This window comes from Hirundo rustica, chromosome 19, assembly GCF_015227805.2.
Source record: "Hirundo rustica isolate bHirRus1 chromosome 19, bHirRus1.pri.v3, whole genome shotgun sequence".
In the NCBI taxonomy this organism is placed as follows: Eukaryota; Metazoa; Chordata; class Aves; order Passeriformes; family Hirundinidae; genus Hirundo; species Hirundo rustica.
The window spans coordinates 10,706,740-10,847,160 of NC_053468.1; the positions used below are offsets into that span (position 1 = coordinate 10,706,740).

General features: G+C 50.2%; 4 protein-coding genes across 10 annotated transcripts; 3 read left to right on the forward strand and 1 right to left on the reverse strand.

Moving 5' to 3' along the window:
- The first annotated feature begins 14,591 nt into the window (after window positions 1–14,591).
- Window positions 14,592–81,361, forward strand: TSPOAP1 (TSPO associated protein 1). Of its 7 annotated transcripts, XM_040082155.2 has the most exons (31): window positions 14,592–14,758; window positions 26,395–26,502; window positions 28,090–28,218; window positions 30,253–30,429; window positions 33,628–33,882; window positions 38,324–38,431; window positions 39,248–39,331; window positions 40,011–40,100; window positions 40,834–40,956; window positions 41,329–41,433; window positions 42,166–42,216; window positions 47,793–47,976; window positions 48,277–48,497; window positions 51,101–51,210; window positions 53,006–53,115; window positions 54,493–55,308; window positions 55,776–55,927; window positions 57,347–57,919; window positions 60,038–60,334; window positions 60,612–60,791; window positions 63,974–65,101; window positions 65,710–65,836; window positions 65,977–66,128; window positions 66,524–66,686; window positions 68,886–68,957; window positions 69,317–69,352; window positions 70,239–70,342; window positions 72,044–72,115; window positions 73,596–73,724; window positions 76,720–76,779; window positions 80,066–80,207. In XM_040082155.2, exons 1-30 carry the CDS (start codon window positions 14,732–14,734, stop codon window positions 76,744–76,746), a joined length of 5,910 nt encoding a protein of 1,969 aa, XP_039938089.1. In that variant the 5' UTR covers window positions 14,592–14,731; the 3' UTR covers window positions 76,747–76,779; window positions 80,066–80,207. The 7 variants fall into 7 exon arrangements, with proteins under 7 accessions (XP_039938089.1, XP_039938087.1, XP_039938088.1 ...); XM_040082153.2 differs by lacking the exon at window positions 76,720–76,779 and having other exon boundaries at window positions 69,320–69,352; window positions 80,066–81,361; XM_040082154.2 differs by lacking the exon at window positions 76,720–76,779 and having other exon boundaries at window positions 26,428–26,502; window positions 80,066–81,361.
- Window positions 81,362–85,303: 3,942 nt separating this feature from the next.
- LOC120761526 (eosinophil peroxidase-like) lies at window positions 85,304–105,534 on the forward strand. The gene is given in 17 exon segments (XM_040082840.1): window positions 85,304–85,493; window positions 85,754–86,455; window positions 87,653–87,727; window positions 88,931–89,024; window positions 90,109–90,284; window positions 92,231–92,289; window positions 92,292–92,359; window positions 93,906–94,035; window positions 95,075–95,281; window positions 96,519–96,823; window positions 99,841–99,950; window positions 99,953–99,978; window positions 101,277–101,404; window positions 101,406–101,512; window positions 101,926–102,096; window positions 104,098–104,335; window positions 105,276–105,534. Coding segments are annotated over 17 exon segments (3,045 nt in total).
- An 8,998-nt stretch (window positions 105,535–114,532) lies between these two features.
- LOC120761423 (1-acyl-sn-glycerol-3-phosphate acyltransferase alpha-like) lies at window positions 114,533–120,136 on the forward strand. The gene is given in 7 exon segments (XM_040082648.1): window positions 114,533–114,574; window positions 114,576–114,802; window positions 116,034–116,167; window positions 116,582–116,757; window positions 116,997–117,092; window positions 117,587–117,659; window positions 119,991–120,136. Coding segments are annotated over 7 exon segments (894 nt in total).
- A 2,303-nt stretch (window positions 120,137–122,439) lies between these two features.
- Window positions 122,440–134,918, reverse strand: MPO (myeloperoxidase). Its single transcript, XM_058423060.1, has 13 exons — window positions 134,900–134,918; window positions 134,141–134,234; window positions 133,127–133,302; window positions 132,396–132,519; window positions 130,280–130,409; window positions 129,239–129,439; window positions 128,828–129,143; window positions 127,257–127,417; window positions 126,595–126,847; window positions 125,104–125,274; window positions 124,067–124,304; window positions 123,382–123,599; window positions 122,440–122,480 (listed from the first exon to the last, which is right to left on the reverse strand). Exons 1-13 carry the CDS (start codon window positions 134,916–134,918, stop codon window positions 122,440–122,442), a joined length of 2,142 nt encoding a protein of 713 aa, XP_058279043.1.
- Between the last annotated feature and the right edge of the window lie 5,503 nt (window positions 134,919–140,421).

The following is a 140,421-nucleotide window of genomic DNA, read 5'->3' on the forward strand; positions in this document are numbered from 1 at the left end:
CCTGTCACTTCCGTATCGGGGCACATGAGGCTCCTGTGTGATGTGGTGGGAGAGGAGGGGCCCAGGGCCAGATCTGAGCAGCAGCAGGATGGGGACAGTTTGGGGGGGGTGGGGCTGGTGGGAGAGGGGGAAAGCCACAAGAGCTCTCAAAGCATGGGTGGAACAGGGCCCAGCTGCCGTGTGCCCATCCCAAGGGATCCCTGGTGTACTGGAGTGGAGGCAGGTGGGCAAGGAACTGAGATGTACTCCCTGATCAGGAGATCTGTGAGGAAACAGGGAGCTCTGATGCATGATGGGTCCTCTGGGTGCTTTCCCCTCAAGAACTGCAGTGGAAGGAGGAGATTCTGATTTGTGAAGGGGAGAGACTAGTGGGTTGCTGACAGAGGCCTGCAAAGGGCACCTGGAAGTGGAACATCCACCCCTTGTGAGCTCAGGGCTGTCTGCAAAGAGCCCTAAACTGCCTCATGGTGGATACCTCCAAACCCACAGGTCTGCCCGCAGAGTTGGTGTTCTGGAGTCTAGTGGGGGGTCCCAGCCCTCCTCTAGACTGAGAGCTTTCACCTGCCTGCTCTGCTCTGTCATGGAAAGGGAGATGCCTAAGCAAGGCCAAGGAAGGAGCAGAGCAGAGTCTCAGCTTGGTAGTGGAGGCGGCTGAGTGTGCTGAGGGCACGTTTCCTGAGGGCACATGGCAAAATGAGACCACAGCTGAAGTCCAAGGTGGGATTTGAGAATCTGATGGTATCTTCCCATCCCCAGCTCTCCCAGACCTCCCGTTGCATCCCAGGTGGCACTTGTCCTTCCCTTCTCCTGGCCAGCTGCATGTGACCCAGGCTAATACTGGTGCTGGGCTGGAAGGGGCTTTTCCCTTCCAAGGGAATGGTCCTTCTGCATGGGCAGTTGCAGAAGAACCACTGAGTGCCTAAACAGAGCCCTGGGACTTGTTTTGGGGAAGGACATTGCACCTCTGGTCCCCAAAGAGCCTAGGTGTGTGGTACAGGGCAACACACTCCAGTGGCTGCAGGATCTGTCCCCTTGCCCGTGCGCCGCCCGCCCCCCCCCCCCCCCCCCTCAGCCCGGGTGGGGGCTTTGGAATGGCACATCTGGCCTGGAAAGGTGCCATCAATGCCAGCTTTGGGGAGATCGATGCTTCCTGGCAACCCTGAGTGCCTGTACCCCCTCATCCACGTCTCTGGCCCTCAGAGATGCTCAGCTATTCCTGCTCCTTGTCCTGGATGCTGAAGGTCAAGGGACAGCAGGGTTTGTCACCACATCGCTCAGGCCTGCACGTCCTGAGCCCATCCTGCCCTGGGAAATCCACAGTCCAGCCTGGTGGTTCTCATCCCTCCTTCCCGGTATCTCTGCTGGGCTGTCTCAGAGCTTCCTCCATCCCAAGAAGAGGGGGAAACGGGAGTCGCCCATCTGCAGCACCGGATGCCGTGGGGGCCCCTCCAGAACCCCCGCACCTCGGCGTCCCCTTCCCCCACCTTGGTCGCAGCAGGTGCCACGGAAAGTGACGGAGCAGCCCCAGCCTGGGCCCAACCGCCCCGCGCCCGCCATTGGCGCAGCCGGGCCGCGATTTTGTCCATATTTGGGCAGATCCAGCGCCGTGTCCCCCGCCTGCCCGCGTCACTTCGCCTTTTTGAGGTTTCCCTTCGCGCTCTCATTTGCCTGCCGCCCGCCGCCTCCCTGGCCCGGCAGTTTCTGGTTGAGTCACGTTTAACGGCCCCGCTCCTGCCCAGCCTTTGGGGCACCGGCAGGGCACAGGCTTGGGCTGTGCCTGCTTGGGAATGGGGCTCGGCCCACGCCGGTACCACAGAGCCTCTCTTTTGGGTGTGGAGGTGGCCTCTCAGCCGTGCCGCAGTTGAAGCTTTACCATGATGGTGGCAGACAATGCTCTTCCCGTCCAAAAAGCTCTCAGGGGCAGTGCTTGCTTGGCACTCCTGATGTTTTGGTGCTGCAGATGTACCTAGCACGTGCTCCTCTGGAACATCCCAGCTCAGAGCCCTCTATCCTGGGGGTCTTTTAGGAGGTCACCCTTCACACTACCTAGCAGAGAGAGCTGTGTCTCCCCCCTTTCCCCCCATCCCTCTGTCCTGTGTTCTCAGAGGGATGTGGTGCATTAGGAATGCTGTCATTAGGCTTCACTGTTAACTGAATGAGACACTGTGGCTCCTTTGGGGCTGGGCCAGGAGATGCTACAGCTTGGCTGTGGATCCAGTGGCTCACCCAGCCACTTTCCTGCTGGCCCCGGGGCAGTGGAGGTGGTGCAGGGAGGGTTTGGCTGAGATCAGTCTGTTCCTCCTTCTACTCCTCCTGTTCCTCCTTCTCCTCCTGTTCCTTCTCCTCCCCCTCCTCCTCCTTCTCCTCCTCCTCCTCCTCCTCCTCCTCCTCCTCCTCCTCCTCCTCCTCTTCCTCCACTAGGTGCCAGTTGGATGGGAGCCATGGGGCACTGGATGGATGGGAGCCATGGGGGCTGGATGGATGGGAGCCATGGGGGCTGGATGGATGGGAGCCATGGGGGCTGGATGGATGGGATCAGTGAGGGCTGGATGGATGGGATCCATGGGGGCTGGATGGATGGGAGCCATGGGGGCTGGATGGATGGGATCAGTGAGGGCTGGATGGATGGGATCAGTGAGGGCTGGATGGATGGGATCAGTGAGGGCTGGATGGATGGGAGCCATGGGGACTGGATGGATGGGAGCCATGGGGACTGGATGGAGGTGATCCATGGGGGCTGGATGGATGGGAACCATGGGGGCTGGATGGATGGGAACCATGGGGGCTGGATGGATGGGAGCCATGGGGACTGGATGGATGGGAGCCATGGGGACTGGATGGAGGTGATCCATGGGGACTGGATGGATGGAACCATGGGGGCTGGATGGATGGGAACAATGGGGACTGGATGGAGGTGATCCATGGGGGCTGGATGGATGGAACCATGGGGGCTGGATGGATGGGAGCCATGGGGGCTGGATGGAGGGGAACAATGGGGGCTGGATGGATGGGAACCATGGGGGCTGGATGGATGGGAGCCATGGGGGCTGGATGGAGGGGAATCACGTGAGCATGGCTGGGCGGCTGTCTGTCCCCAGCACCAAGCGGGGTTCACAGGCCAGGCTGAGACGCTGGCAGGAGCTCATCTCCCAGCTCTGGGGCTGAGGGTAGCACTTCCCCTGCCGGCAGCAAGCGCTGCAACCGCAGGCGAGGAGGGGAAGTTGCTGCAAGGCCGATAAGAAATATCAGTGCTTTCACAGTGCCTCGGCTGCACAGCCCGACAAGGGCCCTTCCCCCTGCCGTGCTCTGGGCCCAGTGGCGCCGCTGCCCCAGCCCCGGGCTCCTGCTCCCCTGTGCTCCCCGATATTGGGAGAGTTACTGGAAAAGGAACAGCCCTGTGGGCAGAGGGGACCTTGGTGCTGCGAGGTGGCAACGAGGCACCTGCAGTGTTCCGTGCGCAGGAAGCTCTGGGGTGCATGGCAGTGTCTGACCTGCATCTGGGTGCCCTGAGACCAGGGCAGGGGAGGGCAGAGTGGGGGAGTGGTGCCTTGTGGGGGTTCTGGTTTGACTCAGGGAGCTACACCCCAGAGTCCATCAGCAAGCCCCCAGGAGATGCCGAGCAGGTGGGCTGTGTGGAGAGGGGCCTCGGGAAAGCTGGGGGCAAGATATTCTCATGAGGTTCCCAGGGGAGGAAATGCAGCTGTTTCAGCCTCCCCCAAGCCCAAAAAACTCCTGGAGCTCCTTCAGACAGACATGAGTGGATCAGGACCAAATGATCCAGAGCCGAGGGCTGGAGTAGGAATTCCTGCAGCCTTGTTTGCCACCCAGTAAAATTAACCAATGGTTGGGGAATACGGTAAGTTCATCATCAGTTGGAGACTTTCAGAGACCTCGTCAGAGCCCAAGGAACCAGATCTGCTGATTTCCTCCTTTCTGAGACCCATGCAGGCAGAAGGAAACCAGCTCAGGACCCAAAATGTCATATCCCCCATGCGTGCTGGGCTGGGGAAAGAGGAAGCGTCACCTCCCCCCGCTTCTCTGCTGGGAAAGTGTCTGTGGCTCCCCTGCATGGCCCCTCAGCAGCACAGGCAGGTGCTGGGCAGGGCTCTGCTGGGGAGCCCATTTTGGGAGGGCACAGCTCCCTCCCTGCTGCCATCCTGCACATCCCCAGCTCTGGCCACATGCTTCAGTCTCCCCTGATATCTTGTCCTTGGATGCAATCTCCCCCAGCCGCCTCTGTTGGGAAATATCTTCATCCTGCTTTGCCCCATGGTTACCCTTAAACTCAGGTTTCCTCACTGGGCCTGACTTCTCACCCTGTACCCTCCTCCCAGCCTGCAGTACTTACCAGGGACCAGTTTGTCATCAGCCAGAAGCACAGCCTTGACCCTGGATCACAGGGGGAAAGTCCCTCAGCAGCACCTCTGGGGCCAAATCTCTGTGGTTGCCCCCCAAAAGGCTCCTTCCTCTCCTGTAAGAGTGTGGTTGCCTGCACCCTGTGCAGGTTTCACCCCTTGTATTGGCACCCACCACTGCTGGGGACTGTCCCATGGCACTGAGGTGGCTGATGGCACTGGGGATGTCTCCAGAATGGTCTCTGGGTTGGCAACAATCTGCTGTCAGGCACAGGGCAGGATTGTTTTGGTGTCCTGTGCAGGGCCAGGAGCTGGGTTTGATGATCTTTGTGGATCCCTTCCAAATGAGTATATTCTGTAATTCACACCAAAAATGATACTTACATGTTTCAGGTCCCCAGGAGGGCCAGTCTTGGAGGCACCCGAAGTCACCTGGCATCAGGAGGCCACCCCATGGACACAGCCTGCACGTGGTGGCCTCTGCCATGGATGAGTGGCTGCCTACCACAGGCCCCTGGTGAGGCGGGGCAATGCTCCTGGGCTCCCAAAAGGGCCGTGGGAGACATCACCAACAGCACTGACATTCCTTGCTGAATTTCCCTCCAGCACAGGGAACCCACCCCCATGAGCATAAGAGATGGGCACAAGGCCAGGGGAGGGTGGGAGTGAGGGCAGCCCTTGGCAGCCCAAGGCACAGGGTTCTGTTTGGTTTTTTCTACTGAACCTTACAGCAGTTCAGCCTTGGTTTGGAAAGGGCTTCTCAACCAATTCCCTCTCTTCTGCCTGTGCTGCTGCTTGGTTGTTTTTGGCTCTGCTCTCCCCCTGGCTCCTGCAAACCTCACCAGTACCATTTCTTTATACAATTATGTCCTGATTATCAATGTTGAGAGTCAATTGCATTGGCCTAAAAAGAAGCCTTTAGCAGAGGCACATGAAAACCCGTGCAGGGAACGACATGGCCCCATTTACAGTCACTTTTGGGGATTTAGTTTGTAGGTTTTGATCTAGTTTAGTGATGGGCTTACCCTGGCACTGGGATGGGGTGGCACTGGCCGTGCAAAATCCTCCCACTCCATGTCCCAGCACCATCCCAGTACCACCACCAGGGCCATTGCGACCTGGATGTGCCAACCTCCAAACCCAGCTTTCGGTTTTCTTCCCAGGGCCTCACATCCCTGTTAGTCGCTACAGCTGCCTGGGGCCAGGGGAAGTTTGGTGTTGCAGAGCCCTGAGAAGGTGAGAGGCTCCAGGAAGCCTCTTGCGCCATGTGTTTCCTAAAGCACAGGTCTAGGGCCTGTGACTTGCTGGCTCCTGTGTCCCCATTGCTTCATCCCAATGACCGGGCAGCCCCTGAGTCCTGCAGCTCCCACCACCAGCTGCTGGACCCTCTGTGTGCAGGAACTGCCCCCACGCAGGTCTCACCACTAGGATGGGGCAAGGGGCCGTAGTGCAGCCGAGCAGCCGTGGGAGGTGGATTCAGTTACTGTCACCCTGTGCAAACACCTTTTTTTTTTTTTTTTTTTCCCTTTCTTTCTTTTTCTTTTTTTTTCTTTTTTTTTTTTTTTCACAAACATATTTGTTGCTGTCAGCAGCAAAGCCCAAGAGAGCGTAACCGGCTGGCGCTTCCTGGCCCGGTGCTGGGCCAGCTGCGGTCGGGCTGTGGGGCGGCGCTGGGTGGGACCGGCACCGTTATCTGCTCCGCAGAGACAGCTCTTCCTGTGGTGGGGCCACGTGGGCAGGATGGGGTTAAAAGCAGTCCCGCGCCCTGCAGGGGCCCATTGCTCCCCGGCCAGCACCCATGCAGCACCCCGCGACACCGGCAGCAGCACCCAGCGTGGGCCACCGGCACCTGGCACTCACCTCCATCCCCGGTGTGGGCCAGCAGCACCTGGCACTCACCTCCATCCCCGGTGTGGGCCAGCAGCACCTGCGTGGGTCACCCACGCCCAGCACGGGCCATCGGCACCGGCGAAGGCCACCCGCGCCCCGACCCGATAACAGGGACCCACCGAGGCGCCCGCGCCGTGCTGGAGGAGCAGCGCGGGGTGTCCAGGGGCGCTGGCAGCTGTGGCTCTGATGCCACTGTGAGGGGGGCAGTGGGTGCCAGGGGCCAATGACAGGTAAGGGGGTCCTCCCCACACGGGGGGACAGTGGGATGCCAGGGGAGGAGGTTCCGCGCTGGCAGGCGGGCGGAGGCGGGAAGTGCCCAAAGCAGAAGTGACACCCAGGGGGTTTTTGGTGGCAGCCAGGACGGGACGGAGTGCATGTGGAGACTGGTGTGGCAGGTGAGGCTCTTGGGGCTGGGTGGTCTCAATTGTGGGAACCTGCAGGTAACCCTTAAGGGCTCTGGGGGCACCCGAAGGATCTCCATGCATCTAGCAGATGGGGCGAGGGGGTGCCCAAAGGGAGCACCAGGACGGGGAGCGCCTGTGGGTTCCAGGCAGGGGTTGGGGCAAAGGGGACTTCAGTAAAGGTGAGAGAACAAGGAGGGTCCCCATGAGGACATTTCAAGAGGGACCCATTGCCACAGAATCTCCGCCATGGGGACAAGGCAGTGCAGAGGGTTCCCATTACACAGATGGCAATTTGCTGCGGGCTCGCCAACGTGGGGACAAGGCAAAGGAGTCGTCCGTGGCCAGGGTGCCATTTAGGTGGGGTCCCCTCATGGGGACATGGCATGGTGGGCCCTCTGTGATGCAGATGGAATTTGAGGGACAGAGATGGAGTTTGAGGTGGGATCTCACCCTTGGGGTCCAGACATGGGGGTCCTCTGAGCCTGGGATGGGGTTTGAAGGGCAGCAATGGAATTAAAGGTGGAATCTCCCCTGTGGGGACAAGGGAAGGGGGTCCTTTGGGAATGGAATGGAATGGAATGGAATGGAATGGAATGGAATGGAATGGAATGGAATGGAATGGGGTACGTGGTGGAGGTGTCCCCGTGTGGTCAAAGCAAACACACCCTCTGTGCCTGGGATGAGGTTTGAGAGGGGGTGATGGGGTTCGGTGTGTGGTCCCCACCAACAGGGACCAGGCATGTGGGTTCTCTGTGACCCAGGTGGGGTGTGAGATGGAGTCCTTCCTTGAGGGACAAGTGAAAGCTTATTCCTGTGACCAGGATGGGGTCTGATGTGGTGTCCTTTCTTGGGGAATGAGTCAAAACTGTCCCCTATGCCCAGGACGAGGTATTAAGTGGCCTCCCCGCCTTGGGGAAAAAGTGAGGATGTCCCCTGTTCCCAGGACAGGGCTTGAGGTGGGACTCCGGGGTGTGAAATAGGGTCTCACCTATGGGGAAAAGGTGAGAATGTCCCCTGTGCTCAGGATGGGGGTTTTGGGGAGACACAGGAGGGCAAGGCAGGATCTTCCCGCGGGATAAGGATGTCCCCCATGCTTGGCACGACTTCCCCGTGGTTGGCATGGTGACACTGCCAGAGGCTCTCTGTCCCGGGGCCAGGCCAGACCTGCCATTCACGTCCGTGGTACACCAAGGCCAGAGGTGCCCCGTGGCAGGGCCACGTGGAGCGTGGGGGAAGGAGCTCCACGCCGGAGGAGACGGGCCAGCGACAGCGACTGAGAGACAGTGCAGTCACCCATAAAGTAGAAAGCACTACTAAACAGCACTGCAGGGTGTAGTGTTTCCTACTTTATGGATGAGTGTACTGTGGGCTACGGAGAAGAGAGCACGGAGCAGCGCCGGACCCACGAGCCCATCGGGAGCCACCACGGGCCAAGAGCGGCCGATGGGCCCTGCCTGGCTCACAGCACCCACCCAGAGCTCCTTCACTCTCCTGGGGATGCTCTGCTTGTCCCCACGTGTGCCCCTGGTGCCTGGGATGGCCACATGGGCGGGAGGGGCTGCCAGCCCCGTGTCCCATGAGTGCCACTGAAGGGATCCATCCCACTGGAGCGTGTCTCGCGCTGGGGGGCTGGGTAGGCAGCAGAGCCTCCAATGCACGCTTTTTCCCCCATCTTCATTATCCACATGGTGAAGCCCTGGGAAGAGCTGGGCAGTGGTGGCCACGTGCGGTGTGGGAGGCAAGGTGGGGTTTCTGGTGGTTGCTGGGTTCAGTGGGGTGGGGGATTGCTAAATAAAACTCTTTTGGTATTGACTTGTGGATTTTTTGATGCAATTCCTGGGAAATGCAGAACTGGGGAAAAGCTCTTTGCTGTGCCCAGGACCACATGCACTGGGGTCATTCTGGATTTGGAGCCTTGGAGCTGGGGGTGGTGGCCAGCAAATCTCAGCGCATTGACACAGGAGTGTTCCCTTCAGTCCCTTGAGAGTCACCAGTAAAGCTGCTGTGTCCCATGGTAGCCCTGGCCATGGTCACAAGACCATATGAAGCAAAAAAATCCTCCGACAATCCCAGTCTCCATCCTCACACCCCTGGTCTGTGTTTCCTGGGGATCTAAAACCAACCCAGCTTCCACAGAGGAGGTTTGATCCTTGTTCCCAAAAATCAGCTCCCAAAACCCCTTCAGGCAACTTACTTTTGTCTTTAACTCTCCATGTCCTGCCTGTGAGAGAGAGCATCTAAAAATAGTAGAAAAAAATATTAAAAATACTTTTTTAAAAAATCCAAATTTCTGTGGAAAATTTTTACACTTTTTAAAACTTCTTATGCTGGTCTTGGGATCATTTGAGGGGCATTACTGGGTTTGTGGTAGTTTTCTTTCACAGAGCTGTCCAGAAAGGACTGGGGTATTTTACTTCTTGCTGTCCCAGCTTTCCCATGTTCCCTGGCTTTGTGGCTGTTCGACGGGGATGAGGAAGGAAAAAAAAAAAATCAAATCAAAACTGTCGTCATGGTCACAAGGAGACAAGTTTTTAAACAGTAAAAATGAAAAAGGGCTAAAAAAAAACCCCAAGCAGCCATTGCAGACTGCCCTGAGCAGCTTTCGGGTTGTGAGCATTGGGAGGGAAAACCAAATTAAATTTTTAACATGCAAAAGCTTTGAAAATTTACCTCCTACAAATGTGCATTCAAGTATTAGGAAGGAAAAATATCCACTTTTCATGACCAAAGTCTATTGTGGCTACAGCTACTACTTAGTGGTCGCTGCTGGGAGAGACGGTAGGAAACGTGGTTCTTGCTGAGAGCAGCAGAACAGAAACTGCGACTTTTTTCCTGTTTTCTTTTAAATAAACCCCTCCATTTTTTCAAGCCCTCCCTTCATCCCGAAGGCATTTTGGCAGATTCCTGCAAGGAAACTTGTCCTGTTCCTCTTGGGGTGAGCTCCCAGTCTCCACAGGACCTTGATGTGCTCATCTGTTCCCTGATTGATGCCTCACAGGCTGGGTGGTCCCCAGGCCCTGCTGCTCTGCTGACCCAAAAATGCCCCGAGCAGAGCAGGGTTTGGGGCTGAGACCCCTCTGGGGGTGGTGGTGGGGGGTGTGGGTGCTGGAAGGGCTGTAGGGACAGACGGAGCCCAGGCAGGCTCTCCTGCACAGCCACAGAGCCTGAACTGGTGCTGCCACGCCACACCACACCAATGCCATGCCACACCAGTGCCATGCCACACCAATGCCATGCCACACCAATGCCATGCCACACCAATGCCACGCCACACCACACCACACCACACCAATGCCATGCCACACCAATGCCACACCACGCCATGCCACACCACACCAATGCCATGCCACACCAATGCCACACCACACCACGCCACACCACACCATGCCACACCACACCAATGCCATGCCACACCAATGCCACACCACACCACACCAATGCCACGCCACACCACGCCACACCACACCACACCACACCAATGCCATGCCACACCACGCCACACCACACCACACCAATGCCACACCACACCATGCCACACCACACCAATGCCATGCCACACCACACCACACCACACCACACCGGGGCTACCAGGGCTGGGGCTCACCATGACCCCTGCCAGGGCCAGCCCAGCACATTCCTTTTCTAGGTTATTTTTTACAGGGCTTCCATCACAGTGCTGCTTCAAAGTGTGAAACTATTCCCTGCCAGTGTCCATGCGCTGCTGGAGATGGCAGGATCAGGGGGAATGTGGCCATGTGCATCTCCTCCTTGGAGCTGCTCCAGGACACACCAGACCTCAGGCTCAGGAGGTGGGAATGGGAGCTAGAGGGCTCTGCTGGCAGAGCAGGTGCCCACTCGTGTCACTGCATGTCCCTGCAGCCTGTCCCTCCTGTTCCAGCATGGCTCAGGACAGGAGGGATCCTATGCTGGAGTTATTCCCAGGGAACCACTGGAAAGAGGGTGGGAATGGGTTGGCACCCACTAACCACCTCAGCCTGGAGGCACCTCTGAGTGCTGACACACCTAACTGTCCCCACACCCTGGGGACCTCCCTCAGGGCTGCCTTGGCCCCTCGTGCTCATTTTTGTGCTTCTTTCCCAGCTGAAACCATAGCAGAGCTCCCTCTTCCCACTCCAGTCCCTGCTGGAACCCCCAAAACCAGGAGAGGACCTCAGGAGGACTCACCAGGCATTAATTGGACTCAATCACCTGTAGGACCTTCAGGTGCTGGCCAGAAGCATCAGTGAAGCTCAGCCCTGGTTCTTCAGGCCTTGGCTGGGTTTCTGTGTAGGTAAAGCTCTGTTGGGTCGGATCTCCTCAGTGGTCCCTGGATCATCACTGTAAGAATCTTGTCTCTAGCCACGTGCTGGCTGGAGCCCAGACCAATCAGTTTGTCTCTGGCCGTGCCCCTGGCTGGACCCACCTTTGCTGGAGCCTTATCTGTAGACCCAGCTCTGTCTCCTCCTGATCCTGGCTGGGGTCTGTTCTGGTTCATCTGATCTTGTCTGGGGCTGCCCAGGGACCCCATCACCACTGTCCTGCTCAGAAGCTCTGGGATGGCTCCCTGGGGTTTGAGGATGCTCTGTGTTCTGGATCACACTTGGGTTCCCATTTGCTGCCCTGTGGAGCAGCTCTATCCTTGCTGTTCCCTGATGGAGAGCACAGGGAGCACCATGCACTGGATCCCTGTCCCTGCATGACCAGGCACAGGCCTGGCTCCCTGGAGACATCTGGAGAGCAGTGGGAGCTCCTGGAGGGCTCTCCTGGGATCCTTTGTCATCTCCCCACATTGAGCTGTTGATCTTGAGCTCTCCAATGTCACTGTTTCTCTTAATTTTCTCTGTATCCTTTCCCTGAGCCTGTGGTTTCCCCTGTCCTGGGAGAATTTCAAGGATCTTTCTAGGTCTCTTCTGCAGGGAGCACAGCCCCACAGCAGATCCCTGGGTGACTTGGAGGACCCCATCCCTGTAGCCCTCATGAGAACTTAGTGACTCACAGCTCAGGGAGCTCTTGACCCACTGAGTCTTCAATAGCCCGGATGAATTTTTCCTCTCTCCTTTTTAAGGAGACTTAGTAAGACTTTAAGGACTTATCCAGCTGTGGTCTGGCCAAGATGTGAAAGATTATCTCCAGCTTCCCAATCTCCGTGCCCCAGGAGATATCCTTTCCCAACAATGGTGTGGGAGTTGTGGACACCCCGTCCTTCACTTCACCTAACTGGGGCTTTCACTGAAGGCTGTGGGCGATCCAAACTTGACCCTCGGAGATCCCTGGCCCCGCTTTCTCCAGCGCAGCAGGTCCCAGCAGTGCCGTGGAGCCGGGTAGGTCTAGCACAGATGAGTGGGACAAGGGGAAAGATGCTTGGGGGACAGCAATGGCAGCACATCCCAGATGAGCCAGGCAGAGCCTTCTCACAGGCAGTGGAAACACAAACCAAGCCGGGCTTCTGAGAAGGCCACCAGCCACACGAGATCTTATCAGGGTACATTTCTCCTCCCACTGCTGCTGCCTCCTTCTAATGAAACCTGCTTGTTCTGTGTCACTGGGGAGCTGAGCAGTGCCTGGGCGTTCTTCCACGCTGGTTCAGCACTTGTGGAGCCTGCCTGGTACCTTGCCAGGGGGAACAGCCACAGGCAGGAACTGAGAGTATAGGAGCGGTGGGAGATGGTGAGATCCACCCTGACCTGTTCCTGCAGCAGAAGGAGCCTTGTAAGCTGGTGGTTTGAAGGTAAATGAGTACCAGAACACACAGGAAGGTTGGATTAGTTTTCTGGAATCTTCCTTTTGGTCTGTTGGTTGCATTTTCTGCTCATTGCAAGCTTGGGGCTTCCCCCCAGCCACACACAAACACCCCTTAGGAATGGGCTCAGAGATCCTGGTTTCAGGTTGGATGGCAGAGTCCTGCACGCTGTGAGAGGTGACTTGTAGCCACACCCAGATGTGAAAGAGACTCTTCCAGACCCAGTGATAACTCCCCACACACAGGACTCATCCAAGTGGGCCTTACAACCATGGCAGTCAGCAGTGAATTTACTGTCTTGATGGTGACTTGCCTGTGCTGCCTGGGCTCAGGCAGACGTGACACAGCTCATGGCATTGGGTTCATCTGCACATCTGGATGGGCTGGAGAAGCTGCTCAAAGGAGGTGACTACAAAGTGGTGTCTGACAGGAGTGCTGAAGACCCCCCAGGGTACCTCCCCTGGAGAAGGTGGCCCCAGGTAGGTTCTCCTGGCCGCTCCATGGCCACAAAGGGAGCAGCACGTGTGAGATGCCAAACGCCACGCACACACCGCAGCAGGGAGGCACCGGCTGTGGAATTGAGAGCTATTGCCGCACACAAGGACGTCGGGAGGCAGAACCTGTCCCAGCTGCTCAGGGGTTTGGGGATCATCAATCCCTCTTGGGTTTGGGATCGACAAACCTTGTTCTGCAGTGGGTCAAGCAGTGAGTGGGGCTGGGGAGCAGGGATTGACAGATGTCTCCCAGGGTGACCCAGTGGCTTTCCCTTGAGCATCACTAACACTGTACAGCTTGATGTATGGATGTGATCTTCACCAAAGACACAGCACGGCAGGGAGGAGGCAGGGAGAGACAGAACACACACCTGCCGGTTCCCTGCGCTCAGGGATGGCAGTGCCCACTCGGCTGTAGCGTAACGCTGTGAACTCCTGTCAGCAAGGATCACACCAACCACCCTCTCCCTCGCTGCCTGCACCGCGCTCTGCCTCTTGTTCCCGGCATACTGCAGCAGGGCCCAGCCCTTTTCAGAAGAGGGTTGTTTCCAGGATGGTGTGTCCGGGAGGTACCGAGATTTCACTCACACGGAAGGAAGGTGTGCGAGCGTGCCTGGGAAAGAACCAGGCATCCTGGGGCAGAGCTGAGCACGCTCATCTCTGCCCTAGGGCAAAGTCGGACATGCCTGGGGCAGAGATGAGCATCCTTGTAGCAAATCAGGCATCCTGAGGCAGAGCTGAGCATTCTCTAGGCGGAGATGGGCGTCCCTGGGGCAGAACGGGGCATTCTGGGGTAGAGCTGAGCATCCCCGGGACAGAGCATCCCTGGGGCACAGCTGGGTATCCTGGGGCCAGAGTCGGGTATCCAGGGCCAGAGATGAGCGGCCCTGGGGCAGAGCCGAGCAGGGGCTCGGGCCGGTGCTGTCCCCAAAACCCCATCCCGGCGGCGCGCGGGGCTCCGAGGCTGCCCGGCCCCGGGGCGGGGGGAATGCGGTGCAGGGGGATGCGGTGCAGGGGGATGCGGTGCAGGGGGGTGCGGTGCAGGGGGATGCGGTGCAGGGGGATGCGGGCTCCACGCTGCCGTCCTCCTCCCCCCCACCCCCGCCGCCTCCTCCTCATCAATAGGCACCAGACCCCGCTCCCGCAGCGTTGCCGTGGAAACCGGCGGAGCCGCCGCCATTGGCGGCCCGGGGCGCGGCGCGGCCCCCCGAGGTGCCCGGCCCGGCTCCGTATTGATGACTCGGCAGCGGCTGCGCCGGGAGCTGCCCGGGGCCGCGGCGAGGGGCTGGCAGCTCCCCCGGCCCCTCCGCTACGTCATGGGGCCGGGGGCGGCGGGGGGCTGAGGGCGGCGGGAGCAGCCTCCGCACGGGGAGCCGCGGATCCGGGCGGGGACGGAGCCATTCCCGGTGCGGGACGGAGCCGGCCCCGGTGCGGGGATGCTGCTGCTGCGGCCGCCCGTGGCCCCGGCCCCGCCGCGGAGGAGCGCGGCCCGGGCCGCTCCCGCCGCCGCTCTGATGCCTTCGGCTTTCCCTCGCCGGCTCCCGACGCCCCGGGCAGCCCCGTCCGGTGCGGAGTGAGCCCAGCCCTGCCCCGGCCATGCAGGAGCCGGAGCGCGGCGCGCCCGGCGCGGCCCCGGGGCAGAGCGCTGCCCCCGCCGCCTCCGCCCGCCCGGACCTGGACGCGCGTGAAGGCGCGGGGGGTGACACAGCCGGCTGCCAGCTGTCGCGGGGGTCGGAGCGGGACGGAGCGCCCCAGCCCCAGGAGGAGTCCTCGGTTATCCCCCGCGTCCCCCCGCCAGACCCCCAGCGGGTTCACTCCGCACCGGAGCTCGTCAGGCCGCTGCGAGCGATGGACCGGACAGACAGACTCCCCCAGGTAAGGCGGGGGTCGGGCTGTGTCTGCTCATTCTGGGGGAGAGGCGGGGGATGTCACCTCGGTACGAGACGGGCACGGGGAATTGGGAGCGCGGGGCTGCGGCTGAGCCACCCACAAAAACCATCCCCACGGGGCTGGAACCTGCAACAGCCGCTGCCACACACCCGCGCGAGAGAACGGAGCCTTTGCTGCCCTTCAGCAGGGATTTCCAGCTGCCTCTGCCCTGGAAGACGCTGGAGCTGGTGCGGGCTCTCGCCGGAGCCCTGACGGAGCCAGCGCTGGGCAGAGCCCACCTGGAGCAGGCACAGCCCTGCAGCAGCCGAGGCTGAGCCATCCCTGCGGCATGTCTCCGTTCCCGCAGCATCAATGGCTCTGCAGGTAGTGGCAGGGAGATGATTCACTGCCACCCTCCTCCAGAGCATCCCCTCTCCTCTCTGGGGAGCCCTGGGAGGGCTTGGGGTACCTCCAGGGCAGGAGGAACCAGCCCCTGCAGGCAGCACTCGGGCATCTCGGGGCAGTGCAATGCCCAGTCCCTGCAGCATCTCCCTAAAAACAGCCCAAAAGGCTTCCTCAGGGTCTCACTGCCTTGATCTAGGTCACAGAAGTTCATCGGCTCACTCTGTTTAGGACAGCTTGCCACCCTTTCCCGTGGGGAACTTCGGTCATCTTCCTGGGGTCTCCTGGGATCTGGGGAAGCTCTGTGGTGATTTTAAAACAGGGGAGAAAACGGCTCCTGAACCTTTACTTCTTGAGCACAGGGGAGAGGAGCTAGCCAGTGCTGGTCGGGGTTTGGCAGGGGCGTTTTGAACAAGGCTGTGCCGTGCTGTTGAGCCCAGCTGGGAGAGCAGCCTGGGGCAGCCTGCGGGAGAAGCGGCGCCCACAGAAACCCACCAAGGCAGAATGTGATTTCACTCCAGCATGGCTTGTTAAGGGTCTGTTCTGAAGGGCTGTCTGTCGTGATGCTTAGGGAAAGTCCACATTGAAAGTTGGTCTGACTCTGACCCCAGCCCTGGCTGTGCCAGAAGCACCACAGTCAAAATACAGGACAGCAGAATGGGATGGATTTCTTCTCCCATCCCTCTTTGGTATCCCAGGAGCCCAGTCGGTTGTGCCAGACTTACTGTCTTCAGAGAATTATGGAATGGTTTGGGTCGGAAGGGACCTTACAGACCATCTCATTCCAGCCCCTGCCATGGACAGGGACACCTTCCACTAGACCAGCTTGCCACAAGCCCTGCCCAGTGTGTCCTGGAATGCTTTCCTTTGGGAGAGCTGGCTGGCAAGGGAGTAGGTTCTGTGTCCTGGTGGGAGCCTGGGTGGGAAGGCTGGGGTTGGAAGGAGAAAGTGGCTGGTTCAGAGGGGTGTTTGTGGGTGCTTCAGCAGCTGAACTGCACCTGTGGGGTGGGAGCTGGGCACCAGTTCTTGCTGATCCCTGCAGTGGGTCCCCGCCACTGGTCTCTATGGAGGTGACTGCGAGCACCTGCCATCCAGTTTGCCTTGGTCCTTGGGCTGCACTGAATGTTTCCCTGTGATCCTGGAGACTCCTGGCTAGGTGAGAACCTTCCCATGGCATTCTGGCAGCACCATGGTAGTACCATCATAGCTCCATGTGCTGGGGCAGCACTGTGGTGGGACTGGTCGTGCTGGTGTGATGTGCTCTGGTGCCACAGTGATGGTGCTGTGAGAACGGTGTTACTCAGCTGCATCATGGCAAGTGCCACAGTGGCACTGTGATGTCATTGGGGTGGTGCTGGTGGTACCATGGCAGTACCATCCTTAACATTGATTATGACCTCCAGAAAGATTACCTTGTCTTTTCCTTGGGAAAAAAAAAAAAAATTCCAGCAGTTTCTCCTGGAGCCAAGTGTCTTTCGGGATGTGAAAGGCTTCCAGTTCAGCCCCAGGAGGAAGCTCAGTGCTGCTGTCCCCAGCAGAGCAAGTGCTGGTGCTGCTGGGCTGTGGACCAACACCCTCCAACCTGAGGACAAGGTGCTATGTTAGAGCTGGGGCCAAGACAGGCTTGCACAGCTCCCCTCCAAAGCTTTGCTGCTCCTGTCCAGGCTGGAACATGTCCCGTGTGTTGTGCTGCCAGGCTTCCTTTAGGACATTTGTCCTTGGGATGTCAGAGCTGCATTGTGTGAACAGGACAGCCACCTCCAGGGAGACCTCTCTGGTGTGGGGAAGAGCCTCCTGAGGGCTCATCGCTGACAGAGTTGATTAAAGATGTTGATTTTATGATGAAGCTCTTGCTGTGTGTCCCAGTCTCTGCCACCACTGCTCAGCTATTCCCTCGGGAACAGGCTGTGGAGAGGCATTAAGACTGTCTGTAGGTCAAGTTAATCTTGGTGTTCTTGTCTGGGTCTCTCCTGAGTGCAGAGTGTGGAGAGCTGTTGCCCTTCTCCCACCTGGGAGCTGGCAGAAGAACTCTGGAGTTAGGGAGGTGGGACAAGGGGACACACTTGGCACCTCCCATCCGGCCCCTGCCCCCAGAAGGTTCCAGAGATGGAAGAGGCTGATCATGTCCTGACCAGGCAAGTGTTGAGTATCTCCAGGGGCTGGGATCCCACCAGAGGAATGTTCTCCATAACCTGGTGGGAATTTTCCTTGCTGAGATTTGTACCCACATCTCTCCATCTGTTTGTCATGCCTACATCCTGCAAGGCAGTGCAGGCTTTCCCAGCTCCTCTGCAGAGCAGTGTATCCCACCATGGCCCCGCTGGATAATGCTGTCTGGGGGTTGTCACAAGTTTATCCTTCCTCCTGCGTCTTTGGAATTGCTCTGGTCCTGCTTCCCAAAATTTCTGTGTAGACATGAGACATAAGAACTTACTTTCCTGCTGAGAATCTCCAGGCACTGCAGGGGTAGGGTCCAAATCCAAGTAATGAATATCAGAGAAGGAATCCAAGTAATGAATATCAGAGAAGGAAAAAAATGTTGTCTGCATAGGAAGAATGGGGTTAAAGTGGCACAGATACAGTCTGTCTGGAAATTGGAAAGTTCCCAGAATGCTATCAGAAGGATTTTAGAGCACTTCCACAAGAGCTCAGCTGCCTGCATCTCCCAGGGGATGCTGCTCCAGGGGGATCTGCTTTGGCCCTGGAAACCTCAGGGTGGTTTTGGAGCAGGTTGCTGAAGGGAAGGCTCCCTCCTGGTGCCCTACATTGGACAAGGGAAGAGGATCAAGGTGGTTCACTTTCTGCATATTCCCTGCATCCTTCCCTTCCAGGATTACTCATCTCCCCAGATCACTCGTGGAAGAGATGAGCTCAGCAGCTGACCATTCCCTGTTCCCATCCCAGAACCACACAGGTAAGGGGCACAGTTAGGGTGCTCTAAGCTGATTCTCGTGACTTCTTCTCAATCACAAGAGGTTGCTTTGGATTTGAATTTCTTAAAATCCAAGCCTCAGATTCCCTTGAGGTCATGTGGAGCTGAGAATATTCAATAAATCCATAAACCCAACTGGAAATGCTTAAATCAAGGAGCCCTCCAGTGAGCAGGCATTTAAATAGCCACAAAAACCCGCTGGTCCCAGTGGGGCTTAATAAAACAAAGCAGAGACACAGGAAGAATTATAAAATGCTGGTAAATATCCTTCACATCAAGTGCTCAGGCCAAGCTGCATTTAATGATAAGCTCAGTGCCTTTTGCAGGAATTTGTGGTCTTTCAAGAGCTTCAAATTTTCCATTGGCAAAACTGGAAAGCTGTTCATTTAGTGTCTGAGGGTGTGTAGAGCTGCACCCTTGACTGGGATGGGTAGGTCAGCAGAATGAAAGATGGCAGTAGGACAGGGAGATCTTGGACAATGAAGCCAGTTCTTGCCATTTCCTGCAATCCCTATTAGAAGATTGTATTCCATCATGCTCAAAATCTGAGTAAATTAATTTTCCTTGGCTTGGTAGTGCTCAGCCTCCTGCAAATGCCTTAGTGCTGTTTGCTGCAGCACTGTGGATGGTCACTTCAGGCGGCTGCCTGACAGGAAGAGCCAGTGCCTCTCTATTTGTAGCAATGGATGGATAACAAGGCAAAGTAAGACTAGGAAGGGGAAGGCAATGGTCATTTTAGCTCTTTTTCTGATTAAGCTCATGCCTTCTTTGCAAAGACACGTCCAAACGGCTTGGCCGGGTCACTTGTGTGGGACGTGGAAGGTGAGGAACACCAAGCAGTGCCTCCTCCCTGTGTCCTTGGCTCCAGTGGGCTGGTGGAGATCAGATTTGGGACAGGGCTGTCACACCGTGTTGCTGTTTGGCCATTGCCAGACCATGACCAAGGTGAGCAAGAACACTGATCCCAACCTAGAATTACAAAATCCAGAGTGGTCTGGATTGAGGGGACCTTGAAGCCCATCCAGTCCCACTCCCTGCCGTGGGCAGGTACACCTTCCACTATCCCACCTGGAGGTTGCTCCAAGCCCTGTCCAGCCTGGCTCTGGGCACTTCCAGGGATCCAGGAGCAGCCTCAGCTTCTCTGTGCCAGGGCCTCCCCACCCTCACAGAGAACAATTTCCTCCTATCAAATCATGCCATAGCCTGGGCAACTAGAGCAGGTTTTTAGCCAATGTGACCCAAAAGAAAAGGTGTTCTTGGCCCCTGGGAAGCTGCCAGTGAATTGGAAAACAGGAAGAGGTGGGTGAGACACTGCAATGCAGATTTCTGGGCAAAAACTGACTTGTACATACAAAATCTGCCCCTCAGCTCCCTGATGTACTCTGCTAGGTGGAAGAGCAAATATACCTCTTCAGAGCTGAATATGGAGAGGAATCGAGTATTTCCATTTAATCAAAGCACAACTGTGGTCATGGAGGTTGCTGCTGAGGCTCTGTGGTGAGAAGGAGAGTTGGTGTTGGTTTGCAAGCCGTGATCCTCTTAGAGGGCTGTGGCTCTTGTGTACGGGCAGGGAATTTACTGAGCTGCAGCTCAGTGGCTTCCCAGAGTGAAGGTAGAAGTCTCATTGCCTTTCTTGGGAGTGTTTCTTTGGATTAGAGTTTCTGTTACAGGAAAGACGAGATATCAGAGAACAATTATCCCTACGCCAACCATCAATTACCAAACCTGGAAAGGACTAAATTTTATCATTCTTCACCAGGGGTTTGGGGGTTTTTTGCACGTTCACAAAATAGAATTATCTGACACATGGCATCAAGAAAGAGTCCAGATGCTCCACAAAGACCTCAGGGTGGTCTGGGCCTGAGCCTGCAGCACTGGGAGCTGCAGACTGACCTCTGCTTAGAGCTAAGTGACAAAAAGCTCCAAAAATATCTCATAGTAAGCCAGTACCCATATTTTAGCTCAAATGATTTGCAATGTGCATGAGTACACAGCAGCAGAGTTTGCGAAGTCTTCCTGTGTTTGCACTGAAGTTTTTCACACATTGCTTCCCACATCTTCTACATTTTGCATTTTTTTAATATAGCTGAAATACTGTGGCATGGGTAGATTCAATTATTTGTTCAGCAGCACCCAGAAAATTCTGCAGTGGGGGAAAAAGCTTAACTGTCTTGGCTTCGGAATGTTACAGCCTGACCATGTTCTGTGGCGCACAGCCTGTCTTCCACACATTCCCCACGTGGGCAGTGAAACAGCAGTGTCCCCTGAGTGCAGTGGGGATGGAGCACAGTCCTGCTTTACCAAGAGCCAAAGACTTGGCCACGTCAGTCTGGAAGCTGGTAAGAGGCAAGGGAGACACCTGCACACCAGTGTTCAAAGGGCAGTTGGTAGAACAGGCTTTGTACCTTTTTTCACCTTCGGAAATGCAGTTATCTTTCTCACAAGGTGTGTAGGGGGCAGGGACCCTGCGGGGGTCACAGCGGTGGCCAGGGTTGACACAGTGGCCCAAGAGCAGGAGGGTGATGTTCCTGTACTTGAGGGGTGTTGCACAACCTGGTGCTGCTGCGGGTTATCTGATGGATCAGCTGCAGTTTGCGGCCACACGCAACCTGGGATTGCAAAACACTTTGTGCTTAACACGGAGAGAGCTGGGTCACAGCTGGGGAAAGCCTGTCCAGAGCCACACAGACCGTGTCATGCCTCTGCTCCAGGCGGGTCATGGCTGTCTGGAGGCAGGAACACATCTCCTTCGCCTGCTGGAGAGCAGGGCCAGGAGCAAACTGGACAAACAAAAGAACTGACGATACCAGCAGTGTTCAGCCAGAGGAGAACCTGCTCCCTGAGCAGCACTTGTCCCCTGCCAGAGTCCCCCATGGCTTCTCCAAACCCTCCATTCCTCACAATTCCTTGCCCTATTTTCTGTTTTTTGGTGAAGGATGAGGAAGCACATGTGCAGCACCTCAGGAGCATTTCAGAGCCACCCTCCCAGCAGCCATGGCGTATTTCAGTGTCATTTTCTCTCATCTCCTTGCAAATCCTCCCGTCTTTTGGATTTGCTGTCAAAGGTGAGGAATTGTGCCGCATTGCACCCCGGACCCGGCTGCAGCCTTGGGTTTTGGAGAGCTGATCCTCTGCCTTGTGAGTTTATTTTCTGCTCACATTCCTCCCTGTCTCAGTTTTGCAGGAACATTAATTTTTCCCTTGGCTGGGTGGCTGGAGAAGCTGAGCTCATCAAAGGACAGTGAGCCAGGGCCATCAGAGCTACTGAGCTGATTATTCTCCTCCTGGAATAGCTGGGTTTGTGTTCCTGGGATTTATAACAGTGCTTCCACAGAGGGTTTAAAGATAGAGAGGACCTGGTTTTGTGAGACTCCAATTTTAGCTGTATCTCATTTTAAACACCCAGTCGGGAGCGTATGAAGAGCTGGCAGTGGTCAGAGGGTGTGCAGGAGAGGATGCCTGGGGAAATGTAGAGAAACAGCAAATGTATAGTGACTGCTCCCCTGAATATTCCCCCAATGTCTTCCAATTCATGGCTCCAGCACTCCTTATGCTGGAGGCAGGATTTTTGAAGTTAATAGCTTTGGATGGATTTTGTCTTCCGTGAATTTGTTACATGGGGTGATAAAAATCAGATAAATGAGGAAATCACATAAATAAGGGCAAGTAGTAGGCTGGAAGAGGGATGGGCAGCAGGAGAAAATGCTGACTGATGGAAAGGGGAGTTGGCAGCACATAGGGCTGTGGGGAAGTGCCCTAAAGGCAAAGGCACAACAGACGTGTTTGTGTCTGAAACCAGGAACAGTGCAAAATGCAGGAAGGAAGCAGGACAAGCAGAGTGGGACACACTCCCTGTCAGAGAAGTGGCAGGATAATCAAGCTTCATCCCAGGCATGTCTCTTACACCTCCCATACCTTTGGCAGCACTGCTCCTGTTCCCTGGGTGGGGGTGTGCTGCCTGCTTGCTGTGCCTGCAGCAGCAGCAGCGCTGGGGCTGGCTCTGCTCACTGACCCAACAGGAGGTGAGGCTATTTTTGTTTTGCTTTTAACATGCAGTGAGGGCGCTGCAGAATAGCAGCCTATGGAAAATAACTTTGTCCTGTGGCTGAGTCCTTTGAAACTGTCTGGAAGGGGAGAAAATGGATTGGCAATGACAGGCTTCATTTCCAAGTGAAGAGGATTGAGGAACTAATTACTAAAGTCAAGTGGAATGAACAGCTAAAGGGCTTTGACATGGTGAAGGCTTGGGGACAATGATTTCAAATGAAGGCGAGGTGGTGGATTTAATATACCCAAGACATCAGGAGAGCTGGGATAGCTTCACCTGGGAAATCATTCTGCAACGTGTCTGCAGAGGGGGGTTGTATTCAGAGGTGACTCCTGCAAAGCAAACCCAGGAACTGGACCCTGGATTGGCTGCAGTCTTGAAATTGTCAGTAGTTTATACACCTTCAAATTGTGTATAGTTTCTACACCCTCAAAATAGGTTTGTTTTCAAATCAGGTGTGGGGCACGCTGTTTCCAAAGGCTACCTGAGACCTCCTGCTCATGGGGCCACCTGGTAAATTCCTCCTCCTCATCTGGCAGGGATTTCAAAGCAAGGCTGGGTTTAGACTCTGGCTGTTCCCTGGGGCTGGCTGGGGGAGCACTGGGCTGGTGGGTGCCAGGCCGTGCCACGGGGCCGGCGCAGCCCCAGCCGCATTGCAGAGCACAGCTGCAGGCAGTGCTTGGCTGATTTACTGTCCCCCGACAGCCTCCTGCAAGTTTTCTGCAGGACTTTAAGGACTGTGATGGATGCTGGGTGCTCCAGAGGGATTTTGCCTGTGTGACCCATTTAGCAGCCTGCCTGGGTACCTCTCCCTGCAAAAGTCACTGAAGCTCTCTAGTGCATTTGAAGCTTTCAGGTGAAAAAACAGCAGTTTCTGGCAGCTGCCATGCTGAGGCTTTTCTTTACTGTTCTCAGTGTATCCTGGAGAAACTTTTGGGCTCTACCTGCCAAAACAGATGACAGATGATGCTGATGTCCCTGTAACAGAGGCTTTAAAGCCATATGCCTGCTGCTCTCCTCCCTCAGCATCTCTCCTCTTCTGCTCCGGCCTTCCTCTCATTTTAGAAACTTTCCCTGTGGCAAAATACCACGTGACTTGTGTTAATTTTTAGGTTAATTTTTTAGTGGCCAAGGATGCTCCTGATCTGGAGAATGTGGCTGCCTGGAGACCCCCTCTGCTGCCCCATGGTGTCAGCTCTGCCTCAGCTCATGGAAAACCTCCCTGACCAAGGAATGCGTATGGATTCCAGCTCCTGCTGACACTTCTGTATGTCTTCATCTGGATGAGTCACTTTGGCCGGAGCCTCTTCTCCCTAACAATTTCTTCCTACTCCCCATGAAAGGCACCGTGGGAGCCCTGAGTGCAGCCAGCAGCGAGGCTGTGTTGTGCAGCGAGGGATCTTAAGGAACTGCAGAGCGGTCGATAAATTAAAAGCCATTTCATTATAGGAAATGAATGTTTAATGAGCGTGGGATGACGTCTAGACAGCCCTTTGGTTCCAGGCTCTCTGTGGTCTTGGAGGAGGGCTCAGCTGATGCAGCCAGCAGTGGCTCAGAGCCAGTGGGAAGGTTTGGCAAAGCTTTTGTGGCAGTGACGTCCCCTCGCGGGACAGACATCCTGGCACAGCAAGGATCTCCTGCCTCCACGTCTTCGTGCTGCTACTGTCCCTTGTGCCTCTCTGGGCAAAGCCCCAAGGAGCTGTGGCCGCAGAGGGACATGCTGGCACAGTGGAGGCTTGGCCCCACGCCTGGCCCCAGCCTGGAGCACGCAGCCACACTCTCCTGCTCCATGGCACCTTGCCCAAGGAGGCTGCAACATCCACTGAATGGGAAGGGACATGCCAGCCTTTGCCATTTCATGGGCTCTGGAGTTGTGACACAAAACCTCAGGCTGAGCTGGGGGCAGCCTGACATGGTGGGGGTGAGGGGTTATACACCTTGCATCCTGTCCTGATGAAATGTTTTATGGCTGCAGAAATGGGGTTTCAAGTGCAGAAATTTGAATGTAGGGCCCCAAAATATCCCCATGCCATGCTGGAGGTGCTGATTGTCCCCTACCGAAACCCCATGCTGCTGATGCCGTAAGTCCTGGCTGGCTGGTGGGGGAGGCAGGAGCACATCTGATCCTCCTCAAAAGCTCTCCTGCTCCCATCCCAGTGCAGAGGCTGCTGGCTCACGGTGCTCTGCCTGTCTCAGGGCAACCACAGTCGAGATTTTTGAGGCCTCTTGGCAGTGGCAAGGAGATGGAAATAATGCACTTTGACTTCATCACAGGGCTTGGCTCTGGAGGTGGCAGCAGGGGACCAGCCTGAGGCACTGCCATGCACAGCACAAGAGATGCTGGTAGGACCCCTCTCCCCATGAACCTGCCCTGCTTTGTCCCCTCTTTGTCACCTGCAGTGTCCCCTATGTGGATTCCTAGGCCGAGAAAGTGCTGTGCTGTTCCTGGAGCTGGTGATGGAGGAAATGGTCTCTGAGACACCTCACTGTCCCTGTAAAGCTGCAAGGGTGGGACTGATGCTGCAGGAGCTGGTACTGGACACACAGCGCCCAGGGGAGCTTCTTGGCATCCCTAGGATGCTGGGTTCAGAGATTTCCTTTGTTCCTGGGCCTACTGTGACCATCCCTGGGAGCAGCCCTAAGTTTTTGGAGAGCAGGAGAGGGCACCCAGGTGCTGCAGTGTGATGTCCCCTGGAACAGTAGCCTGGAGTGCCTAGGAGGAAAAAAAATAGAGGAAGAAGTATTCTTGCTTTCCCATGTGTGGGTAGCAGTACAGTCTCTTTCTATGGGGCATTTCACTCCAGCTTTCACAAACCCTGGGATTTCTGTGGGGAAGGTGGGGAACCAACAAACCCCTCTGCCTGTCAGCTTCTGCCACGTCATATCCTGGTGTCTCAAGGGGTTGATGGGACTGGGGACACCACGTGAGGCTGATAGGAAGGGCTGCGTGTCATCTTCTGGGGTTTTTTTTTGTTGTTGTTTTCAACCTCCTTCAGCTGTGTTTTCCCTCCCTGCTTTGTCAAGGCATTTCCATGCAGGTGTAAGATTGGGAGAGCCACGGGCATGGCACCACGCTGGGGAATTCAGTGGGAGGGAACTCGGTGGCACTGGTCTCCTGCCCTGTCTTTACAATGGACACAATGGAGAAACAAGAATTGTTCAAAAGCGTAATGAGTTTTAGCCAGTCTCAGACCTCCTGGAGCTGAACTCCTGTCTGAGCTCTTGCTACCTGAAAGCTTGGGCAGCATTCCTTTGGGAGTAAGGGATGTTTCCCTCCCAGCTTTGGCTGAAAAACTGCAGGGCAGAGCTGTGTACACTGGGAAGGTCACAGCCTTTCAGCGGAGACCTGTTGGGCTCTGGGAGCGGGTCCTGCAAGACCTGCCTGGCTCCTGGGAAAACATGTGGCTGGATCTTCCCAAGGCGCTGCCATATGGCGGCTATGAAGCAACAGCTCGGCTCCAAGCTTTGCTAATGCCCAGAAATCCTTGCTGGGAGCCGGCTCCGGTAGCGAGCGTGCGGTGAGCTGCTCTCGGCAGGAAGCAGCAACCGCAAAACTCTACACACAGCTCCCGGCAGAGCTGCTGCTGCTGCTGCTGCTTTGGAGGTGGCAAAATGAAGGTGGCGTTTGCAAAGAATCTTGCACGTCACCTTCTTCCGGAGCCAAGGCTGACACAGAGAGGAAGATCTGGGGTCTGGCTCCTGGGCACACTCCTGGGCCAAAAATGTGTGCTAGTATGGCGAAGAGGTCGAGGAAGTCTGGTTGCCTCCAAAGCCATGTGGTGCTGGAGGCCAGTGGGTCTCTTAGCCGTGGGGAGCAGCACACATGCTTGGGGTGCCAGAACTTGTGTTCTGCCTGCCTTGGTCTTGCTGACTCTGTCTGTGTTTCACCTGAGCCAGTTTGGATGGTACCATGGCTCAGGACAACAGAAGGGTCTGGGCTTTTTCCCTGAGTGGAAGTTTAAAGAATTCTTAAAGCTATGGAGATGGCGGCTGTCACCCTCAGGGTGGCCTCAAGGACCAGTTGTCCCCCAGTGGACATGCAGCCCCTTGCCTCCTCCTGAAGTCAGCCCCCACATGCCACCCTTGGCCACCAGCACCCTGACCCTGTCAGCCACTGGCACAGCCAGGCCGGGTTCCCCACGGGGCTGGTGTGAGCCCCTCTGCCACTGCCCCGTGGTGAATCCCTGTGGTCCTGCAGGACCTGCAGTCCCTGCCTCAGGCAGGTGAAGCCCTGCCTTGCCTCTCTGTGCTGTTTTGCAGAGTGGGGCTGACTACAGCTTCCTTGTGAGCCAGAACACAAAGCTCCTGAGTGCGCTGGAGGACCTGCGGCACCGCTGCTCCAGCCTGGCCGAGGAGAACAGCTTGCTGGTGAGCAGGAGATGCTGCTGTGGGATGCTCTGTGGGGAGGGAGTCCTAGACACAGAGAGCTGCTGTCTCCTGCCAACTCTTAGAGATCACAGAATCACAGAACATGCTGAATGGGAAGGTACCCACAAGAATCGAGTCCAACTCCTGGCCCTACACAGAGCCATCCCCAGGAGTCACACCATGTGCAGGACAATTGTCCAAATGCTTCTTGAATTCATGGGATAATCTGGGCAGGGCCAGAGGACAATGGAGGTCTGGGTGCTTTGGGTCTCCTGGGTGCCTTCATGCTGCAGCCATCAGCTGGAGTTGGACCCTTCTCTGCAGTGCAGAGCAGGGCTGGGCAGGGGAAGTCGCTCTTGTTTACTCTGAAAAAGAAAAGCAGAAACACTGATTCACTCAGCCTTGGCTCTGGGTGACAGTGCAGCATTGCCCCCTGCTCCCATGAGAGCCCAGCACCGAGATCCTCCCCAGCTGCACCCCAAAACCAAGCCAGAGCCATCTGCCTTCTGCCCCCTCCCTCACCCCTGACTCCCCAGGTGGGCAGCCAGGACTCTCAGGAAAGAGGGGATATTCCCCTCCTGCATCCTCACTGGAGAGCATCACCCCTTATCAGCCCTGCAGTTTGGGGGGTGCAGCCCAGCCACACTGGGCAAATTTGATTGCTCAGCATTGCAGACTTATATCACCCCATCCAAAAACACATATTTTAGATAATTTTCTTACATTAAAAGCATAAATTCAGCATGACCTGCACCTCGAGGGGTTACCCCTTATCAGTCATCTAGATTTTTTTTGAAGCACAAGCCTGTGTGTCAAATTTGACTCTCAAAAATCAGCCTCAGCCTTGCAGCCCAGGCACCCATGGTGCACTCTCACAGGGGGAGGGAGGGAAATAATCGTGAGGATTAGTCGACATGACATTTCTGCTGATGTGAAAAGATGGCACAACACATCTGGGTTTGACCTTGGGAGAAGGAGCCATGGGCAAGTGGCAGCTTATTGGAACAGACAGATAACAAATAAAAAGGGATTAAGAATGAACAGAATCAATAGGAAGAAAAAGGAAATTTGCTTTGCAAATATCATGAAGTTCTTTGTCTCCTTCTCCTGCTCATGCTTTGGTGTCAGGACAGGAAGGACACAGATAAGCTTGCTGTGGTGGTGTATTACAAATCATCAGGGACGTGTTGAGTCCTGTAATCCTGGGGAAATAAACTGGGAAGACTCTGGAAGAGAAAGCCCAGAGGGTGGGTGGCCAGTATACCCTGATGCTGGAGACACGTTGAGTCCTAGCAGAGCCTGTGACGGGGATGTGATGGATGGAGAGGAACCACGTGGGATGGTCTGGGGTGGGGTGAGGGTCATCTCATGGAGTCCAAGAGGTCACACTAACAAAAACAGGAAAACACAGATTTCAGGGACTGGAGAGGCAACAGAGATTGGTGTTCAACAGCTGGGATAGTTCTAGGAGACCAGGCCAAGCCCTGGCTGGGAAAAGGCCTGTGTACCCTACATAGGTCAGGTAGAGGCAGGGATGTTGGCTCCTGAGCAAATGCTTCACCTCCAACTTCTCCTTGTACTCTCCAGCGCAGGAGCTGCTTCCCCCAGACAGAGGAGAAGGTGAAGCACCTGAAGAGGAAGAATGCAGAGCTGGCAGTGATTGCCAAGCGCCTGGAGGAGAGAGCCCGGAAGCTCCAGGAGGCAAACCTCAGAGTGGTGGGTGCCAGGACCTGCTGCAGCTGGGGTGCTGGGCTGGGAGAGCATCTCACCACCAGGACCTTTGGTTTTCTGCTTCCATTGAGCTAGAAAGACCTTTCTTTTTTTTTCTTAAACCTACAGCAAACATGCTTTGCACGTTGTGGGCAGAGCAAGAATCACCAACCCCAGTCATTGCCAGCTTCTCTACCCCTCTTGGGGGCTTGTTTGAGGGATCTCTTCCTGCTTGGTTTCTTACTGTAAGGTCATAGTTTGAAGTAATTAACTCAGCTTTCTTTGGGCAAGTCATGAAAATAATTCATCTGACTTCATCAAAAAGAAACAGGAAGGATTTGAATAAGAAAAGGAGTGTGGTGAAGCAAAACAGGAAGGGGTGAGAGGCAGCTCTGTCCCATCCACACCGCACTGGAAATGCTGCGCAAACCACAGGGCTTCTGCTTTTTCCAGCCCATGAGCAGCTTGTTGTGAACCCTGGAGTGTGTGACATGGTGCAAGCAGCAGTGGGAGGTGGCTGTAGGGTATGGGATCTTGGGCACACCTTTCTGAAGAAAAGCAGGGATTGTGATGGGGAATTCAAGTCATTTAGGATAGAAAGGAGGAAGCGAAAGCTGTGCTGGAGAGAAGGGATTTCCTGGCTCTGCTGCCCTCTCTGTCCCCAGGCACTGTGTCACCCATCTGTCGCGGGGTTTTGGTACTTGCAAGGCAACAGACGGACTTGTCAGATACTATGTTAAGAGAAACCATTTGACATACTATGCAGACCCTCCAGTACATATACAAATACTGTTTTATTTGTTTTCCCAGTGAAACTTTGGGGTGGAGACAGTTTAGGGCCTGTGCAAGTCCTGGACAACTGATTTGCTGGCCCAGGTGTCCTGACAGCAGCAAGTGCTGGGATGGCTGAGCCTTGTGGAGGGTGGGATGGAGGTAGGACCAGAGAAAGGGCCCTGAGAAGCCAGGGTTAATTTGGCACCAGGTCCCTCCAGTGCTTGGTACCCAGGTCCTGTGGAGCCAGGGCAACACAGCTTCTGCATGTGCATGAGATTCTTGGGAAGACCTGGGGAAGAAAACTTTGCATAGGTTCTTGATCTGGCAGCAGTGGATCCCCTTCCCAGATTATCAGGCCTTGTGCAGATGAAAACAGCTGGGCAGAGAGAGATAGAGTTAGATAAACCCAGGGGCAGGATGTAGGACTGGGATGAACAGAGGGTTTGAACTGCCCCTTCATCCAAGTCTGTGGTGCTGGTACCAGTGGGAGAGCCATCTCCAGGGATAGGGACACCCCAGGGACACTGTGCTGGGCAGCCTCAGCTCCTGCCAGGGCAGAGCCTGTCCCTGGACTCAGCCAGCTGCCTGTCCCTGCCTGCCCTGCTCCCCCTGAGCACACTGCTATCCCCACCTTATGCTTTCCTCCCTCCCAGGGAGGATGTGAACCTAAACTGATTTTCCTCCAATTCTGCTTTTCTCCCAGTCCTCCCTGGCTGTGCTGGGCCTGGCTGGGCTCTCCTTAGCCTCTGCCTTTCCCTCTATCTTCTGCCCATCCATGCTGGAGCTCTTTCCTACTAGAAAACCATGGAATCTCTGTTTCTCTTCCTGGTTTGGCCATGTCTGTCCTTGATGCCATGCTGTATTTGATCCCATGCTTATCTTTCCTGCCATTCTCCCCTCCTATCTGCTGCCTTCTCTTGTCTTTTTTACCTCATCCTGGTTTTCTCTCCTTCCCCTCCCCACTTCTGCCCTGACTGCAGCCCCTGTGCTCGCTGTACCTATTGAGTACCTTGTCCTTCCCCCCTTTTCTTTGCGTCACTTTTCTGTCCAGTCTTTCCTCTTCTACTTTTCCATAGGTCTCTCCTGCTCCTCTGTCTGTCTGTCCTTTTGGGCCAGGCTGCATTTTTTGACAGTGCACCCTATGCTGGGTGATGGGGTGGTGGCTATTGAACACCAAAGGGTGATTGGGTGGTGGTTGTTGAACACCAAGGGGGGATGGAATGGTGGTTATCACACACAAAGACACCTCACTGCTCTCTGGTGTAGGTAGCTGCTCCAGTGTCTCTGAAGGGCTCCAGCCTGGAATTGTGCAAAAAAGCATTTGCTCGCCAGCGTGCGAAGGACCTGACAGAGCAAGCCAGTGCTCTCCTAGCAAAAGACAAGCAAATTGAAGCTCTGCAGCAGGAATGCCGGGAACTGCAGGCTAAACTCTTGGCAGGGAAGGTGAGACATTTTGTGGGACATCACTCTGGGGCTGGGTACAAGGGCAATAGCTGTGATGGAAACCAGGCTCCAGGAAGTGGTGTAAGGGGAATTAGTCTCAAGTGGAGGCTGAAAATAGGGGAGGGGATTTGATGTGTGAGCTGAATGGGGACACTCTCGGGAGTGTGAGGCAGAGAGTGTCTGGATCTCTCCAGAAGAGTGTGTTGGGGACACCCTGCTCGTCCCTCCATCAGTTCATGGATCTGAGCTGCCATTTCCAGCAATGACTAAAACTCCTTCCCTGGAAAACCCCGAGAAGCCACAGACACAGGTGACTTTTCAAAGGGCTGAGCTGCAAGGAAGATGTAGAAGCAGGGCCTCCTTTTAAAGCATTTCTTTGTGAAGCCAACCAGCACATTCCCAAAAACCAGTGTTGATCCCAAGCCTCAAGCTGCAGCTTTCTGAGGAGTCACAGCCACCATGAGACTGGTGATAACTTAGTGCCTCCAGACATGTTTATGACGAAGGCTACAAATGACCAGGCAGGGCTGGGTGTTCATGAAACCATCCCCAGAGCTGGTGTCTGCTCCTGGGCTGGTGATCTGCATTTCCCTCAGTACCAGCACAGGCCATGCCAATATAAATGGTGGGATAAAGTGGTAATACAGCTCATCCCGAGATCTAGGACTGGTTAGATGTGTCGCTCCTGCAAAGCTCTTCTCTGTGATGGCTCTGAAAGGAGCCTCTGCTGACAGCTGGGGCTGGGTGAGATGGTTCCCACTCAAGGTGACTAAAGCAATCAGTGCTGGGCATCTCAGTTGTATCTTTGATTCCCAAACTGCATGCTTGCAGTTTACGTCAGTTCAAATCTCCAGAGGACCTCAGTAACACTTGGGCCCATGCTGGTTTCCCCCTGTTTTGCTAATGCAAATATGGTCAAGTGCCACCCTACTTCCCTGCCCCCAGCTGAGCTGAACACTTGCACTTCTACCTGTCCTACTCACGTGGTATTTAGGTGACAGATACTTCCTCACTGAAAACAGCTTTATTTTTGTCCCCAAGCTCCCCATATGTTCAGTTTAACTACAGGTTTGAAGGTGGATTCTCAGTCTTTCCCTAATGTAGATCTAGTCAGGATTAGTACAGTGAGGTGTATTTGGTGTTTGTACAGAGCTGCCCCATTGATCTTTCCTGGGATTAAACCACAGGACAAACTGATCCAGGTCTTTCTGTGCTCTGCAGTGTCAGCAAGAAGTTTCCTTCCCATTCCTTTTATTTCTCACCTCAACCCACCAAAGAAAGGGGAAGAGACCCTTTCCAAAGCACTCTGATTTTCCCAGCAGAGTGTGCTGGGCAACCTGAACCTGCTAGGGACAGGAGAGTGACAGATTGTAAAGGAATGTGACAGAAGTGGGTGAGCAAGGTTTGTTCCTGGCCAAGAAAAAGCACACGGGTGCAACCCCCAGGGATGACGAATTCAGTCACTGCCTTCCTAGGCTCACCTGGGTGACCACCCTGTCCCAGAAGGTGACCCTGTCTGTGGCACCAGCAACCAGGGCATTGATGCCTGAGCAGGGAATCCACAGAAAAGAGAGCAATATAGATAATTCTGTCTGATCTTGTTTTTCCCATTTCTCTTCCAAGCAAACTGCTCATTAAATTTTAATTTCCAGCTACTTAAAATTCCAAATTCCCCTAATCTGTCTGCAGCATGCAAAATGCATTATGCCAATGAAGGGTGTTTTATTCAGAGATATGATGTGCACGCTTAGAGTTTGTAATCAAATCAATTTTAATCTTGGGTATTTAAATCAGTAGAAATTTTTCAGTAGCTATGAAATGGATCCACTCAGCTCCCTCACAGTAGCAGGACTCACAACCTGCACCCTGGACTGCAAATGCATTTGCCTTGTTTTGCAAAGCCAGGACTCAGGATGGAATAAAATAATTTCCTGAGATCATACTCCAGTGATCTGCTTCCAACCAAACCCTGGCTCCAGCGAAATCCAGGCCGCAATTTCTTGCAGCATGGATTCTTGGAAGTGGAGGACTGGGGGGAGCAGCTGCAGGGGATGGGTATAATAGAAACTGAGGGGAGGACTGAGCTTTTTTCCTACTCCCTTGTTCCCCCAGCCTCCAGAGGCTGTCTGTTGGGAATAGCCGCTTTTTTGTGGTGGGGGAAGGGAGATTTTATACATAGGCCCAGCCAATCTTGTTTAAAGAACTACTACCCTGATAGCCTGAACATGGGTCTGGCACAGAGGGAGCCCAGCTGCTCACTTCTTGAATCTATAATCAGTTCCCATTAATGCTGCCTCAGTTTCCCCCTTACAGTGTGAGAGTAACCATGGTTCTCCCCACAAATTGCCTTTATACAGCACACACTATTTTTAGGGCAAATAAGAAGCAAACAGGGAAGCAGATTTGTCCTGGATACCAATTATGTTTTGAATTCTCTGTCTTTGGATCTTTCCAGGGGAATGAACAATGTCTCCTCCAGCAGCAGATTTGTAAAGACAGTTTTTCATAACCTGATTTTGTACGTATGGACATGTTTCTTCAGCTTCCTGAAATCTGGAAACCTTTAAGGAATCCAGCAAGCTGGTGATATTTTCTCCTTGGTTTTGTGAGAGTCAGATTGTGTTGCTTTCATTCAAAAGCTGCTGTGTTTGGGTCAGAGTGGATGGGAGTGACCCTTTGTGCTATAGATAAGTGTCCATCACACATACTGTCTTGAGAGGAGAGAAATTCCTAAAAGAATGTTAGGAAACCAAATATTATCCTGAGGAAGAACTGACCAAATCCCAGATGTTCTTCATTCCTGCAGCCTCTCAAAGCCTGGTGCTTGCCAGCATCCACTCCAAGGAGTACAGAAAATAGTGAGAGCTCTGGTTTGGCTGGGCTGTGAAATTATATCCTGCCACGCTCCCTGCTGGCATGTGCTGAGATGGCCCATGCTTGGAAAAACCCTGCACATCATGCTGGGAGAGCTGCAGGAGCATTACAGGCTGAGTTTTATCTTCATGAGGAATAATGTACTTGCATAAAGGATGTAAAGTGAGTTTTGAGGCTTTGGAGACCCAGGAATCAGCCATGGGTGTGTGCCACACTACCTGGGTTTTCCCGGCCTCTCCTCTTTTGGAGTTTGCATGTTAGATGGGACATGTCCCACCTTTTGGAGCTTGTCAGTGCCATGGTGCCATGGATGGTTTCTCACAGGACGACCCTCGCTGCCTGAACGTCATCGAGTTTGACCGCCTGCTGCGGGAATCCCAGCGAGAGGTGCTGCGGCTCCAGAGGCAGATTGCGCTCAAGAATTTCAAGGAGTGCCTGCGTTCCTCCAAAATGAGCTCAGGCAGTGCCATGCCCGGTGCTGCAACACGTCTGGGACGGACAAATTCCTGCCTCAAAGGTGCACCTCGACCGAAGGAGGCCTTGGGAGACCCAGCGCTGGGAGGGAGAGCTGGCAGGGAGGTAAGACAATCAGCAATTGGAAAGTTTGGCTATTTAATTACTCAGTTAATTGCTCTTCTTAGGGAACTTCACTTGGAGAAGGCGAGGGCTGTGGTTCACATCCGCTGCAAACAGGCGCAGTGCTGGTTTCCAAAGGGACAGATTCCGGCACCAGGTCTCAGGGTGACGAGGGACGTGGATGCTGCTGGCAGCCCACACCAGCACAGGGACACTGAGCCATGGCAGGAGTTCAGTCCTGCTCGTTTCCCCTAGCACAGGGCTCCTGTGCTGTGTTTTTCCACCTAGGATAGCAGGTAATGTTTCTTCATTATAGAATCATGGAACGGCTTGGATTGAAGGGACCTTAAAAGTGCATCTCACTCCACACCCTGCCGTGGGCAGGGACACCTTCCACTATCCCAGGTTTCTCCAAGCCCTGTCCAACCTGGCCTTGGACACTGCCAGGGATCCAGCGGCTGCCACAGCTTCTCTGGGCACCCCGTGCCAAGGCCTGCCCACCCTCCCAGCCGGGAATTCCTTCCCAATATTTCCTCCATCCCTGCCCTCTGGCTGTGGGAAGCCATTCTCTGTGTCCTGTCCCTTCATCCCTTGTCCCCAGTCCCTCTCCAGGTCTCCTGGAGCCCCTTTAGGCCCTGGCAGGGCTCTGAGCTCTCCCTGGAGCCTTCTCCTCTCCAGGTGAGCACCCCCAGCTCTCCCAGCGTGGCTCCAGAGCAGAGGGGCTCCAGCCTTGGGAGCAGCTCCCAGGCCTCCTCTAGACTCCGTCCAACACTGCCCGCCCCCCACCTGGAGGCGGCTCTAGGAGGTGTCACCAGAGCAAAGGGGCAGAATTCGCCCTCGCCCGGTGTCTCCGGGGCCCGGGCCGGTGGCTCCGCCGCCCCTCCGCCCGCAGTGGTTCAGCCCGACAGATCCGGGACCGCCTCAGGGCACCGCCCCCGCCGCGGCCGCGCAGCCGCCAGCTGAGGCCGGGCCGGGGCCCAGCGGGGCTGCACTGGGCCGGGGCTGGGCCGGGGCTGCTGCAGGGCCTCGGACCGGGCCTCGCCGCCGCCAGGTAAGGCCGGGCTGCACCGGGCGGCCCCGAGGCCCCGCCGGGGAGCGGCTTCGCCCAGCGCGGCGGATCGGGCCGGGGCCGGGCCGCGGGTGCCGCTGTGCCCCGCAGCCCTCTGGGCGGAGGGTCAGGAGTCTCCGAGCCGTGGGCTCCGGAGGATTTGGCTCCTGAGGGCTCTCCCGGTTTCTTCCCGTGTTTTCAGTGTGAGAGAATCCTACATCCCCCGGTGGGAGATCGGGCTGCGCATCTTCCCCCCACCTTCCCTCCAGCTGCTCTCGTTTATTTTGCCCCGGCTCTTACAGCAGATGCATTGACTATTCATTCCTTGTCCGCCTAGTCCAAGTCGCTCCTGGATTTATAAACCCCTCTCCTTCAGTCGTTTTTTTCTCTTTGTTTCTTTCCAGTCTCTTGCATTATTCAGTGTTCATCATCTTTGTCTCCCTCCTTTGTGTGCTTTCTCTGTCAGTTTTGTTTTGGGGAAGCAGCGTGCAGCAGCATCCCGGACGCTGTGGCATTGATATATATGATAGCATAATGAAGCTTTCTCTTCCTTTCCCAAAAGATCTCTTTACCTTTTTGTCTAAGCACTCTTTATTAAACCATCATTAGTCTCTGTCATCACTCAGTGTCCCGAGGCCCTCACCACTGTCTCTGCTTGTGGTATTTGCATCAGTACTTGCAGAGCACAGTTCCTGCTCCCTCTTTCAGCCCTCTCATTTTTACTGAATGTTTACCCAAGAGAAAACCTTCACTCACCCCGTGGTGTCTCAGTGTCTACAGACGCCTGTTAAAGGACTACAGCTGAATGTCTTCTGAGCACCCAAGTGGGTTCCTGCTGGGTCTCCCTCAACCACTTACTTACTGACATCTTAAAAAAGCTCTTTATAGATCTGTGAATATGTTTCCCTTGCCACAGTGTAAGCTTATTTGGGTTTTTTAAAAGTATTTGCCTTTTATGCAATTTCTATCAGTTTGCTCAGAACTGGTGTCGAATGTACTGGTCTGTCTTTCTACAGATGTCTACTGGAATATGCTTAAAACTCTGGAATACTCTTAAAGCATGGCATTTGCAATCTCCCAAGTATTATGTGTTAAGGCAGTGTTGGAGAAGTGACTTGCTCTACGTATTGATTCAGTTCCTGCTGAAGTGAGGGATTCAGGTCATGCCAAAGGGGTTTTTGAACCGTGGGGTGAATATTACATAATCTTGGTGGTTTGTTACTGTTTATTTTCTTGGCTTCTATACTTCTTATAGACAGTTAAGTTTCAGAGAGGTTCTCAGCCTTGTTCTTCATAGTTTGAGATTTCAGCCACTGTTTCCCCCCAAATTCTGATGTGATGAAGAGGGATGCACAGATGGTTTTTTTTTTCCCTCTTCCCTGCTTTGCCTTCCTTGAATGACCCTTCCATACTTTGATTTCCACCTCATTCTGCAGGTTCTGTCAGACAAGATGGCTTTTCTCATGCATGTGCTTTGTTTCTCTGACTCAGGAGAGTCTGTCCTCACTGCCATAAGATTTTCTGGCTGACAAATAAGTCAGCAAGGCTAAATATGACAGCACTGGTGTAGGGAGGAGGCTGTTGCCAGTCCCTTGGCTGAATCCTGTACCATGGAGTACCCTGGGCTGGAGCCCCAGGTGGGGCTGAGGGATCTGGGAAGGGGGCTCAACCTGGAGAAAAGGAGGCTCAGGGGGAACCTTGTGGCTCTGCACAACTCCCTGACAGGAGGGGACAGCCGGGGGGGTTGGGCTCTGCTCCCAGGGAACAGGGACAGGAGGAGAGGGAACGGCCTCAGCCTGGGCCAGGGGAGGCTCAGGTTGGACATCAAGGGGAATTTCTTCCTGGACAGTGTGGTCAGGCCTTGGCGAGGCTGCCCAGGGAGGTTTGGAATCCCCATCCCTGGAGGAGTCCAAGGAAGGGCTGGAGGTGGCACTCGGAGCTCTGAGCTGGGGTCAAGGTGGGGATTGAGCACAGCTGGGACTGGATGGGCTTGGAGGTCTTTCCCAAACACAGTGATTCTGGGATTCTCTGAAATACCAGTTTGAAACTTAGTATAAGCAAGGTGATTGAAAAACGAAAAAGTCTCAGAAACATTTCCACAGGGCTATTCCACAGTTAAAAACAGGTTTCACAGCAGACCTGAAAGCTTCCAAGTACTGGGACCCTTGAGGTGCTGTGGGTTGAGTGGGGGATCCCAAGATTTCCATGTGCTGGTCAGTGCTCAGACTGTTGGACTTTGCAGTGAACTTTATTCCATGGATGATCGGTTCATGAGAGGTGATTTCAAAATTTTCTTTGTAGCAAAAAATGAGACATCCTTGGTAGCCTGGGCTTGAGTGTGAGCGCTTAGAGCTCTCAGGCTTTCAGCAGAAGAGCCATGAGTATAGATAAAACCTATGTCTTTCAAGCCAAAAATAGGTTTAAAATCACATCCTAGATATAGTGGTTAGACACTGCCCTAATGACTGGCTGTAGAGGGAGCTCAGACCTCATCCCATGGAACCCTCAGCACTGAATCTCAGCATCCACAGGAGCCCCATGTCTGAGGAGAGGTCAGCTGAAGGCTGAGGCTGAGATGGATTCATAAAGTCCTACTGCTTCTTCACAGTACAGGTTTGCTTTGATGATCTTAAAGATCTGTCCCTAAAATCTGTTTATCAAAAATAAATTTAGATTTGATGTTTAAAATCTTATTAAGGCCCTTTTTCTTCTGTGTGTCTCAGTCCTTGCCCTGCAGTCAGAGCTTATTCTGGGCAGACAATGTCAAGTATTGACTGAGAACAAAAATTCAGAGGATTAAGGTGTATTTGTCTGTAACTCAAATGAAAAGGTGTTTTGTTAGAAACTTGGGTTCAAATGTGTATAGAAAGTGTCTCCTTTCATCTGGTTTGGTGGTGGCACATAAGCCATGGCACTGCTACCATTTCAGCCCTTCCCAACTCCCAGCAGATGTGGGATGCTGCATTTGTTGGTAGCGTTTGTCTGCTCTTCCCTGCCCGTAGATTCTGACATCTTCACTTGTTTCTGCCCTTTGTGGGCTGTGTTCTCCCTTCTCCTCTCTGTATCGCTTTGGGGAGGGCCATGAAAGGTGTTGCTGCTGCGTCTCATTGAGTCTCATTGAGTCTCATTGAGTCATTAGGTGAGGCACAAATGGGAGCTTGGATTTGAGAGCTTCCGGGAGCCCACTGTTCCTCGGGGATGCTTCAGGAAGCTGGGCTGGTTGGCACTGGGCTCCAGGAGATTCCCAGCACAGAGATCCCTGGCAAGGTGTCCAGCTTTCTCCATGCCAAGTGGTGCAGCTCAGAGATCAGGAGTTCCCTGTGGAGCACTGCTTTCTTGGGTGGTGCTGCCAGGAAAGTCCCTTTTCCTTTTCTCTGGCATCTCTTCTGCTTTCAGGTGGAAGCAGGTGTACAACCACTGGGACCTGCCTCTGAAGGACATGAAAATTTTCCTCCCAAAAATTCAGTAACAAGCCGGGAGAGCAGCAAACAGATACAGCAGCTGGTGAGTTGTGAACCTCCTTTGCGGGAAGGACTGTGCTACTTTGTTATTTTCTTTGGGGGTTTCACATGTGCAATCCAGGTAGAGATTTTGGGGCCCGAAGTCTTTTTAGGTGCTGCTGCTCTGCAGAAGTGGGAAGCTCAGGGAATCAGTAGGAAAACACAGGCCATCTGCATGCAGAGTGTTGCTGGGTGGCAGCTCCAGGTGCTGGGCTGCCAGAGGAATATGTCACACTCAAGTGAGAGGGAGACATGCCAGTAGGTTCTGTGCTGTGTTTGGTTTATACTTATGTGAACTGGGGACAGATATGGATGAGGAATATGTCCCTTGGGAATTATTCCACCAATTAAGACAGCGCACAGGGAGGTTTAGCAGCTCCTCTCGATCTGAGGGGTAGCAAGTAGCTGCAGATAAAGAGCATGTCTGTGCTGTGTTAGGTGTGACTGGAATTAGAACAGGAGCTAAAATAGCACAGCTCGTGTTTAAAGACGAAAATTTTATACAGCTCTGTTGTTTTGTCCCCCCAACCTTGTCCTCTCTGCTGTTCTGTATAAATAGGAACAGTCCACACATGTGGGAACAGAACTGTTTCCAGACTGAAGGCTTGGGGAAGAGAGGAATAGTTGTTTTATTTTTTGATTTTCTTAACTTTTAGAAAAATCTCCCTTGGTTTCTACATTATTTGAGTTTGTCACAGAGAGATTTTCATAAGAAAATAAAAATAACTAATGCAGCACTGGGTCTGAGAAACTGGGCTTGAATTTCATATGCATTGTAAGAGTGTAGGCTTGCTGATCTACTTCTGTTTGCTTCATGCAGGAAGTTGAACTCAAGAAAAAGCGCAAAAAATGTGAAAACCTTGAGCATGAAGTGAGGAAAAAGCATAAAAGATGCAAAGAACTGGTAAGTGTTCTTGTTGCCTACTGGTATGAACATAATGGGAGAACAGGAGCTGAGCTGTCATGTGCCTCTTTTGGTTTCTCTTCAGTTCATCTTAATAAGGAGTCACCAGTGTTTCTGTTTATTTGAGCAGTGTCACAAATTTGGGGCTCCAGCCCTTAAGGTTGGGATTGTTTATTTAGTCTTTCAGCTACCTGTGGGCTGAGTACAGCTACACAAATCACTGGATGAAATTCCATGGCCTTTGCTAATTTGGGGAGATACTTAGCCATTTTCACTCCGGGTACTCCAGAAAGATATTGAAATGGTAATAACACCATCCCACCGTCATTTTCTTATGCTTCTTGTTGGCTGAAATCCTGCTTCGTTCTGGGGAGGTTTTGCAGCTCATAGCAGAACATCTGTATTTCTCTCTTCTGTTTCTGCTTTGCTTTGCTGGAGAGATCACAGACTGGTTTGGGTTGGAAGAGACCTTAGAGGTCATCCAGGTCCAGCCCCATCATCTGGCCCGGGGCTGGTTTCTGTTTGAGCAGTGCTGCTCACTGTTATTTCCCAGCTCTCGAGCAGCATCCCACCAGCATCTTGCACCATCAGGAAACAGGAGCAGTGGAGCTGCGCTGCAGGATAATTCTGGGGGAATTAGACAGAGGGCCTTGGTGTAATTCCTGCTCTTTCTGGACAGGAAATCCAACTGCAGGAGGTGCAGAGTGAAAATGCACGACTGGCCGAAGAGAACTTGCAGCTGAATGAGAAGGCTGGATGGGCAGGACAGGTAAAAGGGCTGGGTGAGCAGGACAGATAAAAGGGCAGGACAGGTCTTTGTGAGGCTGGCAGCATTGGCTTCTGCAAAACTCTACTGAGAAGAACATGCTGTTCTCAAGTTTCCAGCTCAGTAATCATCATGTGTTGATATGGGCTTCTGTTCCCAGCTTCTTCTCTGGACAAATCTAACGTGGAAGGGTTGTCAATCCCATGTGTCAGTTTGCCACCATGCATAAGGCTGCCTACATATTTAATAGCTGCCATAGGTGGAAATTTTGTCTTTGCTTGTTTTGCTGGTAGGTGCCAAGCCATCGTGCACCCTGGAACCAAAAATTTCTTGTGGTAAGTGGAGGAGACAAAGATGATTTCATCAGGCTACTGAATTTTCTGTCCTGCTCTCTGTGTTTAATCCTATAATGCAGGATTAAAAATACTTAGAGATCTTGTGCTTGTTTTTTTCTTTATCTCTTCATTATGTAGCCTGTTCCTATCTCGGTCTCTTCCCCCTTGCAAAAGGGGAGGGCAGATGAATCTAGGGAGAGAATCAGTGTGCAAATTAAGTGTTACACATTGAGGCCTGATACAAATGCTCATTTATTTGTTTTAAGTGAAAACCTGAGGGAGAGGGGGTTCCTGATTTTGGTATCATTGCCAACAGAAAACACAGAAGTAAACTGGTCTCTGTTGTTTTTATGAGGAACACCTATGGCTGCTTGTGCTCACTGAAAATCCTTTCCCTTCAGGTTCAATCTGAGAATGCTGACCTGAAACTGCAGGTTGTTTTAGTGACTCAGGAGCGGGATTCAGTAATTCGGACGAATCAAGGACTCCAAACCAAGCTGGAGAATCTAGAGCAGGTGCTGAAGGTCGGTAGGATCCACATGGCTGGAAGGACTGTCCAAACACCTACTGCTGCCTTTGAATGGCACTGGTTGTCTGTTTGCCTTTTTTGGTCGTTCTTTTGTCTCTGTGCTTCCAGTGGGAATTCTGCTGCTGCAGAATCCTGGACAGAGGTGCTTTGGAAAGGCTGCTTTAGGGATTTGGGTGGGAGATAAGGTGGCCATCACTGATTTGAAGGTTTTCTGTGACAGTGTTGCTCTGCCTTGTGATGGGAATTTATTACTTTGTGCAATGATGCCATGAAATACAGGCCCTGGTTTGGCTTTGTGGCCGTTGGTAGAACACGGGACAGGGCTTCAGTGGTGTCACCCCTCAGCTGTGTGTGCCTTGTCCTGCAGCACATGAGAAATGTGGCTGAGCGGAGGCAGCAGCTGGAAGTGGAGCACAAGGAAGCGCTGCTAGTCCTGCAGGAGAAGCAGGAGGAGGTCCGGCGGTTGCAGCAGGTACGTGGGCTGTGACGGGGGACGTTTTCCTCTCTGAATGGACTCCTGCACCTTGTTTCCTTTGGAGGTGTGCATGGAGGAGGTAGATGTGAGTTTACAAGGTAAGAGTGTCTGAGTCCAGATGAACTCTGGTACTTGAGCAAAGTGAAGGGCTTTGCTTGTGAATATCAGTTCTGACCTCTCACTTCTGTATGTCCAGAACCCAGAGATGTTTCCAGACTGTACAGTGGTTTAAATAATAAAATCATGGAATCAGTAAGACTGGAAAAGCCCTCCAGGATCGAGTCCATCTATTCCCCCAGCACTGCAAGGCCACCACTGATCTGTGTCCCCAAGAGCCACATCTGCACAGCTGTTAAACTGCCCCAGGGATAGTGACTTCAGCACTGTGCTGGGCAGTCTGTGCCAGAGACTGTAAAGAAATTTTCTTAATATTCAGCCTGACCTTGCCCTGGCACAGCTTGATGCCATTTCCCCTTATCCTGTCCCTTGCTCCCTGGGAGCAGAGCCTGACCCCCCTCTGGCAGCACCCTTCTGTCAGGGAGTTGTGCAGAGCCAGAAGGTCGCCCCTGAGCCGCCTTTTCTCCAGCCTGATCCCCCTTCCCAGCTCCTTCACCTACTCCTCACCAGACTGGAACTCCAGTCTGCAATGGACTACCAAGGTAGGATGACAGTAGAAGTGAACTCAGGTTGGCTACTTTCTGATTTGCTCCCTTCCTTATTTTTCCTTAGGCGCAGGCAGAGGCAAGAAAGGAGCATGAGGGAGCAGTACATCTTCTGGAGGTAAGACAGAAAGAAAGAAGAGGCATTAGTGGGTCCAGATTTGGCACCTTTTGTTTATAATCAGTTCAGGTGCCCTGGGTTTTGTTGGTTCTTGAGCAAAATGCTGTAGTGCCTTGATGGGATGCAACATGTTGCTTCAGTGAAGGTAGTATTTGGGTCAAAGTTCAGGGAATTATATCCTGGCCTGCTCAGTCCTTAGATAGGTTACCTCATTCAGATCATGCCCAAAAACTCTTTTAGGGGTGCATTTAGTAATCAAACTCAGATCTGCCTGTTCCATTTTCCAGCATCATGTGAAAGGAGAATACTTGTGTCCATGGGATTTAAAATTTCTCTTGTGTATGTGTGCTTTGTTTTATTAGGGAAAAAATAAGAAAAAATTATTAGGTAAAAATAGGAAAACCAGAGCATAAGGAGTGGTGAAGCTTGAGGTAGCTCCCTTGTCCCATTTTCTCTGACATGCACACAGGGAATGTGCTTTAGCTGGTGGCTGACAGTGTTCTGGCGCAGCCTGGCAAATGTGCTGAGCACTGCTTTGAGGTTGATTGGCATCAGATCACTGACAGGGTGACTTTAAAGAAAACCTTGGATTCCTGGAGCTGCAAAGGCACAGCACCAAACCCTGGCACTTGATGTGACAAATTAGTGACTGCCAGAGGGTGGAGTTGGGTGTGCTGGCAAGGGGAGCATCTTCTGCTCTCTCAGAGGTTTTCTGAGCACTGAAATATCTGAGATGAACAGAAGGTCTTACTCTACCCCCAGACAGTGAGATCTCTTGGGGCCATGCTCCTGTCTCCAGTGGTGACAGTCAGGGCTGGCAGAGTGAATTCTCTGTGCCCACTGCTGTGCAGCTCTGTGGTTCTTGGGAGCCCTGGCCTGTCGATGCAGATGGGAAGTGTCCTTGATGGAGGAGATTGCTCCGTGATTGCAAATAGCAACAACTTTGGATGGGGCCTGGCCAGTGTCTGAGCTGTAGAGCCTAAGAGTGCCGGGCTCCTGCTGAACAGGATTGAAATGTTGCAGACTTGGTGAGTAATGGGGGATGTGACATTATATCTTGTGCCCTTGCCACATCCCTTTGGGGACCTCTGTGTTTGGCTGCGGAGATGGGGTCAGGTGCTGCTGTACATCAGCTGGTGTTTAGATGGATTCTGAGCAGCCTTTAGGGGGAGGAAGTGTTGTTGTGGTTCTGTTTCAAGGCCATTGGAGCAACCTGGTCTAGTAAAAAGTGTCCCTGCCCATGGAACAAGCTGAGCTTTAAGGTCCCTTCCATTCTGGGATTTGATGATTCTTTGATGTTTGCCAAACATTTTCTGAACTAACTCAGTGAAGGGTTGGAGAAGCTACTTAAGTTTAAAACAGACATCTTCCTGTGCAAAGGAAGAAAGAGACAGTCCTCTTATTCTGTGTTTGAAGGTAATGTTCCTCTGCAAGGGTCTTATCAGTTAAATATTCTTGCTTTCATGTTACTGGTACAGAGATCACAGAATCATCGAATGGTTTGGGTTGGAAGGGACTTTAAAGTTCATCCAGTTCCACCTCCTGCTATAGGCAGGGACACACACCTTCCACTAGACCAGATTTCTCAGAGCCCAATTCAACCTGACCCTGAATTTTTTAAAATGGACCAAAGAAACAGGAACTGTCATTAAAATCCAGTTTAATGCAGAGCAACAGACATTTAAATTACTTAATTATGATCATAGTCATTCCAGAACATCAATGTATGGCATAGTTGGGGGGTTTAAGATACCTGTATTATATATTGTCTTTTTTACATGTGCTTGAATTGCTTTTTGATGTGATACTAGTGAAGAATGAGTGTAGTCCATTTTCCTGTTTGAAGAGTTTTGTCCCATGATTGTCATTAGTCAGTGGAGTCTCTCTCCTTGGAGATGTTCAGAACTGGACAGAGCTCTAGGCAGCCAACCAGCTCTCAGCTGAGGGCTTGGATCAGGTGATCCCAGTGCTCCAGGGGATTCAGCCTCAGGTGTTCTGTAGTTCTGAGATAAGGCAGTGACAGGGATGAGGAGAGGATGGAATGGGGTGTGTGTAGAAATGCCATGGAGAGAAGCACCGTCTTAGCTTAGGAAGAAAAGCTTGAGGGTTATGGTTGTGGGAATGAAGGAGTTCAGGGGTTCCAAAGTACATGAGACAAGATTTCAACTGCCTTTGGCACTGCATAGATACAAAAGGAGACAGCCTCCTTCCAGGAATCCAGAAATGAGGGGACCAGAGCTCAACTTCGCTTGTTTTCCCTGGCCTAGGAGCAAGGATACAGGACTGAGCAGGCTATCAGCTGCTTAAGATCCTGTCAGAGCCAGGCTCTGAGCTGTGCTTTGACTCCCAGAACTCCGTGATCTCAGACCTGGGGAAAGGTCTTGGCACAAAATGTCCATTCCATTCATTTTGCAGTGGATGCAATGTGCTCAGAAAAGGGGGCTTGAAATTTGGCAGCCACTCTAAGCATATTGTAATTTATCTCAAAGCACACTGTGATTTGGAGGCCCTCAAAATTGCCTGGTTATCTTATTCATGCATTTGGTGTGTAGGATTTAGCTTTTGTTTCGTAAGCATGTGCTTCTGGCAGTGAGGTGGGAATCTCAGTATGGAACAAGGCAGACACTAATTTGATGAGAAAACAATTCCATTCAGACCGAGGGTTGGGTTATCTTTGGCAGAGTGTTGTAATGTAACTGCTGACGTGGTTTGATACCTCTTTTTGCTTTTCTTCTTGCTCCCAGAGTACTTTGGATTGCATGCAGGTACTGCTCTAATGCTGTCAAACAGGACGTTTTTTCCGTCTGTTCTGACTTTGATAGTTGCTTGATATTCTTGTTTTAACTATACTCTGGAAAAGATTGCAAGAGTGTTACTGCCAAGAAATAAATGTAATTAAAGGAGCTCCCACTACGAGTTTGATGGAGCAGCTGCTTTTCTCTTTAAGTGCCTTGCTTTCTTAACCAATTAGAATTAGGAGCTTACTTTTTGTGGCACTTCCAGATGTTCAGAATTGTCCATCTGTGCTCCTTCTCCACATTTAAGTGTCTTTGCAGTCCAAGAGTGAAATGTTTCCTTCAAACCCCAAAGGCAGTGGTGTTACCATTGCAAATGAGTGTTGTGGAGAAGACTGGTCCTGCTGGCTTTGTAATTGGGTGGAAGGTGGGAAGCGGAGATTGTGGATAATAGTTTTCCCAGAAGTGGTGGTAACTAATGAAGTTCCAGCCTGGGAGCTGTGCTAGCTGACCTGTTCACAGGTGCTTTGGAAAGAAGGCTGGTATAGAAGTGCTGGGCTTTGTAGCTGGTAGAAGACTTCTCTAAAACCCTCCAATGTGGCAGAGATCTCAGGAGGGATGGGGAGATAAGATGCAGGTGACACTGCCTGTGCAAAGGGACACAGAGGAGAGAAAGCAGGGACTAAACATGCCTGGTGGTGGGCTCAGAATTCCCTGCTGGCACAGGAGGTGCAGGGTTGGAGGTAGGGGATTTAAAAAAAAAAAAGTCAGCCACAAGTTGGTCAAAAAAGCAGTAAGGTGGTGGAAACTCTCAGGAAAGGACTTTATTGGGGTATGCTCACATCCTGTAGAAGTTGCACCCACACTGATAGGGAGTTACAGATGTTCCTTTAATTCCTTTAGCATCAGGCCTGCTTTTAGCAAGAGCTTGGACTGCAGACCTGTAGAATTCCCTTCTAGCAAAATGGGGATTCTCTGATCTCAAAACTACATAGCAGAAGTTATGGAGAAAGGGAACGGGACATCTGAAAGGAGAGCATGATCTGGAGAAGTGGAGCAGACCAGTCAAGAATGAGAGTGTCTTAGAGGATGGGTGTGGAGAATCACTTCCTGAGTTGGTGGTTAAACTGACCCCACGAAGCTCTGCTCCTGCTCTTGCAGCCTCTTCTGGAAGTCCAGACCCAGTTGTGGGAGACTCCTCTTTCTCCCCATATTGGGTTGGGCACAGACACAGAAGTCTTCTCTGTGTCTGGAGCTTGATTTCAGCTGGTTCCCTGAACCTCCTGGCCACATCCTTGGGCCTCCTCTTCCTTATCCTCCTGCCTCCCAACACTGCCGTGGAAACCTGTTGCTTCCCAGCTGTCTGCGGTCCCCTGCAAGTAGCTGCTAGAAGTACACCTTGTGTATGATGTGGCAGTAGTACTTAAGGCATGTTTGTATGTTGTTTGGAATTGACTGATTGAAAAGGCACCTAACTAATTAGGTGTTTTAGGATTAAACTGTTAATAATCCGGGCTGTAGGCTTGGCTGCCAGTGTGAATGGATTTAAACTGTGGTTTATGAATTTACAGGATGAGGTACTATTATGATGCTATTAAACACAATATCCGGATGCATCTGCTGCTTCATGTCTCCAGAGAAGACAGGAAATCCCCCTCTGGTCCTGCAGTCATTCTGTACCTGTCTGTTGTTGTAGGCTCTGTCCCAAGGTGGCATCAGGGATGGATATTGGACTTGAGGAAGCCCTCCTTTGATTCAGTGCAACTGTTCTTACTGTTGAGGGTTTCTTTTCTCTATTAAGATGTAATGTTGTAGGGGAGAAGTCTTTATGTGAAAAATTCAAACTGTAAGTAAATTCAAACACTCATAACAGCAGAGGAATCCTGTGCACTGTGACTTAGTAAACAAAGAGTTGACTCTGAGCAAGTGGATAGCACAGACGCTTCTGGAAGTTAGTGCTGGCATCTGAATTCAGTTCAGAGGTAGTTCTTGCCAAACTTGAGAGACTTTACCAGGTTTTCATTAGAGCACCTTTGGACTTGTGCAGGGATGTGTAAACAGAGCCAGAAATCAGGTTTTTTGTAAGGGGAATTTCTAGAGATGGTAGAAAGAGAATATGGGAAAATACAAATGGTTCTCTAGCAGGAATGTCCTTCCCTCTCCATAGTGTTGCCCAAGGCTCCTTGGCACCTCATCTTGCTGAGGTGTAGCTTGTCCTCAGCATGTATTTGCCTGGAGTAAATCATCCCCGTAGGACCAGGAGGGAAAGTGCCTGGGCTTTCTACATCAAAGGAGAGTTCTCCAACACGGTCTCCTGTGCTCTCTGCCCTTCCTAGTGCCTGGAAGAGCCAAGGTCTGGAGGCACAGCTGGTAGTCCTGCCTGGAATGGTGGGGAGGTCAGGTTAAGGTTTTGGGAGCTTGCTGGAGCCTCTGGAGTGATGGACAAAGCTGGGAGAGTAATTCCTTTTGGAGACGTGATTTTAATGCTCCAAAAACCATGCAAAGCCTTTTGAATCTTTTTAAGGATTATTTATCTCTGACCTATCTCATCTGATCTTGTGCAGGAGCTGAGAGAGGTTATTGAAGTTCAAACCCAGAATTTTAGGGATAAGTCCTAAGGGGATTTGTAGTCAGCTTCCTCAGAGATGATGAATCTCAGCTTTTCTAAGATAAGTAGAGGTGTGAGCCTGCCAGTTTCTAATGACTGTTCTGAGGCAGGGCATTTAAAAGCATCCTTTAGCTCCCCAGAGTCTGGGAAAAGATGCAGCAAAAGCAAATCCTGTTTGGAACCTGTTGGTGTTTTGACAGGGGTTTGTTCCTCACCTTGTTCTCTGCTGGCAGGCCCGAGTGAAGGATCTGGAAGACCAGTGTCGCAGTCAAACAGAGCAGTTCAGCCTCCTGTCGCAGGAACTTCAACAATTCCGGCTTCAAACAGGAAAAATCGACCTTCTCACCTCCACTCTGGTGACTTCGGAGCTGCCCCTTGCTCTGTGCAGCTCCGCTCCGCAGCCCTGCTGGGAGAAGGGTAAGTGCTGGATGTGCCTGAGAGGCCTTTGACAAATGGGTTGATATTTATGTAAATGAAAATGACTGAAGGAGATAATACAAATGTTTCGTGCAATTTTGGCTTGTCTGTCCCTATTGTAAATACTTTGGGTTCATTTTGTAAAGAGAAGTTGGCGTTTCTATGGCCAGGGAGAGCTCAGGTGTCCAGTCTGTTGAACGAGGCACGTTTGTAGACACTTGGGCTGCTCCCTGGGATGCTTGTTGCTGGTCCTGTATCCTGCCTGTGGCTGTAACTAATGGACAGCTGATTTTATTGCAGAGTCAGCTGTTCCTGGCGTGCTCCCCCATCAGAGCACAAAAAAGGTTCACAATGAAGGGAGTGATGAGCTGGACCTGTCACAGCGAGGGCCAGACACCACCATGGGCTCCCCGGCTGCTCCCACCAGTGGTCAGAAACAATCCAAGAAAGGGGAGTCTCAGTCCAGCTCTTCAAAATCTGAATCCATGCAGAACAGCACAAAATCCTGCCCAACTCCAGAGGTCAGTATGGGAGTCTGTCAGGCGATTGAAGAGATGGGGTCCCCCTGGTTTGCATCGTGAAGCCGATTTTATTAAACACACTGTTGGTTTATATACCTTTTAAGCATAACAACAATATCTATGTTTCTTAGTAACATTGCTTAGCTATGGGCTAGTACAGACTTGTACAGGCCTGTGCTGTCTTGCATACATACACACACCCTGATCTTTTCCTCCTTCAGGGTCTTGCCTTGGCTTACCAGGGCTTGTAGCCCTCTAGCACATCTACTTCTGTATAGTGAATTCAGCAGTACTTTGAGTCCTGCTTCCAAGCTGTATTCCCACATGAGTCCCCTCTGCTGCCTGTGCTTTCCAGCCAGAAGGGAATAAATGCATTGCTGAGAGCACCAGTCAACTTGCATCCATTCCCCAGTAAGGTTACATCCATTCCCCAGTAAGGTTACATGCATTCACCAGTGAGGTTGCATTCATTCCCTTCTGGCTGCCTGAAGAAAATGGGATAAACAAGAGAAAAACTGTAGGAAAATACGATATTACCTTTGATGCTATGTCTGTAATGCTCTTTTGAATATATTGCTGTGGTTCATGAAGGAAACAGCTGGTTAGACAGTGTCTGGAAGCTTGGAGGGGTGGGATGGGATGGGATGGGATGGGATGGGATGGGATGGGATGGGATGGGATGGGATGGGATGGGATGGGATGGGATGGGATGGGTGAGATAGCTCTTGCTAAGCTTCCTTGTGGATCTCAGCTGCTACTAAAACACATAAAGGCTACAAATGGGAATTTTTAACATGGGGAAAAACTGTGTCCAGACTATTTTTGGCCTTGAGCTGTGAATGAGGAACTCAAACTTCTTGTCTGGTGTTTTTGATTACTAAGCTATTGCCTGGTGAAAGAAACCATGAGAAGATAGCAAGTTTGTGCTAAGAGGGATGGAACTAACAGACTTTGCATGTGCATGTCATCAAGATCTCCTTGATGGTTGTTGCTTCTTCTCCCCAGGAGCCCCTTCGTGGTGGTGCGGGGTTCACTTTAGCAGGGGTTGATGCTCTCTCCTAGGCATCACTTGAGGGTACAGTTTAGGACTGAGCAGTGCTGTGAGCAGGGCCAGGTGTGGTGGCCTGAGGAGCACCTTTTGTTCTTTTGGGGTTTCCTGAGCAATAAAGCCACTGGAGTGCTGGGGTGCCCAGGTCAGGACACCCACAATGAAGGGCTGCTTCAGTGCCAGGCAGAGCCTCCCACTGTGTAAGAGCTCAGGGAAGTGCCATATTCAAAGTGAAGGTCACACCTGGGGAGGAACAGGTATGGAACTGTTAGCAATTCTATAGCAGAAAAAAATGCCTACTTTTTATTTCAAGAGAAACCTGGAAGCCACTGTGCCTCCCTGGAGAGATAGTTGCCTGCAGAGATCAGTGGGGGACCCTTGGAAAAGAGCCAATGGCTGGAGTGCTTCCACAGCACATAGTTGTGGGAACATTCCAGGCTGACCCCCTTCATTTGCATGTTACAGGTGTTTGTTCTCCAGGGACATGGGGCAGGATTGCATTTCAAGAGCTACAGTACCTTGAAAAGGTGCTCTGACCTCTTCCCAAGATTGACTCTAATACTCTTCATGTATTAGAAAAAATACTTTGTGTTCTGGTGCCTGCAATGGGTCTTCATCAAAAATACCTTTGCCATGAGGTCTGCTTTAAAAAGGCATCTTGAATTGGTTCATTGGCACAAGTTCAGGTAAACCCTAGGGAGTGCATTGCCTCAAGAAGAAGGGTTGCATTACACAACCCATTGCCACTGGATGTAAAATCCCAAAATTTCACTGGGATCTAAACAGCTGAGAGAAATTTCTCAAAGGTGCTTTGCTAGTAGGCACCAAATGCCTGGAAGGTGCAGCCTTCAGTTTAGGAAATGCAGAAGGAGCTGCTGGCTAGAAAAGGAGAGGCTGTAACAGGAAGGGGAGCTTCCTGCTGCCCTGACTCTTATACTTCATTCAGCATTTGCTGCTAGCAGAGCCAGCTAAATTCAAAAGTTCCAATCAAAGTTCTCTGTCTAAAGTACACAGATATCCTACAGAACATCTACAGGTGTTGGAGAGGACAGAAGCAGTTAAAGACCCCAACATCCAACAGAGCTCCTTTGCACATTCATGTTGCACACAAGCGCAGCTACCATTTAGAGGTAGCAAGAAATCAACATAATTGAATTATGGATGTGTGGGGTGGAAGAAGTTTCCAGAGCCTCTAGTCCAATCTCCTGCTCCAGTGGGACTGTCACCAGCTCTAGATCAGTGTGGCCATGGCTTTGGTGAGCTCAGGCTACAAGTTCTTCAAGAATGGCAATCCTCCAGCTCTGGAAACTTTTCCCAAGGCTGTATCACCCACCTGGGCAAGGAGTTTTTTGCTGATACCTGGCTGGAAGCCCTGAAGCTCCAACTTGGGGCTGTTGCCTCTTATTACTACTTCCTCACCTAAAAAGTCATTCTCAGAGATGGTCCTTAGCCCAGGAGCCAGACTGACTCCAGCCGTGAGTTTAGAGAATATGTTTGCTATGTACAAGCACTCTGAGTATTCCTTTACTGAGATCCTTATCTTTAACATTTTTAGGTGGACACTGCAAGTGAAATGGAAGAACTGGATGTTGACAGCATCTCCCTCATGCCAGAGCCAGGCAGCCAAGGCCCTGCAAAGCTCCAGGTGTTCTTAGCTCGGTACAGGTACTGAGTGATCATTGCTTGTCCTCTGTGAAGTTACACAGGTTATCCACAGATCCCTACTTCACAATCTTCTCTAGGATTAACCACTGTTAGGAATGGATAATAGTAGGTTAAACCTTTTATTTCTCCATGGGATTTTCACACCAGGAGAGCTGAGGATATCTAGCCTGAAGAAGAGAAGGCTCTGGGGAGACCTTAGAGCTCCTTCCAGTGCATAAGTGGCTCCAGGAGAGCTGGAGAAGGACTTGGGACAAGGCCTGGAGTGACAGGACAAGGGAGTGGCTTCCCACTGCCAGAGAGCAGGGTTAGATGGGATATTGGGAAAGAATTGTTCCCTGGGAGGGTGGAGAAGCGCTGGCACAGGGTGCCCAGAGAAGCTGTGGCTGCTCCTGGATCCCTTGAAGTGTCCAAGGCCAGGTTGGACAGGACTTGGGAGCACCCTGAGATGGTGGAAGGTGTCCCTGCCCATGGAGGGGGTGGAATGAGATGAGCTTTAGGGTCCGTTCTGACTCAAACCGTTCCATCATTTGAGACCTGTTAGTTGCTGCATCCAGGCTTAGCTCAGCAAAAGCACATTAAGCTCAGTAGGTGTTCAGTGAACAGCACTGTGTAAAACTTTGAATATTGTTCTCTGTTGAAAATTAGTTCAACCTGACATTCATTGAATTGTCTATTTTTTCAGAATAGTGCAATAAGTTTTCTCCAAGAAATCTTATTCCAACAACTAAGAAAATTTCAGCTTAGAATCCCTGAAATTTTTGGCCAAAATGTTTTTGGATGTAATTTTTATAGTTTAAAAAAAAAAAAAAAAAAGCACAGAATAAACCCAGATTATTTTGATAACTCTTGCCATTCACTGAGCCATCATGGTCAAGCCCAGGTTGCTACAGTTTGGTGTATTACTTATCCTTCAGCTTTTCCATTGGGAATTGGGAGGAAAAGAACGGCGATGATTCTGTGCTTGTGAGCGGCACATCAAATGTGGTCTGTGTCTTCATGTCAGTCTTGGGCCCTTAAGGTCTCAGTCATGTCACAGAGAGGTAAACATTGCTTTAGTATGATGAAATCCCTTTTAAGGGGTAAAGAGCAGGAATTGGCAGTAGGTGTTTATAAAGATAAAAGTTTTTCATGAGGCATTTTCCTGAGAAATGAGACCCTCTGATTAGTTTGAGGATCCCTGGGCAGGTTAGAACTCCTGGAGTCCAATCCATATCACCAATGTACTTCTAACTTTCTTTCTGGTGAAGTTTTTGGAGTGCTGTTTAAAATGTAGGGTTAGAGTTGGGGGAGACACCACAGTCTCTCTGTTCAGCCTATTCCAGTGTTTGCACAACCTCAAAGAAGTTTTTCCTCCGGCTCAGGTGGAATTTCCTATTTGTTTGTGCCCACTGCCCCTTGTCCTGTTGCTGGGCACCAGTGGAAAGCGTCTGGCCCCTCATCTTGACACCCACCCTAAACATACCTGTGCATTGATAAAATCCACTTTCTGTTGACTCTTCTCCAGGCTGAATAGGCCTAGCTCCCTCAGCCTGCCCTCAGAGAGATGCTCCAGTCCCCTCAGCATCCTCATACCCCTGTTCCTTTGGATGTCACAAAACATCTGTTCTGCTCCTCAGAAATTACTTGTATTAAATATTTTTGTATGTAAACTACAGTCTTGAACTTTGTCCATGGAATCTGCTGCTTGGCAAAGTGGATGCATTCCCAGTGAATTGACAGCTTGTCAGCATCACAGCTGTAATGTGTTGCTGGGAAGGTTCCTATACAAATTGTTTTCTAATTGTAAATATTTCAGCTACAATCCTTTTGATGGACCTAATGAAAATCCAGAGGCAGAGCTTCCATTGACTGCTGGAGAATATATTTACATCTATGGAGACATGGATGAAGATGGCTTCTTTGAAGGTGTGTTTTAGTAAAATGAAATGTGACTGAACTGCTGTGGAGAGTTGATCTCTCTCCAGAAAATGAGAGAGAAATTTAGCAAATCTTGAAACCACAAAGTAAAGAGTTTCTGCCCAAAGTTAGTTTGTTAGAAGGACGAGTGGATCCTGTTGGAAATGGCTTTATTTATGTTATGAATAAATTAAGTCTAAGCTATGAAATCCCGGTCTAGTGATTTCAGTGGAAATTTTGCCACTACTTTTCAGCAAGTTCCAGGTTTCATCCCCAATGGTTTCAACCCCCATATGGTTCCTCCCTTGCCATGGAGAGGAACATGTTCAGCCCCTTCAGTCTCTAGTGACTGTAGTGAGCCAGGAACTGCTGCAGGTGATGGGCTCCATTGCCTCATGCTCTTTTGGCAGAGAGGGGATACAGTAATCAACCCAAACTACAATTGTGACCCTCAGTGGTATCACACGGCGTTTCTGTTTTGGCCCCTTTGCAAGCATGATCCTGGTTGATTAGGGGGTGGATGGAATTAAAACCAAGCTTTTGGGGGCGGTAAATTTGTGCTGAGTTTTCTTTGTGGAGCCGCTTGCTTAAGGGGTGATGGTTCCTGATTTCCTGAGGTGTTTTGCAAGAGCTGAAACAAATGCATGTGTGTTGCACTGCTTGCTCTGTGACTGCTCTGCCTCATTTTTCTTTCTTTCTATTCCCAAGCTTATAATTTATTTGTTTGTTTATTGTTTAAAAAGGTTATCCCTTACTAACCTTTTCTGCTTCCCCTGCTTTCAGTTGATTTGCTGTGGGTAGGATTTGGAAGGGGGAAGGCAGCACTGTCCCTGTGTGCTGCTCATCTGTGGTTTGATGGGTCTGCACAGACCAAGTGCTGTGTATCTGTTGTCCCCACAAGTCTTTTTGGGACACCATTAGTACGCGAGTTAACTTAAGAAAGGAGGGAGCTAAAAGGATGTCCAAAGCTAAATACCCAGCTGGAAAGATGGACTTTCTTGAGGAAGTACTGCAAACCCCAAATCTGTATGGCTGGCAGGAGATGTAAAACCCATCTGCATAGTTCGGGAAGGATAAAACGTTAGTGAGAGAGCTGTGATGAGCAAGAATGGGATAATGAAGAAGGGGAAAGCCTTTAGCTAATTACACAGTCCAAATTTTTACTTAGTTGGCTCTGAAATGTGTGGAACAGTGAGATTGCTCACTGTGTCCATTGGGACCTAACCAGGGAAGCCCTAAAATCAGGAAATCATCTCTGACGTTTTTTCTACTCCTGACTGCAGAGCAGTTGTACTCTGGCATAGACGTTGTCCCATAGTCCTCACAGCTGATCTGGAAGGCTCAGTGGCAGGAGCAGTGGTAACGGGTGTCTTGTTTTTTATTTAGGAGAGCTGATGGATGGCCGGCGAGGGCTGGTCCCCTCCAATTTTGTTGAGCAAGTTGCAGATGATGACCTCATGACATTTCTGCCTCCGGAGCTGAATGATCTCACCCATAGCTCATACCAGGAGAAAAGTTTGGTCAGTGCAAGCACCAGCAGTGGAGATAAGAGTGAGTTGTCCATTGAAGAGAGTAGCATCAGCCTGCTGGCCAGCAGAGGAGAAGGAGACCAGGAGGAACCCATTAGTCACACAGCAGTGCCTTATCCAAGAAAACTGACTCTTATCAAGCAGCTTGCCAGGAGCATAGTTGTAGGCTGGGAACCACCTCTTTTGCCAGCTGGCTGCCCAGAGATACAAAGCTACAACATCTATGTGGATGAAGAGCTACGTCAGAACGTGAAGAGTGGCTTTCAGACCAAAGCAGTGATAGAAAAGCTGGATTTACACAGCAGGGCTTACCGCGTGTCCGTGCAGACGGTGACAGAGCGTGGCAGCTCTGATAGACTGCGCTGCACTTTCTTTGTGGGGCAGGATTTTGGCATGGCACCGACAATGCTCAAAGTCAGAAGTGTCACAGCCACGTCAGCAGAGGTCACGTGGCTTCCCTGTAACAGCAACTACAGCCATGGGGTGTATCTCAACGGGCAGGAGTGTGATGTGACCAAGCCGGGCGTGTACTGGTACACCTTCCGCAACCTGCAGCCCAGCACCCAGTATGTGGCCAAGCTGGAGGCCCGGCCCATGAAAACTCCTTGGGAAGAGGTGCCTAAGGGGCAGGAGCAGGACTCAGCTGTGATACACTTCACTACCCCTCTAGCAGGTACCGCAGGCCTCTGCACGTGGAGAGGTTATGCTCAGCTGGTCCTTTGCTGGAAAGCCATGGGGCAAAGGGAAGCAGCTTTGATTAGGTCCCCAAAGCCTGAGGCGCTGCACTGTTTTGTGTTAATGGTTTTCTTGCTTTATTTTAAAATTTTATTATCCTTTTTGCTTTCATTTGCTGGTTGGGCAGGGAAGAGATGGTTTGCCATGACCTTGCTCCAAGGGTTGCTGCATCTTGGCCTCAGCTACTTTTGCAAAGTTCTGTCTTCTGTGCATTAAAGCTTTCACAGAACAAGAGCACCTTATTTTCTCTGGTTCTGTCTGTCATTTTCCAGGACTGGCCTGGCTGTTGTAGTTCAGTTCTGCAGGGACAAGTCTAATTGGGAGTTTGCTCTTTGATTCTAAGCAGTGTTGAGCTTTATGCTGTAGCCAGACAAGCAAGAGGAAATTGTGTTTGGTCTCTCACAGGCACACCTGATGCTCCTTTGGATGTCCAGGTGGAAGCTGGTCCCTCTCCAGGTATCCTGGTTATCAGCTGGTTACCTGTCACCATTGATGCTGAGGGATCTTCCAACGGGGTCCGAGTCACTGGCTACGCTGTGTACGCGGATGGACAGAAGGTACTGGCTGTGCGGGGGGACTGGGGCTGCTGCCAGCGTGGCACGAAGTGTCAAACCTTAAGACATGGAAAGCTGGATCCAGGAAGGTGTCCTGAGGAAACAGTGACAGTCCTTGGCCTGGAAAAGAGTAACATCTGAGAAGGGACATTGGTTGGGCTGTGTGCTGCACACCGCAAAAGACATCTGTCCAGATTTTGGAGGTGCTCCTGGAGCAGGACCCTCATGCAGCAAAACAGCCTCCTCTGTTCAGCCCAGGCACTGACCTGAGCCTTTGGCCAACAGTGAGGCCCTGGGGTGTGGACAGAGGACGAGGACAAGTACACAGCCACCACCTGGGGCTTTCTCTTGAATGTGAAGAGTGAGGTGTAGTGATCCAGCATAAAGTTGGCATCCCTACAGCGTAGGCAGAATGGTAAGGGGGGGAATCTGCCCCTCTGCCATGCTTAGGTGAGACGCTGCCTGCAGAGCTGCCTCCAGCTCTGGGGCCCCCAACATTAGAGGGATGTGGAGCTGCTGGAGCGAGTCCAGATGAGGCCATGGAGATGCTTCAAGGGCTGGAGCCTCTCTGCTCTAGAGGCAGATCTGGGGGTGTTCACCTGGAGAAGAGAAGGCTCCAGGGAGACCTCAGAGCCCCTTCCAGAGCCTAAAGGGGCTCCAGGAGAGCTGGAGGGGGACTGGGGACAAGGGCTGGAGGGACAGGACACAGGGAATGGCTTCCACTGCCAGAGGGCAGGGATGGATGTGATTGGGAAGAAATTGTTCCCTGTGAGGGTAATGAGGCCCTGGCACAGATTGTCCAAAGAAGCTTTGACTGCCCCAGCCCTGGCAGTGTCCAAAGCCTGTTTGGACAGAGCTTGGAGCAGTCTGGGGTGCTCCAAGTGGAAGATGTCCCTGCCCATGGCAGGGACTGGAGCGAATTGGTTTTTAAGGTCCCTTCCAACCCAAACCATTGAATGGTTTTAACATACAAACACCCCAGGGTTCAGTACTGTTACTCATACAGCACATCCACGCTGTATTAAAAGTGTCCTGTCGTCTTGTACACACATGATGTTGTTTGAAGGAGCACAGTGCAAAACAGAATGATGCTGTGTTGCTCTTTTGTTGTTGCAATGCTTTTTCTTCTTCACAGGTCAAAAAAAGAGGAGGAGTCTGGGAAGGTAGTCAAAAGAGTGGCCTAAAAAAGGGGAAAGCTCTTTAAAGCTTAAGAAACAAGGAGGGCTAAAATCTGGAGTAGGAGTGAATATATTAATATTTTGTAGACTTTTCAGTTTCTCAAATTTCTTTTTAACTGTTCGTCTTTCCCAGATACTGTGCAGAAGGGTGGGTATTCTGCACAGCTTTGGGTTGGGAATTGTTCTTCTCATGAGGACGGAGCTGCGTGCAATAAATAATTCTTTCCTGTTCTTCTGCTTACAGGTGATAGAAGTTACTTCTCCAACAGCTGGGAGTGTCCTGGTGGATTTGTCCCAGCTTCAGATGTTCCAGGTGTGCCGTGAGGTTTCTGTGAGGACGATGTCTCAGTATGGGGAGTCCATGGATTCAGTTCCAGCCCAGATGTCCTCGGTCCTGCTGCGCTCCTCCCAGTGCGCTTCCCCTGTGTGCACCACTGGCCCCTCCAGACTGCCCCGGGGGGGCCCCAGGGCCTCGCTGCCTGCCCGCAGCCCGCAGCACACGCCCACGCTCCCACTCCGACAGAAACTTCTTGCTGAGAGCTCAGATGCCAAATTGACTGATCCCTCCTCCGGTCCTGTCGGCTCAGCACAGCCCCTGACAGAGAAAGCCTCTTCCCCACCACACCTCCCCTCGCCTACTGCTTCCTTGGTGCAGGCTCCAGGCACTTCCCCACAGGGGTCAAACACTGTGGGAGACAAGAAATGCCTGAGTGTGCCTCCCCAGCAGGCTGGCACAGTGCTCCCAGGGCAGGGCATGGAGCCTGGCCCTTCCCAGGAACTGGGATTGCAGCAGCCGGGTGAAGGGACAGAGGAGCAGGTAAGTGCTTACATCTCCTGCCCAGTGCCGGGTTTGCAGGGAAGGGCAATGGATCCTTTTTGAGGAGTGGAACAAGGTGGCACTGAGCGCCCTTCTGTGACACAGTGTTGCCTCTGGGCCATCATCCAGTGGTGGCAAACTATTGGTGAATTTTGGCTGCTCGTGTATCTGGGAGATGCAGCTCACCTCTTGATTCTGTTTGCTAGCAGATGAGGAACAGAGTGAGGAAGGGAAGAATTTGCAGAGCTAAAAGGTTAAAAGGATGTTCTCATGTTAGTCTGGCATTGCTGTGCTCTCTGACTTGAAGAGACCTTCTCCAGTTTGGTGGAATGGCACAAGACTGTGGTAGAGCACCTTAGTGGATGGCAGAGTGAGGCAGCTGTGGCTGCAGAACTGGCAAAACTGATCTGACACTGGCTATTTGGAGTTCCCAGTGGATGAGTGAAATTCCCAGTGGAATTCCCAGTAGGGTGGGTGAGTGCTTTCAGAGTTCTTTTAGGACGGTGGTGAGGATGTCTGAGAGCCATATAACGATGGTGAATGATTGCTCTGTGACCACGGGGAAGTGGCCCCTCCTGGTGTGGGATGTGTTACATCAGAGAAAAGGATCTATTTCCCATTCTGACTTCTGACATCAAAACTCATGGGAGTGCTTCAAACTGTTAAATTCAGCACAATTTTATTAATCATGGTGGTGTGACCTTGTGAAGGCTCAGAGTTAGGCTGAGACTTCTGGGAATTGCTGAAGCAACAGCAGCATGGTGGGCCCAAGCCAAAAGGCCAGCTCAATACCCAGAAGAACTGAGATGTTGCGTGCAAAATTTCAGTTGGATCAGCTTCTGGTCATTTGCAGCTCACAGTACCATGGGTCAACTGCTGGATTCATTTACCCACATTTCATAGAATCATGGAATGGTTGGGGTGTGAAGGCATATTAGAGATCACCTGGTGCATGACAGGGACACCTTCCATTAGGCCAGACTCCTCCAAGCCCCATCCAGCCTGGCCTTGAACACTTCCAGGGATGAGGAGTCTCCTGGTGTATTTGTCCCAGCTTCAGATGTTTGTTGTGTGCCAGGAGGTTTCTGTGAGAATGATATCTCAGCCAGTGGTTTCAGTTCCAGCCCAGATTTTCTTGTTTTTCTGTGAGCCTCTTACTGCACTTCACCTGTTTCCAGCATTGTTGCCTCCAGACATTCAGATGTCTGGTGTAGATGGCTGCACTTGTGGTGCTTGCTCTGCCTCCTTTGTGGAGACCAGTGAAATGGAGACAAGAAGGATGCAAAACATCCTTCTCGCTTGAGGTGTGTCTCTTCACTTGACTGTCAGCAAAGGGAAACAGGCAGGAAATCTGAGCTGTGAGATTGGGCATGAGATCAGGACTTCTGTCTGAGCCCAGGGGGCATTGAGAAACTTGACACTGCAATGTCCCGATGCCCCTGGGGTCTGATCCTTCGGTGTTTTTAAAGAATACCTGGTACATAAGGACATGGTTGTGCTCCACTGCAAAATGCAAGGAGGCTCCCTTGGTTAGAGTAAGAGAGAGATGGGATTGATGAAGGCCCACCTGCCTTACTCTACTTGTTTCTAGAGCTCTGTTTCTTCATCTCTCAGAGGTTTTCTTGGACTGGGTGGAATACAGGAGAAGACTTTTCTTTAGTTCTCACTAGGTGACCCAATCAGGACCTTGTTGTACTCTCTGTGTATATTATTCTTCATTAATTCCCCTTTTCTTCACACCCCAGGAAGTCCTGGAGAAGTATCCTCATCTCCAGCTCAAGCCAATGTGCCTGGTGGTGTCTAGGCCATTCCTCTGGCAGATGACAGTGGGAAATGACCAACAAGGTCATAACTTGGGCTCTTCTTTCTGCTCTGAAACTTGTTACTCTCAGCTGCAGCAATGGGCGCACTGTGTGTCTCCTGGGACCTGAGGACAGGGAGGGGTTTGTTCCAGGGCTGGCCAACATTCCCAGCTGCAAGTTGCCTGCCAAAATATTCATATGCCTACAGGAAAGAACACATCAGAGGGTCAAAGAATTTGGGGTTGTAAGATTCCATTCTGGTGCATAAGTAGTCTGAGACACCTCCCCTTGATTTCACTGTTGGTTTGTTTCCCAGATGGAGCAATCAAGAACAGCACCAGAGCTGGGAAGCCTCACCAACAGTGGGGTGAAGCTCCAAACAGAAACCTGCCAGGTGTGCTCTGTGGAGGAGGCACCCAAAGGTCCCAGTGCTGACATGGAGAGAGAGGCAGAGAAGCACCTGAGCCTAGAGCCCCTGTCCTCCCCCAGCCAGGCTGGGGGGACGCAGGACACCTTCCAAGACGGAAACACAAGTGGGAGCAGCTGCCAAGACTTCCCGAGGTTGTCTCTTGGCAAGGAGGTGATGAAAGAAGTGTCCAGAGTGAAAAGAGAGGTTTGTTTAACCTTGGTTGCATGTGTGTGCCTATGGAGGGATGTGAACTGTACTTGACCTCCCGAGTTTTCCAGCCCTAGGCAGTGCTGTTTTGCAGGCTGTGAAGCGAGGCTGATGGTGGTGTGTGTCCACACATGCCAGTCACTCCCTCGGGTACTGCCCACTTCCTTTCCTACCACACCTGGGCTGTGTATGTGCTCAGAGAAAGGAAAAATGCTCCTTTGTTGCTGACATAGAGTCTGGGGGAACTGACAAAATGTGTTTTGCTTTTCAACAGCAAGAAGAAAAACTGTTGGAAATGGGCCGCCGACAGCTGACCCTTTTCACTGAGCACAACCGGAGTTCTGACCTTTCGGATATTTTGGAAGAGGAGGAAGAAGATGAGCTGTCTTCAGAAGCTCTGGAAGAGAAGAAATGGGACCAGAGAGAGCCATGTTCCCAGGAGAATGGGGAAAAGGTAACTTGTCCTGAGTGCTGCTTGTGGGGAGCGCCAGTGCAGCCATCCCATGCCATCAGCTCACAGGAGGAGGGGATGGGCTGAGCCTTTCCTGAGGTCCTGCTACTCTGCTTTTATTCCCAGTGTTGGCTCAAGGTAGTAAAAACACAAGATCTTTGGGACAGGGAAGGGTGTTTGTTTATAATGAATGGAGCAAGGGTTTAATTAATTGGAAAAACACACGATGTGATGTGATGTGATGTGATGTGATGTGATGTGATGTGATGTGAAGTTTAAAATCCAGGGTTAAAATCAATGGTATTGATTGAGTTCTTAACACAGAATAGTAAACAGGGGACAGTCAACACTCTCAGGCACAGTTGGGGTTGGGGTGTCCTGTGCAGGGTCAGGAGTTCGCCTCAGTCCTTCTGGGCCACTTCCCATTCAAGATATTCCCTGATTCTGTGATTATTTGGCTTAGGCTTTGGTGCTTTCTGTAACCAGGGATGGCATGTAGGAGCAGAGCTGTGGCTTAACAGTTCAAATGCTGCAAGGGATGAAATCCTGCCTGGGCTGAGCTGTAAGTGACCAGCTTAATTCATGCTCAAAGAGTTAAAGCTGGTCTGAATGCACCTGAGGGAATGTGATTCCAGCTGCACGGCCTGGAACTGGTGTGTAACCATACAGATTACAGCAGTTGGAATGAATGTCCATGAGGGAAAACGCTGAGGGTGAGAGACTGGAAAATCAAAAAGCTTTGCAGGAAATGTGATATGCCTGGATGGCAAGAAAGCAGCCTCTCTTTAATTTTTCATGTGACCGAAGAACATCTGTAGTTGATGGTGCCCTGTGTGGCTGCCGGTCTGCAGGGGTGGGGCTGCTGAGCACTACATGGTAGCAGGCAATGTAGTGACTCTGGAATAAATTTCCTTTTTTCCTTCTGAAGAGGCTTCTTCTTCCCAGGTGAGGGATTGGACCTGCAGCACAGCACATCAGAAGCCCTCGGAGAGCCTGGTGGCTGGAGGGGCTGGGGCTGCCTCTGAAGGTTTTGGAAGGGCTTCCAGTTGTTGGGATTGGACTGGGAAAAATGGAAGAAAAACAAGTTTCCTGGAAAGAGAAGGAAGGAAATAAGTGCAATCAAGAACACTGTTGTGGGTTTTTTGGGTTTTTTTTTGTTTTTTTTTTTCTGGGTGTTTTATATGCCTTAATGTTTTTATTTGGTTGGATTTTTTTTTATTTTTTTTTTTCCTGAAAAGAAGCGCCAAAACCCTGCTTATGTCCTGTTGAGCTGAACAAACTGGTGCTTCTTGACTGGATAAAGTGGTTGTTTTCTGTGCTGGCAGTGTCAGAGTGAGGGTGACGAGATGCTGAATCGTGAGAGGACATGAGGGGCGGGAAGCTTTAGGGCACAGAGCTCCTGTTACTACCTTATGTATTGAAGGGGATATGACTGGAATGGGGCTCTTTTCTAGGATTCTGCATATTTAGCTAAATTTTCTATTACCTCAAGACTCCTCAGCCAACTCTTTAAGGATCCAGGGGATGAAAACACAGAGGGGTGCTGCTTTTAAAATGTTTATCCTCAAATGAGTTGTTTAATTGCTGAAACAATTTATTACATTAAAATCCCGAAGCAGAAGCCACAACTTTGCAAACAGCTAAAAGAAGTCTTACTGAACTTATTTTATGAATTGTATTTAAGAATTCTCCATATTCTTAATTGGTGCTAACAAGGCGGGAGCTTTGAGCATGTGTTCTGTAAAGGGAGTTTGAGAAAATTGAGGGGTTTTTGGTCTAGAGGAGTTGAGTGGGAGGTTTTGTAACTGCCTGTAACTATTTGCATGATGGTTAAAAGGATGAGAACTAAAGTCTTCTTGGTTTTGAAGATGATACATTAAAAGAGGCAGAAATCATGAGCTGTTTTTTGGGATGTTCACGTTGCAGATGAGTTCACACCTCTTTCCCAGGAGGGCGGTGCGGCCTTGGGACTGGTCCCCAGAGGGTTCAGGATCTCCATTCTTTGGTGTTTCCAAACCTCATCTAAGCAAAGACATGGATTTATTGTTGGCAACAGTCCTGCTGCAATTAAGGGACTGAATTGGAGACCTCTGGAGGCCCCTTCAACTAGTTCTAAATATAATTCAAGACCAACCTTTGCTTGGAAAAAGCTATAGAGATTGGAAGTAGCAGTAGACAGCTTGCAGCCACCTTTGTTTTTCCCACACTGTGGTTCAGTTTTTAATTATCTCTGAACAGACCTGCCCATGGCTGTAGATTAAAATGTCAGTAGCTACACATGCTTTGTAAGCTATTTGTAAGTGCCTTTAGAACACATAATGGTGTAACTTGTCAGGGAAGTTGAACAAGAGACTTCCAGGGTTATCTTACCTCCAAAATGACATTATGCACCTGGGATTTTACTTTTTATGTTGGTGCTAATGTAATAAGGAAGATACCCATAAATTCTACAGTTGATCCACAACAAATTTTAAAATTCAGCAGTGTTGTCCCCAAAATTTTCTGTAACCTGGTAGGCTCTCACCCATCTGTAAGTGAAACTCATGTCTGTGTGGCCCTTTGAGGTAAAGGGTTTTCCTTTTTTTTTTTTTTTTTTTTGTGGTAACTCTGCTCCTGGATTTGCAGACAGGAACCTGCAGTAGGGCTGCACTTTGCTAGGAGATGGGAGGGGCCCAGGCTGCAACATGTCCAAGGGGTGTCCTTCAGCACAAGGCTGTTCCCTGTGCTCCAGGGAGAGGACAGAGCTCAGGGGGACCCGTGGGTCCATGGGTGAGCACAGGCTGAGGCTCAGCCCTGTGGACAGAAGAGGCCACTCAACTCTGCCGTGGAGGGACGGTGCCTCTCCTGCCCCGTCCCATCCCGAGGGTGCCAAGCCATGGGGAATCATTCCTGTGGCAGGATGAGAGGTGCTGCAGGTAACTGTGTGTGTACAGGAGAGGCTGGGAGGGAGCTCCTCCATGCATTTGCTTTCCTCGCTTCCCCCCGCATTGCTGGTTCATCTGATTACTTTTGCCAGAAGATCCATCGCTCCCTCTGCCCCCTCCCCTTGCTTTGCTGCAGCCACCACTCCATCCTGCTCTGCTGGGAGGGAATCAGGGTCACTTTGCCTCTTGTTTTAATGTTTATTTCCTCTCTTTTTTCCTTTGCTTGTCCTGGCTGTGGCTTTTCTCGGGGTCTGGGTACAGATGGATCTTTGTGATACTGACAGCGATGAGGAGATTCTGGAGAGGATCCTGGAGCTCCCGCTTCAGAAGAGCCACTGCAAGAAGTTGTTCAGCATCCCTGAAGTGACTGAGGATGAGGATGAAGACGAGGATGAGAAGGGTGTTAGAGAAGAAAAGACAGACCCTCAAGACTCCTTGGAAACACAAACATACCGTTCAGGAGGAACAGAGAAACCACCCAACAGCAAGGAGCCATTTCCAAAGGAAGATGGGAATAACACCTCCATAGATGTGTCTGTTCAGACTCCACAGGGGGAGCACAGTGCTAAGGAGAGCAGAGCAGATGCAGACCATGCAAATCCTGCCTTTGGCCAGCTAGCTTTCAGTCAAAAGAAGGCACACTGGAACTGGGGCTCTCAGGAGAACGATCCAAAGTCTGGGAGTGGGACAAGTCCCTCTTGGAGCAAGAAGAAGGGAAATAATTATCGAGAGAAGATCTGGAGTCGGCCTGAGATGAGTAGGAAGAGACAGAATGATCTTACAGAGCACTGCAGTCGTCTGCTGGGCAACTACAGCCAGATGGGGAGTGGGTTATACAGAGCTCCCAGTCTCAGGGAGGAGCTGGATGTTGTCAGTAGTGCTGGAGGGAAGGAGGGGTTGGATTTGTTCAGCCGGGCCAGACAAGGCACCTTACGGAAAAAAGCCCCAAGAGCCATGAGATCAGTGGGGACAGAACCTGCTGTGATGGCAGTGCACTGCCCCAGCCCCAGGAGCCTGGAAATAGACGTTGAATATGACTCCGAAGATGATCAGGATTCAACCTGTGCATCCTCCCCAGAGAGCAGGCTGTGGCCAGAGAGGTCCCAGAGCAGCCAGGGGGACTGGAGTGATTGTCCCAGTCAGTCTGAGGTTGCCCACCCAGGTGGCAGAAGGGACCTGACCAGGCTGGAGATGATGGAAGAGCAGGGTATGGAGTGGGCCGGGTCTCCGAGCCGGCACCTACAATTCTTCTGCCGGGAGAAGGAAGCGCCAAGGTGTGAGAGCAGTTCTGAGGAGCAGGGCTGGGAGTTGGACTGTAAGTCAGCTGGCTGGAGACGGAGGCTCGAACATTCTTCGAAGGGGATACGTAGCACCTCCTTGCAAAAAAGGGTTGGGTGACTTTTCCTGTTCTGGCTTTGAAGCGGCTTGCAGTGGCGCTGGCTTCCCTCTGCTTCGCTGGCCTGTCTGTATCTTGCTTTGTTCAGTGTTGTCCAGAGAAAGGACTGTCCTCTAGGATTGTCTGGAAGAATATCTAAGAGATTCTGTAGTTCTGTGCTGCTCCGTGGCTTTTCTTGTAGTAGCTGCTTCTGCTTTTCCTGCTCCCTGACCAAGTGTCACTGATGCAGTATTCCTTTTCACACTGGGTCTCCCTCCCCACGGCAGGAGGGTGCGGGACCCAAACGAAAACCCCGGTTGCAATAAGCAGATTGGTGAAAGCTTTGTGTAGCTGCTGACTGTAATGTCATTGCCTCCCCTCGAAATGCTCTTTCCTGCATCTTTACCCTCACCAAGGGGATCTTCACTGGTGCCTGGCAAGGTGCCTGCCTGTTCTCAGTTCTGTTTTCCAACTCCCTTGGTCTTTCCAGCTCTAGAGTGTCCCGGAAGAGGAATGTTGCATTTGGATGCACTGCTCTTTGTGGAGTGCGTTTGGGCTGAGCGCTGTTCAGGGAGTTGGAAGGCAGAGTCTGCTACTAATTCTCTGGTGGTTCCAATTGCAGATATCCAGTCATAAAGATTCCAGGGGCCCGGAGCTGCCCAGCACAGCCACTTGGCAGGCTCCTAGCAGGAGACGGAGCAAGGGCGTAAGAAGAAGCCAAATGCAGAAACTTTTGCTCTCTAGTCCAGGTGAGCAGGGGAGAGAGGTGGGCAGCAGGAGAGATGGAAGTTCCTGGGGATGGCTTGGGAGAGGCTGGCAGGCAGTGCCTGGGCCACGCAGGGCTGGGGCAGGGCTGACCTTCTCTCTGCTATGGCCCTTCTGTGCACAGGCCCTCCAAAGAGCACTGCTCCCGAGAGCTCCGGCAGAGATGATGACGTTCGGATCTTTGTGGCTCTCTTTGACTACGATCCTGTCTCCATGTCTCCTAATCCTGATGCAGCAGAAGAGGAGCTCCCATTTAAGGAGGGGCAGATCCTGAAAGTAAGAACTTAGTGAATCTCCTACCCTATGGATCTGTCTGGTGTTCAAGGGCCAGCGTAAACCTTGGGAGGTCTACAGCTTCTTCACGAGTGAAGTAGCGGGGCAGATGCTAATATCTTCTGTCTGGTGACCTTATGGAATGGCTAGAGCTGTGTCAGGGAGGGTTAGGATGGATTTTGGGAAAGGGAATGGGCACATCCCCAAGGCTGCCAGATCTCCAGGAGCATTTGGGTGCCACTCCCAGAGATGCGCGGGTGGGATTGTTGGGGTGTGTGTGCAGGGTCAGGGGCTGGACTGGGTGATCTTTGGGAGTCTCTTCCAGCTCAGGATATTCCATGATTCTTTCTTTGTGCAGCTCAGTCACAGCAGTATAACCAGTCTATTCCCCTTTGCAGGTTTGTGGAGACAAGGATGCTGATGGTTTTTACAGGGGGGAATGTGCTGGAAGGGAGGGATACATTCCATGCAACATGGTGTCAGAAGTCCCTGTGGAGATCAGTGAGCTCAAGCAGCAGCTCCTAAAGCAGGGGTTCCTGCCTGTGGACACGGAGAGCCCAGGTACTGTGTGTGTGTGGGTGCCCTGCTCCTGTGGTTCTTTGCTGGAATGTTGGAAGCTCAGTCTTTCATATGTGGCCAGTGCAGCTACCAAACCCATCTGGAGGACTATCCCTGGATCTGCAGCCGGGTTTAGTGGCTGCTCCACAGCAGGGGAATCTGGCTGGATGTGGGTGTTCCAAGCTCTCAGTTCATCCCTGACTCCACTGCAGCATTTGCAGCTGCTGCAGCTGCTCCTGGGCTTGAGATGTATGAATTCAGCACAAAGTGAGGCTGAGCCTCGCTAGGGACAGGGGAACAGAAGTGTTTGAAGAACAGCTGAAGTATGTGAACAAGAGTTTTCACTCTGTTCTCTCCTTCGTTTTAAAAACCTGTGACTGAACTCTTGGGACCTTGCTCTTGGGTGGGAGAATCTGTGACTTGGGAATGAAGATGAGGAAGGGGGAGAAAAGGTGTAAGACAACAAGGCAGGCCAGACAGGAGTGTACAAGGAGCAGACCCGGTGGTTGGCTTCCTCCTTTCTTACTCCCTGAAGTATGTAGTCAGTGCTTTGTGTACTGCAGAGGCTTTCCTGTTCCTTCCCACTCATGTACTCGTAGGAGAGGGAGCAGCCCTGGGGTGTGCAGCCAGCACAGCTCAGGCTGACTCTGGCTCAGTGGCTGTGAGCTGCCCCTGCTGTGAATACTGGTGTCCCAGTGCCTGTCCCTCATGCCTCCCACCTCTCATCCTGCACTCCTCCGTGCACCCTCTACTGCCAGTGCTGATGGATGGATCTGCTCCACTTGTTAAAACACCAGGATATTCCTGGTTTGGCTGGTCCCTGTTTCCCTGCTAGTTCAGCAGTGAAAAACAGCACAGGTGTTGGTCATGGCAGAGATAAGTCCTGACATTGCCTGAGCTGGGGAAAAAAAACAAACCAAATCAACCTAAAAATAAGAAAACTCAAGAAAAAAAAGGAGCAATCAATTTTTTTCCTATTTCCATAGTGGGAGACCCAGTATCCAGCTCTAACAGACCTTTAAGGTCTCCTCCCACCCAAACCATTCTATGATTCTGAGGGGCTGACAGTGCCCAGCTCCTAAGTGTTGCTCCCAGCAGTTGATCCTGTGGAGCACAGGGATTGAAGGAGCCTAATGCTTTCACTGTGTGATTTCTTGGATATATTTTTTCTTTGGCCTCTCCCATGTCTGAGGAGAGGAGATTTGAGTAAGGTGCTTTTCACATCCATACTCTTTCTCCTGTGTATATGCCAGAGCTGGTTGGATGACTCTGGTGGCCTGTGTCCCTCGGTGGATACACAAGGCACTCTCTGCCCTGCACTCACTGCATAGTCTTGAAAGAGTAAAGGATTTTAATAGCTCTGAGACTTCATTAAACGTGACGGGTTTGAAAGTTTTGAGGAAGGTGGTGGTAATCAATAAGATGGGTGTGCAGGGAGGGACTGTAGGTTTGGCACTGGTGGGGGAGCACCTCAAATCCTTGGTGCAGTTCTGGGTCTCTCTTGGCAAGGACACTGAGGTGCTGGAGTGTGTCCAGGGCAGGGAACAGAGCTGGGGAAGGGTCTGGAGCCCCAGGAGCAGCTGAGGGAGCTGGAAAGGGGCTCAGCCTGGAGAAAAGGAGGCTCAGGGGGAACCTTGTGTCTCTGCACAACTCCCTGACAGGAGGGGACAGCTGGGTGCAGGTTGGACCTGATGGTCTCAAAGGTCTTTTTCCAACAGCAGTGATTCTCTGATTCCTTGGCAGTTGGGCTGGCTTTACCTCTGCTGTTTTCGTGCTGCCATAAGCCCCTATCACAGCCTTGTAACTGTGACAGGAAATGCCTTGGAGGGGTTTTTCTGGGCACTCCGCAGGTTCATTTGGGATTTCATCCAGTCCTGACTGTGCTCAGTGCAGAAGCTTTAGCTAGACACCTGGGATTTTTCAGGTGCTAATGCTAGAAGGTTTTATTTTGTCCTTATGGTGCTGCTTCTGAAAGCTCCAGAGCATCCACGTCTGTCTGCTGTGACCTGTGGAGTAGCGCTAAAAGGCATAAGTAGAGTGTGGATTTCTCTGTGTATTTGGAATGTGGATCATGCCTCATCTGAGTCCACATATGGGAGGCATGTCATCTGTCCCCTGTTCACTATTCAAGATGCCTCTCACTTTCCATCCACTGTCTGTTTCTCTTGTCTATTTATTTGCTTTTTTGGTGTTTTTATTAAGGAATTGGCACATTTTCTCCACCTCCACGCCGCCAAACCGTCCCTCCTCCAAAACCCAGACGCTCCAAGAAAGGTGTGTGTCATTCACTGCTTCCTCTTTGGTTTTTGCTATAGGATTACAGACTGCATTGAATTTTTACTGCTTGCTTTCAGGACCCTCAGATGTTTGTACGACTGCTAGGAAGTGGAAAGAGAGCCCATCCCTTTGCTGGTGTTAAGTTTTTAACAGCAGTGATGTCTTTTATAGTTTGGAGCTTGACCTCTGCTGCTTGTTATGTTCCTGAGTTCTGATCACTGGTGTAGACTTCGAGTTGCATGAACAGTTTGCTTCTGTTGTTTGCTGTCTTGGTGTTCTTTTTACTGTTTGTCAGTTGTGTCATGTGGTCACTGTTGGAGATGAGCTCTTACTGATGAGGCGTTTCCTTTCCCCAGCAGCGCTGGACAAACAGGAGTACAAGTCTCAGCCAGGTGAGAATCGCTTTTACTGGAAAGTAGGTAATGCAGGAATTACAGATGTGTTTTGTGTTCAGGGGCCGGTGTGACACCCTGTGGTGCTGCTTCAGAGCACAGTAATGAGAGGTTTTAGTTCTTTTTGTTTGATGGTGGGTGCAGAATGCTTTGGTTGAGCAGGGGATGCTTGCAGGGGGTGTGCACCTGTTGTTGTGCTGTGGGAGGAGCAGGGCAATCTCTCACTCATCACATGCTGTAGTCCCTATGATCCAAGGGACACTGAGAGGGTGCTCCCTCTGCTGAGGTGCATAATCTGTTGATATTCAGAGAGGCCAAGTCTGCAAACCCTTTGCCAGCCCATCCAATACTGACCCAAAGCAGGGTTTAAATCCATGAATGTGTGTTTCTGTAGCACCAGGCTTGGCTTTTATAGGCTCAGGGCAGGTCAGTAGGTAACAGGTCTGAGCAGGCAGAAGATTGTGGATGGCAAGGCCTGCCTGCACTTCCCTATGTGCTGGTCCTCGGCCCTTGGAGGATAAATTTTGTAGCTTAATAGCAAAACATTGTGTAGTGGGAGGAGAAATGCCACTTCAAGACACTGTAGAGACAGCTGTCCTGGGTATATATATATGTGTGTGTGTGTGTAAATAGGAAATGTAAAATAAAACATTCCTGTACATATAGACAGAGCACGGGGATGGGGGGATGTTCCCACTTTTGTGCTTATGAGGTAATGAAGAAGATCGGAAAACTGCTTTACCAAATGCCTCTAAAGTCCCTCTCCACTCAGTTTCCCCCAGTATTCTTTTTGCTCAGACCACTGCAAGAAGGGTGAAGGAGTTGCCATGATCTGGGATTTTGTCCTAGTATTTCCATCTAAGAATATTTTAATTTTCTCCTGCAGGACAGAAATATAAAGACATTGAAGCAGAGCTGCTGACTCCTCGCAGGATGGTGGCTGCCTTTGACTACAATCCTAAGGAGAGCTCTCCAAACACAGATGTGGAGGTAACCACCATCTGCTCCCTCCTTTTCAGAGGTTTCTTCTTCCTATCTCTTTTTCCCTTCTCTCCCAAGACACTCAGAACTTTGGTCCAACTAGAGCCTCAGTGAAATTCTGTGAGTATTCATGGCATCCTTTAGTGATCAGACAGGACTGAGTAGATCTGGGGTGGGAGGAAGCAACTCCTTCTGGTAGCAACTGAGGAAACACTGGGCAAAGGAAAAACCTGCTTAAGGGTTTGAAAGCACTTTTGACACTTAATTTGAGCACGACTTTTGAGTTAAGTATCTGTGTAGGTCTTTGTTTCAAGCAAAAAGATTTAGCTCCAGTTAAATGGACTCGTTTGCAAAGTTCTTGTTTGCAAGCAATATATAGAATCACAGGATCATGGAGTGGGATGAGTTGGAAGGTATCTTAAAGCCCATCTCATCCCACCCTCTGCCATGAGCAGGGACACCTTCCACTAGACTGAGCTGCTCCAAGCCCCTTCCAACCTGGCCTTGGACACTTCTAGGGATAGAAAGGGATATAATCTGAGCAGGGAAGGATACAATCCAAACAGTATTTTTATGGATAAGTCTGTTCCAGGTAGAAAGGAGGCAATGCAGAAGCCTTTCTGCAAAAAGAGATGAGCACATGCTCTGTTCTCTGTTCCTCCCAGCTGTGTTAGCTGTGTTAGCACTCTGAGCAAACAAAAATAGGAGGTTTGGATTCACATCCTTTCCCTTCATCCACACAGGAGTGTCTGGCTAGCAGAGGGCACAGTTCAGGGAATGCTTGCTTCCCAAGCTGTGTTTCCTGCCCAGAGAGAGACAGCCGTGGACAGGGTGTTCTAGGGCTGGTGGAATATCTTGGGGGAGACACAGTGTATATATCCCACCACCAAACACTTTTGAACCCTTGTCACTAAGGAGATGACTGGACTTTTTGCAGTGATTTGCTCTTGTCGAGCTTTTTTGGACAAGACCTCAAATTACTGGAACAAGCACGTGCAGTTCTGTGGGAGATGCTCCACAGGAGTGATCTACAGCCTCAAGAGATTAAATTGAGGACTAGGGATATAATATGGTAAATATATTGGAAGTAGATCCCTTCCAGCTGACACTTGTAAAGTGACAGAGTGCCTTGAGTGGGACTCAGCCTGTTTGGAGCCTCCACTGGGCAGCTTCTTCCGTTAAAAGAGACAGGTGACACCTTTGTCTATAGCCTTGTGCCCCGTGGAGCATGTGCTGTGGTGTCTGACAGGACAGAGTGTGCAACAGCAAAGGGTCTCTGTGCTGTGCTTCTGTTCCGTGTCCAGGTTAAACCTCCCTGCTAGTGACTAATCCCTGAATACAGAGCAGGCTCATCCAAGGGAGCAGGATTTGTAATTATACTTTCAGAAATTGAAGGTATTTCTGCTGCTTGCTGAGCTTGTCCTCAGTGCACTTTTCCAGAGCAGGTGGTAGGTACTATTTTGAAACCTTATTAAAATTGGTTTAAAAATGGGCTTTGCTCTTGTCTTAATTTATAAAATGCTTCCCTAGCAGTGAATGCCAGAGTTATCCACTTCAGTTTCCCTCCTGCATCCTGGTCCTGCAAGACTAAAACAGTGGGTTTCCTCCCTTGGAGTGAAATTGGGCAAGAAGCCGAGAGGAGCCTGTGTTCCTGGTGAGAAATTCCAGGCAGTGCTTCTCCTGTGACCTCTGTTTTCTGGCTCTTTGCAGGCTGAACTGACCTTCAGTGCTGGGGACGTTATCACTGTCTTCGGGTCCATGGATGATGATGGATTCTACTATGTAAGTGCAGGCCTTGGCAAGGTCTTGTGGTTACTCTGGAAATTGTTGGAGTTTGTGGAGTGGCAGGGAAGCAGAAATCAGGGAACCAAGTATTCTGCTTTTGGAAAAAAAAAAAAAAAGAAAAATCTCTCTCTACGTAGTGCAGGGCAGCCTGTTTCTGGTGCTCATTTTTCCTGCTGTATTACAGAGTCTTGGAATGGTTTGGGGAAGAGACCTTAAAGCTCATCTTGTTCCACCCCCTGCCATGGGCAGGGACACCTTCCACTATCCCAGAGTGCTCCAAACCCTATCCAACCTGGCCTTAGACACTTCCAAGGATCCAGGGGCAGCCACAGCTTCTCTGGACACCCTGTGTCATGGCCTTGGCACACTCATAGCTGGGAATTCCTTCCCAATATCCCATCTCACCCTGCCCTCTGGCAGTGGGAAGCCATTGTCCCTTGTCCTGTCTCTCTGTCCCTTGTGCAAAGTCCCTCTCCAGCCCTTCTGGAGTTCATTTAGGCCCTGTAAGGGGCTCTTTGGTCTCCCCTGGAACCTTTTCACTTCCTAGTGAACACCCTGAGGTATCCCAGCCTGGCTCCAGAGTGGAGGGGCTCCAGCTCTGGGAGATCTCCATGGCCTTTAAATGTCCCAGTGGTTCTGAGTTTATTTTTTGGCATCAATTGCCTGCAGGTTTCCCAAAGCTTTGTCTGCATTTTTCCATGCACACACCAGCTGAATCAACACCTACTCAGAGCTAACATTTCGCCAGGCACTCTCACACCTGGGCCAGAGGCTGGAATGGTGATCCAAGTGAGCAGACACACTCCTGGGGCTCTTCCTGCCCTTCAGCTGTATGCAAAAGTTGAGCCTTGGCCCTTGGATCGCTCACCTCTTCCTGCATGGGAAACAGTGTGCCTTCACACATCAGATTTGAGGTTGAGCTCCAGGTTATGTCTGAGAGCATCACTAGGAATGTTTTGCTTGATCCTTTTATTGTGTTGGACAAACAGCATTGCTGGGGTGGGTTTTGTCTCACCCAACCACCTCCTGTTGACCTGGATACATATTTGTAGGGATATGATAGTGTAGCTCTGGGCCTCTGTGATCATGAATGCAATGCCTACAGGACATTGTGCCAGTACTGCCACATTCTTTAAAGACATCAGTAAGTACCAGGGCAAATCAAAGGCCTCTAGGGCAGCAGTGGCACAGTCTTATTCCAGTATGGTAGTGGAGATTCTGAGTTGGTAGAAATCACCTTTGTCACAACTTGCTGTCATCTTCCTTTATTCTCTTCTGTATTTCTGTGCTCTGAATTGTTCCAGAACTAAGCAAGGTTGTGAGTTACGGAATTTTCTGTGGATCTTTTCTCCCTATGTGGGTGTGTTCTGGACCTGTCTCAGCCCACAGCCCAACCTTCTCTGCAGGGCACTGCATCTCGAGTGGTTATTTATTTCTCCAGGAAAGCTGCTGTGAGAATTGAATGTTGATCTTGCAGGGAGAGCTGAAACAACAGAGAGGGCTTGTCCCATCCAACTTCCTGGAAGCTGTCCCTTTGGATGGAGACGTGGCCAAGGAATTCCACTCCAAAGATAAAGAAGCTTCTCCACTGAGTGCTGAGAGCCAGGTGAGATGTGTGACTGCATGACACTGCCATCTAGGCAGGGGTGTGTCTGGAGCCTGGGCATTGCATGGCATGCAGCACCCATGGAATCACTGAACTTACTGCATGCAGCTTGTTCATCCTAAGGGGTGCTGGGGGCTCTTCCAAAAGATTTACTTGTAGTGCAGAAAGTGGCACAAAACAGCATCTGCTGGGACCCCAGTGTGGTTAAGTGGGCAAGGAGCATTCAAATCCCACCAGCAAATTGTTTAGATCCACTAAAAGGTCCGTGGGGAAATGCTACTGGAAGGAAAGTTCAACCAGCTCGCCACCTGCATGAAATTCCCTAAATATGATTATATCCATGCCAAAGAGTTCTGGAATTAGCAATGCCCAAACACCAATGTTATTCCATGCACCCCAAGTTAGATATACCTTAATCCAGGCTGAGGTTTTCCTGGGTAAATTCACAACACACTGAGGAGTTTCCCAAACACATCTGGGGAATGCATCCTATGATTTCAAAAGCATCCCCCAGAGTCAAGGAATTCAAAGGTTAAATTAACTCCTTGCATTGTGTTGCTGAGACTCTTGGAATAAAGGCTGAAGTGGGGGATTGGGGCCATGTCAGGGGCTGAGGCTAAAAGTGTAGCAGCTCCTTTGTCATTCCTGGACTCCTGTGCTGTCTCACTGTAGAGTGGGGGGCAGGAAGGACCCAGCTTGGTCCCAGCTCACATGGGCTCAACCTTCAGTCCTCTTGGGAGGTTGTTGGCACTGTCGTGTGGTGCCAGGCCCACATGAGCCAGAGCAGGTTGGCTTTGAGCCATCCTTAGGGAAGTAGGGGGCTCTGAATCCCTGAATCCTGCTCTTTTGAACTCTCCACTGGTTCCATCCCAGCTTTCCTGCTCTCTGCAGCATTTCTTGGCCTTTTTTTTCATGCTCAGCTCTTCCCGTACTCTGTATCCATCTCTCTGTCTTCAAATGCTGCCTGATCTCCCTTCACTTTAGCCCCAACCCTTGCTTCCAGGCATTCCAGGCTTTGTGGGTACAGGATTTGCACTCCAGCCTTGATGCCTTCTCGGGCAGAGCAGCCTTGCTCAGAGAATGAGGTTTGTGGGCAGTTTGTTGGATCTTCTGCTGACCTCAGCAGCTCTCTGGGGTCCTTGTCCTTACTTCCCTGTAGAGGATACTAGTCCTTGCTGGGGAATGACAGGTTAATCAGCTGTTACTGCCAGGGTTTAAGAGCCCTGAGGTCACCCAAGTCTAACCTCCCTGGGAGTTAACAGGGATGCAGACTGGGGTTCTTTCTTCAGTTTCCCTCTCAAAATTATCTACTCTTAGCAAATTACTCATCTGTTGAAATAGAGGGTGCCAAAGGAGACCTCAACCAGTAAAATCAAGGTGGAATTCTAAGTGTGGTTAGTTCAGGTTAGTTCAGGGGGAGTTCAGGTAACCTTGTCTGCCACTTGCAGGTGTGAAGGGTTTGCAAAGCCAAACGCACTTTTCATCTCTGCTCTCTGCTGCTGAGTTCAGTGGGTGACTGATTCCCTGGACAGCAGTTTGGCTGACATATCCCTGCATGCTGAAGGTTGGAAGCTCTTTTCCTATGTTCCATGACATTTTTTTAAACAGAAGCACCTTTCAGGTGTGTAAAAATAACCCATATAAAATACAGACACATTTCTAGTCCTCTGTGCCTGAGATCCAAGGCAGCCTCCCCTTACACTGGCTCTGACTTTGGGGTGCATAGAGCAGGAACTTGTTGGATTTGGTACTTTTGGTACTCTCCTGATCCATGAACTGCTGCTCTCCGTCTGTAACTGGGGGACTGGAAAATTCAGATATTGATGATTAAACCGATTTTATTTCAGTGGGAATCAGCTTGAACTCCCTAGGCATGACTGTGCTTTGGCTGCTTCTGCATCATGCCATCCTGGCTCCTGTCCTGCTGCCTCCCTGCTTCTCCTGGACACCTGTCCCAGGGGATCCTGGCTCAGCATCCCCGGCATTCCTCCCACTTGTGCTTTGCAATCCAGACCTGTCTAAACGGCTTCCACACAGGAAGGGCACATTTGCTCCCTGTTAAAAGTGGTGTATTTACCCTGCTCAGAGCCAAACTGGTATTAATTAACTGCATTTAAGTGTGTTTAGTGATTCTTGAGGAGACAGAACCTAACCCCACAGTGGTTTTGGCTGTTACAGCAATCACACCATCCCAACCTGTGGGCAGAAAACCTCATGGGGAAGGCAGGAGAAAGAAATACCTCCTGTAAAACACATATTCCATATCCATCCCTGAGCAGGAATGAACTCTCCCAGTGATACAGCCATGCCTGAGGCTTTCCAAATTCCTGTAGCACTTTCACCCCACAGAGTTAAGGAAGACTTGCTTGTCCAATTTGCTGTTAGCAAAGCAGGCTCCCTTGCAAATTCCTAGTCCCAGCTTGAGCCCTGGCACCTCAGTGGGGATTTGTGTGCACCATGGCAGAGCTTTGGACTCGGTTACAGCTTGTTCTAGTTGCAACAGAAGCTTTTCCATGAGTGATTTTTAAATCACTCATAACTTCTTGGATATGATGTTCTCACCTTGTCTGTTCTTCACACTTCCCTTCTCCCTGCTGCCCTACCAAAGGCCTGAGAGTAAGGACAACTTATTTCCAAACTGAACTGGGGACGGTGGACCATTTTTAATTATTTCTGAGTAAATCTTAAAATGCTGGCAACTGAAAAGGTGAAGCAATTGAACTTAGAAACTGACAACATTTGGGGATTAGAATAAACAAACAAAAACAGCACAAAGAGGGGGATCCAAGAAATTCTGTTCAGAGCCAGGGTGCAAAACACTCATGCTTAGCTGCTGCTTCAACGCTGTTCGTGTTGATGGAATATTTTTGCATCAGTAACATGCAGTTTCTGTCAAAGACTGATTGTAAAGTACCTTCAGAAGTGTTTGATTCTAATGGATTTCATGTATTTATTTCTGCCTGTGTTACGCACCTGGGATGGTTCTTTTCTTCAGAGAATGAGGAAGAGAAGAGTCCAGTGATAGATATGAATGATACATAGAGAGAGCAACCATGTAAGTGTGTGAGACCTTCAACCTCCCACCCAACCCAGCACCTCAAAGGCTCCTGCACCTGGGGTTGGCTCTTTTTCTTTCTTGTAGTTTGACAGGCTGATCTGGGGCTGTGGTGGCAAATCTATCTTCAGGTCTGATGTCAGACCATTCACTGCCACCTGGGTTCTGTGGTAAAGACAAACCATTCAGCACATGAAGTGCAGTCAGTTGGAACAATTATCTGGTGGTTTTGGGGATCAGGATGGGGCTGTGTTGGATATTCAGGTTTGGGAAGGACCTGCTTTGTAATTCAGCTTGGCCCTTCTGTTCACATCAACAGCCAAAGTGTCGCTTGGCCTTTGCAGGATCCTCCTCAGTCTGAGCACACTTCATGTTCAGCCTGGGGTTTTTTCCTTCTGGATTTTACTCCTTCCTGAAAATAGTCCTGAAAAACCCCTGCCCACCATACATTTAAGAAAATAGTAACATTTAGTCCCTAAAACCAACCTTGTGTGGATAATTGTTCTGGGGCTGGGTGGGTAAGACCCCTGGTTTTAGGGGCCAGCAGGAGCAGTCTTTGTTTTCCTTAGTTTCAAATGTTTGTTTTCCAGAAATTGTGTTAATCAGTAACAACTGAGAGAACAGTAAAACCAGCCCTGAAAACTGACATCAGTCTTATATTTATCACTCTCCTGACTTGTATGAGGATTTTGACAGAGCAGTTTTTCCTTTTTTTCTCTTAGAGAAGAACCCCCAATTTTAGTATGATTTTTCTCTTACCACATGAATCTGTGAGCTAGTTCTGTTACTTTCCTGCCACTCAGAGACCTCTGAGAAGAGGAGAAATTGTTTGTGGGGCCACTTCTGGCCTGTCCTGAATCTTTTCCACATTTACCCAAAAAGTGTTTTCCAATGGTGCATGGCCAGAGCACCCACTGCTCCAGCTGCACAGGGGCCTTTCCATCCCTCCCACATCACTCCCTGAGTGCTGGTGGGCCCCTTCTGCTGCTAGCCCTGTGCTTTTGGGCATTTTATCCAAGGATTCTTCATTGCACAAATCATAAACAGTTTCTGGGGCAGAACTTGGGGATTCTTTCTTTGCTCCCTGCTAAGAGAGTTGGCTCCAAGTTTGCCCTCACCTGGCTTTCTTTTTCTCTTTGCCTCCATAAACCTTGCATTTCTGGCTGCAAATTTCCATCTGGATTTTTATTCAGGTTTACTCGCAGACTCCTCAGACCTAACACTGGGCTTACTAGCACCAAGTGCTGTTCCTTGCACAAGGAGCTGACAGGATAGACACAGGCTGCAGCTGCTGCTGCAGCATTGGTTGGAGTGGAGCTTGCAGCGAGAGTGCAGCTTTCCCAAGGGCCAACCTGAGCCGTCCATCAGCATGTGTGACATCCTGCAGCATGTCCTGGGCAGCAGCTGGCCTTAGGGTACAGTGCTGCACACCTGGAGTGTTGCAGGAGTGCCTTGGAAAGCAACATTTTCAGGTGAACTGAGAGCATGAGCTCTGGAAAAGTCAGCCATGGGATTGGTTACTGTCGGGGAGAGGGGCAGAGAGGAGTTCCAGCTCTGTCCTGTGGTTGAAGTAAGGGAGAGTCAGATGGCACTGGCACAGCTCAGTGATTGCTGTGAGGCAGAAGTTGACTCTGTGGGGATTGAAGGGGTCACAAATTCACTCCCAAGATGGAGCTCCCTGTACTCCTGCCCACTCAGGACTGACTCCACGGGTGTTGTAGGTGCTGAGTCCCACCCAGAGCAAAGGTTTTCAGAGGTTCTTCACTCCTGCAGCAGCCTGGACCAGCACAGCTTCCACCTGTGAGGGGTGGAGAGGTCACAGCCACTGACTGCTCCTGGTCCTGGAGGAGGTGGGTGCTGGGCCAGCAGTAGGGTGACAGAGCAGGGCTGCTTTGACATTCCACACCTTTGTATTTAAAGCCCCCCCAGGGCATGAGTGAGTTGCTGTGCTAGAGTGAGGCAGCAGTGCTCCAGGCTCTGCTTCTGCCTTAGTCAGCTGCTTGCCCTAGACACAAAGCAGGACCAGGCACAGCCAGTCCTGCCCGGGGGCAGCTGCTGGGATCTTTACACAGTTCCTGGCTGGAGTCTGATCTTCAGTACTGCTTCCACCTCAGACAGAGGGTCCTGCTGCCACTGTCACCATTTCACATTCTCTCTAGGGGCTGTGTCTGCTGCAGACCTGTGAGGGACTCAGTGGGGCCCAGATAGAGGGATGCTGAGGGTGTTACATTCCAGTGTCCAGAGGACTCTCCTGGCATAGCTCCAGCCACTGTCACCTTGTGTTTTGGGTAATGCCAAGACAGGATGTACAGCTGGAGCTTGGAAGCTGCTGGTTTGTGAAAGCTGTGTGGAAGAGAAGGCAGTAACTAAGGCTCTCCTAGGCCTCAGAAACCCAGAGCCTGTTCCCTGAGGAACCTGGCAGCCTGTTGGGAAAACTTGACTTGCTAGATTGGTAATTGTCACTGTCTGGACACCTAAGCCTAGTGAGAGGAGATTGTTGAAGGAAGGCTGCTACTAGGAACCAACCTCTTGGTGCTTTGTGAAGGGGAAATGCAGCCCAGGACTAAGGCACATTCTGATTTCCAAAAGCTCTTTCCAAAGGAAACAGCGGTATTTGAGACTGGTGGGTCCCAAGTAACCATTTCAAACATTTGGGGCTCAGGAACATTCCTGTGTGCCGCTTGATCCAAGACTTCTCCATGTCCTCCTCCATTGGTGCCACTGCAGAGCACCAGACTTGGCTTTCTGTCCCTCCTGCCTCTGGATCTGCTGGATGCTGAGCAGCCTGGCAGGACCTCCAGTTACTCTTCTGCCATGGCTACTGTTTGAGAAGCTTCAGGACTCAGCCAGTCTCCTTGATCTTCTGGAGGCCTTGCAGAGCGCTTGTTCTTACAAAATTTGGGTTTATGTCCTGGCTTCTGTCCCAGAGCATGCTAGGAGCTCAGCAGGCTCCATGGCTGAGCCATCCATGGATTCATCAGTACCCGTCTCCATCCATGCTTCAGGAGCTGATTCACTCAGTTAGCTGTGGAGCAGCGTCCTTCACCATGTCCTTAGAGGGTCTTTTGTGCTGTCCTGTTCTTAGCCCAAAGTTCAGGAATTTCAGGAATTCTTAGCTAAGGAAGGGTGTGGGTTGTAGGTACAAAATCTAAATCCACTGGAAACTTCTAAGTAAACCAGTGTAGAGAGAAGGCCAGGTTCTCTGCCTGAGGTTTATGTTGGTGTGATCTCCTTCAGCAGCTCTAACTTGTGCTTTTGTCTTTTGTTTTCTCTCTTTCCCACCCAGCTAAATCCAGATGGATCTGTTGATCAGAGTGACTCCTCTCCATCTCCTCCTCTGCCAGCACCTTCCTGCCTTGTCCCAGTTGAGCAGTGTTCAGAGCAGGCATCACTGGCCCTCCTCACCTGCAGTGATGCACCTGGGCAGAGTAAAAAGAAGAGAGGCTTCTTCTTCAAAGGGAAAAACCTCTTCAGAAAGCTTGGGTCCAATAAGAAAAACTAACAAGGGGTTTATTCCATCCGGGCTGCCCATACAGCCCCAGAGACTGAGAGTTCAGGAGGAGGCCTCTGCAGTAAGCTGATTACTTTCATAGGGAAGAACTATGTGTTGAATCGAGAACACTCTGGAGGGTGTGGGAGCTGAGAGCCCTTGGGGAAAAAGTGGCTCTGGGGTGTGAGGGCTCAGCTCTGGGATCCAGCGTGTCCTGCTCCATGCAGCCCTCGGTGCACCGGTTCCCTGTAAATATTTTAATTTATTGATTATATTCTGGCTGTAAGTTAGCTAACTGGCTTTCCCAAGCAAAGCCCCAGCCCATTAGAAGAGATCCCTTGTACTCCACACCCTGGTATTTCTCTGCTCCAAAGGAGGTCGTGTCAACTCCTTCACTTCCTGCAAAGAAAATTTGCACTTTTCTGTTCCCGTGACTCCCCTTCGCTGTCTCTGGGCTGATGAGTGAGTTCTTATTTGTACTGTAACCCTGTAAATATGCAGCTGTGCCTCGGAGCAGCTGTGCCTCGGAGCTGCCTCAGTCAGCTTCCAGCATGAGGATCCCCGGGGAGGAAGGAGCGATGCCCTGCTGGGCTCGGTTCTTCAGCACGGGGGTGGGCTGCTGTCAGCTGCTCTTGCCTGGTTCACCTTGACCACGCACTGGCTGGGGACTCCGCCTTATTATTTATTTATCAATTTATTTATCAGTTGATTTATTTATCTACCTATTTATTTGTCTGTCTGCCTCTACGGTTCTGTTCAGCTGTGTCCGTGAGCTGCTCCTGAGCCAGGGTGTTGGGAGAGCAGGCCTGGGGCTGGGCAGCTTGCACTGTTTTTGTAGCAGACAGTGTGTTCCTGCAGTTGAGACACAGCCCTGGCCAAGCACGGAGGGGTTTATGCCATGGTTTCTGTCCCTCCCTGTGTTTCTTTCTCTGCATGTTCCAGTGCGTCCTTGTTCTGAGCAGGGCAGTTCCGTGAGCTCCGTGAGTGGTGCCAGCACAGCGGCCATGAGTGGTGGGGGTATGGTATGTTTTTATTTAATGTCAAATTTTATTATAATAAAATCTATTTTCACAAATACACAAATTTTCCTTAAAAAAGCCAAAGATTCAGTGATGCTTCTTCAGGGGAGTGGGGAAATTAGACCAACTACCCTCACCTTGAGGATGTTCTGTACCTTCTGTGTCCCCTTCTCAGAGGGACAATGTGGCTGTGGATGCCCCGGGTGTGAGGGGAGGGCAGGGGCTGAGGTGTCAGCGGGGGGATGCAGGACACAGGGAGGGCTGTGGGCATGAGGCTGCCCAGAGTGCCTGGGATGGACCCCTGCGCTCCCAGCTCCACCGGTGTGGGTGTTAGGTCATAGGTGTGGTCCTGCACCTGGAGCCTCTGGGAATACAGCCAAGGTGCCAGAAGTCACTCTGGGATTTTGGGGGGATTCTGCAGGATTCCCCTGATAGGAAGGACTTGTTTGGGAAGCTTCTGCTCCCTAGAGAGAAATGCTCCATGAGGATCTTGATATCACAGTAAGGCACCGTGTCCTGTGGTGGATGGGAGTCAGGGCAGGGACAGAGCAAAGGCTTTGAAAGGATGAGGTGCTGCAGCTCTGCTGGAGTTGCCACGGCTTCTGGAGCAGCCTCAGTGATGAAACTCATCAGCAACCCAGAGCTTTATCTGCAGCCTGTCCTCCCATGGGGGAAGTCGTTGCTGTTTTAACTGAATTTACCAACTGGAGTTTCTTAAGTGGGTTGTTAGAGGTCTTTTGAAAGAAACTGTCATGGCTTTTATCAGTTCCTCGGGTGAATTGAAGAACAAAACCTTTAAGAGGAAAAGCAGCCACCGGAACATTCTGGGGTGTGCCCAGAGCTACGGGCCCCGTGAAGCCAGTGCCTGCCTGGCTCCCTTGCTCCTGGTGCTTCCATCCTCCCTGCTCAGATGAGCCCCTGGGATCACAGGGTGTGTGCTGTGTCTCTACCTCTGGTAAATTTGGCTGTGCTAGACCCTGACCTATCTTTCAGTGGTCTCCCTAGTTCAGCTGGTTCCCAGCTGAGCACCACCAGACAGGCTGTCCAGCAAAGCTCTGAGAAGCCTCCATGAGAAAGACTTAAGATTAACATCTTCAAGTTGTTATAGCTAAACATGGCAGGCTACCAGAAACAAATGAAAAAAAAAAAAAAGGTAAATAAATATATAATCCAGATGTTCTGCTTTGCATCCTCTGTCTCCACTCACTGTGCCACAGCCCAGGTGTGGATGGAACCTCTCTGCTTGGGGGAGCTGCTGGTGGCATCAATTTGTTCCTGTTTCCTTTCTCCAGATGAGCACCTCGTGGTCTCTGTGTGCAAGGGTTTGATGCTTGTGTTGGTGTTCACCAGAAGCCTCAGCCAGGCCCATGACCTCTCCCATTCACCCTGATCTGGGAGCAGGGTCACAGTCTCCAGGAAAGTAAACATTCAAGAGACAAAGCATATCACAACCCCCCACTTCCATGGTTTCTGAAGCAGTTGGAGGGAGAACTTTTTTTTTTTTTTTGAGAGGAGTTTGGTGTGTTTCTCAGGGGTTGATGTAGGAGTTGGTGTGTTTAACAACTTTCCCAGTGACAAAGGGGCTCATGGGCACCCTGGGCAGTGTCCTGGTGACACCAAGCTGTGTGTTGGGAGGGGATGGGGATCCATGAAAAGGGCCTGGACAGGCTGGAGAGGTGAAGCCGTGCAAAACTCTCAATACTTAACAAGGCCAAGTAAAAGATCCTGCATGGAGTTGGGGCAATCCCAAGTACAGGCTGGGAAGAGGATGGATGGATGAATGGATAGACAGATGGAAAGCTGCCTTAAGAAGGACTTGGAGGTGCTGGTGAATGGGAAGCTCAACACAGAATCATAGAATGGCCGGGGCTGAGAGAGACATTAAGGTCACCTGGTTCCAACCCCCTGCCATGCACCCTGGAAACCCACCGTGCCCTGGGCTGATGCCTCACTGAGGGCAGAAGGGGAGGGGGGAATTCTGCCCCTTTGCCCTGCTCAGGTGAGACCTCACCTGCAGAGCTGCTTCCAGCCCTGGGGCCAACAGCAGAAAGATGTGGAGCTGCTGGAAAGAGTCCGGAGAAGGCCACAGAGCTGCTCCCAGGGCTGGAGCCCCTCTGCTCTGGAGCCAGGCTGGGAGAGCTGGGGAGAGAGGGCTCCTGGGAGACCTCAGAGCCCCTGGCAGGGCCTAAAGGGGCTCCAGGAGAGCTGGAGAGGGACTGGGGACAAGGGCTGGAGGGACAGGACACAGGGAATGGCTCCCACTGCCAGAGGGCAGGGATGGATGGGATTAGACTGGGAAGGAATTTTTCCCTCTGAGGAAAAAATGGCTTTCCTGGCACAGGGTGCCCAGAGAAACTGTGGCTGCCCTGGGATCCCTGGAAGTGTCCAAGGCCAGGTTGGATGGGGCTTGGAGCAGCCTGGGACAGTGGATGGTGTCCCTACGAAAGGCAGGGGATGGAATGAGATGGTCTGTAAGATCTGTCACAAGACAAACCAGTCTGTGATTCTCTGCATTAAGTTCCTCATTGTGAAACGTTTATCAGCACTGACATGCACTAACTGTCCATAGCCTTTGAAAAATCCTCATCTTCCTGCTCTATCTGGTGCTGACACAGCAGGGGAGGGACTCAGCATGGCTTTGCAAACCCACCAGCTCTGCCCCTTTGCATAAGACCCATGCTCTGGTCTCTTGTGCAAACTGCTGGTTCTGGAGCTACTGCCAGATCTGTGGCTGGTTCTGGAGCTGGTTCTGATGCTGGAGCTGGAGCTAGAGCTGGGGGTGGTGCTGAAGCTGGGACCTCGGGCAGATGCTCTGCTTCTATCACACACTGAAAGGGGTGGGCTGGAGGCACCTCCTGAATCTCTTGGGTCAGAGTCACCTTGAAGGCCAGGGGAGGTTGGCCAGGGTCTTACCCTCAGGGATGCAGGCCCCACCTCTGTTCTCAGCCCTGTCCCAGCACTTCACCACAGTCCTGGGTGTTTTTTTACATCTGTTGGGAATTTTCTTGGCAGCAGCCTGTGCCATTGCCTCTTGTCCCATCCTTGGACACTCTGAACAGTTCTGTCTGCTCTGCAGCACTTCCATGAGATATTAAAGGTCAAGAGTAAGGCTTCAAGAGCCTTTTTCCCTCCAGGCTGATCAAACCCAGCTTTCTGCTGTGCTCCAGGTGGATTCCCTCCAGGTTTTCAAAACCAGTCTGCAAACAAGATCAGCCTCACCTGGACCTCACTGCAAGATTTGTAATTTGCTTTGCTGATTTTCTTTAAACATTCAAGGACCAAGACCAGCATCAGTTCACGGCTCCACTTGCAAGGAGGCAACTTTGGGGATGGTGGATCCCAGCTTTGGGGATGGACACACCTGCAGAGTCACTGCCAGAGGTACTTCACCTCCTGTACTATTCTACAGCCGCTGCGGGTCCCGGGGTGTCCATGCAGGGCAGAGTCCACGTGAAGACCTTCAGCCAAGCAGTCTTGTGGAGCCCTGGCAGGAACACGGTTGCTCCCAGTCTGTGCTGCTGGTCCAAGGAATTTTGATCCATGAGGGCAAACACAATTGCAATATACAGTGAGGAGGAGCTGAGGAGCAGCTCCTCTGCCTCCCTGTACACCTTCATGCTCAAACACATCCCCCACTGATCCAGCAGTATCCCTCTGCCCTGTCAGTGTGGAAAGGATTTTGTCCATCAGATGCTTTTGCTCTGCGAAAGGGAGAGCGGCTTTGGCCCGTGGCAGTGAAGATGCTTTGCCAGCTGAGCTCCTGGTGCAACTGCACTTTGGGGAGAGGCCAGATCTGCCTGGGCTGCCCCATGCTCCAGACCAGCAGCTGGAGGGTAATGCCTGTTCAAACCATCATCTCGGTGCCTGCTCCTGCACAAGAAGGAGCAGCTCCCATGGAGCCCCAGGGGATGTGGGGCAGAGCACCTCAGGAGGTGGGATGGGGAGTGCTGGGCACTGCAGGTGTCTCCGGGGGTAGATGTGAAAGCGTTGCTTCGAACTTTAAAAGCAGCGGAGGATGAAGAGCACCATGGGGGAAGGAACCTTGCCCCTGGAAAACATGCCCAAGAAGGGCTCAAAGACTCTCAAACCACCACAAAGGGGTCACATCTCCACCTTCAAAAATCCCGGGCAAGCTCCGGGGCAACATCAGGCTGTGTATGCAGCTGCGAGCACAGGAGCCTCGCTGGCGGGCGTTGCTGTGGGAGGTGAGTGCGGTGCTGCCCTGGCCGCTCACACCGCGGCGGTCACCGGGCCCCGGGCAGCCCCTGCTGATAACGCCGGGCTGATAAAAGCGGGCGCGGAGGGGCCGCGGCCGGGGAGGAGGCGACGGGCGGCAGGTGAGAGCCTGGCCCGGGCACCGCCGCTTTTCTCTCGTGGAGCGTTTGTTTCTCTGCCGGGGATGGGACTGGGCAGCCGGGGCTGATTTGGGGCTGAGCTCTGCGGCTCCCACCGCTTCCACCGGCAGCAGGCGGCTGGAGCTCTGCACGGGAGCGCTGCACGGGAGCGCTGCACGGGAGAGCTGCACGGGAGAGCTGCACGGGAGAGCTGCACGGGATCGCTGCACGGGAGAGCTGCACGGGAGCGCTGCACGGGAGCGCTGCACGGGAGCGCTGCACGGGAGCGCTGCACGTGAGAGCTGCACGGGATCGCTGCACGGGAGCTCTGCACGGGAGAGCTGCACGGGAGCGCTGCACGGGAGCGCTGCACGGGAGAGCTGCACGGGAGAGCTGCACGGGAGCGCTGCACGGGATCGCTGCACGGGAGCGCTGCACGGGAGCGCTGCACGGGAGCGCTGCACGGGAGAGCTGCACGGGATCGCTGCACGGGAGCGCTGCACGGGAGCGCTGCACGGGAGCGCTGCACGGGAGAGCTGCACGGGAGCGCTGCACGGGAGCGCTGCACGGGAGAGCTGCACGGGAGCGCTGCAGGGAGAGCTGCACGGGAGCGCTGCAGGGAGAGCTGCACGGGAGCGCTGCACGGGAGAGCTGCACGGGAGCGCTGCAGGGAGAGCTGCACGGGAGCGCTGCACGGGATCGCTGCACGGGAGAGCTGCACGGGAGAGCTGCACGGGAGAGCTGCACGGGAGAGCTGCACGGGATCGCTGCAGGGAGAGCTGCACGGGAGCGCTGCACGGGAGAGCTGCACGGGAGTGCTGTACGGGAGCGCTGTACGGGAGAGCTGCACGGGAGCGCTGCACGGGAGCGCTGCACGGGAGAGCTGCACGGGAGAGATGCACGGGAGAGCTGCACGGGATCGCTGCACGGAAGAGCTGCACGGGAGCGCTGCAGGGAGAGCTGCACGGGAGCGCTGCACGGGAGCGCTGCACGGGAGAGCTGCAGGGGAGCGCTGCACGGGAGAGCTGCACGGGAGCGCTGCACGGGAGAGCTGCACGGGAGCGCTGCACGGGAGCGCTGCACGGGAGAGCTGCAGGGGAGCGCTGCACGGGAGAGCTGCACGGGAGCGCCTGGAGCGCGGTGCTGCTGTGGTCAGGGGCTGCTCTGCAGGGACGGGGCTCAGCCCGGAATTTTAGGGTGCATTTGAGGCAGCTTCACAGTGGGCGCTCAGCCCACAGCTCTGGGGTCATTCTGGGAGCCGATTGCTTGGGGCAGCCTTGGGAGATGAGTGGGTCAGCTTTGGGAAAAACACCCCGAGCATCTGTTAAACGGCTATTAAATACTTCACACTCTTTCTGCAGCCCATGTTAAAGGAACAGCTAGGCTATTAATGAATAAATTCAGATTAAAACACAAATACAAATGCTGTATTTTATAATTCTGGGGATAGAGTGATACCCAGCTCATGGTTGGCTCTATTGAGGAACACAAACAGTTCACTTGTGGTGATTTTTGTAGCAGCATTCTAAATATTGAAGTATTATTTCCTCCATACTTCCGGTATAACTTCTAATCTGAATATCCTCAACCCCAGGCTAATCAGGAATAAAGATAATACAGTCCTTACATGTTTTTATGTGACATCTTTTGTGACATGATTACTTGCAAGGAGGACTCTTGGAATTTAAGGGCAGAGAAGCAGAGGTGTAGAGGACCTGCTGTGCTATCCTGGCCCTTCCCTCTTCCCCACCAGCTCTCCCTTGCACACTCTGTGTGCTGCCCTGGCAGCAGATTCTGGTCTATTTGTGTTGCTCCTGAAGTCCCAAGCAGCACGTTCCCAGGAGTGCTGGCACTCCCTGGGACAGGAGCCTGCTCCTTCTCCCCATGGCACTGAGAGGACCTCCCAGGCACCTGGAAGCATTGCATTGGGCAGGGGATGCTTCATGAGCTCCCTTGACACGTGCCATCCTTGGCATGGACCTTCCCAATGCATCCACGAGTTCTTGGTCTTCACTTACATTTCTTTGCAGGGATGAAGGCAGAAGGCTTCCTGCAGTCGCTGGTGATCCTCAGCCTGTTCCAGGCATCTGTATCCTCTTCCTATGGTATTGTCCTTCCCTCAGGCTTTGCAGATCAAGGGATTTTCTGAGTGGGAAAGACAAGGCTATGTCTGGAAGAGCCTGTCATGCGGCAGCACAACCCTGAAAAAGTGCCAGAAGGAGCACAGTTTATACATCCTGTGGCACCAATCTTGGCTCTTTCAGGTTTTTACAGGTTCACATCCTGCCTGATTCCTTAAAATCAGGTAAAAGGAGGTCAGTTCCCAGCACTGGTCCATGCCCACAGAACCCTCCCTGTGCCGGCAGCTGAGAGAGCTACCAGGGCCAGTGGAGTGTGAGGATGGGGCAGCCACTCCCCCTCTTCCAGCCCTGAATCACTGCTCCAAAACATATAGAGACTTCCATCTGTTAATTTACAATGGCAAATCCTTATGAAAAGCACATGCCTGGCTGTTCATTTGTCTCAAACATTGGTCCAGCCAATGATTTTTCTCATCAGGACTGTCCAAGAGCTGAGCTCTGGACTGATCTAGGAAGATATTTAAAAGAAACTAGGGAGATTTGGGAGATATTTAGCCCTTTGTGCTATTTTCTGAAGTTTTCCTCTTTCCCAGAAACTGTAGGAAAGTACTGTCACTCATAGAAGGCCTCAGGGCCTGTCCCCTCCCTTTCTGTGACCCACAGCCAACAGATGATGGAGATGAAATTCATTTTGGGAGCTCCCCCCAGGGCAGGAGCAGTGAAAATGGCAGGGGGTTGCAGGAGAGACTGAGGAAAACTGGGGGGAAATTGGGCTGGTTATAGAATCAAAGAATCCCAGAATGGTTTGGGCTGGAAGGAAGCATAGAGTTCATCTCATCTCCACCCCCTGCCATGGGCAGGGACACCTTCCACTATCCCAGGTTTCTCCAAGCCCTGTCCAGCCTGGCCTTGGACACTTCCAGGGATCCAGGGGCAGCCACAGCTTCTCCGGACAACTTGTTCAAATGCTCTGCTGTGAAAGAGCAGGATGGATGGTGCCTGCACCTCTCACTGTTTGGGGCTGTTTGAAGCCTCCACTGATGGAGGGACTCTCTTCATGCCCAGAAGAGACTCTCAGACTCCCCTGAGGAATATATTTATATGCAGATATCTGCAGGGTGAGCAGCACTTGCCCATGGCACTGCAGTGTCCAGTCCCTGGCTCCTGGAGGCACAGAGATGCTGCCTGCCGACCCCCTCACCTCTGCTCCTCCCTTTCCCTGCTCAGATGTGCCTCTGGAGCTGTCGGACACGTCCCTGATAAACAGCGTGGCCGAGGCCTGTCAGCTGGTGGATGCTGGCTGCAAGCACACACGGGACCGGTGAGAGCCGGGCTGGGTCTGGCGCATCCTGTCCCTGTCCTCTGTCCCTGTCCCTTGTCCCTTTCCATGTCCCCATCCCCTGTCCCTTTCCCTGTCCCTCTCCCTCTCCCCTGTCCCTGTCCTCTCCTGCACCACAGCTCCCCCACCTCTCCTCCTCCCCGCAGCACAGGGAGAACAAGGTGGGGAAATCCGGCTGTCATCCAGCTCTTATCTGCTCACCCTGATTTTATACCAGTCTGTTGGGTCACCAAGAGCTGGGACCTCCTCTGTGCTGCTCCTTCCAGCTCGGTTTCCAGAGAATCAGAGTCACAGAGCGGTTTGGGTTGGAAGGGATCTTAAACTCATCTCGTTCTAGCCCCTGCCATGGACAGGGACACCTTCCACTATCCCAGGTTTCTCCAAGCCCCATCCAGCCTGGCCTTGGACACTTCCAGGGCTGGGGCAGCCACAGCTTCCCTGGGCACCCTGTGCCAGGGCCGCCCACCTTCACAGCTGCACCTGATGCCATTGCTGGGCTCTGTTGCACCCTGAGGGGTGCTTCTGAGCAGGAGCCCTGAGCTGAGACCAGCACAGGCTCCTGCTTATTTCCAGCGGTTCCCACCCATGGATGCAGCAAACAGCTGGAAGCTGCAGTGAGGACATTTTGTGGGATTCCCAGCCATGCTTTGGGAGTGTCCAGCTTCCTACCAGCCCATACCTGTCCCCTGCCAGCAGCCACACTCTGAATCTCCTCCCTGGCTTGGGGACTCCTCCAGCTGAGAGGAGGCTCCAGCAGCTTTAGGACAGGGCTGCCTGCAGACATTTGAGGTCTTTGGGCAGTGACAGCCATGAACTGGATAATAGCTGAGTGAGATTTGGTGCCTCATGGATGTGATTTGCCTTCTGGCAGGTGGAGCTGGGCAGTTTCAGAGACTCCTCTCCTGCAAGTCTCTCTGCTGCTCTATGGAGGGTGGTGGGAGCAGTCCTGACCTCTCCCAGTGACTCTCTCCAGCAGTTCAGACTTGGGACATGCCATACCTGATGCTCAGGTGTGCAACTGCAGGATCCCTGCCCATTTCAGATTTGGGGTTCTTGTCCCTTGCAGCATAAAGAAGAACCTGCAGAACAATGCCTTGACCCCAGCAGAGCTCCTGAGATATTTCAAGCAGCCAGCGGAGGGGACACGAGCAGCTCTCCGGGCAAAGGATTATCTGCACACCACCCTGAGCCTGCTCAAAGAGAGGCTGCAGTGGGCTGTGAGGGGGGACTTCAGCGTCACAGGCAGGATCTCCCTTTGCTGGGAGGAAGGCAGAGGAGGAAAACACAGGGCTTGGTCACTGGGGCTTGGGAGGAGGGAAGGAAAGGGGGTTGTGATGGGCTCTAACAAATCTCTCCCATGTGGCTGCTGTGAAGCAAAGCTGAGTTATTTTTCTGTGCTCTTTTTACCATCTTGAACATTATTTGGGGATTTTTCAGTTAATGAAAGTGTTTTGTACTCTTCTCTGGCTCCTTCTGCTGTATTGAGGTTCATGTTCCAACGAGTCAAACTTGGAAGGCTTTGGTAAGATATTCCACTGCTTGAGTAGGGAATGAGCAAACCCAGAGGTGACTCCCAGCGGCTTGGCCCCAAGGAAGGCAGTTCTTCAGCCAGACCTCTGACGGCACTGAACTCACGTCGCAGGCATGACGCTGCCCAAACAGAAAATGGGGAGATGTGAGAGGACATTTCAGTGTGTGTCTGGAGGAGCAACATCCTCTGTGTGATGGAGTCAGGCCAGGCCAGGCTGCTGAGAGAAGGAGGCAAATCAGGGCCAGTGAGAGGAACAGCTCAGGGACACACAGGGAGGATTCCTGCCATATAAATATGAACTCATGGGTATCATGGAATGGTTTGGGTGGGAAGGGACCTTAAAGCCCATCCAGTGCCACCCCTGCCATGGGCAAGGATACCTTCCACTGTCCCAAGGTGACACCCTCCCAAGGTGAGGGCTTCCTCCAAGCCTCATCTAGCCTGGCCTCAAACACTTTCCCAACATTACGGTAAAGCACTGGCAGGATAAGACACATCATGGCATGCTCTGGATTTGCTCCAGGACAGAGGAGCTGGAAGGCGATGGCAGAACTGCTGGTGCACAGCTCCAGCCTCTCCACCCAGGACTGATGCTCCAGCACCACTACAGAGCCCTGTGAGGGCCGCCTGGTGCCCCCTCTCACCTCCCTGCCCAGTGGCTTTTTAAACCATGCTGTGACCCAGACTGTTGGTGGCAGCAGTGACCAGGAAACCTCCGAGGGACGGGATGTGCAGCGAGCAGCAAGCGCCGAGGAGTATCTTCCCTATGGAGACAGACTGGGAGAGCTGGAGGTCAACCTGGGGAAGAGAAAGTTCTGAGGAGACATTAGAGCCCCTTACAATGCCTAAAAGGACTTATAAAAAAGAGGGAGCGACTTTTTACATGGGTAGATAGTGACAGGAAAAGAGGGAATGGGTTTAAACTAAAAGAGGAGAGATTAGGATTATATGTTAGGAAGAAATTGCTGGCTGGGAGTATGCTGAGGCCTTGGCACAGTTTGTCCAGAGAAGTTGTGGCTGCCCTGTCCTTGGAAGTGTCCAAGGCCAGGTTGGAGCAACTTGGGAAGGTGTCTCTGCCCTTGGCAGGGCTTTGGAGCAAGATGACTTTTAAAGTCTCTCCAACCCAAACCATTCTGTGATTCTGTAAGATTTTCTGATTGAACTCTGTCGCTTGGCTCCTGTGCAAAGACAAATGTGCCCAGCAAAGCACAATGCCCCTGGTGAGCCCAGCCACAGAAGTGTTCTTTTCCAGGCAGCTCCAAGCAGGGGCGAAACACACTGGAAGCTGCTTCCAGGGGAAAACTTGTAACAGCTCCTAGGATGGCTTTGTCTGCATTTTATGGTGGAGATAAAAAGGGAGAGGAGAGGAAATGCCAATACGAGAAAACCATTCTGGTGCTGCATAAGCCTAACATGATTATAAATAAGACCTGACCACAGCTTTGCTCAGCTTGATGCTTTCCAAACCAGAAAAAGCATCTGCTGGTCAAAGAGGATCCTCGGCGCATCTTTGAGCTGGAAGATTTAAATGACAGTATATTGTGGTTGTGCAGATGATGCTGGGTAGAGGTACAAGGGTACAGGAAAACCTTTTCCTAAGCAAACCCAGCAAGGCCAGTGTGTTCCAGCATATTTTTTCTCCCTTGTTCCCTGCAAGACTTGCTGACTCCGGCTCAGATGGGGGTGATCTTCAAGGCCACTGGATGTGACCAGCAGGATAAGAAGATAAGAAAATAAATTGTACCTCTTCTGGCTACAGAACCATCACTGGCGAGTGCAACAACAGGTGAGGGGCTGTGTCAGCAGGAGGATGGATGGATGGATGGATGGGACAGGAGGAGAAGAAATGGCCTCAAGTTGCACCAGGGAGGCTCAGGTTGGACATCAGGAGGAATTTCTTCCTGGAAAGAGTGGTCAGGCATTGGAACTGCCCAGGGTGCTGGTGGAGTCCCCGTTCTTCAAGGTGTCCAAGGAAGGACTGGATGTGGCATTCAGTGGTCTGGGCTGGTGGTTAACCTAAATTATTCTATGAATGGATGCATTCTCTATAGCTAGAACTAGACCCACTTCCCCAGGGATGATCCACACAGGCACCTTGTTTTTAGGGTTTCACACTCCACAGTATTTCCTAGTAATGTGTGGAGCTGTTAATTCCAGTCCTGATTGGAAGGTTCCCGGTGTTGTACCTGAACCAGCTCTTTGCCAAAACAGGAGGAGCTCCATGTTGAGGACAGACTCTTTGACTGGGTCTCCAAGGGTTTCCTGACCCAAATCCATACTGGGCATGATGTAGCCATCCCCTTGCCCCACAGTGTGCGTGGGAGGAAATCTGGGCATATGGGCTGGGAGAGAACCTCCCGCACCTCCCACGGCTGGAATGGGAACATGGGAGAAACACAGGAAGCTGCTGAACAAAGGGTGTTTTATAGGGATAGTTCAGAAACATTCCCGGGAAAAACAGAGCTGGGAAGCTCCTGGGAGCAGCTGAGGCAGAGGAAGGAGCTCAGCCAGCTCTTCCTGTCCCAGGGTGCTTTAGCCTTCAGGGGGTTGTATAAGAACTGAGGCGAGACCTTCCTGCCTCCTCCCACTTCAGGGGGGGATGTGGGCTCTGGGATAAAGATCCGTCCATCACCCCTGATCCAGACCTGAGGCCCTGGGGAAGGTGTGCTCAGCTTTGCTCTGTCTCTCCACTGCCTGGGGCAGTGCTACACCCTCTGTAGGTGAGAGGCCACCACAGAACACACTTTGGACATGCGCTACAAAGAAAGCATGTTAGTACTCTAATTAAGGTTTTAATAGTCTAATCAAACTACAGTGAAGTCACAGAATGGTCTGTGTTGAAAGCGATTTTGAAAAGGTTTAAGGGTCATCTAGTCCAACCTCCTGCCATGGGCAGGGACATCTTCAGCAATGACCTTCAAAAAATCACCCAGCACATAACTTCACAGTCCAAATCCCCCAACTTCTGTTCGAGACCATAGGTAATTCCATTTCAAGGTTCTTTCCCTTTTCTCTGGTATTCAGCTTCCAACTTTGTTTTCCAACCACAGTCTGAGGTTGAGGGCCTTTCTTCAGGCTCGATGACACCAGGGACACTTGAGTTCTAGCCTGGGGGAAGATGAGGCTTGGGGCAGATTATTAAAGGTCTTTTCCAAGCTAAACAATTCTATGATTATTATTGTTATTAATCCTGAGGTTTACTGATAGCACCAAACCTATAGAGCTGCAGCAGTTCCCCAACTGGGAACTGCTCCCATTCCAAGGTCCATGTCTCTCCATATCCACAAGCTCTTGGCTCCAACTATTTGCTGTTTGTCCATTGCCTATGACAGGAGGAACCCATCCCTAGGAGCCTCCAACAGAGCCCTGGCCAGGTGGCTGCCAGCAGAATATGAGGATGGCGTGTCTGTGCCCCGTGGGTGGAGAGAAGGAAGGCGTTTCTCTGGATTCCCCCTTCCACTGGTAAAGTCAGTACCAGTCTCAGAACACAGTGTCAGGCCTAGGGACTGGCAGTTCTAGGACAGGCTGCAGGCATCAAAGGGCCCATCCACCAGCTGGAATTGTGGATCAGGTTAGAGCAGCTTGAATTCACCAGCTGCAGGGTGACGGTCTGAGAATATACAGGGGGATCCATTAGGAATGCTTTCTAAGTCCCATGCCTTCAGGAAAAGCAAAGGAAAATTAATCTGATTGCTGCAGAATCACAGGAGGAATACAGAATTACACAATGTGTTCTTTTAAACTGGGTGCATTTAAGCCAAATTATTTTACTTACCTTTTTTGATTTATGGCAGTTGTTCTTTCCTGAAAAGCAATTATGCCAGAGGACAAAGTGAGCCAGGGAATCCCCAGAACAAAAGATGTATGACCAGAAGTGCTATGTGGGTGTAGTGCAGGTTGTGGCTCTCATGGCACCTGGATGTGAGCACAGACACTGTGGGGCAGCTGCTGGTCACTTGAACTTGGTGCAACAACAGCTCTGATGAGGAGCTGGGGTTGTATTCATTGGATTTGTTTGACTTCCTAACCCTGCTCCACAGCACAGTGTCCACTTTTACCTTTTACTGTATTAACACATGAATGTGAGGGAACTGTGGTGGCTGGGGAAGGGTTGAGAAGGGAGGGAGGGCTTTGAGATAACTTTCAGAAATTCCCTGGAGCTATTTTTCTTCTGTTTCCATTAAAAAAAAAAAAAAAAAAAAAAAGGAGTCTTTAAAATTTGTTTTGTCTCCCTTTCCCAGGCTTGCTTAGCTGTTTCTCTAAGTCCATCAAGGGACAGTCTTGGCCTGGAGGCTCAGAACCCTGCCTAGAGCCAGAGCAGTGTAGTGCTCAATGAAGGGCACTTGGTGATACTGACACCTTCCTGCACAGACAGATTTGGGGTTCTTTGTCTGTAAAGCACAAGAAGTACCCTGGGAATTTTTGCTGATGACCCCACAACTGGATGCACCCATTCACACACATCAATTCCCATCAAAGTGCTCTGCCTCCATCCCTGCAGGTCCGACAAGTGTCCAATGAGATTGTCCGCTTCCCCCCCGAGCAGCTGTGGATGGACCAGCAGAGATCCCTCATGTTCATGCAGTGGGGCCAATTTATTGACCACGACCTGGATTTCAGCCCAGAAACCCCAGCCAGAATCCCCTTTGGTGGTGAGACAGGCTGTGACACCAGCTGTGCCAAGGAGCCTCCCTGCTTTCCCATCCAGGTACTGGCAGCCTCCTTCTTCCAGGTGAGGGAGAGGGCATCTGCCTTCCAACCAGGAGATGTTGGTGGCTCTCCTGGTCCTTGGCCATGGAGGAACATTCTCCCAGAACAGGCCAAGGAGGTCAGAGCACTCTGTGTGCTGGCAGCGCTGTGTTCCAGGGCCTCTCTCTGGGTTCAGGCACAGCCTTTGCCAGGTTTCCAGGCATTTGCCCATCTCCCTCAGCAATGTGGTTTTTCTTTGGAGGTGTAGTGTAAAGGTAGCACATGTGATGCCTGGAAAACAGGAAATGTCACAGACAGTCACTGGGGAGTCAAAAGCCCAGAAAACCCACAGGATTTGAGTGCTCTCTGCATGGGACAAGGGAGTGCTGAGATCTCCCAGCAGTGCCTGTGGCATTAGCAGTAGTCACATCATGGTCCGTGCCCCATTAGATCACAGAATCATTTGGGTTGGAAAAACACTCCAGAATCATCAAGTCCAACCTGTGCCCAATCCCCACCTTCCCCCCAGCACAGAGCACTGACTGCCACATCCAGGCCTTGGACTCCTCCAGGGATGGGAACTCCAAACCTCCCTGGGCAGCCCCTTCCAGTGCCCAATAACCTTTTCCATGGGGAAATTCCTCCTGATGCCCAATCTGAGCCTCCCCTGGCCCAGCCTGAGGCCCTTCCCTCTCCTCCTGTCCCTGTTCCCCGGGAGCAGAGCCCGACCCCCCGGCTGTCCCCTCCTGTCAGGGAGTTGTGCAGAGACACAGGGTACCCCCCTGAGCCTCCTTTTCTCCAAATCATGTCCATGTCCCACCTGCAGCCCTAGTCTTCTCTCTCTGAAGTTCTGCTGCAGCTCTGGCTTCCACATGTCCTCCTAATTCCTCTCGAGGAAAACTATGATGGGATGGAACACCACTGAGTATTTCTCTGACGTGTTTGAGAATGCTGGAAGGGTCACAAGTTCTGGATGACAACTGTCTATGGTGTAGATATGGAGATAAGAAAACTGAGCCTTAAAGGTGCAATCCAATATATTTACTTTCAGGGGAAAAACTTTAGGAATCCATTGGCCTTTAGGGAAATCTAGGTGTCTCCAGGCTGTTTAGGACTTGGGCTCCAGAAGCAGCATCTCTGCTGTCAATCTGACCCTTCATTCAAGATTTATGCTGGAGACTTATGTCCTGTGAGAGGGCTCCTGCCTGGCTCCATCTCCTGAGCCATCGATGAATTTTCCTTTTCTCCATCTTCAGATCCCACCCAACGACCCCCGAATCACCAACAGGAGTGGTTGCCTCCCTTTCTTCCGCTCAGCTGCCACCTGTACGCAGGGCAGGGTGGTCCGGGAGCAGATCGACGCGCTGACCTCATTCCTGGACGGCAGCGAGGTGGCCGTGGCCGAGCGGCTGCGGGGCCGGAGCAGCCAGAGGGGCCTCCTAGCTGTGAACCACAACTTCACGGACAGGGGCAGGGCGTACGTGCCTCTCGGCCCCATGAGGAAAGAGCCCTGCCTCAAGGCCAGCGGGGCAGCTCGAATCCCTTGTTTCTTTGCAGGTGAGTTGGGTGCTTGATCCCCAAACCTGGAATCTGGAGCAGACAATTCCACCAGCTCCAGTTCCCTTCTTTAGCTGTTTGTTTTTCTCATTTAAGTAGGAAATGGAACAGAGTACATTATGAAAGACTGATACAGGCTCTGCTAAGTAGGAGGAAGGTCTTCACCATCTCCAAGTCTTCTTTGTGAGAATAAACCTGAAGTGAAGGTGTCCCATCCATGCTCAGCAGCTCTGGTGTAGGACCCAGAGTGACCTAGGAACCAGTGCCATGATGGAGCCAAGCAGGCACAGCAATGGCAGCCTGGCCTGGGGGCAATGGCTGGTCCATACTTGTACTTCCATGGTGGTCTCTATCCCAGCAGGATGGGAACAGGTGTGTAAGTACTGTGCTGGGTCACAGCAGGAAAATTTGCATGTCCCTGATGTACTGTGAGAGGAGCTTGGAACACAGCTGGAATGAGAATGAGGCCAACACCAGACCAAGGTGGCCTTTTAACGTGTGTTTCCACCACTGTGAAGGCTGGGGGAGCACTGGGAGCATTCTGGCCAGGCCAGTCCATCAGGACCCCCTCCTGCTACATTTATCCTTTGTCACACTTTTGGTGTCTCCTTGACCCCTTCTTCAACCCAAAATAACTCCTTTGGTCCTGGGCATGGTCTCCCAAAGCCAGACAGGCTCCCAAAGCCAGACAGGCTCCCAAAGCCAAGCCTTCCCTCCATGCAAATTCCTGCACAGCCAGCACCCTCTTCCCCCCTGCTGCCCCTTGCAATGTTCTGACCCCAGCTCACAGAGACAGAACTGACCTGACGGATCCTAAGCATTATTCCCTTCTCCTGGTGCTGCTACTGAGAACCAGGAGGTTTCCACAAGCCTGTGGGACCCCAGAGATGGTAGATCTCATGATAGATCTCTGATAAATCTCATGAATTAGTGTCTCACTCCCTGGCCTATTTCTTTTGGGGAACAGGACTTTCCAGCTGTCTCCTGCTGGTTCTGGCCACACCAGGCTGCTTGTGGCACTGCTGGAGGAAGCTTCAGGGCATGACAGGTCTCATCAGCTGTGGAGCTACTTTCTACTCCCTTGGCCCCTTTCATATCTGTCTGAAGTTCCTCTGAACATCCCCATGGTCCTTGGATTCCATCAGCTCCCTCCTTTAAAGTGTTTCATGCTTCCTCCAGGCTCCCACAGCATTCCACCTGTCCCACAAGTTGTTCCAGGTGTTCACCTGCTCCCCAAGTTCTGTGCAGGTGTCCCTTGGTGAGGACCACGCAGGACCTGTGGCCAAAGGCAGGTGCCCAGTGAGAAGCAGAGTGGGCAGGAGTATCAGATACTTCCCAGGAGGGGCTTCTGGCCCCTGTGGTCTCTCAGGAAGGAGCAATTCCTGTTCCATGGCTGGAACAGACCTATCAGTTCTTTTATAGCCTTCAGTTCAGGCTGCTTCAGAAGTGCCTTTGAAAATTCAGCGTCTCAGTTGTGACTTTTCCGGTCCCTGAGAACAGGGGGAGTTTTACATGTGCAGTCGCCTCCCAGGGTTCAGCATTTCTTCCCGGAGCTCTGTTGGAAGCCCTGGCTGGATGCATTCTGCTCATGGAAACCTCACAGTGCTGCCTTTATTCCTCCTTCCGCAGTTCCTCACAGGCAGCCTTTGAGAGTGGATGAAAAGGGCTCTGTGCCAACTGCAGGAGAAAATCCCTCTATTTACTGTGGGACAAGGGGACTAAATATGACATATTTACTTTTCTCTGCGTGCTCTATACTCTCATCACCTGCTTGCTCTTGCATTTCCTGCCCCAGATGTTTGAAGAAGGATTTGATATTTCATTGTGATGCTGTTTGTAATTTATTCCTCCAAGTTGACTCATTTTGCTTTTCCTTTTACTCCCCAGACAGCCTGTTTGTGACTGTCACCTTGCTTTGGCCATAGTTTCAGCTGGTTTGAAGAAGACTTTCTGACTTTCAGAGCTTCCTTGGCCATCTTGACTTTCCTCTACTGATTTGCATTTCTCTCTTGAGATGTGAGAACAAATATCTCTGATATGGGAGCCTGGAGAACGCCTACTAGTATTTAACTTTTTAAGTTAATGCTCCCAGCCTTTCACTGAAACTTTCCCCACCTCTCTGTGATTCTCAGCACAGCCAGGACAGTACCTGGCTTTTGTTGCCTCAGCAGAAATTCAGCTTTTGCCTGGTGCTGTCCAGGTTTTTCTCTCTGTGTCTGTGTTTCTTACCCATTTTCTTCACAACACAAATATTGAGACATCTAAAAATTCTTCTGTGTGTGTGTCCTGGTTTGGGACAAATTTGGGAGAAAACCCCTGTATAGGATCCCTCTAAGGAAGGAAACCTACGTGGCCCCTCCCTCCAACCGGTCCGGAAAAAAAAACCCAAAACCCTCTTTGGAGAAAAGTGGAAAAAACTATTTTACTAAACAAATGAAGTGCATACAAGTATAAAGAATGAATAATATGAAACAATGAAACCTCTTCTTCTGAAGTGAGATGGCAAATTGAGAAAATCCTTGCCGTGGGTGTAGCTCGGCTCTCTCTCTCAGTCTCTCCTCAGTCCCAGTCTCTCCGGCACTGCTGGAAAATGCCGAAGTCCAGGCCCCGGTGGGCCGCAGGTGCAGCCCACAGTGCTCCCCTGGGTTTTCAGTCCAGAGCAGGTTTAAACAGTTCCAAGAAAAAGGGAAAAAAAACAGTCCAGGGAACTTCTCTGCCCTAGATAGCTGAAACTAACTAAAAGCAAAAAAAAGATCTCTGTCTTGCAGTCTCTCCAAGCCTCCACCGAACACGCTGTCCGCAGCAGAATGTGGAGGAGTCAGGCAGTTTTCTCAAAACAAACTCCGCACTTCTCCTTGCTCTTAGAACCAGTCTTAAAGGCACAGGACTCAATATACAGCACAAACAGAACAGACGATTGGGGATACAGGCATCATAAAGTTACCCTAGGACAGTGTGCTTCCCAATGTGGCATTCCCATTCCAGTGTTGTGTGTGCCCCTCCCAGGTGACACCTGTGGAGTGAGATGCTGGAGCTGGCCTGCGTGCACACGCTCTTCATGCGGGAGCACAACTGCCTGGCTGGAAAGCTGAGGAGCCTCAATCCCCACTGGAATGATGAGAGGCTGTACCAGGAAAGATCCTGGGAGCTATGATCCAGGTACTAGCCATCATCCCACCTGTCCTGGCTCTGCCTGCAGTCTCACAAGGTTCACGTGTCAGGCTGTGCTAGTGTTGAGTGGCTAAAGGGTGCAGGTTTGCGGGTAAAAGAACCCAATTCTTTCCACCAGCACCTTTTGATCAAAACAAAATCACAGTTAAATGAAATGACAAGCACAAAGGGGTCCCCCTGAATCTTTGATGTCCCCCTGCTGTTAAATTTACAGAGTGCTTGATGAGGTTTTTAATGGTGTATTTTTATTTGAGGAACAGACAGAAAAGTCAGAGGAAAAGCTTTTCTAACTGTGTTTTGTACCTCATAAAAATGGTACTGGAAATTTGGATTAAAATTCCTCAGATTGTGAATCCCCTCCTCTCAATGATTCCCTGCCCATTGGAATGAGATGATCTTAAAGGTCCCTTCCAACCCAAACTATTCTGGGATTCTATGAAGAAGCCCCATGTGCTGGTGGGTGCAGCCAGTCACGGTGTCCCCTTGGGCCTGGGCTGTACCCCAAACTTGACACTGCATGGGATCCTCTGATCACACAAACACCTCTGTGCTTGGGAGGAAACTCCTGAAGACTCTTGTCCAGCCTCCAGTTTGGAGCAGGAAGGGCCTCAAAGCCAGATGAGGTTTTACATCTGGCAGGAAAGGCTGAATCCTATGAGTGAAAGGGATATGGGGTTTCCTAAGGCACCGCACCTCCTTTGAAGTCTGTCTTCTGAGCTGGTTGAACAAAAAAATCAAAAGTGGGAATATCAAAATGTTTATTTTTATGCTGTCAATTTAAATATTGTATTGTTGAAAAAGCATCATTGTGTTTACATCAACGGTTTAATCTTCATGCAGTATTCAGACAATTAATCCATTTTCTCCTGCTGACACAGATTTTTTTTAATTATATTGTGCTGCCTCCTCAATATCCCAGAGAGACATGAGAACAGGGTTGGAAATCTCTGCTGTGGGAGGACCCAGGGAGTCCTGTGGGTGGTGCTACCCCCATTATCTTCCAATGTTATCTTTGCCATCTGAGGCATGCAGGGTGCAATTCTGCCTGCCTGATGGGAACGGTGACAAGGAGCCAGTATTTGGGAGGTTTTGGCAGGCTTTTATCTTCACAGAATCGCAGAACCAATTCGACTGGAAACGACCTCTGAGATCGTTGAGTCCAACCTATTATTATGCTGCTCTAACCTGCCAGAGTGTTGTGGCAGAGAACATGAAAAACAACTTTGCTTCCACAGAAACTGATGGCCAAAACATTATCGGTTCACCCTTTTCTTGTTTCCTCCTAGATCATAACCTACAGGGATTATCTGCCTCTCTTATTGGGACACAAGTTCCGCAGGCTTATTCCTCGCTACCAGGGCTACAATGAGTCTGTGGATTCTCGGATATCCAATGTCTTCACCTTGGCTTTTCGCCTCAGTCCCCGCAACTGTTGGCCGCTTAGATGAATATTACAGACCCATGACTCCCAAAATTCAACTCAGAACCTCCTTCTTTGCGGTCTGGAGGATCATTCAAGAAAGTAAACCCTTTTCTGCAGCTCTGCAGTGTGGGTTTATTTCATTCATCCTTTCCTGCCCTCTCTTGATGAGCTCCTGCTGCAGCAAACTTAAAAGAAATTTGTGTTCAATGGCCTTTACTACCAGCCAGAGTTGTCCCAACAGAGCTGTCCCCTGTAGACAAGGGCAGCCCATCATGTTCCAGAATAGTCTGATGGCTTCATTGCTGTGACCTCCAAGAAAATTATTCAAAATATTTTCTTCTTAATTCTTTAAGTGAAGGGAAATTGATTCTCATGTAGTAGAAGCTTATAATTAAACATAAGTTGTGCTTACGTCTCTGGGGCCTTTTAGCCACGCACTGGCTCCCCTGCACTGCTCACGTGTCCCTGTTTCAGATGTAATTGATCCCAGTTTCCCTGTGCCACCTTTGCAGGGGGGATTGACCCCTGTCTCTGGAGCCTCATGGCCAACCAGGCCAAGCTGCTGACGCAGCAGCAGATGGTGGTGGGCGAACTCCGGGACTGGCTCTTTGAGCAGGTTGAAAGGATTGGGTTTGATTTAGCTGCACTCAACATGCAGCGCAGCCGAGATCATGGCCTTCCAGGTAAGTCAGCTGTGGGAGCAGAGCTTACAAAGAAAACCAAGTGGAAATCAAGCATTTTTGTGATTAAACACTGAGATTTGAGATTAAACACTTCTCCAGCCCATGCTTGGCTGAAATTACTCAGGAGTTGGATTCAGTGATCCTTATGCATCTCTCCCAATGCAGGATATTCAGTGATGTATGATGCTCTTTCCCAAACCTTTTTCCTGTTTCTGAACAATCACAGATAAGTGGGTGGATGTTGAGCACTGAAGGCAAAGCCTGACTAAAGCTGCATGAGAGATGTGGAGGCAGAAGAATGTGGGGCATTGCACAGACCAGAGTTTGGTGTTCAGTTTCCATTGTCCAAGTGAAAAAAACTGGTAAAATTGTTCAGCAAAAAGTTTGCAGTAGTGGAATTACAGATGTAAGTCCCCTGTGACTTCTCTGCAAGCATCTGTAGTGGTCCAGCCCGTCCATGCGTGACTGGAAGAGCAGATTCCAATGTGTAAAGAAAATCTCATAATAATTTCTCTATTAAATCTGTGTCCCAGAGAAATACAACAACCAAGCATGTCAGAACCACTCTCAGGGCTCTGCAAGGTGCAAAACCAGTGTAATGGCATTGCAAGACGGTCTTGAGAAATAGATTGTTGATTGCACTTCAGAGCTGGCTCCTGGGTGGGTCCTTGCTCAACAGTGTCATTAGGCTGATGTAAGAGCCCAGAGCTGCTGTGTCAGCAACGTCCTGTGAGATGCAACTGCGAGAGGGCTCCTCTTTCAAATTGGGATGAAAACTGAGCTGGATCCATGGGTTTTAAGCCCAGAGGTTTTGCTGTACATCCAGGTGCATCATCAGCTCACAGGACTGCTCTGCCTTGGCCACAACATAAGGCTGCAATTTTTCTGTGCTTTATTGAGTAACACCACCATGTAGAACCTGATGAGAATCACAAATCTTGCGTTTCCAGACCTGACATGGTGAGAGTAACATGTATTTCTAGTGAATTTGGGTTTAGTTTTAGGTCTCAGCCCACCTATGAGTGCTGTACTCCCTTATTTAGATATCCATTAAGGTAGTGATGGCATAGCAAGGTCAAAAACCCTCCCTAATTAATTTTCTGGTTAAGCAAATTCTCAGAGACCTGAATTGTTTGATAGTGGTGTCATTCAGGCACCATATGCTGTGTCTTTTGCTCTCAATGCTCCCTGGTTTTTAGACATAAGACAGTAGTTTTGGGTTGCATATCAGGAAAAAATTCTTTCCTGTGAGAATGGGGAGACCCTGGCACATGGTGCCCAGAGCAGCTGTGGCTGCCCCATCCCTATAAGTGCTCAAGGCCGGGTTGGACACTGGGGCTTGGAGCAGTGGAAGGTGTCCCTTCCCATGGCGGTGGGTAGAATGAGATGAGCTTTATTATTTCTTCCAGTCCTAATAATTCCATTATTCCATGATATCCTGCTTACATCCGAGGTGTTTGCTGCAGCATCATTTCATCCCCTCCACCAAGATGCAGAATTATGCACCAGTTGTGACTCAGTGGATTTTTGGCTGTTTGCAGCCCAGAAAAATCAGTCCAGCTGGCAAAGTCTGGTGGCTGAAGTAACTCGGGCTGTGTGAAGTGGATGGCTTGTCCCCATGGCTGAAGCAGGACCAGCTGTGGAGAAGCACTTGGTCATTCTGCTGTTGTACAGAGAGAGGGGCCCTCAGCATCTTGTCAGGGTTCACTTTCAGTGAAGGCAACATCAGTTGCATCCTTGCTGAGTGGAGCAGAACATTGCTGGAAGGTGGTGGAACAACTCCCGCCTGCAAAGACATGGCTCTCCCAAAACAGCATTGAAAGGCCAGGCAGTAGGAATTGGCTCTGGAGGAGTGGGAAGGCAGTAGCATTAACAGAAATATAGAAAAATGTTTTAAACATTTCTGGTGGTGTCCCAGCTTTGGGAAAGAGAGTGAAAAATCTTTCTGGGCGAGGGTAGCGCATTACTGCTCTATCTGCTCTGACATCCAACTGTTTGCAGGTTACAGCTCCTGGAGAAAATTCTGTGGGCTCTCACAACCCTCTGGAGTGAAGTCACTTGGTCAAGTGTTGAGGAATCAGAACCTGGAAAGGAAGTTCCTGCAGCTCTATGAGACACCAAAGAACATTGACATCTGGATTGGGGCCCTTGCAGAGCCCTTTGTGAAAGGAGGCCAAGTTGGGCCTCTCATGGCTTGTCTCATTGGCACCTAGTTCAGGAACATTCGTGATGGGGACAGGTAAGAGGAAAGATGGGTATCCCAGCCCTAAACACAGGGAGGCTGGAGTTTATGCAGATTCCTTCACACAGACCTGAAAACTACTCCAGTTGTTTGTTGCCTTTTTTTCAGTACTCTTTCAAAAGTTTCATTTTCTTTGTAGTGACGTTCTTACCCACTGATGGTTGAGATCCTGGGCTGAGATCCCTTCCTGGCAAAGTGATATCTCACTATTTCTTCTTCGCTCCCCCAGTTCTGAACTGAACCCTCTGCTCTGACATGTGGCAGGGTTTGGTCTTTGCTTGTGATGGATGTGGTGGGTTGGGGTTTTCTTGTCAGCCAAAATCACTTCAGCAGTGCTGAAGTTTCAACACACCTGAATTCCTGCTCCTCTTTGAGGTTGCTCAGGGGCTGCAGGTACAGCAATGAGTTATGTTCTCCATTTTAAGCTTTCTGAAGCAAGATCCCTGTACCTGCCAGCAATATTGCCTGAAAATGGGATCACAACCCATGTTTCTGGGAAACAGTTCTGCTGAAAAAGACTTAGGACAAGCTCAAACACCAGGATGAGGAGCTTAGAGTCAAACAGTCGGTCACGTGCCTAGAAATCCTGTTTTTACAGCAGGAAATAAACCCTTTTCTAAAAAATTGGGTAATACAGGGCTTGTTCCAACATGGCAATCATTTGGCTGTAACCACAGCCTGTGCACAGTCTGTGCAGCCTTTCCTATCCAAAAGAGGGTACCTGTGCCTCATCTGAGGACAATTAATTCAGTTGCAGCTTCGTTACCTGTTCATGGCCAAAAGAAAAGCAAGATAATTATCCAACTAGTGAGTCAGGGCTCTCTTAAAATTTGTTCTTGGCAGAAGAAACTAGTATAAATGGGAATTAATATTGTGGGAGTCATCAATGTGAAGAAGGCAGAAGGCAAGAATCTGTTGCGTCTTCTTTCTCCTGCAGGTTTTGGTGGCAGAACCCTGGGGTTTTCACTCCTCGCCAGCGCTGTTCATTGGCCAAAATCTCCTTGTCACGAATAATATGTGACAATACCGACATCACTAAGGTATCAAGGAATATCTTTCAGGCTAACAGATACCCCCGTGGCTTTGTGAGCTGCAGTCAGATCCCAAAGCTGGACCTCAGACCCTGGAAGTCAAAGAGCACTGAGGAGCAAGGTATGATCTGCAAACAGCAGCAGGTCCTGCCTGCAGACCCCTGAGAAAGCCAGACCCTGGGGTATAAAACTGAGCTACCTAACATGGGGCTGGACCTATGTGCCAGGTACAGCTTTAGGTACTCCAGTTCACCAGGTGTACTTAGAGTGGCTCCTACAAAATGCAGATTTTCTGACAGACCAAGCTAAGTGCCCTATTCTGGGATTTTTTTCTAACGAGGAAAGGCTGAGGGAGCTGGGGCTGTTCAGCCTGGAGAGGAGCCCCAGCTGAGAGGGGCCCTCAGCCCTGGGTGTCCCTGTGTGCAGGGAGGGGCAGAGCAGGGCCCAGGCTCTGCTCCGGGGGCCAGCAGTGGCACCAGAGCCACGGGCAGGGCCTGAGCCCAGCAATTCCCCCTGCACAGGAGGCACAACTTCTGCCCTGGGCAGTGCCCAGCCCTCAACAGGCTGCCCAGGGAGGGGCTGGAGTCTCCTCAGCGGGGATATTGCAGAGCCCTGTGGGCACAATCGTGTGCCCTGTGCTCTGGGATGGCCCTGCCTGAGCAGGGAGGTGGCACCAGGGACCTGCTGTGGTCCCTTCCTGCCTGAACCATTCTGGAATTCTGGGATTTTTTTTTTTTTTTTTCTAATTAATAGACTTTCCATTTAGCTCTTCACTGTTGATGCCAGGGTTTCCTGCATGGGAAGCAATGCCCTGACTGGGAAGGCTGCTCTGTCTGTCTGTCTGTCAAGATGCTGTTTGTCAGTACATCCTTGTAAGGCCAAAAGCAACTCAACATTTGAAAACTAATTCCCAGTCTATGGAAGGGCTTCTGGTTTTGATGTCTGCTTCTACAGTTGTTGCCTATTTTTACACTATTTCTTGCACCTGCCTTTAGGATTTGTAAAATTCTTGAGGTCTAATGCCTTCTAAAATTGTTCCTGAAATCCCTGGGAAGTAGATGTAGAGTGGCTCTCCCTGGAGAAGGGCAGGGTGTTCCAGTGCCTTTTCCAAACAAAACATCCCTCCTTTCCTCTGATAGTCAGGTCCTGCTGCACTCTCATAGTACCGGTTTTCAATCCCTCCTTTCCAGCCTAACCTGTGGAAACAAATCACACAAGGTATCAGGGAGTTGTGGCAGGCTGTTTTCTGTTAACACAATGCTTTTTATCTCCTCTAGAAAAAGATTCTGGTGACTTTAAAAGCTGAACATTGAGGATTTCCCAGATGTCCAGACTTGGGAAGCTGCTGAGGTGAATTACTAATTTTTACTGTGTTTATGCTTTTACTGCCTGCAATGTTTGGGTATGGTTCTGTTATTTGCTCAACTTGATTTGCATGAAGCCTTGACAGTGGGATGGAGCCCAGGAATAAAGGAACTTTATGAAGAAATATCCCAGATCTCTGAAATCACTCAGTATCACAAAGCCAAGTGAAATGAGTTGTCCAGAGGCTGATCCCAAATCACACCAACTGCTGGCTTAGGCCATGAAACCCTGCAATGCTTCATCAAGATTTACTGTCAAAAACATTTTGGACCTTCCTTTTAAAACTTTCAACTCCCACAGAATAATCCATGGCATTGCAATGATAGTTGATTTTTGTTCTCTGATATTTTTGTTTGAAAGAAATAAATCCTTCGATTTCCAGAGAAAATGTACTAATGGCAGGATGCCTCTGAGAGAAGAAGAAATAGTTGTCCTGCACCCCAAACATACTGTCCTAAAATGCCCTGTGTCAGGTTTTGCTCCAATAGAGAAGGAAGAAATTTGCCACATAGATGAGAGTTTTCTCACTATTATTTCCCATAGTCCAGAATGCCCAAAACATCATCTGTTGTGACAGAAACCTGTAACAATTTATTCCTGAAGCCTGGCATGAGCCAGAGTGACTCAGCACTGGCCTGTAGAGCTGGTGAGATGAGGCCTGTCAAAGATAAGAACAATCTGAACATACAAGAAAGTAAAAACAATTCTGGTTTCAATCCAGCTTTTTCCCTTTTCCTGAAAGGGATCAAACCCACTTTTTCCACCCTCTATGGTCTGCTATATTCCTGTTATTGCTTAATAAATTGCTATATTGGGCTGAGTCCAAGATGTTGAGTCATTGAAAACTGATATAATCACAGACACAGACCCTCTAACCAATTAAAGTTAGAAAGTGGTATGTTTATTCACCGGCGGGCGGCATGGGAGTCATCTCCGAAAGGCGTGGCTGCCTCGAACAAGGCTCTTTGCTCTCTATTTATTTTCCAAGATCTTACCTACAATACATATGCATAACCCCAGCACCTCCCATCCCCGCCCTGTATTAAAATGAGGTTATCAGTCCTTCATGCGTGCGCAATTCTTCTCTTGAATTGGGTCGGGGGTCTCGAATTGGGTCAGTGGTCTCAAAGGATGAAGTCAGGAGGGTCTTCATCAGGTCTCTGTGACCCTCTGGCATGATCCAAGGTCCCCTGCTTGGTGATTGATTGATTGATACGAAGTCCAGGTACTGGCCATTGTTCTTAGTGGTTTCAATCTGTTCTTATGATGGTTCATTTACTGCACTTTTTCTATAAACCAGCTCATAATATAACAGTTAGCTCTAGCTTGGGCATCTAATAATCATTAACCTCCCATTTACTAATCTAACTTTCATCTTGATCAATATAAATTGCTTCTAACCCTTAGCTAAAATTTTAACTATTTAAAATCATGATTCAATGTTATTTGCATTTCATAAAAGGTGCAGCAACCACACATGAGTTGAGGATGGTGGTGGGTTTTCAGTGGGAATACTGGGAAAAGGCAGTTCCAGAAGCTGTGTGTTGTTAATGAAAGAAGGTATTTCTTGCTGAAGCCTCTGACCCCAAGTCCTGTGTGATGCAGAGCTATAAAAGCCAGCATTGTTGGGTGGGAGATAGTGACTGGGGTGTCTCAGTCTCTCCAGCTCTGGTTTGCCACTCCTGGTTGTCTAAGGGTGATATAGCCTGGTGTCTGTTCGGCCCCTCAGGGACAGGGTATTACCTGTTGACTTCAATAGTTCCCCTCTGGGGGAGGATGTGACTGGCTCAAAATCACCCACAACCCCTCTGTGTGCACTGAGCACAGACAGCAGATTTTTTTTTTTTTTTTTTTTTTTTTTTTTTTTTTTTTTTTTTTTTTTTTTTTTTAGCCAAGCTGAAATTTGGACAATTTGATTTATTTTGTCAACTTGATCAAACCTATGTAGTGCTGGTTGGTACAGCAACATGGGGACTGTCCATAAGGTGTCTGACATGTACCTACCTTGGCCAGTGGAGCTCCTGAGCTGGGGGATGTCTCCTGAAGGAGCTAGGATGGGATGGTTTGCTCTGATCAACTTCTTCTGCTGGTTTCAGATGGGCAGCTCTCCTTCCCAGCTGTTGAGGCCTCTCATTCACTTTCTTTCCTAACCAGCAGCCTTCCCCAGCTGTTTCAGCTCAGATCTGGATGTCCATCCCGAGTTCATCCTATCAGGTTCTTCTCCCAGTGCCAACTAGATTTTTCTTCAGTGATGTCCACCAAGGTGCTCAGTGGGCTGCAGCACATGGGGTGCAAAGACAGGCTGAGAAAGCTGGATCTGCTCAATCTGGAGAATAGGAGGGGGAGTGATTTCAGTCTCTCTAAGGAGTGGCTGTGAAGGTGAATACTTCCCACAGGCTCACAGGGAAAGGACAAGAAGTAACAGATGCAGGTTACAGCAAGGGAAGTAACCTTTAGACAAAGACAAATATCATTCCCTGTGACAGTGATGTGATGCAGACACAGGGATGAGGGAAATCTTGGGATTTCCAATCTTGGGTATCCTCCCAAACTGTCTAGGCCTTGAGCAAGTTCTCTGCATTTTCAGTTAACCCTGTTCTGAGTAGCTGGATGGCCTGCAAACCTCCTGGTGTCCTTTCCCACTTCAGTTTTCCTGTGATTTACAGTGATAAGCTATTTTACTTCCTAGCCAGAGTTCACCTGACTGGGCTCTAAGCTATCCCATGTATGCAAGTCCTGCAGTCCAGGCTGTTCCATGCTGTTGCATTCTTTTCTGTCAGACCTGCCTTGATACCACAGAAATATTTGTGAGCCAGAGCATCTTTTCTTGTAAAACCTCTTCTCTTGTCATTATAAGCACTTCCAGCCATACCTTTTCTCATAAACTGGTCTCCAAAGCAAATCTGTGCCGTATAAAACAGAGGGTTATATAGATTGTCATGGGTTGGCACAGTTTGGTTTTTTAGTAATGGAGGAATATGGAATGTTTTTCCCGGTCAGGACCTTGCATTTTCTTTAGAAAGGACAGGGACCTAAGAGAAGACTAGTTTGGGATATTGGCATCTGTTTTGACCACTGAGAATGTCAAATGAAACTTTGGGCAGTACCCATATAAAACCCTGCTTTCCTGCAGGTCAGTCCTTTTTCCTTTCGGCTCGAGAGAATGGCAGCCAGGGGTCGGCCGGGCTCAGAGGAGCGGCCCCGGCCGGGCTGTGCCTCCGGGCCCCATCCCTGCTGGCCTGGCCCCTGATAGCAGCTACTGGCCTGGCTGGGCCGGGGCCCGCCCCGATTTAAACTGAGGGCTGGGCAAAAAAGGCATTTATGATCCTGCCTGTTTTTTTAGATTCCAGGCTGCCTGGGTCCTCTGATCTCTGATCTTTTGGCGTGAGTTCTCCCCCACCCTCGCCAGTGCAGCCTTGAAAATCTAACACCATGAGCGGCAGAGAGAGAGAAAAATACTCTGGGCAGATTTAACCCTTTCCTGGCAAAATGAAGCTTCCAAGACCTAACCCTTCCCTGAGAGAGAAAAGAAAGGGACAGAGTGAACATAGAGAAGAAATAGCATGAAGTCAGTAGAGCAAGAGTGAAAGGACTATTGGGACAAGGGATTGAGGAGTGGCCATTCCATTTTAGGCTGGACTTCTTATTGAGCCATGGAAATGAACTCTATATGTAGATTATCCCTTTAAATCATGGGAAAGATATGCATTTGGGGAGATGATTGTTTCGATCTGAGTGTGGATTTGAGCAAAGGTGTTTGTGATGGACTAAGTGATATTAATCCCATGAAATGCTTGAACAGGGATAGAGATGAGAAGCCCTCTGCACCAGTGAAGAAGTGAAAAGATATCTCTGTACCTTGAGATGAAGAATACTTTGCCTTTAGAGTTATTCATCTTTAAAAGGTGACACCCCAGTATGCAAAAGTCTAAGACCCATGACCCATAAGCAGCCCGGGAACCTGCTCCTGGGAGGGGTCTCAAAGGCAGGTTTCTCCAGGTGGTTGGTTTCGTGACAGTTAAAACCCACAGGAGAACTGTTCTAAGTTTTCAGTGGGATCCTGACTCTAAGAGAGACTCTTCTCCTAAAGAATTGATGAAAGACTATTGTCAGATGGTGAAACTGACTGAAAATCACAGATTTTGTCTCTTTACATTGTTTTGTAGGAAAGTTAACGGTTTGCAGGGAGGAGTGTTTTTGGAGTTTCATTCTGTTTTGTTTTAGTTTTTTTCCCCAACTTTCTTTTTTGCATTCTTTTACATGTTTGTATGTTAATAAAACTATTTGTTTATTTTTAAGCTTGAGCCTGATTTGCTTTTCTCCTAATCTTTCTCTCACAAAAAGAGAATAAACACTAGGACCACTACACTAAATCTGGCAACTAGAATTTGGTGAATGTGAAACCACTACATAGATTCATCATGGAGCTGCAACCAGAGCATCATAAACAGTTTCCTCAGTCTTGATGACCTTTCTCTAATATATTTACCCTGGAATCCCTCTGAAGGTGTTATTGTCAATGTTAATGCCTCTAAGTGAGGAGTAAGTGATTAATTCCCTTTTGACCTGTTCATGCTTTGGAGGTTGGTGACTGGTGCTGTCCTCGGCCAGACCCAACACTGCGCTTTGATAACTTATCATAGAAACATGGAATATCCTGAGTTGGAAAGTCCAGCTCCTGTCCCAGCATAGACACCCCAACAATCCCACCCTGTGCCTGAGAGCTTGCCCAAATGACCCTGGAGCTCTGGCAGCCTCGGGGCTGTGCCCATTCCCTGGAGAGTCTGTTCAATGCCCAGCACTCTCTGGGGGAAGAACCTTTCTTGATATCCATCTAAACCCTCCAACACAGCTCCAGCTGTTCCCTCAGGTCCTGTCCCTGGTCACCAGAGAGAAGAGATTGGTGTCTGCCCCTCCGCTTGTTCCAATCTGTTTCAGAGTAGATATTTATGCCAGCAATTTTCAGTGGGAATCTCTCCCATTTCAAAATCCAGTCCTCATATTTTGTGCTGGAATCATTGCTTTGCATTTGGAAGTCACTTGTGATCTTCAGCTTCACCAACTCCTCTCTCTCACACATTGCTATGCTGACAGCAGTCTGTCCTCTTCTGAGCCTTTATATGGTGAACAAGACAATTTTCTTGGCCTTTTCCCACCACATTGGATCACTTTCTCTGGCTCCCCTCTTTCTTCTAGCCTGTATGGCTGAGCAGATTTGGGGAGTGGGAGAGTCATTAAAACTATCTAACAAAAGCTCACAGTGTGAGCAAGTCCCTCCTCTCCCTGTCTCAGATTCACTTACATTGAGCCAGGTTCTGGAAAGGGTGCAAAAACCCAGGGGCAGAAAGGAGTCAGCATGGGTGTGGACACACTTGGTCTGGAGGCTGGGATCTTCATTAGAGCTGCAGTTTCTGAAAACATCTTTCAGGTTAGGCAAGAGTCGACTGCTTCTGGAATGGGAGCAGGATGGATCCAGGTTCTGAGGATCCTTGCAACAGGAGAAAATTATTGCTGTGGATTTTAGTGTCTGTGGGTTTGGAGCCTGAATGTTGTGTTAGATCTGAGCTGCTTGTCAGTCCGTGGTGAATTGGGAACATCCTTGGCTTTCTCCACGCTCATCAGAGACATTTGCCACTGTTGGAATTAAAGACTTCCTTACTCTACACAACTCCCTGACAGGAGGGTGCAGCCAGGGGGGATTTGGGCTCGACTCCCAGGGAATAGGGACAGGAGGAGAGGGAATGGCTTCAATAAGTACCAGGGGAGTTTCAGGCTGGACATCAGGAGGAATTTCTTCTTGAACAGGGTTGTCAGACACTGAAAGGGGCTGCCCAGGGTGGTGGTGGAGTCCTCATCCCTGAAGATGTTCAAGGAAGGACTGGACATGGCACTCAGTGCTCTGGGCTGGGGACAAGGCGTGGGATCAGTCACAGGTTGGATTTGATGATCTTGGAGGTCTTTTCCAACCGAAATATTTCTGTGAAGTCTTTGAAAATTGCTGACAGTGACTTAAAATAAACCTTTCCAAGTGGTTTGTGAAGTGTTGTGAACTTGCAGACTTCCTTGTCCCTGACACTCTGGGTGGGTTTCTATATTCAGAGTTGTGTCAAAGGTTTCTTCTACAGCAGGAACCTGACAACAGCACCCTGGTTTGGAAACCACAGCCATCCTTGCAGGACAGCTATTCCACTCCTTTTCTTGGCATTACATTTTAGGAACCTCTCTCTGGTAGGCCAGGATGAACCAGCTGTGCATCAAATCAACCTTCCCCCAGGTGCAAAAGGCCATAATTTTGTACAGATGAGATACAGGAAAGGCTGACAGGGAACTGTTTGCTGGATCAAACCTTAGCAAAGCAGAAAGAAGCCATGGCTTTTCTGTAAGCACTGGCTCCCACAGGGACCTAGTCTCTGCAAGCACCAGTTCAGAGGGTCCCAGTGTGCACACATGGAGCTCTTGTAATGTCCATGTGCTGGTGCAGAGACAGTTCAGAGGCTTTGGAGAAGGTCTTTGCCTTGACTGCCTCTCCTGTGATTGCAGGGAAGCCTTGGGAGAGCTGAGAAGTTAGGCTGCAGTCACCTCTCTCCAGTTTTCCAATGAAAATCAGAGGAGTCCCTGGCTAAGCCAGAGCAGCAGGGAACACTTTCTCTATTAGTATGTCTTTTCCTCAGTTTCTTCAGGAAATATCACTGAGTCTTGCCCATTTTACTGTCCTCAAGGATTTGACTTTGTTGTTTATGGACATGGTGGTTTTATAGGTCCTTGGGCTATTCCCTTTTGAGAATCTGCAGCTCTCAGACCTGGCTTGAATTGAGAGTCATTGCTCCTTTGAAGTGCCAGCAGCTAGAGCAAGGCCTGGTGTGCAGATGATGAATCATGAAACACTAATTTTTCAGCCCAGTCATTCTGGCTATTACAAAGTTCCTTTTCAAGCAGTTGTTTTAGGAGATAAAACGCAGTTGGAGCAGTCCCAGATTATACCTGCATTTTCCTGATTTACCTCTTGCTTATGCAGATGCTGCCTGAACATGTGCCTGCCTCTGGCCAGGAAAACATCAGGAGTCACTGCTCTTGCTTTATCTTTTTGTCTAGACTTGTGACACTTTTGCCACTTTCCCCACTGTGCATGCAGAATGTCCAGCTGCTCAGCTTGGTCTCTCCAGTGTCTGGATGTGTAGGACAGGGTCTGGCTGCTCAGATCACTGTTCTTGTCTTTCTCCCCTCCAAAATACTGATTTCTGATTTCCTGGACATCTTGCAGCCAGCTCGCTTCATGAAGATCAATATTTGCACAAAGTGAGACAGCCTGGGGTCATAGAATCATGGAATCATGGAATGGTTTAGGCTGGAGTAGACTTGAATATCATCCAGTTCCACCCCTGTCATGATCCAGGACACCTTCCACTATCCCAGGTTGCTCCAAGCCCCACCCTGGTCTTGGACACTTCGAGAGATGAGGCAGCCACCTCCTCTGGGCAGGGTTTGTGCTGTCCAATACATCCTGCTCCTCCCCGCGAAAGATTTTCTTAAAATTCCTCAGGGTTCCTATTCCCAGAGCCCCCTCAAGGAGCTCTCCAAGCACTGCCAGCCCCACAGCCCCTGCACACAGACAGCTCTGCTGCTGTGTTTGCCCTGTTGCCACCCAACCCTCCTTTAGTGCCGTTGCTAAACCGGCTTCTCGCAGTGCTGTTGCTAAACCAGCTTCCCACGGTGAGTGCAGCTCCCAGCAGAGAGCACAGCCTGGCTGAAGCCTCATTCCCAAACCTTGTTCCAGCTTTGCACCACCCACACATAGCTGATGGAGGGAGTATCACCTTTGCTCTACATCACCAGCTGCTCATGACTTGTTCACTGCTCTGCACAACACGCTCCGGGCTGGAAGGATGGAGCTTTTCTTCCTCCACTACCCCTTTACCTGTCTGCTCATTGCCTTTCTAGTCCTCTACCAGGTGAAACCTGCATTCAGATTCTTCTGCAAGATGACTTTCTATAAGTTGTGGCTCTTCACCATAAGCATTGGGGTTGCCATCCTCAGTATTCCTCGTGGACGTAACGTGGACAACATGATGTAAGTTGTCTGTGGCTCCTTTCTGCCCTGAGCATTGATAGAGTCCACTCTATCCAGTGCTTTGATTTGGAGGGTCCTGGGGTTGTGGTGTGGTGGGGAGGAATCAATTGTATATTGGTGGGGGGAGATGACAGACTCTGTAATTCAGAGAAGGGGTGTGAGTTTTAATACTGGTTTGGGGTTGATAAAAAGAATAACAAATTATGGAAAGAAAGGAATTAAAAAGTGACGTAGATTTGCCAAAGCAGGTAATGCCAACAACTTGGATGTAATGCATATCGCTATTTTTACTAGAGCTCTTTCATCTGGTCTTTGGAGATGTATTTTCCTCCTCCCCATGGCTGAGCACTCTGTTACTAAATTGTGTTGAGAAAGCCACTGCAGGGGCTCTTCCCATTCTCTACTCTGAGCCGGTGCACGCCTGAGACATCACCCAGGTGCAGTGCTGGCCCCTGCATGGGCACTGGTGTTCCCATCAGCTCAGTGACAGCCTGGTGTCCCAGGTCTGGCAGCCCCCCAGCCTATCCCATTGCTGTCCAACCTGTCTCTCCAGATTCCATTCAGACTCTCCAGGCTGTGGACTCACTTGGAGGCTGCGTGGGGTGTTCAGGAGTGATCAGTGGTGGTGGCATTTAAGAACCTGGGCTGAGTGGGAATGAGAAGATGACTCTGCTGCACGACACCACTTTTTTTTTTTTTTTTTTTTTTTTTTTTTTTTTTTTTTTTAGTGGGTGTTTTTTTTTGGTTTTTAGGTTTGTTTGTTTGTTTGTTTGTTTTTAGATTTTTTTACCAATATCTCTTCAAATAGGGCTCCCAGCATTGCAGCCTAATGTCACCCAGAGGCAAACCTCTCTCTTTCCACAGCCAGCAGGGTTATGCACAGGTTTACTGCAGCCTATATTCCTTCCCAACCCAGTAGGTGGGGAGAAAAGCAGAGTACAAAGGTGTGCTGTGAATCTGGATATTTTCTAATATTTGATCGTGGAACTTTTGGAGCTGTAGTCTCTGGGTCATTGGTCGTGTATAGCTTGACAGAAACCTGCAAGGTGTATTTGTCTTCTGTAGTTAAATAATTAACTGCAGAGGGGCACTAATTGTTCTTCTCCAAGTCATGGTTAAAGCTGTCTATGGGAAAATGGCAGAAGCAGTGTGTGAGGTGGGCTGGTTTGGATGCAGACTTTGGTCCCAAATTTCAGCATCTCTTTGGCTAATTTCCACTCCTCTTTTCCAGGTTTTTGCGCACATTGACCCGGCCACTCAAACACATCTTTGGCATTCACATAGTGGTGAAGGGCAAGGAGAACCTCAGGACTAAGAAACCTTTTGTCCTGGTGTTGAATCACCAGACCTCCCTTGACATCCTGGGTATGTGGTGATCCTGCCTCCTGCTCCTGGCCCCAGGTGTTTGTAGGGATGGGTTGGATGGAATCCCAGGTGCCACAGGCAGAAGGGCAAGAGTTGCTGCTACAGAGCCCTTCCCCAGCCAGCCCCAAGCCAGGGCTGATCTCCAGGGTATCAGAGGAATTTTCAAGCTACATCAGCTTCACCCTCTGGATGAATGGGGGAATAGGATAAGGCTCTCAGCTGATCACAGCCCCCTCATAGCTGCTCTTCTTCAATGCCAGTCCTGAGTTGATGGCCTGGAGACCCCCAAAATTCCCCAGGGATTCTATGAAGCTTCAGGCATGGCATCTCCTAGACCAGAGGGCTGCTGCCCATAATCTAGTGGGACCCTGAGTGCAGATGCCAACTTGTTCTGTCCTTGCTGTCCCCTTGCAGTGATGATGGAGATATTGCCAAAGCGCTGTGTGCCCATTGCAAAGAAGGAGATCCTGTACATGGGCACATTCGGCCTGGCCTGCTGGCTCGCAGGGGTCATCTTCATTGACCGCAAGAGGAGTGAAAAGTCCATTGCCACCCTGACAGAGGTGGCACACTCCCTGCACAAGGACAACGTGAGTGGGGAGGAGTCCAATGAGGAGCTGCTGGAAAACAGGAATCTGGATGTGGGTGGAAAGAGATCTTTGTCTCTGGGCTGGGCACTAAGCAGAAGAGAGTGAGAACAGAGAGTGTGTTCTGTGCCTGTGAATGGAGGTCAGGGGTACAGAGATGAGCCCCAGGGCACCATCCTTCTGCAATGGCTTAGAATTGTACCTGGAGGTCCTTCTGTCCTAATGTCTTCTCCCTCCTGCAGCTGCGTGTCTTGATCTTCCCTGAAGGAACTCGCAACCATGGTGGCTCCATGTTGCCCTTCAAAGGTGGGGCCTTCCAGCTGGCTGTGAAAGCCCAGGTGAGACCCACCTTTCTTCTCCCCCTGGAGTGCAATTTGTGGTCCACAAAGCAAACCAGGGTCCTGGTCCCTGGCTTCCCTATGGATTGAATACATATCCAGGAGCCCTCAGGGGTTTTCAGGTGGCACAGGAAGCGTCTGTTTTTGTGACAAGTGGAAAACCTTTGTTACAGCTTGGGATAAAAGTGGGGACCCTAGGCAAGAGCCCTGGTCCTGCATAGGGAAGTTTCTGTTGAGCTGGCCCCTGTAGATAGTAATTTGACAATCCACAGTTGTTGGCCTAAATAGAGAGATGAAAATACAAAACACAATAGCAAGGACATGGGGTGTTGCAGTTAAATGATCTAAATATTCAAATAATCCTCCAAGTGGCTGCTGTGACACTGATGGAGTTAATTATCAACAAGGTGCAGAATTCAGCTGAAAACATGAGTTGAACTTTGGAGGAAGAATAAAGAGATGTGTATATTCACTGTAGACTGCCTCCCCTCCAGGTGCCCATTATTCCTGTAGTGTTCTCTTCCTACAACAGCTTCTACAACCAGAAGGAGAAGAAGTTTACACCAGGTGAGAATGACCTGGGGAAAGAATGGTCTGGGTGGTGGTGCAAGCTCAGTCCTTGGAGCCATGACCAGGGTGGGCAGAGGACCACATGTAATACAAAGATGGCACCCAGAAAAGAGCAGTCTCTGTCTTCTTGGGAAGAAATGGGACATTTCAGGCATCACTTTTTCCTGTCCCCTTGGATTTCTCACTGCTTGTCCAATACCTGTCCAAGAGAACCTGGAGGAGCAGCAGAGTCCTAGGGCAGGTCCTGCCCCTAACCCCTCCCCACACTGCCCTTGGATTTGCAGGTGCATGGAGAGCTAGGAAACATTTAAGGCAACAAAAATTTCTACTGGCCACTAATAAATTTTAGGGGAAAAATAACACAAGTCTTGGGCTTCAGAAGGAAAATGCAGAAAAAAATGGTACAAATTCCAACAGAGAAAAGTAATCCACCCTGTTCCTTTGCTCCCTTAGCTGCTGCCCACCTTAAAATGGACTTCTGCCACTTCCCACTCTTTCCCAGGCTAGCCCTGGTGTTCCCTGAGGAGAGAATTTGCATCTGAAATTCTCATTCCTTCCATTGTTGTGCCTGGGTGTAGACATTCCTTTGCAGGCAGACACCGGGAAAGACAGAGTGGTGCAAATGATAAATACGGTATTGCCTGTCTCCAGTCATCTTTCACCTGCTGGGTTTATCCTCTCCCTGTTCACACACAAAAGTCTTTTGGATCTGGAAGTGCTCCCTCACCTGAGGTCAATAGGACCATGGGCAGGGGTTTTTCCAGCCTGTTCCCTTCCCTTCACATTTCTGATCTGGGAAATCAGAGAATAACCTCCCGGGGAGGGATTTTTGAAGCAGCTGAACACTTTGCTTTAAGCAAGGCCAATTCTAAAGACATATGAGTTAGCTTTGTGACCAGTCCAGAAAAGGTTGCATTAACTCCAAGGATGGAGATTCCAAGAATTCCCTGAGCTTTTTAGGAAAGACTTTTTGCAGTTACATGTACATTTGCCTATATACAACTTCAGTCACCCTGAGAATTCATATTTAGCTAATTCCATGCTCAGCTGATCTCTGAGCCCTTTTCCAAATGGCTGTTAAACAGGCAGCACCTGCCTGCCTGCTGAAAAAATAACCTTAGTTACCTCTTCTTGTACTTTCCCACCTGGAAGTTTTGCCAGAGCTGATTCTGAAGATGGTGACCGAGATTCCTGCACACTGAGCAGGTCCGTGGGTCATGACAGCTCTGTGTGTCTGCAGTGGCTCTGGGTGTGCTCAGAAGCCTCTTGAAAGCCCAGCTCTGTGCCTGGTGTTGGACATTGTGCCTGGTGTTGGACATTGTCATCCATGGAACACACCTGGTGCTTGCTGGAAGTCTGTTCCCAAGACACCTGAATTTTCAGCACAGCCTTGTCATCACTCTGCTCTTTCAGTAGGAGCAAGTGAAGTGAGGTACCGGCCTGGCTTTGGGTGTAAACGTGCAAGGCAAGTAACACAGAATCATAGAATCACAGAAAGGTTTGGAAGGGTTAGAAGGGACTTGAAGCTCATTTCATTCCACCCCTGACCATAGGCAAGGGCACCTTCCACTAGACTAGATTGCTCCAAGCCCCATCCAACATGACAAACCCTTTTCTTCAGTGAAGTTCTTCTCTGTGCTTGTTTTGCCTCCTTACCACAGCTCAGCTGCCAGCACTGCAGGATCTCATTCCAGGCACACGTGTAAAGTCATGCAAGAACATTACAACACATCACAGACTCTCCCCAGATCCCCAGGTTTCTGTCTGTGCAGGCACCATCTTGTCTCCACTGGGCCAAAACAAGGGACTCTTGGTGCCAGAACAGAAGATTGTGATGGCAGCTCCCCAGAATGTTCTTCCAGTTTACACCAGTCCATTGCTTAGATGCTTCGCCAGAGAAATTTGACATACCAGGGAATCCTAGCCACAATTTCTCTCATCCCAAAGTGTGTTTCTGGAAGGAGGGACCATACTAAATTTGGTATACATTGGCAGAGAACAGCCAGTTTGGAGGTGTTGTATAAAACATCTTCTCTTTGCCCATGATCTAGACAGACCCTGAGATCTTTCCACTGTGATAACTCATCCTATATGAAACACTGGATTGTGTTGGAGGAGAGATTCACCTGTTTCCATATTTATGATTCTTGTGCTCTCTGTGGATGGCAAGAGCCCAGGCTGGGTTTTTGCTGTGTGTATTTGGGATGTGGCTAGGCTCCCACACCACTGGTGTGGGAATGAGGGCATTTCCTTGTTTCCTGCTGTACCACCTCCAGCTCTTCTGTACCACTCATGTATTGCTTTACCCCCCGCCTCACCTTCTTCCAGGAAATATGATCATCCAGATCCTGCCAGAAGTGGAGACGGTGGGCCTGGGCCCAGATGATGTTCCCAAGCTGACAGAACAGGTCCGTGACTCCATGCTCTCCTCCTACCAAGGGATATCGGGAATGACGAATGGAGCTTCCCATTAGCGATCCCATCTTCCAGCTCCAGCTGTGTATGCTACAGCTGAGGGGAGGCCATGGCAACCACAGGAAGGTCTGGCAGCAGAGAAAGCAGTGGATTGCAACACTGATATACCAGAGAAAGGCAAAACATCCACCAAGGAGAGAAGCTTCCCAAGGGAATGTTGCTGTGCACCTCCCAGAGAACTGTGGCACCCAGGGGGACAGACACACAATGGACTGCTGGACATTTCTGTGGAATCATTGCTGAGAATGTCCCAGGCAAAGCTGGGTTCTTCCAGTGATCATCACTGCCTGCTTATAACCACCTTTCCCTGTTCAGCTCCAACAAGGTGGAGGCATTGGCCCCAAGCCTGTGACCATGCTGCCTGGGAAGTGGCTGCCTTGGGGTTTGAGGTTTTACCACATTCCCCTGGAACACACTCAGGAGAAGGTGTTGTTTTCTTTCTCTTCCATGGGGAGGATTTGGGAGTTACCTCTGCCATGACACACAGAAACCATGGCAGCTTTGGGGAGGGGAATTAAAGACCTTACATGTGTTTACTGGGCTTGGTGGTATCTTTGGCATATTTAGCCTCCTTTTAAGCTGAGGAAGATTTTGCTTTCAGGGATGGGTGAGAGGGACATGTCTGGGGACTCAGAAACCAGAAGCATATGGCAGGAGTAAGCTGCCTAATATCCTTGCCATGCCCAAATGGAATCTCCATCCCTGGAAGTGTTCAAAAGATGTGTATATCTGGTGCTTAGGGGCATGGTTTAGTGTTGGACCTGGCTGTGCTGGGTGAATGGACTCTTGGAGTGCTTTTCCAGCCTTATTGATTCTGAAATTCTGTGACGATTTTATGATAACCTCATGATTTTTAGCACAGTCTATATATCTGTCAGCTCAAACACACTCTTGGAGCTGCAGCTCCTGATTTCTGAGTCCAACCTTTTGCCTTCTCTGTCAGAGGATGCCCAGCAACCATGATGTGATTTGCTTTTTTCTGCTGATATGTTTAGCTATGAACCAGAGCCAAAGAATATTTTGGACACAGGTCTGACTTACACAGAATCAAACACATATTCACAGAATCATTTAGGTTAGAAAAGCCCTCTAAGATCATAGAGTCCAACCTGTGCCCAATCCCCACCTTCTCAACCAGCCCAGAGCACTGACTGCCACATCCAGCTCTTCCTTGGACACCTCCAGGGTTGGGGACTCCAAACGTCCCTGGGCAGCCCCTTCCAGTGCTGACCACCCTTTCCATGGGGAAATTCCTGCTGATGTCCAACCTGAGCCTCCCCTGGCCCAGGCTGAGGCCGTTCCCTCTCCTCCTGTCCCTGTTCCCTGGGAGCAGAGCCCGACCCCCCCGGCTGTCCCCTCCTGTCAGGGAGTTGTGCAGAGACACAAGGTTCCCCCTGAGCCTCCTTTTCTCCAGGCTGAGCCCCTTTCCAGCTCCCTCAGCTGCTCCTGGTGTTTCAGACCCTTCCCCAGCTCCATTCCCTTCTCTGGACACGCTCCAGCTTTTCACTTTCTTGCAGTGAGAGGCCCTGAACACAGGATTTGAGGTGTCACTGCCCTGGTCCTGCTGGTCACACTGTGTCTGGCACAGCCCAGATGCCATTGGACTCTTGCCCACCTGGGCACAGTTGGGCTCTTGTTCAGCCACTGTCAACCAGCTCTCCAAGGCCATTTTTGATGGAAAGATTTCCAACCTCTCTGCCCCCAGGCTGTCATGATGACAACTGTAGGTGAGTGCACCAGGATGTGTTTTATTACGTCCCAGGACACCCAAACCACACAGATTCACTGTAGGATTTAAATAAAATTTGTTTCAAGGTTTCAAGATGCAGCTGCCACGCTTCAGTGTCTTCAAAGGCTGAAATCTCACTGCTGATTCGGAGCAGCCTAAAGAGCTTCTTCTCTTGTGCAAAACCAGGGGACTGGGTAATTTTTGGTGAAGATTACATGAATGTGGTAATTTTTGAGCAGGTACAAAGGATAAGAAATTTGATTTTGCAATGCAAGCATTCCAGTCTGCAGGCTTTACACCCATTCAGGATGAGAAGTTAAAAGAACTTGTTATAATTACACTTTTAGAGAGTCAGAAAACCCCAGAAAATAAAGACAATAAAATATCATTGCCCTTTCATCCGAAGACTTACATTACTGGGAGTTTTTAGAAAGAAATTATGCTAAAAAAAAAACACATTACAGGAAATAAAACAGATGACATAGTCGTGAGGTCTCCTCTGGGAAAACTTGTGCTGATGTTCAGTCAACAGCAGCCAGTGGAGCCTGATGTCCAGGCAGGAGTTTCCCACCATTAGGAGTTTCCAACACTGGTCTGATGAGCAGGATTAGAAACTGTCAATAAAACAGAAAAAGCAGCTGAGAGGCAGAAAGTCATTCCTGGACACACCAATTTTGTCCACCTTTTTATCATCCCTGTATCCTTGCACCTCTGAGACACCATGCTACTTCCAGCCTTAGAATGAGTGGTTTGGGGGAAATTTCTTGCCATTTCAAAAGGTTAAACTTCTAGCAGCTGCTTTTAGCCCTGGAATTTTACTCTCTCTGGGTTACATAAACACTTTGATATCCCCCAAGCCTGGCAAGAAAGGAGCAACAGGAAGCAGCTCAACACATTTTAGCGACCATAAGAATACAATAAAAAAAGAAATTTAAAAAGCTGTTGTTTAAAGGTAAGCTGGGCTCGGGTCCTAAAGAATGGGGTGAAGCCACCGTAATTTAGCTCATCATGTGGCTCATCATAACCTTTGATCGTGTGTCTTCAACAACTGGTGTGTCAAAACTACTCCAGATATACCTTAAACTGATTTAAAGCTTTGGGGAAGATGAGGGGAGAGCAGGAACTTGGAGCAGCAGAGTAAGACCTTGGAGCAGGTTGGCTAATTCTAGTTGATTTTTAATCAAAAACTTTCCTGGCAGGAAGGACTATGGTTGTTCTGGAATAAGGTCTTTAGAGGACACATTCCCAAGGTCCAGAACGGGCTGGATTTTGATGTATTTCCCATCTGCTTGAAAGGAAGAGGCAGGAAATAAAGGATGATGAAAATGATGGATTGCCTGGAAACCCAGTTAACAACACCTCTGCCTCCAGTGGTGTCTGAATGCAGCTAAATGAACAGTTATCTTTTTTGGGGGGCAGAGTCATTGTGGAAAACTTAATTCTTTCATTTTTTTAGGCATGGAAGAGACGTCATAGCACATTTATTATTTTTGATAGATTTCAGACCAGTGTTACCTTTTGTGGCACTCTCAGGCTCATCTTTCCAGGGTGAGAGGTCAAGCACGTCAATCTCTTGGCAATCAGTGAAGTCCTCAGGATAAGTGTTGATCATGAACACATCCCTGGGTATCTTTTTGATATGAGTATTGTCACAGATCACCCTCGACACTGAGATTTTTCTCAATGCTTGCAACTGTTGTGGAGTGAAAACTCCTGGGTTTTCCCACCAGAATCTGCAATGAAATTTTCAGAAGCAGTTTATAATCTCTGGTTACTTGCTGAGATAGGAACCTGACTGAGGTGAGTCTGAACGGTCCTTAGATCCACCTTCTCCAGGCACACCCCTTTAGAAAGAGATGTCTCCAGTGTGGCCAGATCTGGATTCTGCCAGTGCAGAGAGCCTGCCTCTTCCACACAGCATCAGCAGGCTGCTGGGATGCAGTGATTTATGCCCTGAGAGCAAAAGTCACCTCAGGCAGAGGGCACATCAGATCCTTCATGGTCTGGAGCAGGTGCTCCTCAGCCACGTGAATCTAGAGAAACAGGCTGCAAAAAAGCAGTCTTTTGGCAACTGGGCTAAAATCAAGGGGTGAGCCTTGCGAGGAGCTCTCACTGGAGTGCTCTAGGTGGGTTGGATTAATGTGTCACAGGAAATGTCAGCATTTCCCTCAAAAAATGCCACAGGGAATGTATCTCTCACCTGTCCCCATCACGCAGGTTCCTGAACTGGGTGCCAATTATGCAGGACAGGAGGGGCCCAACTCTGCCCTGGGGAACCAGAGGCTCTGCAACTGCCCCAATCCAGAGGTCGATATTGTGCGGTGTCCCATACACATTCATGAACTTCTTGGCCAGTTTGGGATTGCCCAGCACCTCAGATAATTCTTCTATAGTCTGGGGTTGGGAGAGCCCACAGAAGCCCCTCCAGGCATTGTAACCTGCAAGAGCAGGAGCAGCAGATGACCAGGACCCACCACCACATCTCCACAGCACCTTTCTTGGCCCATGAACACTGCCTCCTTCTTCTCATGGCAAAGGATCTGGAAGGCACTGTTGTCCAGGCAGTCCCAAGAGATGTCAGATTTTCAAAAGTCCTTCTCATATGTACACTAAACTAACAGTTTGGGTTGTCTTTGTGACTACATCTCACCCTGTTGGTTATATCTTTCTCCTGCTGAGAGTGAATGCATCAGTCCTTGCTGCTTTGGGAGGCAAAATTTCTAGGATCAAATTCTTAGAAAAGAGGAAATTTGATTGTGTTTAACCTGTTCTTCTCTATCACCTGGGGCAGTCCCACCTGTGGGTGCAAGTCACTTCTGCTCAGAACTCTGGCTTGTTTGGGACACACGACAAGATTGACAGGCAAAGAATAAAGCCCAGGGGACCTGTCCAAGCCCATGTGAAAGCTGAATTTGGTCACTTGTGTCTGTACCTTCTGTACCGTACATGTTCTCTCTTTGCAATGCACCACTGTCTCTCACTTGCTTTCTTACATTATCCCAAATATCAATTTTGATTTCTAAGTGTTTTGTCCTTGTTGTAAATGTCTCACAAAAAGATTTTTATAATACAGAAATGTTTTATTCCCTGAGCTTGGTTCTCTGTTCATCCTCCACCCTCAAATCAAGGTACTGGATCTTCCCATTAGTATAAAAAAAGCTTAGTTCATTCATGGAATAGGCAGCAGAAGAAAAAAAAAGTCCTATTCACAGGAGATGTGGATTTTTGTCACCTTACCTGGAAGGCCATGGTCTCTTCCCCGCTGCATGTTCATGGCTCCTAGATCCAGACCCATCACTTCTGTCTGTTCAAAGAGGTGGTTTTGGAGCTCCTCAACAAGCAGCTGGTTCTGTTTCATGAGTTTTGCATGATCCACAACCATGCCCCGGATCAGGGGGTCGATGCCTCCTGCAGCCATTGCAAATCAAGGAAAGATTTTTTTTGTGCCAAGGTGCAGCTTTGATGTTCCCTTTTATGCAGCTGAAACAGTCAACTATGGGCTGGGTGGGGGTTTTCATCTCTGTATTTTCATCTCACCATGTGTATATGGAATCATAGAATCATGGAATCATAGAATCAGAGAATCAGAGAATCAGAGAATCAGAGAATCAGAGAATCAGAGAATCATAGAATGGTTTGGGTTGGAAAGGACCTTGAAGTCCATCTCATTCCACCCCCTGCCACAGGCACGGATACCTTCCACTATCCCAGGTGGCTCCAAGCCCCATCCAGTCTGGCCCTGGACACTTCCAGGGCTGGGGCAGCCACGCCTTCTCTGGGCACCCTGTGCCAGGGCCTCTCCACCCGAACAGTGGCACCTGTATGAATCTGTACGTCTGCAGGTGCCAGTAAATAAAGCCTCACACAGCCTTGCTAAATTCCTTATCCCTCCTCATCCCTCAGCTTTTCCTTCCACACCTCTAAATCCATTTGCTGTCCACCAATCCCTTTCCAAGTCTGCTCCTCAGCTCGCAAGGCTCCATTATGTCCTGGCGCTTGGAGGTCTGGCCAAGGTTTTAGGTTTTGCAATGGATTTTGTTTATAATTCACTATTAATTGCAAGACATTTATTAAAACATTAAATGTAGTGATAGAATTAATTCATGTCTGACTATCCATGTCTTTTTCATAGGAATTAAGGAGACAGTATGAGCAAAACACATGAAAATTGGCTGTACATGTGTAATTATATTTCTCATAATTAATTAACCCATTTTGGAAGAGACATTTGTCTTCCTCGGAAAGACTCATTTGAAGATCTCAGCTATGTAATAACAGGACCCCATAACTCCAGTTAGAGCCAGGAAGAGGGATGAGCACCTCTAGGAGGGAGTGATGCTGCTTTAGCTCAGTTAAACTGCATGTATCACCGTCTGTCCATGTCCCCTGATTAGAGGGGGATATAAGAGCTTTGATTGACATAGACTTCAGTGGATTGCCATTTTGCACAGGGAGTCTCCTGCCTCCTGGAGCAGCAGGAGCAGCTGCACCATCTGAATGGATGTGGAACATCTCACTGTCAGGTCTTGCTGAGCTGGGAGGTATCCAAGAAATGGACATGGTGCGCAGTGCTCTGGGCTGGGTGACAAGGTGAAGGTCACAGGTTGGACTTGATGGTCTTGGAAATCATTTCCAACCCAACAGATTCTGGAATTCTGTAATTCCATGTGCCTGACCAGCTGATCTCTACCTCAGGACCAAACCAGGACCACTGCTTCATGTTCTTACCTTCCATTATAATTCTCCAGGGAGCACAAAAGGTCAAATGCAGAGGGACATGAGAGGAAGAGCCCAAAGGCTGAAAGCTCTCATTCAAACGGGACACAAAAGGCTGCACTGACGTGTGGCCGAATCGGAAAGCCAGGGAGAAAACATTTGAGGCTCTTGGATCCACCTTCTCATTGTAACCACTGTACAAAGGGATCCACTTGCTGGTCTCCTCACCCAGCAGGAGTGGGAGGTAATCTCTGTATGTTATGATCTGAAAAAGCACAAGAGCACAGCAAGTTACCAGCAGCCGCAGCAGAAGTGGCATCAAAAGTCAAGTACAGAGAACGAACGTGGACTCTGCAGCAGAATTCATCAAGACCTTCAGAAAAAAGAGCTGTAGCAATGAATAAGTTTGGCATTATGGATCTAAATTATTTTAAAATGTGAAATTATTTTATCTAATAATTAATTTATACATTAATATAATAAATAATTGATAAATTAGTAACATGATGCATAAAAAAGCTCTGGATATCCATGCTGAGATGGACTATCCTCATTCACAATTTCCAACTCCTATAAATGACTCCACTGATTCAGCAAAACATTTTCTTCCTTTTGCCTGGAGGAAAAACCATTTCTATGTGTGTGGATGATAAACAGTGAACCATAATCAGTACCTGGTTTATGGCAATCACAATCTTTCGACTCTCCTGGTAAAGCTTTTCCCCATCCCAGTGAGGATTTAATTTCCTCAGCCCCACAGCCAGACGATTGTGCTCTCGGACAAAGAGAGTGTGCATTGCAGAGAGTCCCAGGTTTTCTGTCACCCGTTTGTCACCTAAAATGAAAATATTTTAGGAATTTTGTACATTGCTTTCAATTTCAGAAGCAGGTTTTTGTTTTAGGACAGACAAGTAAGTGGTGATGCTCCTGGCAATAATGCTGTAGGTGCCCCACCCCTGGAAGTGCCCAAGGCCAGGATGGATGGGGCTTGGAGCAACCTGGTGTAGTGGAAGGTGTCTCTGCCCATGACAGGGGGTGGAACAGGATGGTTTTAAGTTCCCTTCCAACCCAAACCCTTCTGTGGTTCTGTGAAGACTGGAGGGGACAGAGTGAAGACCCTCTGTGAGATGATGGAAGAAGCACTGCGCATCTCCTCGCTCAGCAAGGAGCCCTACTCATGGGCAGCGAATGAGGAAATGAGAACACTCTGTATTTTTATGATTGATTTTGCAAACTTCACATTTATAATCATTTGTGGTTTTGTTTGGTTGGTTTTCTTGTTTTGTTTTGTTTATGTTATGCCTATGATGGATCACTTCAAATCTGAGTAAGTTCTGTGTTTGTCCTCAGTTTGTTTAAATTTCAGAAAAACTTCTAGGCTTTTCTTCAGATATAGGGTGGGCTAGTTAATCAACTCACTCGACTGCTTAAGAGTATTTAATTATTAGTCTTGATTGGGTTCAAAACTGAATCATAGAATCACAGAATGGAAGGGACTTAAAAGCCCATCCCATTTCAACCTTCCACTACCCCAAGCTGCTCCAAGTCCTATTCAGCCTGGCCCTGGACACTTCCAAGGATCCTGGGGCAGCCACAGCTTCTCTGGGCAAACTTTGTCAGGGTCTCACCACCCTCACAGGGAGCAATTTCTTCTGTTTATCTAATTTAATCTACTCTCTTTCAGTGTGAAGCAATTCTCTCTTGTTCTCACACTACAGTTACTGATGCAGTACCTCTCCGTTTTCCCTGTAGTCCCTTCAGATCCTGGAAGGTGCTGTAAGGTCTCCACACAACCCCCTCTTCTCCAGGCTGAATAGCCTCAACTTTCTCAGCCTGTCAGTGCTGACAAGCTGACAATTGGCATTCAAGTAATAAATGGTGAATTCTAGGTAGAAGAAAAAAGCTCCTGAGAAGTTTAAAGCACTGGTGGCTATTCTATTGAAAATTTTTCCTGCTTTTGAAAAAACTTCATAGAGTAAGAACAATTTGCTGTAATTCTTCTGGAAAATTAAAATAATTTTAATATTTGTTAATCAATTATTGCTTGGTTATTTTTCTTTTCTATCTGGGGTGAAGATTCCCTGTCTTTCACCTTACGTTGTCATGTCTTGAAGTGCTTCATTCAAATATCACAGAATTACAGAATATTCTCTGTTGGAAGGGACCCACAAGGATCCTATGTGGAAATATTTGTCCCTTTTTAACTTTATGACCCACTGAAAACAACTCCCCAGCTGCACCTTACCTGCTTTGAAACAGGGGATGTTGGCGCTCTTGTTGGTGAGAACACAAACACTATGCATCGTGTTCTCAAAGGGCAGTAATTCCAGCCCTGCATCCATGAAATCCTGGTTCACAGCCATCAAACCCAGCTGGTTGGTGAGATTTCTCAGGCTTCTCGCCAGGGAGTGGTCACTGCTGTACACCGTGCTGGCGTCGATGAAGGATGTGGCGGCGTTGAGCTGCTCCCGGTGGAAGGTCCCGGGGTTGCACACCGAGGCTGACTGCACAAACGGCATGCAGGTGTTGGAGCTCAGCATCCGCGGGTCGTCAGGGGGAAACTAAAGAAAATATGAGCCAAGTGATGCCTCTGAAAGTCCTGTGGTTTTATTTTTGCTGCTGTAAAACAGTGTGGCATGGGTGAGAGTCAGGGTACCTTAATGGGGAAGCAGGGTGGCTTGAAGGCACAGCTGGTGTGGCACTGGAGCTCCAGGCTGGCTCCTTCCCCACTGGCAGGGGCCAAGTCGATGTCATGGTTGACCCATTGTCCCCAGTGCATGAAGAACAGTGAGAGCTGCTGGTCTGCAGTGATGTTCTCATTGGCTGTGTGAGCGAGTTCATTGGATACTTTTCGAACCTGCAGAAAACCAAAATGAAAATGTGACTGTCTCTGCCATGGTGGATTTGCCTCTCACTTGAACTTCCACTGTGATATCTTGGAATCACAGAATCATGAAGGTCAGAAAAGACCTTCAAGATCATCAGTCTTTGATTGAGTATCCTCATTCCCTCTAAACCATATTGAAAAGTGCCACGTCTACCTTTTTTGTGAATACCTCTAGGGACTGACTCCTCTACTGCCCTGGAGATCCTGCTCCAATGCTTAACCACTATGTCACTGAAGACATTTTTCCTAATATCCTAAACCTCCTATAGTACAATTTGAAGCTATTTCCTCTTGTTCTGTCACTTATTTCCTTGGAGAAGAGGCCAACCCCCCTGCTCCTTTCAGGTAGTTGTAGTTCATGCCCAAGATAATCTTAGATAAATTACTAAGAGTTAATTATGGCATTACACAGGTCCATCCAATTGGGTGTAAAACTAGACTACACAGTCCTTCAGTCAAACCCAGCTTCATGGACAGCCCATTCCAGCTGAAACTGAACACCAGAAAGTCAAGAACATGGCTGAGGAATTCCAAGCCTTATCATTTGTACAAACCTCCGGGTGACCTTGGGCACTGACTGCAGCAATCCTTGGGACGCACACTTTGGAAACTGCTTAGGGAAGCATCCACAACCTTTTTGCTCATGTCTGTCTCCAACAAAAAATATTTACCTGAGCCAATAAATCAGTTGTGGAAAAGCAGCCTGAGATCAAAGATCAAGCAATTTACATTCTAGATGCTGCCACTGCTTCCTTCCTGCATTGAGGGCGGTGTCCATACTCACAGCTGGATTAGGATAACAGCTCTCACCAGTGGGAGTGGGAATCCATTGTAGAGCTTGCCTTCATTTGCTCCTCTGGGAACAGATACTCCATCTTCATATATGGCTGGAAGCCAGCGTGCGAAGGCGCGGTTAGAGGACCCCAGGTGGGACTGATTTCTGCAGCATCACAAGAAAAACAACTTCTGTTATTTTTTCAAACATCAGCAGCCTTGTACAGACCAACATTTCACAGCCCTTTATTCCATGTCTGAGCACCCTGGTAACAGGGATGAGACTGGGAAAACACCAAAAAGCAAATTATACTAAGGTTATTACTGTGGAGAAAAATCAACTTTTTTTTAAAAGGTGCCTTGTGTCAGTCTAATAATTTTTTCTGTCATTTAAACCTACATTAATTTTATCTGGCATTTAAATCTCTGTACCACTTCTGTCTTCACTGCTCTCTCAAAATCCGACTCACAGCACGGCCATTAGCACGGTGAGGGTGGTCATGTCTTGTCTAGCTAGGGGCTGGAAGCTTCCAAGGATAAAGATTCTCCACCTCTGTGGGGATCTGTGCCAAGGCTGCCCCTTGGGAAAGGTTTTACACAGACCCTCTCAGCCTGCACCTGTGGCCATTATGGTGTTGCCTTACTCTGCTCCAAAAAGTTGCTTAAGTCAGCATTTTGTGTTCAGAAGAGCAACAATTCTGATTATGATCTGTGGCCCTGCAGGCACAAAACTCAGGCAATGTCTGTTTATATGATTTGGCACTCAGGGTTCTGGTCTGGTTGACAAGGTGGGGATGAGCCAAAGGTTGGACATGTTGGTCTTGGAGGTCTTTTCCAGCTTAAATGATTCTGTGATTCTGCACTAGAAAAGGAGATGAGTACCCAGTGTTTACAGCAGTGTGCTGTGAAATAAGAGCGTGTCCTAGGAAAATGACTGTGCCAGAGCTGAAGCAATTCCATCAAATATTAAGGACTCAGAACCACCAGGGTCTTGTTCTGATTGTTATTACTGTCCTTGCAGGCAAACTACTCTCATGGTGTGCACCTCAAGCAGAGCAAGATCCTTAGGAAAATATTAACACCGCTGGGATCTCTCAATCCCAGTGTCTCCTCATCTCTCCGACAGCCAAACACAAGGCCAAGGACAACCCTACCACAAGCCTCAAATCAACATGGACACAAAATCCCACAACTGGTCAGGCTGGAAGAGACCACACTGGGGTCACCAGGTCTCATGTCTCTGCTCAGGCAGGGTCATCTCAGACCACATGGCACAGGACTGTGTCCTGACAGTTCTGGAATATCCCCAGTGAGAGAGACTTCACACCCTTTCTGGGCAGACAGACAATGCTGTCCTTGTGGGGCTGGAGGCCCTGGAGTCTATGGGAAAAGAGTGGAAAACCCCAATGAGTGTGAGCTCCCCACACACTGATGCGGAGCTGTGCTATGTCATCACATCTGGCACATCTGTTTCATGCCAGGTGCACACTGGATGCAAGTCCCACTCAGATTTGGGAGCTGGCACTGACACAGCAAGACAAGGAGCCTCGACTGCCATTGTCAGAGTAGGAATTTGGTCATTTTCTGGTTAAATAAATAAATAAATAAATAAAGCACAAAAGGAAATAAATGTTTGATCCCAGCTTTGAACCTGGAGGGAAATTATGTGCAAAAACGGCTGAAGAACAAATTTTCTCAGATAAAACTGGAAGAGCCAAGAATTAAAGTATTATTTAATTCCCATCCTTACTCATCACAGAGATGCATCAACAGCTGAATATTATCATCTGAATCAGCTGGGGAAATTAGTATTATCCTATGGAAGAGTGAAGGGGTGATTTCCTGCAACCTTCAGCAATATTAGAGGCTGAGTCATAGCCTCAAAGTTTCCTCAACTTCTTACCTGCCCCCACCCCAAGAAGTCCTTTCCTTCACCCAAAGCAGCACATAAAGAACAGTGGGCACAAATGTGAGAGTTTCAAAAAATTGCATCTTTTTCCTGACAGGTAAAGGTAGAAAGGAATCCTCTGTTACAGGCTCATTAATCTGAGTATTTCACTCTTCTTGCCCTTTTGAAAGGCACTTTCACAAATCATCTCCCCAGGGTCAGAATAAAGACTTGAGACTCTCCTTGTCCACATGCAAATCCTACCTGTTGTTGCACTCCCCAGTAATGGTCCGGTAAAAGTCCCTCTCTGGGCATTTAACGGAACGAGTCTGGTAGTCACAGCCAGTGCCCTTGGAAACCATCTCCTTCTGTCTCCTGCTCAACAGGTCTGCAAGAGAGACCCCATAAAGTAACATCTGATCCCACTCTTCTTTTGTTGTTCCAGCTTCTCAGTGTTCTAGGTCAACATTTGAGCCAGCTGAATTAGACCTGTGGTTATAAAACATCTGGATTGGAATTGTTAATTTGGTGCCTAATCCCTTTTGTGGATCAACCTTCCCCTCTGGACTAGGGAAACTGAGTGGGCATGATGCAATTTTCCAGGGGAATGTGGAGAGCATCATCACCAGGAAGGTTTTACCCCAGCTAGGAACAAAACAATGAGTTTGCAGAGTGGTACAACCCAAATGTGAGGAGTAGAAGTGGAAGATCGAGGGTTCTCAGTGGTTGCAGTTGCTAGTGGGTTTTGTCCCAGGTTTGTCACAGGTACTGTTTGGCTGTTTTTACAAGGATAGGAGAGATGCATTCTCAAAGATGATGAATAAAACATCCAGGGGTCTGGTCTGTCTCTGAGCAACCTTCAAATCTATTCCCCTGTTGGGGAAGGGTTTTATCCCTGGTTATTTGGGTCATGGCAGAGCTGCTCTCTGCCACCTGCTGTGGCACATTTCCTGCTCTTAGCCTTTTGTAAAACATTTTGGTCTAAATCACATTACCTGTGACATTGAAATTCTGTTCCCCAGAGAGATGCAGCATCCTTTTGAGAAGTTTCAAAGTAGTTTCCAAGTAATCAGCAGCACGGACTGCAGATCTGGTTCTTCCTATGGGGTCCTTTAGGTGCTTCAGGAAATCCATCGGGTTGACAATCTTTTCCTCCAGTTTTCTCTTTAAGCTGAACATAGAAGAGTTCCATGAAGCACCTTTTCTGAAATCAGAGCTCCTCTGGTCATGCTGGACTGGGTGTAATTAGCTGTGACAACACTGCAGGGTTGCATGCAGGCCCTGCCCAGTAGGACCAGCTGTCTGCACATCAGCATGTCAGCTCAGACGGTTTTGGCAAACAAAGCACAATAATCCCCTAGTTCAAGTCTGCAGTCACACTTCCTTGTCACAATAAACTTTGTTCTCTCATGTGGGAATCCAGATCAATGAGCTGTGAGTGGATAAAATTTTACATATATTATGTTGCAAGGTGTATTCTGTGAACAGAAGGATAACCTTGTTCCTGTTTCACCTCTTTCTGGTCCCAAGGCTCTGTCTTGTTACTTCTGTAGGATGAATGGTGAAAGACTCCTCCCCCAATCATCCCATTGCTTGGAACCAGCCTCTTGGGACAATCACAGAGGATACCTGGGGTTTGACTTCCACTGACATTTATCTGGGACAGGGTGTCCATCTGCACAACTCCAGTTCTTCCGGAGAGGGGCAGAACTCCTGCTGCCAGGAGAGGACTCACACGTGTCCGGCATGTCTGAACCATTATGGACCAGTAAGAGGTGCTCGTAGTGTAGTGCAGTGTAGGTGAGGAAACAATACTTGGAGTTAATGGTTGGTGGTCCTGGGAGCAGAATCCAGCCAAACTGGATAAAAGGATCCCTCCAGCTATGACAAAGAGAGCCCTGGCAATAAGGCTTCCCATAATAAACATGCGTTGGAACACAGAGAAAACACATATATATTTAATCTTACTGCCTTAAAATATTTGGGGCTGTCATGCAAGAAGAACTCACCTTTTTCGAGACTGTAAATATGTGGTGTCTACCAACTGCCTGGCCTCAGTAATGATGCTCAGGAGAGATGAATCTGACAGCAACTCTGACACCTCTGCTCAAAAAAGTAAAAGAAGAAAAAGCAGAAATTGAGGATACTCAATTATAACATACACCAAAAGCTTTGTTCTCAACTAAACTGTGTCCCCAGCTGCTGGGTTTTTTAACATTTTCAGGGATGGTGACTCCACCACTGCCCTGGGAAGTCTGTTTCAATACTTTCCAATCCTTTCCATTAATAAATTTCCCCCAATATCCAATCAAACCTCTGGCACAATTTGATGCCATTTCGTCTCCTCCTGTCCCTGTTCCCTGGGAGCAGAGCCCGACCCCCCCGGCTGTCCCCTCCTGTCAGGGAGTTGTGCAGAGACACAAGGTTCCCCCTGAGCCTCCTCTTCTCCAGGCTGAGCCCCTTTCCAGCTCCCTCAGCTGCTTCTGGGGCTCCAGACATTTCCCCAGGGAAAGCGCAGAGCAGAAGCCAAAGCTACAGCCTCTGCCCCAAGTTCCCTGTCATAAAAGGATGATTTCCATGGACAGGCTGTTGGTTAAATAGGGAGTTTCCTTAGGCAAATATCTCAGGTATCAATTTCATTTTTAATGGATCAATCTACAGGATATTTCAATTCTTTATTGGAGCTGTGTCTAACTGGGAACTCAGGCTGAGTTCTGATTTACACCCTTTCCAGTACAGCAGCAGCCAGAGGACAAAGAGCAACCTACCATTCCCCGAGAAGCCCATTGTTCCAACTGCACAGAGAGTGATGATGGATCCCAGGAGAGTCATCCTTGGGTTTGTGCCTAGAGAGAAATGCAACATAAATCCTCAATGGGCAGGGCTCCACTGAGGGCTCAGAACAGATTGACAGATTGGTTCCAATATCTCTTTCAGGATCCAGGAATAAAATTGAGCTGCCCTCTGTGCAGATCTGTCAGTGGGATTCAGGCTGGGGCTGTGGCTGTAGGTGTTGGCAGGACACAGGGACACCTCTGAGGGGTGGGACCCTCAGCAAACTGGGCTGAGTAGCTGCCAAGGCAGTCAGGTACAGTCCAGCCCCAGTGGTGGAGAATATTGGGAAGGTGAGTTGGAAGAGGTCAGTGTCCTGGGGCCCTGTCTTTGGCAATGTCCACAAGCAGCTAATGGAAAGGAGCCTGACCCCACACAGCCCTCTTTGTCCCTTCCATCTCAGTGCTGAACAAGACAGGCTGCCACATCAATCATCAGTCTTTCAACCACCCCTGCCAGTCCTCCTGCTGCTCCTTGAAATTTGTCTCTTTCCCTGTTTCGCATTAATAGCTGAAATGCGTAGGAGCTCCACCGGTGTCTCCCACTGTGGCACATCACCTTCCCCAAATGGAGATTTTAAGCCCAAAGGTTGCAGCTAGATTTATTTTGAGTCATTTAGTCAACTTTTTAATTGTTTAGAACAGGATAGGGACAAAAATTTGGAAGAACTAACAGATTTCTCACAGTGGGAGAGGTTATCTTACATTTACAATCCATTAAAATTCTTGGACCATCTTCCTGGAGATTGAAAGCTGCTTATTTGTTGCAATCATATATTGCAGGATATTTCTGCACAAGGAATAAACCAGGCTGTCTTTGCTCATTTCTCACAATAAATTAAATACACATCAGGGGAGAAGGAGGAATGAAGCCAGGTCCCAACACTCCACTCTGCCTCCCATCTCCTTGGGTTCACCCATGGAATCCACCAATATCCACATCAGAAATATCAAATGCAGCTATAGAATGAAAATGCACTGATCTTACCTGCCATCTCTGCAGCACTGGCAGGGCTGGGAGAGAAGTCAGTTCTTTATACACTTGCACCAGGGCAGAAATTAGCTGGGTCTAAGATGGGTGTGGCCAAAAAACTGGGACCAGATTGAGCCAAGAGGAAATATCTGCTGGTTTGCTTTCCTGGAATGAGCTAGAAAGTGCACACTTCTCCACTCCTTCTGACTTCCTTCTTGAAAAATCAGTTTAAAAAGAATGAAGACACACATTTCTTTCCTGCAAGTGAAAGCGATCAGCTTAACTTTATGATGGTAAAAGATCATGGTGGAATTTGGCTTCTTTTTGTTGTTGTTGTTGGTTGACATCTCTGAAGGTCTGGGAAGCTAGAAATGGATTATTTTACCAGTGGAGCATTTGTGGAGCATCCTGAGGTCCACATACAGCATGTAAGAGTGGTGGGCCTGCCACTATTTGTGTCCAGGCAAAACAAAGTTGTGTCCCCTCAAGGATTTGGAAATTCCTATAAAACAATTGCTGATTACTGGGGATGACACAGACTGGACAAGGAATGAGGCAGTAGCACAGAGCAGGGTCAAGCTGTCTCCAGCAAAATCATATGGACAACCCCAAAGTTATAGCTGTGCCAATACTTGAAAAGGAACTAAGTCTTGGGCCAAGTGATGTAATTCATTTCAATGTGAATTATGACAGATGGCTAGGAGGAAATTCTTCCCTGGGAGAGTGGGGAGGCCCTGGCACAGGATGCCCAGAGCTGTGGCTGCCCCTGGATGCCTGGAAGTGTCCAAGGCCAGGCTGGATGGGGCTCAGAGCAATGTGGCACAGTGGAAGGTGTCCCTGCCCATGGCAGGGGGTAGAATGGGATGAACTTTAAAGTTTCTTACAGCACAAACCATTCCATGATTCCATGACATGCAGGAGGGAGAAGAACTGTACATCAGCGTCCCAATGGGAAGGTAGTAGAAATAATTTAATTTTTTGGACATTGGAGATGCTGATAACAAAAGACAATGCTGAATTTTTTTGCCATCAATCAGCCTCTTAAACCTCCCAGGACTAGGGAAACAATCCTTCCTACTTCAAATATTTTCACAGCTCTTATTAAACCAAAATAAAAGAAAAGCATATATGATAAAGGAAAATATTTAAAATGTCATTTTAAATCTGTGGAGGGAAGAAAAAGAAAAAAAGGTAAAAAAAGATGTGTGAAGGCTAGGTTTTCAAAAACTGGAAATGCAAAGTCAATATTTCTTCCCTAAACAGAAGTTTGAAGCCAAAGCAGAAGGTGGGCCCTGGCACCTGAGGGACTCTGATCACCTTGTTCCACCTTATCTATCCGGCTTTCCTCACAAAATGTGCAAAGGCAGAAGTCCATGTACCTGCTGGGTGGCTTTGCTACTTTTTCTGTGTATCTTTGCCATTAGGGGCTCTTAAGGAAAAGACTCCCTGTCTGCCCATCCAGGAGCCACCCTGGAAGTCCCAGTGGCACCACCTGATGTGGGACTGAAGCCCCTTCCCAGCAGAGAGGAACAGGGACCAGTGCACAGCCAGATGAGGGACACCTGGAGACATGGCAGGAGACGACGACTCCAGACTTTCCTGTGCTTGGACTGTGGGGGTATAAAAGCCCAGGGCTTCCTTTGTATCCCTGCTCAGAGGCACCAACTCAAGCCATTATTCTGTTGTGACACCAAGATTAAATTATTTTGAGCATCCAGACATCTGTGACTGCTGTGGGAAACCTGGGGTCGAGCTGGTGAGGAAACCTGGTCTGACTGGGAGAGTGTGAGGGGTGTGGGGAGTCTAGTGGGGTCACTGGTGCCACTGCTGGGAAGGGACTTCAGTCCCAGCTCAGGTGGTGCCAGTGGGACTGCCAGGTAAGAGACAAGGAATTGCCAGGTCAGACAAGGAATTTTCCTTTACGCCTCACTGGCTGGCTGGTGACGCCCACTGCCCTTGGACAGGGACGCCGTCCACCCTCGAGGACACATCCCTGTGGGTAGGTGGCCCTATTCTGCTCCCATGGCTCCAGTCCCCTGGTAGGCAAAGGCTACCTTCACATTATGTGTCATGTCCATTACTGGGGTCTAAGTACAGTTCCCAAGGCTTTCACATGTCAGGCGAGCAGTCCCATGTCACCTCCAGCTGGGGTCTGTGGTGTTCCAGTGCAATCTTTGGAGCCTCCAGAAAACCCAGGGTATCCTGCTCACCAGGGCCAATATACATTCAGCAGTGTCCAAGACATCCAGGCAACCAGGGCAATAATTATCCATTAGTTATGTGACCAAGCAGCAGATTTTTCTCTGTCTGGAGAAGATGCAGATTTCTTTTCTCTCAGGCTCTTGGTATTGCTAACACTACTTCTTGTTCCTGTTCAGGCTGCGGATTTTTACCCCTAAATCCCAGTAAAACCCAGAGATGTGTAAACCACTGGTGGTGTTTGCTAAAAAGTAGCTGTAGGAACAAGGTCATTAAACTCCAGCAAACAAAGGAAAGAGCTTATTATTGTATTCCTATTTCCCATCCTAATGGCAAAAGACAACATTCTCCCCTTCCTCATTTGATATCTCTGATATTCCTGCAAGCTCCTTCAGCTTTGTTTTCATAGAAGTCATAGAATCACAGAATTCCAGACTGGTTTGGATTGGAACGGACCTTAAAGGTCATCTCATTCCACCCCATCCCATGGGCAGGTACACTTTCTACCAGAGCAGATTGCTCCAAGCCCCATTTAACCCAGCCTTGGTTGGCAGAGACATTTACCCAGGTGTGAGCCATGATGCCTCAAGTTTAATAATGATTAAGGACTTAATTTAGGTAAGATTTCTCTTTGCTTGCCAATGGTGTATTTTTCCTATATTTCAAACTGTGGATTTACTTACAAACTGAGAGCCAATAGCCTGTACAAGACAATCTGTCCTTGTCTGGGGCACAAGTTTACAGAACTATATCCAGTTGGAGCATCTTCTGCTCCAATAGATGAAGGGCAGAGCTTATAAAGGGAGGGAGTGAGCAGGATGAAACAGATAAAAGTGAGAATAGGTTACAGCGCAGAAATTGTAAGGACAAGTAGAGGAGGAAAAATTCCCAGCAGCCCAGGGGTGACTTTAACAAAACCAGATTGTCCAGCTTTAAAAATAATAAGTCTGTAACACTAAGAGAGAACTTTAACCCTTTATGGGTAAGTGACAGCAACAGCAAGGGATGTTCAGGAGGTGGCACCACAGCATCACTGAGGATGTGTCTCCAGCTGTGCAATCCCCAGAAGTGACATTATCATCTCTTTTGGAAGCTCTCCTTTAAAGACACGACACCCAAGGCTACGAAGCCTCCTTGGTGCATCTCCCCACCTGCCATGGAGATACTTCATAGCCATGGGAGGTGCTCCAGGTGAGCCCAAGAGGCTGGAGAGACATTACTGAGGACAGGATGCTTGGTGGCTCCTTCCAACACCTCCCTCAAGCAGCAGGCACAGTGCCCAGGGCAGGAAAGCCATGGAAAGGCATCTGTGACTTTCCAGCACAGTGGTGGAACCCACCACACACACAGCAGAAGCTACTGCGCATCCATCCACAGAAAACGCTCATGTTGCAAGGCCTATATGGAACTCCAGTCCTGAGCAGCAGCTGGAACACGTCTTCCATAAGAACAATCCTTCCCCAGGGACTGCAGCTTTATTTCCCTTTCCATGAACCAAACTCCCTGAATAAAACCTCTGGCTCCCCCTCATGAAGCAAATTTCTTCCTGCCCCATCTTTCAGTAAACCTTTCTCCCATCCCTTCCACTTGTCTTCCCGACTGCACCCATGCTCAGGTGGGAAAGTGGAGATGGTTTCTCTGGAGATGGGGCTGGCAGGAGTAGAAGACAGAATGCAGGAAGATGGTTTCTCCATTTTCCATGTATCTCACTGCTGTGGAATCAGTTCCCACCTTATCTGGAAATAGGGGACACAGCAGAAGCAGTTGTCAAGCCCCTAGAAAGCCACTAGGAGAACACACAGCTCCAAACACTCCAGAGATTAATTTAAACAGAGAGAGTGGAAGAAGCTTTCAATCCCACTGCAGTTTTCATTGTGCCCCATAGCTGGGAGATATCAGTCATCCACTGCCATGGACAATTTTTCCTGGACTGCAGCTAAAATTCTTAAGAGGCTGAATGTGTGAGTAGAAGCAAAAAAGGATCACAGATTTTGTGGCTTGATTCAGTGCTAACCCTGTGAAGGAATGCCTGTATGGACAGAGCTTGCAGGGGTTCCCTGGTATTACAGGGCTCCTCTGGATCATCATATTGCCCTCACATTGCAAACAGTGACATGCTGATTTATGGTGAGAGCAGTGTCTAACATCGCATCAAGTGATGGGAGAGAACAGTCAATCAAGGAATCACAAAATCATTTTCGTTGGAAAAGCCCTTTAAGACAATTGAATCCAACCATTCCCCCAGCACTGCCAAGGCTACCACTAATCAATGTCCCCAGATGCCACA

Bases quoted from the DNA above. Each gene is read 5' to 3' on its own strand.
- TSPOAP1 (XM_040082153.2), top strand. From the start codon at position 14,732: ATGGACCGGACAGACAGACTCCCCCAG. The intron at 40,957-41,328 runs GTCGGTAGGATC...CTTGTCCTGCAG, and splicing joins ATCTAGAGCAGGTGCTGAAG to CACATGAGAAATGTGGCTGA. The intron at 70,343-72,043 runs GTAACCACCATC...GGCTCTTTGCAG, and splicing joins CTCCAAACACAGATGTGGAG to GCTGAACTGACCTTCAGTGC.
- MPO (XM_058423060.1), bottom strand. The intron at 129,440-130,279 runs GTGAGAGCTGTT...GGTTTTCTGCAG, and splicing joins ATGGATTCCCACTCCCACTG to GTTCGAAAAGTATCCAATGA. The intron at 129,144-129,238 runs GTACCCTGACTC...TATTTTCTTTAG, and splicing joins CACCCTGCTTCCCCATTAAG to TTTCCCCCTGACGACCCGCG.